Source organism: Doryrhamphus excisus, linkage group LG4 (genome assembly GCF_037039965.1).
Source record: "Doryrhamphus excisus strain RoL-2023G ecotype Guam linkage group LG4, RoL_Dexc_Guam_v1.1, whole genome shotgun sequence".
Taxonomy (NCBI): Eukaryota; Metazoa; Chordata; class Actinopteri; order Syngnathiformes; family Syngnathidae; genus Doryrhamphus; species Doryrhamphus excisus.
The window spans coordinates 9,509,844-9,643,644 of NC_136360.1; the positions used below are offsets into that span (position 1 = coordinate 9,509,844).

Genomic DNA, 133,801 nt, shown 5'->3' on the forward strand with positions numbered 1-133,801 from the left:
CAAGGCAGGTACGTGGTCACGTCCTGTTTGACGGCCCAACCCACCATAAAAAATTTTGAGACGATCCGATCATGCATAAGGAAGTTACGGCCGATATAAATGTCCACCAGTTGGTGGCGCTATAGAGTCTATGGACATACAAAGTCACAAACCAGGGGTTGAACCAAACAACCCCAAAAAATTTCGAGACGACCCGACCATGCATCAGGAAGTTACGGTAGATATACATTCCCACCAGTTGGTGGCATTATATAGTCTATGTACACAAAGAGTCACAGACTGGAGGGTGACCCAACCTTCCCAAAAAAATTTGGAGACGATCCGACCATGCATAGGGAAGTTACAGCAGATATACATTTCCACCAGTTGGTGGCGCAATATGGTCTACGTGCACACATAGTAACGGACGGGAGGGTACCCCAACAACCAGAAAAAATTTCTGGCCGATCCGACCATGTGGAAGGAAGTTACGGTAGATATCCATTCCCACCAGTTGGTGGCGCTATAGAGTCTATGTACACACAGAGTCAGAGTGGAGGGTGACGGAACCCACCCAAAAAAATCGAGACACTCCGACCATGCATAAGGAAGTTACGGCAGATATACATTTCCACCAGTTGGTGGCGCTATAGAGTCTATGTACACACACAGTCATAGACCAGAGGGTACCCCAAACAACCAGAAAAAATATTCGGGCAGATCCGACCATGTGGCAACGCAGCATTCATGACAACACAACCAGAGACATGGTCACGGATGGTCACTTTTATTGAGAACAAAGTAAGAGTGTTACCATGGTTTCATATCACTAACAAAGTGCACTTTTTTTTTTTTTTTTAACCTTGCAGCCAATAACACACGTCATCATCTTCTCCTTCAGCAGGTGGCGCTCTGTGCTGGCCACAATCACAGTAAGAGTCACCAGCAAGTGCATAGATGGCAAATGGAAGACATCCTTTTTTTCCCAAAACTACACAACTCCCTCTGTTAGAAGCTATGTCTTTTTTTTTTTTTTTTTTAAACATCTTTAAAAAAATATGTCATTTCCAAAGAAGTTTTTCTACAGAATAACCTTTATGTAGAAGGAAAATAAAACATTACAGGGTCCACATCAACTTCAGTTTGGCACTTTTGTCCTGTCGACAAACAAGAGTCACTTAGCATAGGGGTCCCCAACCGCCGGGATGGGACTGGTACCGGTCGGTGGCGCATTTGCTACTGGGTTGCACAGAAATAATAAATAATTTATTAACGACTCACTGTCTCAACGAAACAAGCTCAGGCCTCCCACTGATTCAGCTGGTGAGTTATATTTTCCCTGCACTTAACATTTGCTTTCAGCCCCGTCGTGTTATTTTATATTTGCTGTATTTTTCTGCCATACATTGCCGGTCCGTGAAAAAAAGACCCAAGTCACACCGGTCCGTGGTGCAAAAAAGGTTGGGGACACCTGACTTTGCACTCTCATGTTAAAATGACACACGCGTGTCTCACGATTTACAGACAGGATGTGTTTGAAATGCTAATTTCCTGTTTGACAAAAGACTCTGCAACTCAGAAATATATTAACATGAATATTTAGCACAGAGGGGCTTCAATGTGCAAGGAAACGTGCACACACACACACACACACACACACACACACTTCAAGTTATTAAAGACGGAGGGAAGAAAAATTAGAATAGATGAAGACAAACTGAGGTTACAAATCAGAAGTGGACAGCCAACATAAGATGTATGCAACATCTGTGGGGAACTCCACACTGCACTTCACCTCTTATTGCACTACTAAGATTTCCTTTCAATATAAAGAGTTGGCCTTTTAATGCGCTAAAGAGACGCAAATTCCCACTGACCTTGAACACCACAGCCATGGCTGTATAAGTACTGGAAACACTTACTATATTGACCCCAATACAAGAGATTTTTTAACCCTACTAAAAAAATACAAAAGAGGTCTGAAAGAACATGAGGTCTCACTGTAAATGCGGGGGCTCACAGATGACTTAAACATTCAAACCAAAATGTGGCGCTAGACTTTTCCTATTCAACTATTTCTATTGTTGGGATCATAAAACCATTGCGCTACGACATTATTGCAGGTACCAGTTCTTTCAACAACTGAAAAAACATTTTTGACTAAAAAATTTTCTCAAAAACGTCTCCTGAAAAAGAAGGGTTGTCTTATAGTGGAGTCAATACAGTAAACCTCCAAAAAACAAAGTGCAAATAGTGACTGTTGCTGTGTCCCAATTCAGCAGTTGCACAATTATCCTAACTTTCTATTTATGAAGCCTTTTGAAAGAGACGGGGCTACAGCAGGTATGGTAAGCTCCAGACAGCATATTTTAACAAATATTTTAAGATTTAAAGTTTGATATCGGGCACTAATACACAAAGAATCCTGGTAGATGGTAGTGCCCTCCTAAAAACCAGAAAAGAAAGCTGCAGCAACTGAACAGCGACAATGTTAAGTGAAAAACAGCTATGAGAGCAATAAATAAGTGAAGTTAAATAAATAGAGAAAAGCGCTACACAATGTTTTGCAACATGTTGTCGTTTAAACTTTAGAAGGAGCGCTCAGTGATTCTGCTGTTAGGTAGACGCTAAAATCAAGAGCCTTCAAACAGGAGTAATATAAAAAAGTGTGTGTAGAAACTTAGAGGAAGGGAATGAAAGAGTAGAATAAGAGGAGCATGCCATCACCTATGGCAGGGTGAGGATTTGTCTCATAAAGTGCAGCCCAGATGCAGGTGAAAAGGTGTCAGGAAAGGAAAGTAGTGGTTGGCGCACACACACTTGTCAGGTAGGGCGGGACGTGGAAGAAGGTCCAGTGTGGGATGTTGTCGGAGCCCCACTCACTCCCTGGACTGGTAGAAGAGGATGTATCCTGACTCGGAGTTCTTGGAGATGTCTGAGGTAAGCCCATAAAACTCCTCGATGGCGTGGGCATCTATTTTCTGCGGGAATAGCACAAGGAAGGGGAAGGGTTTAGTAATGACACAAACATGGCGTGACAGGACAAACAGATGAGAACATGAGAGGATGACGCACCTCCACGATGTCATCGTCAAACAGCAGCCAGAAGCCGTGACTCTTCACAATGGTGATGTAATGCCCTCTATTTGGACCACTGAACACACAACAGTCATTATGTTGCGCACAATGTAGGTCACTGACACAATGCACACACCCAGCACTACCTGATACCAATAATTGCACCTATGCATTGATATCAGTCAATACAATATCTGGGCATGCTATGAGCAAACCTGATCTGATCATGCCATGATACATGCCTTGGTACTGGCCTATACAGACACCAGGGTTTGATATGGCCCAATCCCTAATAATACCATCAGCAGATACCTAGATCTGAGCCAAAACTAAACCCGGACTTACTATTTGCTGACACATGAAAAAGTGATTAGCCAAAACCTGGATTTCATACCGACACAAGTTTGCTATTGGCTATGACTTGATCGTGCCAAGAGCACGATATCGACGGTATCAACAAATATCTTACCATGCGCAGATAACTGGCCATTACATCAGCTGACACCAGTACCACCAGACGAACATTCAATACTTAAAAAAGATTTGCTGAAACGGACACTTGGTATCATACGATATTGACACGTGGGTTTGCTACAGCCAAGACTACCGATAGATAATACAAAAAGTGATACATGGACCAGATTAGCCAAAATTAACACTTGGGTTTGCTTGAGAGGATTGTACGATCAGAACACACCTGTGTATGGTATCAGGTGATAGACTACTGGATTAGCCATTGGTCAATAGCAAGTGCAGGTATGGGCCAATAGTCTGGGTTAGCTTTTGGCCTACACCAAAATCATGTCACTATTAAGAGTGTGACAATCTGTCAATATGATGATATATTGTGATATTTTGTCTCCCAATCGATTATTGATGTGCACCAAGCATAGATACGGAAGCAGCAGGAAAGTTGGCACCTGGGCTTAATATCACTTGATACCTAGATAAAGTATTGACTGATTCCTCTACTTGCTCTCTGTTGAGATGTTCCTTTTAGGGGCTGATCCGTTAAATGTTTCTAAACACTTGCTATAAACACATAGTGTACCTGCCACAGTGGACCACCACTGCCACCAGATCATACATGCGGTCCAGGTTGACAGCATCCCCGGACGTGTTGAAGAGGCGGAGCTCCAGGGGGAAGACCACTCGATAGGACAGCTTGGTGTAGCGGTGGAGCTGCTCCATGTACTTGAACCTCTTCAGGTGCAGCGCCAGGATCATTGGCAGCTTCTTCACACACATGCTGCAGAAGGAGACAAAGGTGGCGTCAGTCAGGTTTGTCTTGATGCGTACACAAACTGCGTACACCTGCTGACCGTTTCTGAGCCTCCTGCTTACTGCAGCACATCTCGCAGTAGTACTTGTACTCGCTGCACAACGTCTCTGTGTTGCTGAAGTCCCTGCAAAACACAGCCGCGCACAGATGGAGGAGGTTATTCAAGACTGAGTAGCATGACCTACTAAACCTACTGTCCCTCTAAAAAAATACCTGAGGCAGTGTGTTATTGATGTGTTCTGCTCCACGTCCACAGAAAGATCAAGAAAATCTTCATCTTTGCTGCTCACCTATAAAAGACACAAGATACAGTAAGTGTAAATGCAAGCTATGCTCTGCATTGCAGAGCAGCCCATTTTAATAGTCCTCCCGTTTAGCTATTATTATGGGCATGCACTGCAATTCAGGCCCCCACTGACAGCTGCCAAGCAGCAGTCAATACAATAGTATTACAAATATTACAAATTACAAAAGTATTCAAATTAATAATGTAATCAGACATTTTACCGACTTTTCACAGCCTTGTAGCTCAGCCATACGGTCACGTAGAAACATTATTAATGGCTCATTTTTTAGACAAACTTCTTTCTCTGTGGCTAATTAGTTTTTTCGTTGAATGTTTAGTTTTGGCTCTTTCTTGGTCAGAAGGAGGTGTGTGCAGGGCCGAAATCCACCTCGCCCACTCTAATGCTACTCTATTTTACTCCTGCTTAAAGGCCTACATACACACGGTATGATTTAGGAATGCTTTCTCTGCACTTTTGGTGCCAGCACGATATCTGTTAGCATGTTAACATGTTAGCTGTATTCCTCACATCTAAAGGCTAATACAGACATGGCGTGATGCAGGTGTATTGACACTTTCGCTATAGAGTGCCATCTTGCTAAATGCTAGCGTGATAACAGTTAGCATGTTTGCTTTTTAGCTAAATTCCTCATGTAATGTACGCATGGCATTGCTCGACGGCGTGGCACAGCACACACCGGGTCCGAGATTCACAGCACAGGCTGTATGCTCATCAAAATTTCAGCAAGAATTTTCTAGTTAATTAATAAACTTTAACATAATGGTACTTAAATGCCACACACCGTTTCACAGTTGAGGCAGCGAGTCTCATTCGTGAGCGTGCCTTGGAAGATGTCATGAACCCAGGTGGGCTCGGTCTTGTTCTCTGTCTCCGTCTCGGGCACAGCGGTGCCATTGTTCTTGAGGCGGCCATTCTGCTTCTCCTGCTTCTTCTCCTCCTGTAGGATGTCGGCCACCGTGTTCAGCAGGTAGTTGAGAAACTCGTGGGCATCCTGCTGCATGTAGTTGTCAAACAGATCTGCAGCAAAAAGTATATTTACATGATAAATATTATGCACTTCTTTTTAAAATGACGCTCAAACAGTCATGTGACTCTGGAGCTTGTTTATGAGTACCAAACTTACAAAACAAAATCTATCACTTCCCTCACTTGTCCTCTTTTGAGAGAAGAGGCACTCAAATGCTCGCATATACACTAAAGTTGACACTTTTCATGGCGGCATAAGAAAAAACTCTTTCTTCAAGAACATGATACTGCCTCTGACCCACCACTACTTCTACTAACCACTACTAAAATATATTATATTATTTAAAAAAAAAAATATATATATATATATCAAAAATCAGGCTTCACCATGGAGTCCGTCTCAAAATGCAGTCGACAGCTCTGCCAACTAGTCGCCCATCAGTCGGCTACAGACATGGGGGGACTAAGTTTGATCATTTTGTTTTTCATTAAATAAGCTAACCTAACATCATGGTGTTAGTTGTATGTCATATATGGCATCTATTACTTTGGACAAGTGCTGTTACTGTGTATATGTATATGTAAAAGGTAGATAAAGCACACAATAGTGCTTCTTGGAATCACACACTATCAGAGAGAGGTGTCCACAAACACAGCTGATTAGCATTAAAGCTACAGACCCACATAACAGCGTGTTCCCACTTTTAAAATGTTTAAATTCCATCATCAAGGCGAGATTTTAGACACCACACTATCGACTTACTACTGTATATGACTGCTTTAAAACAGCTGAAAAATCTTATAGTATGGGATATATAAAATGTCGACATGCATTTATTTATTTATATGTATAATCTATACCCACATGAAAAGTCCTAATCAGGACCCTTATAGCCAATCAGAAGGCCCAAGAAAATCAGTTCTTAAAAAGCCACAACAACTACCACCACCACCTCATTACTTGTCCTCACCGTTCTCTTTGCGCAGACGTGAGATGAACTTCTTGGGTGGGATAACGCCCACTTTCTTCTTCTGCGTGGCGATGGAGTGGAAGAGGTCGGCCAGGCAGGTGAGGAGGTTCTCCTTCTTCTTCTGCTGTGCCTTGTAGGCCAGCACGTTCTCACGGAAGGGCCGGCAGAAGTAGAGTGCCTGGAGCACCGAGTTGCAGTAGCATGTGTTTCCAAACTAGGAGGTGAAGAATAAATCAGAGTAAAGTAACAACAAAATTAAATGTAAAAGAGCAGGAGTTGATGCTCACGTTGACCAGTCCAAAGTAGTGTTCATTGATCGGGAACTGCTCCGGGCCGATGTCTTTCTCCAGAGCAGAGGCATTGGTGCCCTGGAAGGAGGAACAAGGATATCATGAGATTCCTTATTTTAACCTCTTTTATTTGAAAGTCCACTGATGTTTGTGTTAATGAAAAATTAAAGAGTTAATTCCATAATAAAGTGACTGTGGTGAGCATTATTTGGCTGCAACAAGGGGAGTGCTGTTCCTGCAACAAGTTTGCAGTACTCACCTTGCTGTTCTTTTTATATTAAAGTATTTGCTGGAAGACTAAACACTGTGAGGCATCAATCAACAGCAATAAAACACTTCTTTATAGACCTGTCACAATAATTATTTAATATTTGATTAATATAATCATAAATACAAACTAAGCAGATAATTTTGCCGGCCTCAATAAATTGACATGTGCATGCTTGTTTGTTTTCGTCTACCACAAAGGCTGGATGACAAGAGGGTATTGGAGTGAACGAAGAGTCCTTCAGCCCCTTTTGACCTAGTAAGGTTGAGGCCGGACTGATAGCCGATACACTAGGAGACCAGGTTTGTATTAGTACAGCGTTAGTACACCATCAACTAGTTATAATTGTCACATATGGAACTAAACCGTGTGTGTTCATTAGTTAATTCCCTACAATTCATAACCTTCTCCACGATATTCTCCTTCTTTGACAGTGTTTCTTTCTTCTCATAGTGCTCCATAATAATTACTTGCTCATCTTGTGTAAAATACACCTACTGGGATGGCTTCTTCTTGCGCGGAAGTAGAATAATATGACGTCAAACGCCCCCTTTAATGTGAACGCACACTGAGGACAGGACTTGACAATCCACCGTCGCGGTACAATTTAATTCTGTTATGGAAATTCAGGTTTTGTTGAGCTGTATCATGAGCAAAAAGCCTGGTTTTGTTGAGCCATTTTCGCATTAAAATCAACACATAAACACGGATTAGTGCTGCCCCTTGCCACCGGTATAAAGCACCACCTCATGCTAGCACATATACATGTACGAACACAAATCACACTGCCGTGGAACTCGTGTGTTTAAAAGAGAGATGGTGGAGCCCTAACTCCCCCAAAAAACTGTCAGGGATAACACACAGATGCTACTAGCCAGGTAAGAGTAGCCAACCACGTTTACTCACCATATTACAAATGGAGGCGATGTTTCTGACAGTCATTTAGTTCACAGTGTCCTCCTGGCCGCCATCTTCGGGAAAATAAACATGACTTGAGCGCGAGGTCACAACAGCAAACAAGTAGAATTCGCAGCAGCTGCTGCGGGAGACCACACCGCTAGCCCCAGGCGGCGCCACACAGATCCACAGCACCACCATAAGGCCAGCCCGGGACCATAGAGGCGGACCACAACTCAGAGACGAAGCGGCTTCATCCTCAGACTTGTTCCAAAGAGATAAAATGAAATTAAAACATGTCAGCAGACAGATAACGTGGAAATTAGGAGCTGCAGGTTGTTAGCAAACAACCAGGAAACGCTACCGTGCCCAAGTCCCGCCCATCTTCACACAAAATATTGGGTCAGAGTCATGTATTTGATTGACAGAGAATTAGAGCCAATCGGAGATCCGGATACTAATGATTGGCGCTATGCAACCAATCATCGGCGTCTATGTAACACAGTGGATTATGGCAGTTGGAGTATGTTTTGTAAGGTAGTGAGAAATTGGGGATACTCAATACACAGTTAAAAGTTTATGGTAGAGTCAAGGGATGGAAATGGGAATTTAAATTCTCTGTTAAAAACAAAAGCAATGTTCTTATTATCATCATAACGTGGATTTGTATACTGTATAGGATATTTATGAATGTGGTTTGACTCTTATGTGGCAAATACAAAAAACAGCCGGTGAGTGGAATGAAAGGTTTGGGCAGCAACAAACTGTGGGTTGACATGATATCCATGAGAAGACTATGTTGGGTTGATAAGATCAGTAGTTTACTATGGGTGTAGGGCATGGGTCAGCAGTTAAAACACAGCTAAAGAAACTTGAACGTTTGGCTTTGTGGGGCCATAGGAACTACTACCCCAATGTGTACAATACAGGTTAGAGTTGGTGAGTTCCTGTTAGTATTGAGAATCACATTATCATGATTCATACATTTACACGGGCGTCGGGATGACTGTCCAGCAAAACGTGTTCTCATCCCAACTTGAGAACAGTCAAACAGTAAAAGACACATTTTTGCTAGAATTATGAAGGAAAAGGCTCATACATTTGTTGTTATGTATAGTTCGTCCTTCAGTGGTCTATCCACTGGTTACTACTGGGTCCAGAGACTGGTACCATGCTGTATTCCCCGCTTGCTCATCTCTGTGTGGAGTTTGCATGTTCTCCCCGTGAGTTTCCTCCCACATTTCAAAAACATGCGACTCCAAATTGTCCATTGGCCAGAAGATTAAATGTCTGGAGGGTTTCTCGACTGTAAAAAGCATTTTTTTTCACTCACATTTGTAACCCTAAATGTAAATTCTTGCAATTTTTCACTTGGTTTTCCCATTTTGATCAGGAGTGTGTATTGTTTTGCATACTGAATACATAGTGTAGCCAGAAGGGTGACAGAAGAAGCCAGAAGAGGTATTATCTCTTTAGTGCTCTGCAGGAGTCCACTTGCCCCCCCAGGTGGTTGTCATCCAATGACAAGTCTGCTTTGTTTGTGCTTTCAACACAATCCTTGAGCAATTCTCTTCTTAGCATTTCATCTAAACAAAAAGAAAGGAAAATAACAAATAATTATGATGACACCCACTTCAAAAAGAAGGATAAGGGAGAAAAGAAGAGAGGGATTCATAGAAAAACAAATTGGGGTTCACAGTTTGCGCTGTGGAGGATGGGAGGTTGTCGTTGTTGATGCTTGGTAAGCGACATGGCGGGGCAATGACCTGCTTTAGTTGCCTCATTGGCTTACATTATGTCAACATGTAATTGACAAGGAAACAATTGCAAATGTTCCAGGCTATTTCAGTCATTGCCTTGATGATAATTACACACGTGGGCATCTGTGGATGTTCCATTTTCTGACTCATTCTGCTTTTTATTGACTTTACAATGGCTGCCTCTGTACTTAGAGGTGACAAAAGTACTCAAGGACACCCTCACTGGTGGCCACATAACCAAAACAGGCATACACAACCTCTCTGGTCGCACATGATGAAGATGATGATGATCTGTTGTTGTTATCCTGGTCAGGCTGTGTAGGTTTTTGTTTCCACAGCACGTTCTGTGAGGCAGCCAGCCAGCAGGGGAAACACGACATAAGCACTTTGACTGAAAGCATGTTTCTAGTAAGGCAAAAAAAGAGATTACTTTCTTATTTCTTATTCTATCAACAACTAACAGATGCTGCAAATAAATGCCTGACGCTCTCTGCAGTTAAGTAAACTAACACCCACCATTTGAGGAAATCCGGTGTTTTGTCAGCACATAGTCACACAACATCAATTAAGTCATCATTACACTCGTGACTTGGGTGCAGCAGTGTGTGAAACAAAAGGTATTGCCATGGAAACAGCAGCGCATGCCTTTATGAAGGCCTCCGACACGTCAATGTGATAAAAAGATATCACCTCCTTAGGTGAATAGGAAGATTATGGACTGCGCAATAGAGGAGGGTAGTTGGGGAGTCTTTCATTAACCATCCTTCATTTACACACACACACACACACACACACACACACACACACACACACACTAGCCCTGGGTGGCTCCTTGGCTGTGGTACACTCTGTTCCTATCTAGACATGTCTGCTCTTAGGACTTCATTAAACACAGCAACAAGGCATGATGGGTACAAAACGCTCAGCGGATCCCTGTGGATGTTCTTGGCCGGATGGACATTGTATTGGTCAAGAATAAAGCACTATAGTACACATGCATGTGAATATACATATATACGTACAGCATTTATATATATACACACACAGTATATTCTTCTATCTATAGGTGACAAAGTGTCAAAGACAAAGACATAGTATAATATAATACAAATAAAATAAATTCAGTGAATAGAATTAGATGGGGGTGGTTCAAAAAAATACATACTGCCCTGGTCTTGTTTGTTTTGTGGTCCATATGCAAATCACTTCCTGTTTTATGGTGACTGCATGACAGGACTGTACCATTTTTAACCACCTTTTGTGGTGCAATGGTTGCGTGACGCTAAATGGCAAAAAATACAAATGACTTTTTATTTTAGAAGTTCGGTATTTGTTGTTGTCGTTTAAACTTTAGCTAGCAAGCTACTTGTTCCCAGAAAAAAGCAACAACAGAAATTGAATTCCCCTGTCAGCATTTTTATCCAAATTGACCTGAAAATTGAACCTATGCCGTTATTTTATAACAGCATAGGTTCTTTGATCTGAAGCACTGGTTGAAGGTGCCAGTAGAGTTTGGCAAGAATATCCACATTCACAAAAATAGGTCCCTTTTCTAGAATGTTAAAACCCCTGATAGGCGATAAGTAACGATCATAAAAAATGTCAGTTAAACGTGAAGACATGAAAGAACGTAGTCCTAACTTGTGGTGGGTAAGGTTCACGGCTTGTGAGGCACTGAGGGTTTTTTTCTAAAGAGGAGAGCATTCATTCATTCATTCATTTTGTACCGCTTTTTCCTCACGAGGGTCGCGGGGGTGCTGTAGCCTATCCCAACTGTCTTCGGGTGAGAGGCGGGGTACACCCTGGACTGGTCGCCAGCCAATCACAGGGCACATATAGACAAAAAACCATTCACACTCACATTCATACCTATGGACAATTTGGAGTCACCAATTAACCTAACATGTTTTTGGAATGTGGGAGGAAACCGGAGTACCCGGAGAAAACCCACACATGCACGGGGACAACATGCAAACTCCACACAGAGATGGCCGAGGGTGGGAATTGAACCCTGGTCTCCTAGCTGTGAGGTCTGCGCGCTAACCGCCGTGCCGCCCCAAGAGGAGAGAAATTCACTATTAATAAATAATAATAATAAATGTCTCTGCAACATTATATTATTGGTGACATGCCAACAAACTCAGTGTGCACTCGGTAGAAGTGACGTTCACAGCGGCCTCACCCTGTATTTGATCAGAAAAATTGTAAATTCAGCAATTTTTACTGAAAAAACATCAAAAACTATTTGAATTATGTACAGAAAATATATTTATAATGAATTCAATGGGGAAATGAATATTAATTTCATGTTATTTGTTTGTATTTTTCATCATGACAGGTGAGACTCTGCTCCTGCCTCCTCTGATCATAATGTCATTGATCCATATATAGGTCAAACACAAACACAAAAAATAGTCACAATGTTTTTGTTTTGCAGGGGCATGATGATTCATTCATATTTTCACTGGAGCATGAAATTGAGCTATAATCATGTCGATTTCGAAAGATGACACACATTATCCTGTCATATATCTCGTGCATATTGTCTGTGATCTCTTCCCCAGGCAGCCTTAGAACTGCAATCACACTTGATAACAAAAGGTAGGTTGACATAACCGAAAGTCAACAGCCTGCCTGACCCACTTTCTAGCCCTGTTGAGTGCATGAAAACAGTCTGCCAGCTCCTAAGACAAACTGTGGCCAGTTCTTCTTTTACACGTATTATCTTTGCTCACTTTAAAGGTGTTCTCTGTCATGGTTATGTATTGCAATGTGTGGGCTAGCGTTCGAACATACAGTAGTACAGTACATCCCCCTTCCTGCTTTGTTTCAAAAATGAATGAATGACGGTTAACTATGGTCTATTACTAGTCAGAAATATTGAAAGGCAAGTTATATGTAGCATTATGTAGTCACTATAGGGGTGTTATTTCATGTCTCTAATAATGTTTAAAAACATGTTTTGAAAGTCATAAACAGGTTTTCCTCCATTAAAATATTTGTTTCATGCCATGTTGTGGTAGTTATGTATAAACATAAATGGTCAATAACCATAGTTTATATACAGTAAAACAGATGGACCGGTGGCGTAAATTACACATGCCTAACATGTGACTGCCAAAAAACAGGCCGACCGCATGTAGATGCGTAGAACTGATTGCGTTTTTCGCTATGGATTACATAATGACACTGCTAATTGCAAATTGCAATGGATTCAGATAGTATATTCAAAATACCACCACCTATTGTTTGGTGTTTGAAATACCAGATCCAGGACTGGAGTAGAAACATATGTTATGATTGTTTGTTTATTTTAGTTTTATTTAATTTTAGTTTTATTTAGTTTTAATAAAAGCAGAATAGGTTAAAATTGCGTCTTGAAATGCCTCCTCAAGTCAATTATTATCCTAGCCGTTGACTTTGTTCCCCATATTATGACGTAACCAAACTGCTTCCCAGATTTTCATTGCACACCAAGGTCGCCATACATTCTTCTCTGAGAATCCCGCTTCCACTGTCTACACAAGAACACCAAGACGTCACTCCAGAAAATCTGGGGATGTGGTGGTGGTGCAAACATCAGTGGGAAGTTGTGAGTCAGCGAGTGAATGTTTTGCTCATCCTTCACTGGGCGCCGTTGGCCTTGGATACGCTGATGCCGCTTTAGTGCTTTGTGGGAAACAAGCCGCGACAGTTACCTTGACTTGCTTATGTGTGTTTTTTTTGGAACACAAAACTGTGGCTTTTACTTTTCTTTTTTCACATTCATTTTTAATGTGCTTGGACAAAGGAGCATGGCGTTCATGTTTGTACATATGCATGTACATGACAAATACATATATATGTGCATGCATGGTTCTAGGAGGTTGTTGAAGGCCTTAAAAGCAGCAGCTTTTTCTGCATCATGTCTGATTTTTTTTTTACCCCCGCCTGAGCTCCAATTGTCACGTACAGTGTGTACCCTGCAGGAACACATATCCTTCATCCTTTCTCGGAGCAGTTTGGCCCTTTCTTTATCTTCTAAAGGGGTGGCCACAACACCAAATCTCCTACCACATCACATCTTTCGAATAGAAGTGAAGTGTACTCAGTGGGGGGCTGAACATTTTTATGTTTACAGTCTCTCACCAATGCTTCAATACATGCTTCTACACAGAGGGAAAAAAAATGATTCATTTGTGTGCTTGGATTTTGTTCTGTTGGCCGCTGGATGGGTCCACTGCTACAATCCAGAACACTTGGAAGCCATTCTGTACATTTCAGGTAAAGTAGGAAATTTACAATGTAAGTCAGGGAAAAAACGAGAATATGACATTACACAACAATAGCGACATAAATTGTCAAAAAATGACTACTAGTTACTTTCCCCCAAATTACTCATTCATAAATGTAATTAGGTATCAGGCAAAGTAATTACTTTTTTGAAAAACAGTTAGTTTTGTAGTGGGATGAGGGCAGAGCTTGTGACTTACAATTATGTACTAAAATGCTGGGGGGCAGTGTTTTCCTAAAAGTGAACAAGCACGACTTTTGCTGACAAGCTATTTAGATTCCTGTGTAGTAGTGTAGTAGACGAGTATTGCACAATGTTGATATAAATGTTAATATGTCATTACCCCATCGGTAACTGCATTACTGCATAGTAATTAGATTAGTAATGCTGTTTTTTTTTTAACATCGTTGCTCACAATACTGATTATGTTAGGGACAGTCAACATTATAGAGCTGTAAGCTGTACATACGTATATATGCACATATACATATATATACTGTACATACATTCATAAATGTGTACAATGGTTGTCTTCCTCAAAGTGGCTGGCCAACCAAAATGACCCCAAGAGCGCAGCAACGACTCGTCCAAGAGGTCACAAAAGACCCCACAACAACATCCAAAGAACTGCAGGACTCACTTCCCTCAGTTAAGGTCAGTGTTCATGAGTCCACCATGAGAAAGACACTGGGCAAAAACAGCCTGCATGGCAGAGTTCCAAGATGAAAACCACTGCTGAACAAAAGAACATTAAGGTTTGTGTCAATTGCAACAGTAAAATATGGTGGTGGTAGTGTGATGGTCTGGGGGTGTTTTGCTGCTTCAGGACCTGGAAAACTTGCTGTGATAAATGGAACCATAAATTCCTGTCTCCCAAAAAATCCAGAAGGAGAAGGTCCGACCATTTGTTTGTGACGTCAAGCTGACGTCACAAACAAACCAACTTGGGTTCTGCAGCAGGACAATGATCCAAAACACACCAGCAAGTCCACCTCTGAATGGCTGAAGAAAAACTAAATGAAGACTTTGGATTGGCCTAGTCAAAGCCCTGACCTGAATTCTGAATCCATAATAAAAAGTTTCATTTCATTCAGTTGTCTTGTCATTGACTAACATTTAAATGTATTTGATGATCTGAAACCTTTAGGTGTGACTAACATGCCAGCACATTAGAAATCAGGAAGTGGGCTTTTTCACACCATACGGTGAGTAGGAGGTGAGTTGAAGGAGGTACCATAATGCTGAGGCCGGAGGGTTGGTACCTAAGTGGGTGCACACATACACGTGCATGAATGTCACATACTTGGATGCTAGTACGAGTCATTCATTCAGTGATCCGTGGAAAAAATGTGTGTGTGCTGTTCCTGACACTTTGTCTGTAAAAAGAAACAATTCACGAAGGGGATTAATGAGCCTCTGAAGAAGAGCCAATAAGCATGAAGCACAAAGGGTCTGCCATTTTGTTCATGAGGCCATGAAAACATTTTAGTTGGAGAGTTGTTCAAGAAAAAAAATCACTTTAATGGGTTATTCATGCCCGTGCACGAATGTGTTCACAGGTGTCTAATCCAGCAGGTGTGACTCTCAGGACTGAGCTCGTCTGTCAGCATCCACATAAAAACACTTTTACACCCCAGCATGACAGCTACAACGTGTCAAAACAATTAAGCCTATAAATACATACGTATATATATATAGTGTCTGTTTTTTGGCTCCTGTATCAGGCCGCATCAGCCAATCAAAAAGATGGGTTGCTACGTCCCCCAGCAGGATACGGTGAAGAGGACATCATCAAGCATGGTGTCTGGATCCCGTCACACCCAACAAAGTACACCCTGTACTGTAAGGCTTAAACTGTTTGTATAAGAAGAGCTCGTGCTTCCACTACCACTCAGTTTTAATGAGTTCTAGCTGGCATCATTGATGAGACGACTTCCATTTGCTTAAACAACAAGAACGTCATTGGGCGTCTTTTGAACAATAATCACAACTCTAATAAACTAAGCTGAGCTAAGCATTTTAAAGCATAAATGTAAACAAACATTTAGACTTAACCTGAATAATAATAAACATACAAATATGCAGTCATTCATTGAGCCCCTCCCGTCCTGGGTTTTGCACGTGAGAAGAAGAAAAAACAACTTGTCAAAGAGTGAAAAGAGGATTATTCTGTAGTTAAGGTCTTAGCGTAAACATATGTGTCAATGGTCACATGCACACTGTCTATGTCTGCAACACTAAGTGCTTGTAATCTGCCGATGTGCCCGCACACACACACACACACACACACACTCACAGGGGCACGTGCATGAAATGAGAGCGCGGGCCAATGATCCTGACGCTGTGCCAGAGATCAGCAGTGGAATGTAAACAGGGGCAACATGAATGTAGATTTGACTCTAGATTGAAATATTTTCCTCACAACTTTGACTCGTGGTTCAGAGGAGAGGGGAGGATGGAGGGATTGGGGGTGTGGAAGCTTAAGGCTGGCATTCCTCAGGTGGGAGGAGGTGTTGTGTGTGTGTCACCATTGTCATTCAGGCACACACTGTTGACATTCAGAAGTATGCAAATGGAGTAACATGTATGGTTTACATTTCAATAAGAAGTCTTCTGTTGCCAACAGGCCAATAGCACCGCCATGCATTGCTCATTGGAAATGCTAATCTATGGCCAACGTACACAAACATGCCCAGCAATGGACTCTCCATTAATGACAATGATAATCATCTATCATGAGAAGGCTTTGACAGTTAGATCATAAGGTTTGACTCCCCCTAGGCTGGTCCTTTGTAGGCTCAAGCCTGAGGGGCTACACTAGGATGTATGCCTCTTCTCCTGGGCTAGGACACCTCGGGAAGTTACTCACTTGTGTGTCAACAAGGACATCCTTCTGTGAATAGCAACACCCCCCACTTTGGATTTCACCTGTCCCTCATCCCCTCCGCCAGCCCCCCTAATTAGCCCCACATTCCACTTGTCATGAATACCCCAATGATCCTTGACAATTGCCCTAAATCCAGCTAAATATCAACACTGCCCCGCTAACGATCCATAGCTTTCTCATTCCTGGAATTGCACTCCAACGGAACCTCTGGATGCTGGTTCTCCTCCAATGGGTTCATTTTTGGAAAATATTTTCCAAGTCCTATTGGAAGACAGAAAGGGAAAGGGCATTCCCCAAATTTTCCAAGAAGTCTTGTGATAAAATAATTCCCACATAAAATATAAATATGTTGCACAAAACTATCATAGTTCTAAGCGGTCCATATAAGATCTGATGAGTCACTGGTGGTTCCTGTGTGTCTTTTGTGTAGCAGACCAGTGATTCCTCAGCTGTCAGGAGGCGGAAAAGCATGCCTTCATTTATGATCTGCAGACACTCACTATTATCTCAGCCTGTTGCTACACTTTCATCCCTTTCATCGCTCTGCGTTACATGCGCAGAAGCGTGGGCTGCATGGCCTCAGCGATGTGACGCCTGAGCTGTAATTGTTCAGTTCAGGTGATTTTAACATACTTTGGACATTTTTTTATTTTTTGGGGGAGGGGAGAGACATTGAATAATTAACATGTTGATTATTTTCCACCTTATTGGCTGCATGGTGGATGAGTGGTTAGCACGCAGGCCACAGCTAGAAAAATCTGGTTTGATTCCACCCTCGGGCATCTCTGTGTGAATTTTGCATGTTCTCCCTGTACGTGCATGGGTTTTCTCCCGGTACTCTGGCTTCCTTCCACACTCCAAAAACTCCAAATTGTCCATAGGTATGAATGTGAGTGTGAATGGTTGTTTGTCTATATGTGCCCTGTGATTGGCTGGCGACCAGTCCAGGGTGTACCCTGCATCTTGCCCAAACACAGCTGGGATAGGCTCCAGCACCCCTGCCACCCTCGTGAGGATAAGCGATAGAAATTGCTATTTGTAAATAATAAATAAGGAAAACATATTTCTCTTCCTCCCACCATAAAACAAGAAAAAATATACAGTATATAACAAAAATAAAATCAGCTGATTTTCTGTATTTTTCTTTGGGAACTAAAATAACAATAATAAACATTAATTAAATTGAAATAAATAAATAAATAATTGGTTATTGTTTTTGTCCTTTCCTGATTTTGAAAAGTATAATCATAAAAAAGAAAGACAAAAATAAAACAAAATAGATTAAATTATAAAATTTATAGAAACAAACTTTAAAAAAAAACAACTAGAAAATACCAATTTTCGCTAATTAATTCACATTCACATTTACCTACTGATGATGCACCAACAGGGGCAAATGGGCGTTCAGTGATTTTCCACATGAACACAGGAGGACGGCGAACCGACCGCGCAACGTTCAGGTTGCCACGCCATCCCCATATAAATGAAGTCTTTATTACTAAAGATGTCTGCCATGTCCCCATTATTGCAGAGGTGGGTGAGTTCAGCATGGCGTACAAATTAAATCTCCATGCTTGCTGTCATCAGCACTCTTATCAGAAATACATACCAGAGTGTAATGACTGAAGAAGTGCATGCCAACATACCTCAGACCTCCAATGAAAGATGAGGCACGCAGGCATGCGGAGGTTGACTGAGGAAACCAAAAGGGAAAGTGGGACACAACGGAGATGAAATAAGAAGTAACTAGTCATGGATGACATGTTTACATGTTGCATGGTGTCAGTCAAGCTCAGAGGATGCAGAGGACCAGTCAGTCACTTATCAGTGCATGTGAGGCATGTTTGGATGTGTGTAGTGCTTCAGGGTGGGGGGGTTGATGGGTGGTGATGGGGGGGGGGGGGTGATGGGGGTAGTATGAAGCAGCCGTTAACCCCCTGTGTGGGAGATTCACAACATGTCAGAACAGGTCGCCTGCTGCAACACAACAACACGACTGCCGCATGGTCAAGAAATGTGCAGAAATAAGCATTGAGAACCAACACATGCAAGAACATGCATTTAAAATGTTACATTTAAGATGCTAAAGCCAATTCAATGGAAGTCCAAATACACTAATAAAAATTAAAAATGGGCTGTGGAGACCCCTGTTTTAGACAATGAAAAGCAGCATTATGCACATATTGCTAGTCATAGAGCATGCATAATTTATATTGAGTTACTTCTGCAATGCACATAATAGATAATGCAGAATATACAACTTCTACTATTAATAGACTAATGCAAAATAGATATACGTATAATGCATGTATACATGAATATATATACTAAATCTGCCAAAATCAACATCATTGCTAACAACTAACACAGCAATATACCTTTAAATTACATAATATCTGCAATGTATACGACGCATAACAACAGTCTATGTGAAAGAAGCTCTCAAAAATAGCAATAATAGTTAAATCATTTGAATAGTTTTCCAACACAGTTCTCCCACCTGTTTCAGGACTGGGGGGGCGTGGCTGATTCACATGTAGGCGTGACCAACAAGGGCTGCCATCTTGCCGCCAGCCAATCAGAAGAAGGCACCACCAATGCCTTATAAAATGCATGTTCACAGCTTGCGAGCACTGAGCAGCTCAGGAAGTCGAGACTCTGTACCTCAGACATCCAACGACAAGAAACAAAAGGATTGACAACGTTTGTTGCTCACGTAAAGGCTTTTCGCTCTTTTTTTTTAAATAGTTGGATCATATCTTTTGGTTCGAAAAGGAGAACGAAAATGCGTCTTATCCAGAATATGTCCACCATTGCCGAGTGTGCAACCCCGGAATACTCGCTTGCAAGCCGGGCTATTAAGATTGCAGTCATAGGAGGAAGCGGAGTCGGCAAAACAGGTAAGAATTACAATAAAAAAGTTAATAGTTAAATCGAAACATTTAGTGCAGAAAGGACGCCGTTAAGCACTTGTTGCTTTGGTTTCTTTCAGCGCTGGTGGTGAGGTTCCTGACAAGGCGCTTCATTGGAGACTATGAGAGAAATGCTGGTACGTATTTGTCATATATTTACACATAGCTTGGAATTACTACAGACGACGGTCGACACTAAAATGCTGAAAATCCTCAACAAAGTAGAACACGTGGTCTAAAATTACATAAAACGCCAAGAAATTGGGATGCACAGCCTAAATTACAAATGACAACGACAATGACCAATTAAAACGCTGCATAATAAAGTAGATTAAGTAAATAAAAAGTGTACCACTTAATAAAAAGTGCTGTTTTTGTGTGCGCAGGCAACCTGTACTCCAGAGAGGTCCAGGTGGATGGAGACCAAGTCAGCCTCCAGGTTCAGGACACCCCCGGCGCTGAGGTAATAGGAGTTCCACATCCTCCTTTCTTCTCTTCTTTCTGTTAGCCTTGATGACTTTCCCAGAGCGCACTGTGATGCAACACGTCCAGCACGCTTCAGCTCAGGAAAATGTCTTCAAGAGCTGTCTGAAAGGCTTGGATCAAACGAGCCGGGAAGTGGTCCAGAACCAAAGCTAGACAGAGCGTGTGTGTGTGTCTGGAAGAAGAAGAATTGGTCTAAGGGTCCTTTTAGGTTAATGCGGCAGCCTTATGCATATCGACTACAACATCTGTGTGGAGTTTGCATGTTCTGCTTATGTGGGTTTTCCTCCCACATCACAAAGACATGCATGTTAGGGTAAATGGAGACTAATTGTCTGTAGGTGTGTGAGTCTATGTGGACCACACCCAGTCAGCTGGGATAGGCTCCAGCTCACCAGTGACACTACTGAGTACAAGCTGTATAGAAAATACTGAAGTAACCTTAAAACTCACCACTTTTTTTTTTGTTTTCCAGCTGGCCGACAATGGCATCATCATTCCCGATCATGTGACCTGCTCCATCCAGTGGGCCGACGCCGTGGTGCTGGTGTTCTCTGTAACTGACCGCCGCAGCTTCGACTTGATATCCCAGCTGCACCATCTGGTGACCCACACCTCCACCGGTAGAGGAGGCACCAGCACGCTACCCGTCATCCTGCTGGCTAACAAGGTCGACCTGCTGCACCTGAGGCGTGTGGACCCACAGCAGGGTCCCTTGCTGGCTGCCACTCTGGGCTGTGCCTTCTATGAGGTGTCGGCCAGTGAGGACTACAGCCAGGTACACGGCGCTTTTCACCGACTGTGCTGCCAGATCGCCAAACAGCCGCTTCCTGCCCCACCGCCCGTCCAAAGTGCCCCTGCCGAGAAGCGGCGCTCGCCACTCATACCCAGACCAAAGTCACCCAACATGCAGGACCTGAAGAGGCGCTTCAAGCAGGCGCTGTCAGCCAAGGTCAGGACTGTAACCTCTGTGTGAGGAGGAGGACAGCGGGGGGTCGGAACTACAGGTGGTCCACAGTAACAGTGGAATTTTTGAAGCTTCTCACATGAAGTCCTGTGCTGGCAGAGATGAGGTAGAGGTGAGGTGGTGAGGTGTCACGTCCCGCAGCAGCAAGAAGGCTTAGCAGGTGTTGAGGACACACACAAACATACCATAAAAGAAGACATTCTTCTATTTTGTTGTCTTCAATGGTGGTGCTACCACACATGAGGGGACATGATGGAGATGGGAGGTGTAGTATGGCAGCGTTATCACTGATGCACTTTAAACAGGAAGTAACCGAGGGGCCTGTTGTTATTTATTATTTGTTGCCAATTCACATGGTTTGTGTTCACAATAAAATGATGAAATCAAATTTGTCTATTTCTTACCACCAGGAGGTTTATGCTCACTTTTTGACTTGTTTATCAATTGTGTTTTATTATTTAGGTTGAAGTTTGAAGTGGCGTACAACCATACTCTGAGGTGTTTCAAATTTTTTAGTTAACTTTTTTAAATTCAAATTCCGTGGTCAAGTGGTTAGCATGTTAACCATACAGTCAGGAGACTGGATGCATTAATTGGCGACTCCAAATTGTCCGTAGGTATGAATGTAAGTGTGAATGATTGTTTGTCTATATGTCCTGTGACTGACTGGCAACCAGTCAAGGGGGTACCCTGCCTCTGCGACCCAAGTGAGGGTTAAGCGGCATAGAAAAAAAAGACTTTATTCTAGAGATCAAAATAATAGCAAACTATATAGGGCTGAATCAACTGCTGGTGGCCAACAGGTATACTTAATTTGGCCTCCACCTGTCCACCACATAGAATTCATTGTGAGCTTTGATCACCTTCTGAAAATTAACAACAATCGAGCGCATCCATTTTTGCCGTGTGTGTGTGGCTGTGTCCCCATTGTCCTTGGCACTGTTATGCAACAGCGATGAATGGATAGATGGAGGACAAGGTGACGTCTCTGACGACAAAGAAGCAATTTGACAGGGAACATCTTGACAGAAAACCTCTATAGAGCTGCAGTCTCTGAGAAGAATAAACCAATAAAGCTTCGGATGTCAGTAAGTGTATTATGACAGGAAAAGCGGGAATAGTGGTCAAATCTATTTGATAGATAGGTAGACAGATAGAAATGAGCAATCCATAGGTGTGTATATGTACACACACGATTGAAATGGTTGGTATCATTACACCAAAGAGAGAAAATTAAAGAAATAATAAGAAAAAAATTAATGTTTCATGGTTTTATATAAGGCGGCATGGCGGTCGAGTGGTTAGCACGCAGACCTCACAGCTAGGAGACCTGAGTTGAATTCCACCCTCAGCCCTCTCTGTGTGGAGTTTGCATGTTATCCCCGTGCATGCGTGGGTTTTCTCCGGGTACTCCCACATTCCAAAAACATGCTAGGTTAATTGGCGACTCCAAATTGTCCATAGGTATGAATGTGAGTGTGAATAGTTGTTTGTCTATATGTGCCCTGTGATTGGCTGGTAACCAGTCCAGGGTGTACCCCGCCTCCCGCCCAAAGACAGCTGGGATAGGCTCCAGCAACCCCCGCAACCCTTGTGAGGAAAAAGCGATAGAAAATGAATGAATTAATGGTTTTCTATACATCCTGAAACCATGTACTAACAGTTACATTCATGATAACGTAATACTTACAGCATTACCGGAACTTCCTTCCTGGGCGCATTGATTTCATAATGCAACATAGAAATTAACGCCTACAACTAGCACTAACTTTTCCAAACTCAAAAACAAAGCGGCAGTAGTGGTAGCTCCGATATGTAGTGTTATCTAATTTTACATCTCCATGCTTTTACAACTTTTTTTTTTCCAATAATTATTTTCTTATCGATGGACATGTCTCAGACAACTAGACTACAGTGCTGTGTTCCACCAGCGTTGTTTTGAAATGCTGGCTTGGAGAACTTTTTTTTCAGGGTTTCATTTTTTTTTCTTCTTGCTTTTTTGTGCTTGTAGTTAATAGTGCAGGTGTTTTTAGCCAGAGAGAAGTCAGGCAAACTAGAGAGTGATGACTTAGGCCCTGTCCAAACGGGAACATTCTTGGGATTTTTTTTGAGGGTATAAAAAGTCATATCCACACTGTGCCGGTTTAGTAAATACCTGCATCCAGATGGGAATGGATTACTGGGTGAAAACTATGTAATACACAAGGAACACCTATGTGTGGCACTGTAAAGAGATATGCAGACAGAAACATGTGACACACCAAACTATAGAAGATAGAAGATCCCTATAGACAGCTCTACACGACAACAATGATGTCACTGACCTACCGCCACCTGGTCGCCAAAATGTGACCAGGATTGAGCATTGATGACAAGCCAACATAATATCTGAATATTTCCCCGAACATGACTCACCTCAGTTGGCATTCTCCTGATATTTTGTTGTCTTATACTCCATCATCATCACACCAAAAAATCCCAAGGACGTTCCTGTGTGGACAAGGCCTAACTCTGGTGGGATGTGTCGAGGTGTGACAGAATGCTCATGGGCAAGGGGGGGTGCTGTGTGTATTCACCTCAGCAGCAGGCCTTCCTCTGTTCACACCTTCACCTCTATTGGGCTCAGAAACTTTGATCCAAAGGAGCTAACGACAGAGCCAACGCACTGTCATGCAAACACACACTAACCACACATGCGCCTGAAGAATTGCATGTTTTATTGACACCTGATGCATCCAATGGAAAATAGAATATTCCACAATATACCAGCATAAAGATGTTATGCACAGTTCAAAAAGACTACACTGTGTCCTCTAAACGAGGGCACCTGACTCACATGTGCTGATGTTCCATGGCGGTGCTTATGACCTGCCGTTGGCGCACGTGACGCCTCCTCAAATGCCAATGTCTGGCGCCAGTCTCTTTGAGGTGAAGAGGAGGTCGGGCATGTCAGTGGGCCTAAGCAGTCTATTGGACAGAACCAGCACCTGCGCACACAACAACATATCAAAAATATGGTGTGATGATTTGTGACTTCATGTGGGACACGGAGCATGCGCAAGTTAGATGTTTGGTGATGTCATTCAGATAGTATTTAATACTAATATTAAAACTCTCTTTTAAAGCCTTGCTCAGCACCCCCATTGTTTACCACATCAGATTACTGCATCTGTACAGTTTATATCAACAATCCGTCTATGTGGAACTCATCAACTCCCGGTCCACCGTGTTCTTAAACAAAAAATTGCCTGCTTAAGTCGATGTAGACATGTGTAGTTGACCGCTTTAATCAACGTGAAATTTGAAAAAAACTATGACGAATCAGTCCGTTAAGTGTTGTAGTATTATCACCTTCCTCATTATTGCTAAGCCTTGTGAAACCAGGATGTAACAGGATGTAATGTATGCACGGCATTGCTCGGCGGCGTGGCACAGCAGACACCGGGCCCGAGGTTCACAGCACAGGGAGGTTGCATGCCCATCAAAATTTCTGGTGGAATTTTATAGTTAAGTGTTCATATTTATAGGCCATCAATACGGATTATTCAGCCTATAAATCCATCTTCAACCTATTCAGGTTTTGCACGTCTGTTATACAGTGTTGAATAAATTTAACGACCTTCAGTTTCAACTTTTATTAGTTTTATAACAAACACAACCACAGTTTTGTCCAAAGGCCCTAGTGCAAGTAACTCTTCGTTTCCTTTAACACCAAAATGAAAACAAGATGGTACAGTGCATCCGGAAAGTATTCACAGCGCTTCACTTTTTCTACATTTTGTCATGTTACAGCCTCATTCCAAATTGTATTAAATTAATCTCTTACCTCAAAATTCTACACAAAATACTCCATTATGACAATGTGAAAAAGTTTTTTTTTTTTTACTTTTTTTGAATTTATTAAAAATAGAAAACAAAAAAATCACATTTACATAAGTATTCACAGCCTTTGCCATGAAGCTCAAAATTGAGCTCAGGTGCATCTTTTTTCCACTGATCATCCTTGAGATCTTTCTACAGCTTAATTGGAGTCCACCTGCAGTAAATTCAGTTGATTGGACATGATTTGGAAATATAATAACTGTCTATATAAGGTCCCACAGTTGACTGTGCATGTCAGAGCACAAACACCAAGCATGAAGTCAAAAGAACTGTCTGTAGACCTGCGAGACAGGATTGTCTTGAGGCACAAATCTGGGGAAGGATACAGAAAAATTTCTGCTGCTTTGAAGGTCCCAATGAGCACAGTGGCCTCCATTATTCGTAAATGGAAGACGTTTGGAACCACCAGGACTCTTCCTAGAGCTGGCCGGCCTTCTAAACTGAGCGATCGGGGAAGAAGGGCCTTAGTCAGGGAGGTGACCAAGGCCCCGATGGTCACTCTGTCAGAGCTCCAGCGTTCCTCTGTGGAGAGAGGAGAGTCTTCCAGAAGGACAACCATCTCTGCAGCAATCCACCAATCAGGCCTGTATGGTAGAGTGGCCAGATGAAAGCCACTCCTTAGTAAAAGGAACATGGCAGCCCTTCTGGAATTTGCCAAAAAGCACCTGAATGACTCTCAGACCATGAGAAACAAAATTCTCTGGTCTGATGAGACAAAGATTGAACTCTTTGGTGTGAATGCCAGGCGCCATGTTTGGAGGAAACCAGGCACTGCTCATCACCAGGCCAATACCATCCCTACAGTGAAGCATGGTGGTGGCAGCATCATGCTGTGGGGATGTTTTTCAGCAGCAGGAACTGGCAGACTAGTCAGGATAGAAGGAAAATGAATGCAGCGATATATAGAGATATCCTGGATAAAAACCTGCTCCAGAGCGCACTTGACCTCAGTAGACTGGTCATGTACCTTGACCATATAGACAGTAGACATTAGCACACAGCCAAGATCTCAAAAGATTGGCTTCAGAACCACTCCGTGAATGTCCTGGAGTGGCCCAGCCAGAGTCCAGACTTGAATCCGATCGAACATCTCTGGAGAGATCTGAAAATGGCTGTGCACAGACGTCTCCCATCCAACCTGATGGAGCTTGAGACTTATTGCAAAGAAGAATGGGCAAAACTGCCTAAAGATAGGTGTGCTAAACTTGTGGGATCATATTCAAAAAGACTTGAGGCTGTAATTGCTGCCAAAGGTGGATCAACAAAGTATTAAGCAAAGGCTGTGAATACTTATGTAAATGTGATTTTTTTGTTTTCTATTTTTAATAAATTCAAAACATGTCAAAAAAACTTTTTTCACATTGTCATAATGGAGTATTTTGTGTAGAATTTTGAGGTAAGAGATTAATTTAATACAATTTGGAATGAGGCTGTAACATGACAAAATGTAGAAAAAGTGAAGCGCTGTGAATACTTTCCGGATGCACTGTATATGGTTTTGGCAAAGCTAGCTAGAAGAGTTGTAAAAGGACCACCAACAGTCAGGCATTATACATTCAAGCTGCTCAACGCTATTAGTATTTCATGTAAATACACTAACACACAATACACTTGAACACACTCCCAACATTCACCTGTGATCACTGCATTTCCTGATAATGTGCATTTGTTAAATTTAAAGTACTTAAAAATAAAATGCAATGCTCAGCTTCTTGTAAAAAAGACTCCTAGCTATTGCCCCGTCCCTTCACCTCAAGTTCCTCCCCTTTGCTGACTTCTTGGTATCAAGTTGTTGTAATGTGGTTTTTACCAGGAAGTGTCATTTTTTTGGGACTCTACTTTCAACGTACAGGCACGACCTTTTAAGGAGAGCGGTTGCCTAGGCCTTTTAATTGGATTAGTTTTTGCTAGCAGATGATTGTTTTCATTAATATGTAGGATGATTGAATGTGGCTTGTTTTGTGTTGCTTACACAATCTTGGCAGTGTGGGTGTTTGTGGTGGCAACGTCCATGTTTCTTCGAGGACTGGTGTCTACACAATCTTGGTTTTGGCGTCACAAGCCAAACATAAATCATCTGCTTGAGAAAAGCTCTAGCTTTCACGTGCGTGTGTGTTTGTGGACATGTTACATAATCTTTCTTCAGTTTTTCTGATTGTAGGCGAGAAGCTTTAATCCAGAGGCTTTAATCTCTCATTGCCCCGATCTTCTCCCCAAAGCCTTTTACTAAAACAAACCAAAATGGTCGACCTTGTCCGTCAGCCTCCACTCATTTGCACCAAACACACTCGTTTCACTCATCTGCATGGAAATACATCTCATGAAGGTACTTTTTATATGCCCTCTTTGCATTCAGGTGAAAATTAAGTACACTAAAAGGACAGCTTCTTTGCTTTTGTGGGGCGAATGAGTCCAAGTTAGACACACCACTCATCTTCATAGCCAATCAGCAAACCAGCACAGCAGGATTTTAACTAAGAATAAAAAGATGAGCAGCACCTCGGAATTGATTCCTCTCCACACCTAAAAGCCTTAATGTTCTTTTTGTTCAGCTGTGGTTTTCGTCTTGGAACTCCATCTTTCTTATAGTGGAGTCATGAACACTGACCTTAACCTTAATGTTTTGGCTATTTGTGGATAATACTCTCACTGTGGTTCACTGGAGTCCCAAAGCTTTAGAAATGGCTTTATAACTCTTTTCCAGACTGACAGATCTCAAATAATCTCAGTTACGTTATTAACAGGTGTGGCTAAACACACTAAACACATTTTATTTATGTCTTAAATGGCTCATTGTCTCTGATTTTATACACTATACTGGGCAATACACATGTAAAGATGATTATATGGGTGTTATTTCATGTCTAGAGGGCTCTAATAATGTTAAAAAACATATTTAGAAGGTTCTGCAATTGCCTGGCAACCAGTCCAGGGTGTCCTAAGCCTCCAAAGTATTGTTCTAAAGAACCAAAGTCGGCTGGGGTAGGCTCCAGCATACCCGTTACCCTAATGATGATAAGGGACATAGAATAGTTATGGATGGATATTAGGGAAGATTGAAAAAAGGTCTTCTATCCATAATTACAGAAATATTTGATTAATAATGAAGGAATCCTAGTTTGTGGAAATTCACTTATTAGATCTGGAACCAATTAACAAGGGATTACTGTAATATGCATTCAAAGCCAGGAACTGCCAATATCTTTGGCCTGTACAGTACGTACTGTACAATCAATACTCCGACCGCCAGTTATTAATGATAACCGCCCACTTGCATCACAGAATAATTAAAAATAAAACCCGAACTCAAAATAATCCACCAAGTCAGAGAAGTTCCAGTAAGTTCTGTATAAGTGCAGAGCAGTATGGGTGTGCATTGTGATGAATCCATAATTGGATGAATGTGGTGCACTCACCTGTGTTCCTGGTTTCAAGGCAGCAACTGTCTCCTTGATGAGGCGAATCTCTGAGGGTGTGACTCCGCCCACCAGGAAGAGGAAGAGCAGTGGGTTGTCGCTGGGATGTGGGCGGCTCACCTGTGGGTGGGCGAATGGCATAGGTACGTTTGTTAGTTAGAAAAAGTTGTTTAACCAATCGCCACAAAATGCGGATTCGGTCAAAGAAACCATTAATTAATTGTTTTTTGCCTATGCAAAGTCTAAGTCTACTTGCCTATGCAAGTTTCTGTCACAGTTGGAGTCACTATTGCGTGAACAAAACAACTAGCCATGTCCATACATAACACATCTTATGTAATTGTAATTGAGCCAGGAAGTAACTTGCTAGCTAGCTACAATCAAATTCTCACTAATGAATGGACAAGTGTGAGTGAAAGTCTTACGTTTAGTCTACTTGCAAAGAGTCTTTTTAAGGTGTTTAGGTGACACATTTGGTGGCTTGTCCCTCCACTCCTCCTTCCCTTATGATTATGTGGACGGGGTAATCCCACCGGCAAGCTGCAGTCTTAATCACAGACGCCCCCTGAGGTTGTAGCGCCTCTGAAGCCTTGTCTTCACACCCTGGTGTCATGGCAGCCAACACGTGGACATGTAGGCAGGTCTACAAGCCCCCTTTCTCATGTGAAGCGTTCAGACATTCAACAACATCATGTGTGATTGTAAATTTGAACAGTGGGTGGGTGGGATTGGAGGCGGGGGGTGGTGGTTGTGTTTGCTGTGTGTCTGCCGCATGTGATTAGCTCTGCAGGAAATAATGACAACGTTGTACTGGCTCAGGGAAAGCTGCAGGAGGTGGGCGGTGTATTCTGGCGGACCCGTGGTGGCGAGGATGGCTGTACACGTGCAAGGCGCAGCCGGCGGGAGCGAAGCATGCCGGGGATGAGTCGACATGTGTTGCTGTTGTCTTTTGCTCTCTAGCTGTGTGTGTGTGTTTGGTGTTTTGGTGGGCTTGTTTTACGGACACAGCAACATCCATGTGCCAGAGGATCAGTGTGAGTCCGGCTGCTTTGTGTCCAGCCATGGGTCCCACAGGAAGAGGGGATGATGGAAAGATGTTTTTATTAATGTACACCCACCAGTCATAATATCAGGCACACCTGCACAAGCTACTAAGTTCCAGTGTAAGAGCTGTATAAAAAAATCTGCCATTACAAAGTGAGTAATATCATGCTCACTTTTGACTGACATTGTCAGAGAAATACAGTGGCTCCTCGTAGCAGCCATGGGCCATCATATTCTCTGAAGTTTGGGCACACACAATACAACACCATTGTCTCAAACCCATTAATAAGGCAAGATATTCCACTAAGTAACTCTGAAAAGGCACACCATTTTTAGGTGTCATCGTGAAGATCATTGAGAGAACACCAGTGGTTTGCAGTGCTATCAAAAAATTGTAAGACATAAAATATATGTCTAAAATATAAAACATCTGAGAGTTATTTGACGCTTTTTTGTTAAGTACATAATTCCAGGGTGTACCCCGCCTCTTGCCCGAAGACAGCTACGATAGGCTCCATCACCCCCGCGACCCTCGTAAGGATAAGCGGTAGAAAATGAATGAATGAAAAATAAATACTAAAGCATTATATTAAACCTATTTATAAAACCACATTGATAAGGGTCTTGAAAAACACAAAATGAACTAAATAAATGAATGTGTCAACGTCACCCATAAAGAAGGTGGTAGACGGGATCAGTTCTAAAAAGACTGTGTGATGTGGTGTATTTTTATGTAATACTTTGCTGTTTTCCATCAGAAAAACTAGTAGCCATACATAGTTGTCGTTGGACGTCATTGTGGTTTTAACGTAAAAACAAAACAAAAGTGTGGCATGAACGCAACGTAGAACACATGTAGAAATCATTCAGTGGTGGAATACTGTGCTTCATTGGTGGAAATGTAAAATACAGAGTTGTTTAAGTGAGGACTGCAGAGTGTGTCAAAACTCTTGCACACTAAGCACTTAAGACACTGACAAACACATTCACTCAGAGATGACAGTTAAAGAAAAGCTGCAGCAGCTCCCCCAGGGTGTATTATGGTATAAGACCATGCGGTTAAAAATAGTGGCGCACTGTGCCCATATACAGTACATACATAACCTTGGCTGTTATAGTCAGTTTGAGTTGGTGGCTTTGGGGGCCAGGTCTCCTCATTTGAGTAAAATCAGGCCACGGTTATGTAAGCCGTCTAATTCGTGCTCTGCGAGGGTAATGATCACTTTAAGCAGGCCCAGATGTGGGATAAACACACTGTGGATGGCTGATATTTATTTCCCACAAGGCCGCAGATACATGTGTATTGCAGGAAAACATTTGGGCAAAAATATTAACATAACCCACAACTCGAGGTCTGTGTATTGTAGCCTCCCACCACCGTAGGAGATGCTGACAAACCACCAAAATTAACTATTTTATACCCCAAGTTGTGCTGTGGGGAAAGAGCCCTTGGTGACATATCATTAGCCTATTTTACATAGAAATGCTGCACAAAAAACACAGCCAAATGCATTTTATTTGTGCATTTCAGACAAAAATAACCCAGTCAAGTGGGTCATTGCCGTACCGAACCTCCATATCAGGATCTGGTGACATATGTAGTCGATGCCCGTATATTTGCGGTTGAGTATTTTTCTTCTCTGAAAAATTTCTGCAAGAATCACATTTGAAATTTTTGAAATTTATGATAATACAGGTAAAATGTACAGCATATAGAGGTACCGCTGTTTAAAAATCCCGCAGATTTGACACTTGTCTTTAGGCTTCACTGAAAATGTTTTTTCTGAAGCTGAAGTGCTGCAGGTTTTCTTTACAACCAGTTTCTCCAGCAGGTGGTTATTTGATGAGCTCCTTCCCTCAAACCAAAAGAGGGTTAATCATTCAAATCACCTGCTTTAGTGACCGACTGGAAAGAAAACCTGTAGTGTCTCGGCCCTGCATGGCATGAGTTTGACACCCCTGTCTTACAGCTAGCTGGGACGACCAAGCAGCCTGACGGTCCCACCACAGATGTAAGTGTCATGACTCCAATTGATCTGTTCTTTTGACCATCATCAAACCGTTCAATACAGTGGTCGTGGTTCGGTACGTATATGGATCTAACAATATGCACTTTTTATATTTATTTGATCAACTTCTAACAGCGCTCTGTGCTAAAAGCTCATTGTATCTGTATCCGTATTCTAATCGAATAATCTGCCTCAGGTTGTCGCAGGCAGCACATAACCCAAAGAAATACAGCTGGAATAGGTGCAGCTTCTGGAAGATCTAGAATCCTTTCTGTGCTGGTTATTATGTGTAGCTGCTTTGTAGGATATAAAGGGCTGAAAATTGAGCATAATAGGTCCTCTTTAATATGCTGGTGAGAATGTACCCAAGAAGATGTGTATGGTATAGCTTTGATTTTGTAAAAATTTATTTCTTTGTAATATTTAATATTTATTTGTCATAAATTGAGGAATTGCCATCCATTTGTTACACGTCTGATACGATCTATGAAGACGAAACATTGCTGGGCTGACTTTGTAGTTAAATGTCTGACCTTCATGAACATGCTGATTCCAGTCTTCAGGAAGTCTGTGAGGCCCCCGGACATGTGCTCGATGTCGGGACATTCATGTCTGTCCGGGTGAAAGACCTCCTCCAGTACCTGTCGCAGGAATGGCCGATAGGTGGCCTGCCAATGAGAGGAAAAAATTTAAAGTCTAAGTGTAGGCATTTGCTGGTGCAGCAGCATTTGTACGGCTTCATAAAACTGACAAAAACACCATAACACCTGACACACTTTGACTCCTTTGCATTGTAGAATTCTTCAAATAATCAACTGGAGGAGCCTTGAAAAGTTAGAATTAGCTTGTATTAGCCTCTGTTCGCATACAAATTGTGGTGGGTTCGGGCTGGGCTTTAAGATATTGTTAACGACTGACTTGGATATATATTGTTATCTTATGGGAGTTATGTAGATGGAGGTGAGCTAAATTAGCTTCTGTTAGTATCTAGAACACGCCTACAGATAGCCAACTGATTAGCTGGAGCTTTGAGACCGATAGCCTCTGTTAACATGCAGACTAGCTAACTAGCTAATTTATATAGTTTAGATTCTGTTAGCATCTACAACCTCTGTTAGCATGCAGAACAGCTACACATGGATACAATTAACAAGCCAATGCCTCTGGGATAAGCACTTACTGTATCTTGTATTACCAAGGAATAGCTTAACGACAGTTAGCTTCTGAATTGAACTACAGATAATTGATTACTGTTAGCATACAGACAAGCTGAAGTTTAGATATAGTTAGCATAATCAACAGCATCTGAAAATATGCAGTAAGCAATATGTTATCTCATGATAACATAATAACTTGTTGGAGCTTAGCTCCTGTTGGTTTCTGTTGGCATACATACAAACTTGTTTTTAGCATAACAACCAACTGGAAACTGCAATAGGTTATTTTGTGTTAACAAAAGAGCGAGCTGGATCTTAGATATTAGCGTGCATTTAGTGTTTCTTAGCATTACAATTTTGAGACTGGATAGCCTGTGTCGGAACAACGACCTGGACAGTTATAAATCGGTATTAACTATTGTTAACTTTAGCTATCTGGAGTCTGGATGTTATGATGGATCAGTGTATTAGTGTTTCTCCTCAACATGGAGTAGAGACCTCCCACTCTAGTTGCTGAGTGTATTCACAGTATATATGTGACTAATTATGCAAACTAATATTTAGCAACCATGTTTAGCAAAGCTGTGCTAAATAGGTCAGCTTGCTCCAGCTACAAACAATATATCTGACACAACAGACAAACATCCCAGTTGAGTAACACACTCTCCATCTGTTTTTCCCAGCAAAAACACTCACGTCACCCAAAAACAGTCATATGATAATGCCACTAGTTAATATTCGTCTGCACACACGCTAGTACACGTGTCCATATCAACTTTCCCTGGTGGCGTTATTTTGGCGTAGCTAGACAAGGATCAGAAAAATAAATTCCACGAAAAAACGCAACTATATATGAATATGTAACAGGATTGAAAAACAATGAGTAGAACATGTTAAAAGAATGGAATGTTCTGGGAGAAAATGGAACACAATTACCATAAAGACAAAGTCAACTTCTGTTACCGTAAAAACTCTTTGGACGGTTGGACTCAGTTTGCTTCTGTTAGCATAATGGTCAACTAGAGTTGCGATACATTTAGCTTCTGTTAGCAGAAGCACAGAGACTAATTAAAACTTAGCCACACTTACAGTAGCTTTTGTTCGAAGCTCTTACCACAACAATCAACTGGTTTGTGGATGTACTGTGTACTTGTGTTCTTTTGGCATAAAGATGAACCTGAACATGACTTAAGTTAGCTTTCTGTCAGCAGACTGACCAACTACATTTTAGCTTTTTAGATTTAGATTTTTCACAGCTAGCTTCTCTTAGCATAATGACCGACTCAAATTTACATCAGTTTAGCTTCTTTTTCTTTTTCTTCTTCTTTAGCATACTTCTTCGCCAAAGTTGAACCTGGCCACACATAGCTTCTTTTAGAATAGCTGGAGCCACTAAGTAGATTAAGTGCATAAAAGTAAAGAAATGGATGAATTCTCAAGAAATAACCTTTATTCACCTGAGCTACAGTGAATTAGCTTGCGTCTCATGGCCAACTTGGAAAAAAAAGCCTTGAAGAAAAGAAGCTGCAACGTAAATGGGTTTGTGCATCATTACATAATCCAAAAGAAAAGACCTCTGCATGCTGTATGCTATCTGGATGCAAGCAAGAGCCAAGACACAAAAAGGTTTTTCTTTCTTTTTTATACTTGGTGATGTTCTGATTCAAACTGTGTTGAATTTGAATGAAAAAAAGCCATAGGACAATAACATACAAATACACACTGCAGACTGCGAATGGACCCCAAGCCGGACTTTGGTCACTACACTCATCTATGTTGTTTCCTTGGTTTCCATTAGACCCGTTAAGTATGGTATACCTGGTGGACGCCATCGCTGCCAGAATAGACGCGTCGCAGTTGTTTGAGGTGGTCTCTGGCGTGGCTCAGCCCACGGAGGGTCTGGAACATGTCCTCCAGCAAGGAGTGGACTCTCTCCATGCTCAGCTCCTGCGCCTGGGTGCACCCTGAGAAAGACAAAACAATTAATATGACTGAACACAAATTAAACTAAGACGAAAATTATGATATAGATACTTTGTTCATCTCCAAGAGAAAATCACAGGTACATATGGTCCATGAAATTCATTTAATTTAACTTCAATATGCAAGCTACTTGCCCGATTGATATATTTAATTACTATTTTATAGTATTTTTAATATTTCATGTCAAATTGACCCATCAGTCAAATTGAGTTAAATTGACAGTCACAAAGTTAGACACCACAGAATATAAGAATGTTTTGGTTCTGTCTCAGATGTACAAGACAAGGCAGGTGATCATCTCATGTAGTGCACAACCTTAACTGACCCAAATGTAACAATATGTAACAAAAAAATCCAGAGCGTTAAGTCCTATTGAACTTTCCAACAGTACCAATCACGACTCTCTATTCAGATTTTTTGTTTGAACCGGTCTAAACCAGTCTGATGCCATTGGAAAAAACGACTTTTCGGGAATTCAACTTGGAACCACTTTCAACCTCCATAATTCGCTGCAAGCTTTCCAACGGTACTGAGCTCTACTCTCTATGACTTTCTCAACTCTTTTCTACTCTTTCTTAATCTATACAAATACTATACAAATATTGCTTACCAACTACACATGAAACAATAACCCAATTAACAGTATCATAGCAACAAGTAATGTCTTGAAAAGAATGTAGTCTTTCTGCCAGGCGAAGAGGGAAAACTCAGGTTTTCAGACAATTTGTGGTGAATGACAAGTTGCCTCTTCAAGCAAAATAACATTGGTGTTCCAATTCAATTAAGCTGGTTATATGGGGGTTTTACGAAGATGGATTTGACTAGTGACTCATTGGCTGATCCGGGCATGCACTGTGGTCTCACGAAGAAACGCAGCTTTCTGATATTTTTTAATTGTTTTCCAATACAAACATTTTAAAAGTATTTGTTCAAATTAATTATTAGTAAAAAAGTAATTATTTGTGCCGTTCCGAATAACGTATTCGGGTTTGGCTCCACCACTATAGCATACACTTGCTTTTTGGTGCACAGCACACAAAAACATACACTTTTCCCTGAGTTGTCTTGAACGCAGCATAATTGTAGGATTGGACAGTAGCGGTTTGAGGGGAGGGGCTTGCCAATAGCTGCATTAAGAGCCCTAACACATTCTTTTTTTTTTCGTTGGTCATATTGAAACGCCGGCGATCCCCCACGGTGCCAAAATACTTTAAGGCCTGAATATAACACATGCGGAACAATCTGTAAAGCATGCTTTGTAACTTTCTCTTGGGCTTTCAAACATGCCCTGTGAGCTCTAAATTGTAGTATTGTTTTGCACGTATATTAGCATGTAAGCGTTTATTTCATGACCCACTTATTCTATGTGGTACAGTCACAGTACATTGTGTGTTCCTGTTATTTTTATTGTACAGTAAGTGAGGTAGGCGTTTGGGTTAATAACCTCTTTTGGTTTGTGAGTCAGGGTGTAAATATCAAGCTGATTCACTGCAGATAGACAGCACCTCCTCAAGTAAGTTGAGGTTTGCCTCTGACTGTGTTCTCAACTCAAGCTTGCTAATGCAGTTTACTATGCTGACATTATGTAAGTCATTACTATATATTTATAAACTATCCCCATGCTAGGGTAAAACCTTTAACAGAGGACAGACACAAACTTACAGGCAAAGAAAACTCCACGATAACACAAATAATCACAAAAGCAAGAGGTATGTATGGCTTTTTAAGCACAATTATCACCTGGCTTGCTTTAAAGTTTGGCATGTTTTTTTTTGCAAATTGGCTCCAGCAAATCGGGTAACACATGCAAAACCATTTACATTGGCTTTAAGTTCTGAATGATCCTGCTGGGTGTATGTAGTGAAACTAATAAGATAGATGTGTGAGGACAAGAGCGCCTTTATTCACAGAGAAACCCCCCCCCCCACAATTTTAAGACACACTTCAGGAAGGAAGCTGAAATAAATTCAAAATGGCAGCTCTAGAGTGACTGTGATGGAGAGAATTAAGGAGGCAGTTTTGCAGAATATGTGGACTGGCACCTGCAGGAATGTAGCAGTTAAAACGACGCTCAGCTGTGTTATAGAGCATATAAATACTGTGTCAGCATGGCTTGGAACCAACTAGAACATTGTTGACTCCAACAGTACTGATGCCAGAACTGCACAAAAGGAGCTTTGTACATGCTTGACGCATGTATGGAAAAAAAAAGTCTCCATACATACACACATTTCTCCGATTATGCAAAATGGACTTTAAGAGTATTATGTTTATGGAAAAATCTTTGCTCCACTTTTGAGAGACGAGGCAACTCAAAAGGTTGGTTCTGAAGTTGCAGATTTCCATGATGCCATGAAGAAAAACTCCTTCCTCATGGTTATGATACCCCCCTTGGTAGATGAGCCCACAACATGTATCAGCCCACCCCTTTAAGGTTTCGCTAGACATCTTAAAATGCAACTTGGAGCTCTGCGTGGATTCCATGAACATTCTAAGTTTCAGTTTCAGCACCGAGGCTACAATTTGGCCAGCATTTTTCACCCGAGACAGCTGGGATAGGCTCCAGCATTCCTGCGACCCTCGTGAGGATAAGCGGTATAGAAAATGGATGGATGAATAGACATTGCAATGAATGTCTTAAAATATAAATCTTAAAATATGAGACTGAAAAGGTTTTGCGTGACTTCTACCACTATACTTCAAATCTAATTAAAGTGTAGGTTGCATAATGTCACATGAGCTCACATGTTAACCATGCCTGTGTAATATATGTAATAGTAGTTCCAGATAAAGATCTAAAACATGCATTTGGATACATCACTGACACAGCTTGAAAACTGACTGCAGCACTGACTTACACTTTGCAATGTAAACAAAAGATAGTGTATGAGTTTCATAAGGCTGCATTAGTGACCTTCTTAAATCCTTTTATTGCCTCATTGTTACTTGGCAGGCTGCTTGTGCCACAGGAATACATCAATGTCAACCCAGCTAGCAGCTTAGCTATGTCAGCCTCTAATCTCTGCTATTTATTCCTTTTCCTTCCATGCAGGGGATATCCAATCCAACGCAGCGAGTCTTTGTTTTGAGGTGCTGGCTCCAGGAATGTAAAGCGTCTGGCTTGACGGATGAAAGGTAAACGTACTCGGGACAAAGTATTGGACGGTTTGCCGACTCGGATGGGGGTCTTATCTTTGCAAAGAAGAGAGAAAGACCGCAGGCAAAACCAGCCGAGCATTCACACCTGACAAAGCATCCTGGAATTTGGAATTGTGAGAATTTGCGTGTGAATAAAGTGATGTTGACTGTCATTTATAAGACGTATAAATATATATATATATATATATATATATAGCCTGTTTATGAGTAACAGGTATGAATAATAAAAAAAAACAACAAACAACAAACAGGCTTTCCTAACGTCTTAAAATACTGCTAATTATCCTAACTATGTCAGCTACTGACATGGTAGCTGTAAATTAATAATTTGTTTTTCCTTCAGCAGATATGTAACAATGCTACTGTTAAAATGTGAGCGTTAACACTGTAGCTCACATACAGCAGCTATGCTATGCTTAATGTTATGTGGTTGGATGTGATACATTTCATCCATTACATTGTACAAGTACAGACTTACTGTGTATATGTAAAAAGTGGATAAAGTATACAATAGCTCTTATTAGAGCCACAGAGCTAAAAAAAAATGCATGGGCCACATGGTGTAAACATGTAATTGTCATACATTCTGTCATTGTACAAAAAGGCGTGGGCTAGGTATCAAGCCTAAGATGTAGGCTGAGTGTGAATATGTTGCGTGTCTGCTGCGAGGGCGGTGCTTGACCTGCTGCCAAAAAAAGCATAGAGTGCAGGAGCAGGGATCGCGTTGAAGCGGTGCTGAACCTTTGCACGCAGCCCCCCGCCTCCCGTGGGCGATCTGTACTTGTAATGTTGATGATGTTGTGGCATCGCTGAGCTTGAGCAAGGCCCAGGTGCCGATTTGGGGAGTGCCTGGCTTTGGCGGACGTCCCAAAAAACACCTGCAAATCAATTCATCTCACGCCACCTCACCAACCACCGTGTCAGCCAAAGGTACGCCTCTGTGAACACTCTCACGCAATTTATGCAATGATTTCAACTGCCGTGTGGGATTAAGGCCTTATGAAACCGCCACTTTGTTTTGCGTTATTGATGGAGTTTGACGGGAAATCACAAGCGAGGGCACGCTCCTTCATTAGGTCGGCCTACGCTTCTGTAAAAGCCATTAAAAGCTAGAAAAACACACTGTCGCGCTAGCCCGAAATGACTCACCAACAGCTATCAACTTGTTGGGAAAATGAAAGGATGCACTCATCTTGGTATTGCCAAACCAAAACGAGACGGGGTGATTCATTCTTCCTAAGAAGGGAGCGGTGCTTAAGTACAAAGGAATGTATCACCTTGGGAAATAACTGGATTTAAAATACATGAAAGGCTTGCAATAATTTACTGTAGTGCACAAAGCCAATCAATGGGGGTAATGGTTTTATTTATTTCCAACATGCTTAACCTTCGGTGTTTAACATGGTACTGAGGAACCCGATTATGTTACTACCAAACTAAGAAAATATTTTTGTGACTTTAGCATCATTCAAAATGAGCCAATGAAGTAGTTTGTTTACTTCCCTGGAACGATCCATCCATTTCCTATGGCGCTAATCTTTGACTAGAACCATGGCTTGCTCAAAAGTAAAAAGTTGATCGAGAAAACCGAACGTTTGAAAGTGAAAGAACAGACCAAAAATGTTCATTTTTCCAGAATCCAGTGCCAAGGCGCTGTGCCTCATGTGCTCTGAAACTGTAGCACCCAGTATGAAGAATCTAGGAGAGTCATAGCACAAAAAATTTACAGCACAGCAACGTGTAAATCAGTCACTAAGGATTGTGCGCATATTGGAGAAAAACAACAACATCTTTCGCTGATGAGTGAGTTGTGGAGTCTTACTCTAAGACAAACAATGTACTGTTGCAGCTTTTCTGTTAAAAAGACATCAATTATTTGAAATACTAACTATTTATTTATCTGTACTGTACAGACTGAACTCAAAACAAAAACTTGTAAAATGCACAAAATGTAACAAAATGGAGAACAGTTAAGCATACAAGTGTATTCAAATTGCATGCTCTCTATAACAAATTCACAAATGTTGGCAGGTCTGCATTAATATTGAAAGTCCCTGCCTCACGCCTTCCTGACAGTTCACGTGTTTTCCGGTTAATATCAAAATTTTGCCTCGGTTTGTGTACATTTAAGGCTACTTTTACCTTCAATGTTGTTGGCAAAGATATAACAATAACGATATGGCTGCAGGATCAACATGGACAACACCTTTGTGTTCTGCTATGAGTTATTATTTTTTAAATTTAATTCAACAGTGTCTGTCACGTTCTTTGGGTCCATTTTCGTTTTCTTTGCAGCCGTCATCAAAAGAAAAGCAGAGACTTGAAGTGAGAAACATGACTGAATTAAAAAAAAATATCTCATAGCAAAAGGAAAAAGTGATGGCCGTGTTGATGTCGCTGCCATATCATGCCTTTGTCAACAATCACATCTACAATGAAGGCAAAAGTAACATTGACTGTTTATTTATCCCTTGAACCCATCAATTATCCATGTATTTATATGCATTTTGAATTGTTAACATAATAGTAACGAACAAGCCTTTTTTCTTGCCACTTATACAGAAGTACAAGCGAAATTCAATACAATTTAATACCATAAAAATGTGCATTGTGTTAACAAATTTGGTTCTGGAACAGATTAGCATTATTAACATTATTTCTTAAAGTAAAGAAAAGTTCTCAATAACTACTGTGTGTGAGAACTTGGTGTGAGAGACTTAGAAAGTCCAAATGGAGAACACAGTTAAGCTAATTATTGTCCCATTTCCACTGTACCTACACAGCTTTATTCGCATCTGTTTAAAGCGGCCTGCGAAAAGCAAGCCTCAATGAATGCAACAGTCAGACTGACACAGGGGGAAGTAGGGTCCCCCATGATAAGGGGATGGATTTTATCTGAGTGGAGACACAATGTCAGATTACTCTACGCCACGTTACCCATATGATATGGATGCCCTAGTACCTGCTTGTGACAAGGGAAAAGCATCTACAGCAAGAACAGCTGGGTGTGGGGGGGTGCATTTTGTACAGTACAGTTTTACGTACAGATAACATATAAAAATAGTGTCAATTTGGCCACCTTTATAAAGCCGAAAGAAACAAACAAATCTACAAAATGCTTTGAAAACTGCTGCCAAGGTGGGCATTTAAATAAAAAACTGTGAACAGTGAACAAACAAAGTAGATGACTGTTTACTATTTGTATTAGTTTGTTGTTATATAAATTCTTCTTGACCTGTTTAAAAAATCAAAATTATCAAAATGAGTCCTGCATCCTTTGATTTTTCGGTATGGGAAAAAAAACCAATGTACTATGGGTTACCACGTCAACGGAAGTTGTTGCGTCCCTGCCAGTTAGCGGTATGTGCATCAGTAGTAATATGAAAGCTGTTCGCTGTTGCACTATTATGCATCATTAAACAGCATTAAAAAAGGAGCAAAAGTGGAAGTAGGCAATCATTACCAACATTCTTAGAGTGGACGTGTGGCCTTGAAGAGGAAATGGAAGCTGAAATTAAAACAACAAAAAAAAACCAGCCTGTTTCCTCAACAACCCTCCAAACAGTGCAGCAACAAGCCTCTGAATTTGCTTGACCCTGCAGTCAAAACTCTCCCAGCGCTTATCAGCGGAATGCACTTATTATAAATAACCTTGCTTATTTTCAGCGCTGATCAAAACTTCTATTCTGGTCGGAAGGAGGAAAGAATGAGGGTACGTGAGGGAAAGATAGCAAGGGAGGCTACTATTATAAGCCTATTTTTGATAATCCTCTGAGGAATGCCAGGACAAATCTCTTTCTGACTGTATCTCACGATGAAGGCGGAAATGGCACGCTCACCGTCACCGTGGCAACCATATATAACCTCCACTTCCACATCTCCTTTGATGTAAGTGAACCGCGTTTACGTCACCGCCTCCTAGTTTCTTTCTTCAACTTGTGTCACTTGGCTTGGAGAGGCTAGTATGTGTGATTAGTAGTGGGTGGATGAGGGATCAATCACAGGGGAGACTGCAAGCTGCTAATTGCAGGTTTAATTCCAATGTTTAAATGGAAAGCCTTTAATTGTGATGATACTGTCCATACTGCCATACTAATGAAACTTGCAGTTTAGTCGTCTTATATTTGGGGATTTAGAGATTTACCCATTATATTCTCTATTGTTGTGATTTCACTGATATAAACAGCAAAAAATTACATTTATCTTCTTTTCTCTTTGATGTTGTCTTCATTTTTTGCAAAATGGGCCTTGATGAAAGGGGTCGTCTTATACTTGAGTCAATACGATAATGTGTTTCTAATTTAATAGCAATTCAACCTGAATTTCGGGGGGAAAATTACACCTGTAAAACATACTAAGTGAGACATCAGCATGTGTTTTGCTTTTTCTTTGGCTTTTTTCACATTACCGGTCCAAATGAGTGTAGCAGTAAAACACAGTTTTATATACGTATGTTCTTGTTTTCACTGTGCTTAAATTATTTTTACACTTGTGTGAAAGTTAATAGTGTTCAAATGTAACATTGACCGTAAATCTTTTTTTTTTTTTTTTTGGTGACCGTTTCTTTGAGTAGTACCTATGTTGTGTCCACTGGAAGTAAATCTCAGTTCGAAAAATTGTATTGCATTCTTCATTTCAAGAGTAGTTGAGCTGAATCTGACCCATGAATACATAAAACATTTTTCTTGTCACAGACTCACATTTTTCTTGCAGAAATGAAACGCTGACTGCTGAAAAAGGAGATGGTGCGCGCCCTCGTTCACTCATGACTCATCTTTCACCTGGCCGTTCGTGCTTTGAACCGCGGTAAGTGTGTGTGTGTGTATGAATGGTAGTGTGTATCAGAATGGTGCATACTTTCATGGTAAATCAGTGAAATCTAGCACTCCAGAAAAAGTGCAGAAAAAAACGAGGACTTTGCACGCAACACAACTTGAGAGCCCTGCTTCACATGTGAGGGGGGGGGGCAGGGCTCTCTGTATATTATGGGATGTTAAACAACCCCTCCCTTTTAGCACACCAGATCCTGTCTGGCTGCTTGGATGTACAGTGTGTTGGACTTCCTGCTTTGCCAGTAGTTATGTAAGTTCATGCTAGAAGAAGACCAGGTGCTGAGACATCTACTGCACTATTCTTTTTAGTGGGTCACTGACATACATGAGCTTCCAAATGTTCAGAAACATACCTCCAGGAATTTAAGCAAGCATGTAATAAATAATAGAACACCAGCACTGTATTGATGATAGCATGAAGTGTGTTTAAGAGGATTAAAGAAATGTACACAGGAACCATCCCACCTACCTATTATTATTATTACAGGACAGAGACCGAGGTGTGTGGTCATCATTACACTTCTTTTTTGCCATCACTGATATCACTAAAAATAGAGCAAAAGACACTCATGGAGTTTAGATTAAGTTTTATGCAACCTGTGAACACACGTCTATATCGACGCCTCTCGGATTGGCTGACAGACATCAACATAAGTGTTTCAAATGGAGTGGGGAAGAAGGACAAAAAAAGAAGCCAAAAACATACCACTTCCACATGGAGTGGGAGGATAACTCTTTGGACATCTCATTGCTGATAGACTGATTGTATAACTTCAGGGGCGTTCAACTTAGTGTATCTAAGTTATTGTGGAATGTGAGTAAAGGGATATCGTTAAAGAGAATGAAGAAAACATTAAAACTGCAGCTGAGTTTTGTCAATGTCTGCACCAATGTTTGCCAAAACTAAATTAAATACAGTAATAAAAAGTACATGCATTATATACTGTATGCACACTATAAAGTCTTTCCTTGTTGCAAACCAAGCAAAGCTCTTAATAAATGTCAGCAAAGCGCAGCGTGTGTAAGTTCACGCATCGTATCACAAGATGCTTATCTGGCCTTGTCTGCAGGCTTTAAGTTCCTGCAGACGCAAACTTGACCCAATCGCTGCACACACACTCAGACCAGACGCTGGAGAGATAACCACAGCTCCTACTTGAATTGTGCTATGTTTGTGCGTGTGTGCAGGACCTGTCTCATACGATATGTATTTAGCCTCCTTTTACACTCAAACCTTTACAGTTGGTACACTCTCAGGAATTGAATCATTGTTGTGCATCGTTAACGCCTACTTTCATTCTAAAAGAAAGCACAGAAAGTGAGAATACACACATGAAGTAAGCGTAAAAATACTTTCCTTGTTATCACAAAGGAAGAAAGTAGACTGTTGTATTTTTTTTAATACTGGTTAACCTCTTTTTATGGCAATTGAGAATGTTCATTGATCTTTTAAATTTTTTTTTGGCAAAAAGAGGTGATGATGCAACTGCACAATAGAAGAGATCAGGTTTAGTGCTGTTTTAAGCCATTAAACCAGCCACAGGGTGGCAGATGTTCATTTTATAAAAGCTTGGCATGCATCTTATTACCTATGTAATACGGGCTCCACAGGAAGCAGGAAGTTGAAAAGCATGGAAGCATGTAGCGAGCACAAAGTTGCGCAATGAAGTGAAACGTTAACACGTGCACAGCTGTTTTCTTCCTTTTTTGTTCTTTTTTCCTGAAACTTACCTATGTTCTACTGCTGATTAATAAAGAACGAAAAAAGGTAGAAATAAGCTTGTTGTCTGATAAAAGATGACAGTCTAATCTCTTTTTGGTAGATACCATGTTTATATAGTCCTAGAACACAACGTTCTGTGTGCCTTGAAAAATCAGTCAAAAGGATGTCTTTGGAAAAATGGGATTGAATGAGATAAAAACAGAAACTGTTAAGCTTGTCTGTGACACAACCCACTTTTGCAGCAAACCTTCACCATCATTAAAGCAAAAGCTTTGGTCTTCTGTTGTTTTTATGTCTTAATACCTTTATTTTTACACTTGTATGACAGTTACGAGAGTTATAATATTAATTCTACGTAGTTAGTAGGGGAAATGTAGTTTGAATGTTGTATTCTCATGTTTCAAAGTTTCAGATAATGAGGTTTGCGCATTTGGAAATGAGCCCTGAAAGAAGTTTGGAATGGCTCTGAAGGCTTGGTCTCAGAGAGTTTTTTTCTAAGACTGGCGATGTGTGATGTCACAGATTGGCAGGCTTCCTTATACGAGCGTGTGCTGTAGGCGAGATACGCTCTTTGCCCTCTGCTTCTGTGTTTATGTTGTGAGCAATGTCTCACGGGAAGTGTTTCTTTGTGTGTAAGGGCAAGCTACATTTGTTTACAATTCCTAACGAGGCAAACATCAGGCACAAGTGGTTGGAGTTCCTGATTCCCTACCAGCAAAAGAAAAATATTTAATTTAATCTGTCAACAGCATTTCACACCGGACTATTTTATGAACATGGGCCAGAATGCAGCTGGATGAGCCAACAAACTGTTGCTGAAGTCCGACGCCTTTCCAATGTTACTTGGTCGTGTCGAAGAGTCAGAAGAGTAAGCAGTAAGTAACAATATTTATCAGTGTCCGTAACAATATTTATCAGTGCCCTAACTGTGTTTATTTTGTGTAAGCAATGTCTATGTAGCATTATAGACTGTGCATACAGGGAGTGGAGTGCAAATTACAATCTCACCAAGTCTGGAGTTGCTAACAGCCATTTCCCACCACAATCACTGGATCTACCTGAGCTTTGTAAACACTGGTTGTCCTGCAAAAAGCGTTTAATGACCACCTTAGACTTTATCGGTACAGAGGCGTCTCTTTTCTTTTCTTGAGAAAGTTTGGACTGTCCAGTCTCTACTTCTGGATCGGATTTGGGATCCAACACATGTGGCTGTATGTTAAAAGCGGGCATTTATAAATCGTTGTTTATTATCCTATATCGTTTATCAACTCCTATCAAGTTGGGTTCGGCAGCTATTGGCTATCTAACACTGGAAGTCCTTCTGAGCGCTCTGGAGTATGACCAACCACACCAAAGTGGGCGTGCTCGGAGGCGGGCCATGAATTAATTAAAATAATAAATCAAATAACAAACATAAATAACAAAAATAACAAATTAAAACCGTCCGTTTTCATGGGAAGCATGAAATCCAAAGAAATATAGCTGGAATAGGTGCAGATTCTGGAAGGTCTAGAAAGAGTTAAAGTTAAAGTTAGAGTAAAAATGTTACTTAAAACATTGCCTGTGTAGTGGTTGGCTTCTTTTTAGATTTGTATGATAGTGGGGAGAGTTAAAATGTTGCTGATATACTTAATATAGCTGCAGACTGTACAGCAGTATGTACAGAACATCTGCGGTTAATAAAAGTTTGACGATGATGAGGGTTTGACACTGGGACAGATGATTCATATCTCCATTGCTTCCTTTGTTTTTAATGGAATGGGTACAAAATATGAGCTTTGAATTACAGAAGCCTAATCAGAGCGCTTTGATCACCTTTCCTGAAGCAAATATCAATTGATGATTAATTGACCAGTCATAAAAATATTACGTAACAAACACTCACCGCTTTTATTCAGTGAGGCTTACACAACGGAATAAGAATTATAACACACTTGAACACAACCTTGTCTTTGAAAAGAGCTTGGAATCAAAGCATGCTCCTTCAATATAATATTGTACTGTGCCAAAATAAACTTCACTTACATTTTATGAATGACCTTGACATATTTGTTACACAATCATTCGTTGTGTGTGTGTGTGAGAATTTCCTTATTAGCACTGTGATGACAGAGGTTGGGCATGTGCCTGACCAGGACTGCATTTTTAAAATTATTATAAACATAATTTGTTGATACACACACACACACACACACACACACACACACATATATATATATATATATATATATACACACTCTGCAGGATAATGTAGTTGTGTGCACATGCCAGATGTGTGTGTGCTTCCTAACTGATCACCGGCACCTTTTCAACACTCCTCAATTTCCGAATCATTCCTGTGGTCAGACGTCAGCGGCCGCAGGCATCAGGTCATTCCACAGCATTAAAAAAAAGGACAAACAATGACATATATAGGTTTGCTTTAGCCAATCTGGCGCATAAACAAAGAGCTGGACTGTAAGCGCTGTGCTATGATCTTCGGCATCATCCACTTATATAACCACGCTGAGCTCACTCTCTCTCCGCACATGAAGCAGCAATTAACTACAGTACGAGTGGAGGGTAGGTGAGAATACGTTGAACTACTCCCCTCTAATGGACGAAAGAAGAACTACACGCACCGGCCCAAAATAATTTCATACACACGCATAATCTAATGTGATCTTATATTATTAAAAAAAACTGCTTATACAAACACATATATGAAAGCCATAAAAGTGTTTTAGTAGTGAAAGTAGTGAAGTTGACTAATTATGACCTCCAAACTGACACTGGTTAACTCTGTAGATGACGCCCTCTGCTGTTCACATTGATATTACCACCCTATTAAACAGCTTTTTTCTTTTTCTTCTTAATTTATTTCAGACATGCATACTATGTTACATTAATGTATCTCACATATACTGCAATTGTTGATGTATAGTATATATAAATATTTAAAGTCAATCACTTACTTTTGTCATTTCACAAATATAAAACAAGTACAGTACAATACAATACAAGTTGACATGAAAGTAGTAATAAATTCAGGATAATAATATGATGATGACAATGGTAAGTTGTGTACTTAATTCTTCATTCGGTATATTGAAACAAACCCTTGTGTATTGTATCCATAAATTAATATTGGGGTGACTTGCTACGTGTTATATGTGTATAGCAAAAGCAATGTTTGCAGGGTCACAAGGACCTAAAATAGGGCAGAGGTCTGTTCCAAGGAGTAAACTGGGACTTCCTCCCTGAGGGTCAAGAACCTGCACCTGGACTTCTCATCACTAAGAAGAGCATCCAGAGGACACCAGTCCCACAGTACCAAAGATGGTTCTCTTCTTGGAAGCTACAAAAGAGATTTTCCAAAAATTGCTAAGGGCCACCGAGCTGTGAGAATAACAAACATGCTGTTGTCCACCCATGGCAAGGTTTTAAAAAAATGCTTATTAGTATTATTATTATTATTCCTCCAACAGCCTGCTCGTTCGCTCGCTACCCTCTGCTCCACATTCATCTCCTGCTATTGGCGTTGACACAAATGACGTCTTTAAGTTGCCACTTTTCATTCTTGTGTGTGCCCTCTCACCGTTAGAGAAGGTAAGAGACAAACGACACGCACATAAAAGAGCAAATTCCAATCTCCCTTCTTCCTCCTGTCTGCATCAGGTCTTCACCAGGGGACTACTCAGCCCTACAAGCCCCCCCGGAGAGCTGTCATACACTGAAGACAGCAAGACATCAATCAAAGAAGGCTCAGGGGGGGTGTCCTCCTCTTCCTCCCTTCTTTCCTCTCAAGCCTGAGAAGCCATCGCTCCATTAACATTTGAACTATCACCTAAGTGTAAAAATAAGTTAGCCACTGTTAATAGTATAATGTCAAATCAAGAAACGAGTGCTAAGCCACCAGACAGCAGTTACATTTGCACAAGCATTTTTCTGATGCTGCATCTTGTCAAGGGACCATACTATAGAAAGTATACTTAAAGATATACTTTCAGCTAGTACCGCAAATGAAGTATGCACCTTTGATATATTTTGTGCATTGAAGATGTTAAAACTAAGAATGTTACGATCAGGGTTGTATGCTGCATTTTTTGAGACCAAATAAAACAATAATGTTCTGATAATATGCAGTAATATATTATAAATTAATTAATTAATTAATTTTCTACCACTTATGCTCACAAGGGTGCTGGGTGCCTATTCCAGCTGTCTTCGGCCGAGAGGCGGGGTACACCCTGGACTGGTCGCCAGCCAATTACAGGGCACATATAGACAAACAACCATTCACACTCACATTCATACCTATGGACAATTTGGAGTCGCCAATTAACCTAATATTTTTCTCACAGGCACTTGTTCTGTCTGAGGCTTGCAGCATTTCCTAAAATGCTGGCTTTAAAGAGCAGCATTTCTTTTGCGGTGACTTTCTGCAGACCAAATGTCTCAGTGATTGTTGAATGTGGGGACAAAGGTTTTGCATCTCGATGTGTGCTTTTTGGTATACTGGCTCGTTTGGGTTGATGTTCACTTTGCCCACTAGGCAAAGTATTCTCCACAGTGACTGTGGCATCCTAAATTCTACTATGTTACCTTGCTGACTGTATGACTGACAGGACGTCTCACTCTGTTCACTGTTGTTTTCTGAAGTGCCTCGCTGCTGAACCAATGCACACCGTGAACTCTTCCTGCCTGTTTGGAGTTGAGAGACGAGGAAAACAGACACGCACGCACATGGCAATAAAAGGACTCTAAATTATCGAGTTAATCTTTATTTATCGTGTGATTAATTTATTAATTATTGTGAGAGGGTTTTTTCTGAATGAGAAATCTCATCACTTTCTTTGACCATATTTAAAAGAATGTTTGAAGAACTGCTCATAAAGAATTATACATTTGACATAACTGGATTAATGTGATTAAATGTGATTTAACAGCTGGCAACCAAGCAAATGGGGGTTGAAAGGAGAGCTCTTATTTTGACAGTACCGATGTCTGGAAAGAAAAAGGGGCCCTTGCCGTGTTTGTTTACCAAGCAGAAACATGTGAACGTTTGGTGCTGGGCTTGAGTTACACACAAGCAGCAGAATGCATTAACACATGTGTGCACAGCGGGACACGCACAGAAACACAATACACACACACGTAAAGGCAACAACAACATATAGCATTGGTACTAAAGTTATATTAGTCTTGAATTAATCACAAATTATTTTTATTTATTCATTAGGCTGCAATGACTTGCCACTAAAGATGAAACGTCCAACCTCCCGTGTCCTTAAAAGCACATGACAGACATCTTTATTTCTCACTGCCGACTGTGCAAGGAGTTTGTGTTGCATTACCAGAACTCCAACACAATCTCCTGAGCAAATATTGTGTAAGCGCGAACATATTTGGCTTGGCAAGAACATCTGGCCTTTGTCATGGGACTTCTTTTTACAATAAAACATGGATGGGGGAAAAAAAGCCTAATTTGTAGGCTTATCTTGTTGGGAGGTGTAGATATGCAGCAGCGGGACTGTGGCGTGGATCTGAACTCAAATGCATTTTCCCATAGGGCGTAAAGCAAAGTGAATGAATCTGTTCCAGGGTTAAGCTGTAGCCATCATAAAGCCTTCATTAACTCTGTTGTTAAACTATGTTTAACATTAAAAATAACAGTTACTAATGCCATTGTTGTATTCCAGTAAAAGGTAATCTGTCAGTAATTAATTACTATTTCACATGCCATTATGCACTGATTATTTATATTTTAGCACTTTTTCTTCATTTGATTTGTTTAACATGTTTAGTAAACAAAAGGTGAAAAATGTTAACGGCAGGGGCCCGCAGTGTCAAGTGTAATGCATAAAATTATTCTCCTTTAGTGATGCGATTGCCAAAAAGGCCACTGGGGCGCACTGTTACACAGCTGTCCATCCTACAGCCCATCATGTTACATGCAACCCCCCCAATGCAAAAACAGACCACTGCCAGCAGGACTGAGCTGTTTTTTCTCGCTCTCCTGAGGGGGATAAGCATCTTTTTTTCTTTCTTTTTTTTTTTAAACAGCAGGGAGGTTGCGGCCCAGATGTGAGGCACCAAAACCTGCTAAAAACACAGTCACTTTCCCTCCTCCTCTTCTACGCCCTCCAGTTTTAACCTCTTGAGAAAAAAAAAGTTGGGCTGAGCTCTGCAAAATACTTGCAAAAAAATTAATGCAAAACGTCCAAGATCTGCCCTCTAGAATTTTAATGCTGTTCTCCACCCTTCCTCCACGCTTTGTGAAAATTGGCTGGGTCGTTTTTCCTTTTTTTGTCGTTTTTCTCCCTTTGCACAGAAAAACATAACCTCCTTGGCGACGCGGGTTCAACTTTCCGTGCAGCAAAGCAAATAAATGCTCAAACGCACAACATATGCAAAGAGAACAAAAGGCAATAAAGCTGGAACTAATGGCGAAAACACACACAGTCAAAGTGACCTTAGTGACGGCAGACACATCATTTAGTCCCGCTTTGTTCTGCCACCATTGATCTTTGTTGGGCTCATTGTTCTTTCTCCATATTTCTCTTGTAAATTCTCAACACGTCTGGCTGTGCGACATATTGGGCTTGAGGAAAAGCACACAACATCTGGAAGGTGTGGTCGCTTGCACGACAAATGATGGGCCTGCAAGGCTGCTAATAGTGGGCAGACTGGACTCAGTTTGACTTTCGGAGAACGTCTTTGGAAGTAACATACAAACAGACAGAATGTTTTATACTGTGTCTACCCCCCCTTATGCTCTATGCGAGATGCCAAAATGAATAAAAGCTGTTCCAAAGTGAAATTCTCCAGCTCTCCACATGTCAACGCACGACGGCGCAATTAATAACATCATTGACGGCTGCTTCCCATTTCGGTTTTCCGGATTTACGAGGCCAGAGCTGAGATTTGCAGTAAGTGCGGTGTCTGCGAGAATTAAGTCAACAGGTATTCTCTTTGGAAAGTTGAGACACAGGAGAACAAAAAACTGCTGATTCCAACCCAGGCACAAGACACTGTGTAGAGTTTGGCTACTTGTAATGCTATGAAATGTCAATAGGGAGCAGTGTGTGTTGTACAAGGATGCAGATGCATTACAGTAAATGAGCAGTATGACCTCTCAGCTGTCATTTAACCTTGACAAACCTGCGTGTAATGTAAAAAACTTTTTATTTTTTCGTTTGTTTGTTTTTTTTAATAAACTTTAACTGACCTAATCAGGGTTTCCCCAATGATTTTTTGAAGCTGTGGTGGTGGGTTGCATGGGAGGGCGGACTGCCTCTGTTGTGTCGAGCCCTGCTGCATCTGCAAATATTTTTTTATTATGCCTTATAACTATTTTTATGACTTTTTTTTAAATGTACTCATTTATTTAAAAACCAGTGCAACATGAAACGAGAACATTTGCAAAGTTTTATGGCAAAGTTGCTTAGTTGCCGGTGAGATTGATAGATATTTAGATTCTGCAGCCATCACACAAATCCGACATCTTAGTAAGTGCTACAAGTGAGCGTGATCTGATGGCAAAGGTTCAAGTACAAACACACACTGTCAAGCAAGATAATGCGATAACCCACACGGCGGGTCGAGCAGCCTCCAGAAAGGCCTGACCGCCGCGCTATCCACATGACCGTGCTAATGAAGAGCCTTGGGGGCAGGGGCCTCGCTCCAGGCACAGCCCACTGCTCGGGTCATGGTTGACCACTTGTGGTCCAGCCAGGCTTTCATGCACTTCACTATGCTATTCTCCATTCTAACTGTAAAGTAAAAGTAAAACAGACATGGCCGCCACAAAGACTACAGTTTACTTTCAAGCTTAGGTTATAACAACCAAAAGCCATAAGAACCTTGTTTTTGTTGTTCACACAATAAACAAAGACACACAAAATGCTCTACAGTCGTCCATCACTACAGGGTGGTTCGAACATGCTCGCGCCCTCACACTATCACGGTTTGACAAAACGTGACTGAGTGGTTAGCGCACAGGGCACACAGCTAGGAGACCCGGGTTGATTCCCCAATCGGGCATCTCTGTGTGGAGTTTGCATGTTCTCCTCATGCGTGCGTGGGTTTTCTTCGGGTACTCCAGTTTCCAAAAACTTTGTTAGGTTAATGGGCGACTCTAAATTGTTCATAGGTATGAATGTGAGTGTGAATGTTTGTCTATATGTGCCCTGTGATTGGCTGGTGACCAGTCCAGGGTGTAGCCCGAAGACAACTAGGATAGGCTCCAGCACGCTCGCCAACCGCGCATAAGCGGGAGAAAATGAATGAATAAATGAATGTTTCACGATTGAATACGGTCTATGATTAGTAAAAAAAAATATATATATATGCATATTTAAGCAAATTGTATGTATTCATGGGTAGGTAGGTACTTTATTCATCCCCATGGGGTAATTTGCATGTTCCAGGATACTTCGTAGAAGTAGAATATTTAAAAAAATGGCCCAAATGGACCATTTTCAAACAGAAACATGGCTTAAATATAAAATATAAATATAAGGCATTCAAAAGACATGATGCGTAAAACAGTATCAGTGACTTGCGTGCACCTTTGTAAGAAGTGGGGCCATGTGTGACATCAGCTAGCAAAGTTGACTGTTAGCGTTAATCCGCTGCTAGCAAGCAGTGTAGTGAGTGGCTGACAGCAGTTCTTGAGTGCAAATTCACTGCATGTATTCTCTGCTTGTTAATAAAGCGATTTTGTTTTTTGTGTTTTTCCCCATTCTGGAAGTGAATGTATGTCTGTCCACCAATCAGCAGATTGCACTGTGTCTAGCCCCACCCCTTTTAGGAACCCTAACAATGTGTTCGTTTCTCCATTGAAAGTTGTGGCTTTTGACAATAGAGCCACAAAAAATACATAATTTACCAAACTGGTTTCAATGTGAAATTCCAGAGAACATATTATTCACATATTAGCGTTCCTCTACATACAATGACGCTTCCCCAGCTAACAATAGTCATCTTTTGAACCCTGAAAACCTGCAGCTGGTTTGCATTTCTGCTAAAATTCACTTCTTCAACCTTGACTCAATTTCAAACTCTTGTTTTTTTTTTTTTTTAACAAATACATAATATGTAGTTTTTTTACACCCCTTGAATGAGTAAGAACTTCTTGTTTTAGTTAGTGAGGAGCCCACAAAAAAGTTGGCGAGGGCCTGAGGGCCTCCTACACTTATTTCCCAACTGCAAAACAAATTGTATACAAAACAAAAACAATGTGAAGGTATGATATGTTGATGGAATAAAAGCGATGTTACGAGTTACACAGCATGTGAATCAAGTTTTATGACAAAGTTTACAACACTGGACGGACGTTAAATCACCAAACACAAACAAAGATGAGTTTCACGAGTAAAAAAAAAAAAAGACAATAGAGGACTGACGAGGAATGAACTGTTTGTTTACTACATGCACGCAAAGAGCGCTTTGTTCATGTCCGACACACACACACACACAGACACACACAGACACACACACACACACACAGAGGACCATTAGAGTAGGAGGACAGATAGAAGCGAGGGTGGTGCAGCTGATGAAAAGACATGATTAACCTTTGATCCTCACTCACTCTTGTATGTGTGTGTGCGCCTGCAATGATAAGTGTGCTATGTGCTCTGCTGCTCCCAGGAGACAGAAACAGATAACATGGACGCTCTTCAGATACTTTGATAATGCAATGCTGCAGGGGCGAAGGGATAAGGTGGTTCAGTGAATGTACAGTGGTGTGAAAAAGTGATTGCCCCATTCCTGATGGAATGGCACACTGAAATGTTTCAGATCATCAAACAAATGAAATTAGTCAATGTGCTAGGATGAGCTTCATTCACCCTATTAAAATATGTGCTGTCTATGGGTAAGAAGAAAAAGACCTTCTAAGACAATGGCGTTATCTACAATATCAAGCCGCTTTACGTTTTGTCAAATCAAGGGGACACACACACGCACAATAGAGAGTTTTGTCTTTCATTTGAGGGACCACAGCCAAATAAACAAGTTATAATGAAGGCAATAAACACCACGAATATCTGAGACTCTGTACGTATGTATGTGTGTGTTTAAAGGCTCATCTGTCACCACATACACTCAAACAAACATGCACATTCTCACACATGCACACACAGCATCGCTACTGATAACACACAAACACACATTCAAAGTAAAGGGACACACACAGTCTTTAACCGCTATTGTAGACACATGATGACACCCCTGTGAGTTGTGTTCTACATGCTTTGGCAGACATGCTAGCATGTAATACAGATATAGATTTATTAGCATTCTACAAATTAGCCACAAAGTCCCAGTTTGATGGCGGCCATGTTCTTCAATTAACTTTGCTCAAATTTTACATACACCTGCTTGTGTGTACCAAATTTCCTGGTGGTCCGGCTAATCAAGACACAGTACAGTGCATTGACCTATTTAAAGGGGACCTATTATGCTTTTTCCACTTTTCTGACCTATAAATGTAGTTAGAATGTTGTATTCTTGTATCAAACGATGGCATAGTTTCAGATAATTAGGGTTGGGCATTTGGAAGTGAGTCCTAACAGAAGTTTGGGATGGCTCAAAACGCTCAGTTTCAAAAGGCGTGGTAAAACTGGCCCTTTGTGATGTCACAGAGGGGTGGACTTCCTACATATATGTAATTCTCTGCCCTTCCACAAGCTCTCCTTATTTGTTTACGAAACAACCTCAGGCAGAAGTTATTGTTTTTGGTGATTCTGAGCAAGAGAAAAATCTGTCAACGGCATTTCACACTAGACTGTTTTTTGTCAACATGAACGTGAAATATCTGCCAAACTGTTGCTGGAGCCAGAAGCAGTGGGCTCGAGCCTGGTATTTGAATGGTAATGTTTAAATTGTATTTTAATTTTTAAATTGATTTTATTAAAAATTTTTTTTTTTAGGTCGAGGATGGAAGCATTGGATTTCAAGTATTTTAGTGATTGTTTTGCTCTTTTTATATTTAACCACAATTATAAATGGAGACATTTGAAATCATAACCATAAATAAAGTGCCTTCAAAAAAATCATCTTTGACAGACATGTTAAATACAGAAGGTTTGAAATGATTCCAAGCATGGAGAAGCTGTCAGCTTTTATGTGTAGCATGAAGGTAGGATGTGACGCAACATAAAGCTGATTGAAGACACGTGTAGAGATAAAGCACACGCTGACTGAGTAACATGTGGAATTTCATATAAATATATTGTTTTTTCATCTTAATTTCCACAGAGACCTACAAAGAAACTACTCATGCACTTTCCCCATTCAGAGGATGGACCACTTCATTTATTCCCCTTCATCCTCTTTATGTGACTCACAGTGTCTGACTTGGCCGATTCACGTTGTCCACGTGGGACATTGATGAAGTGTTGCGTAAGTCCATGGTAACAAAGTGCAGGATGCGGCCGGTGGGAGAACAAAGACGTATACATCGCGCACGCACACACACACACAAACACACACACACACCACACAAGTCTTCATCTCCTCTGCAAAGACTCTCAAAGCTTGTGATCTGACACATTCTTGTTAAGATGCAGCACCCTTGTGATGTTGCAGAAGAGGATGAATTCCACCGCAGGAAAAAGTGGAAGGAAGAAGACAAATCTACTACTCGATGTCCTTTGAACAAAATTACAACATGCTCAAATGTAGCTCCAAATTAAAAAGAGTGCATGACGCAACAAAAGTTGGCCAGCTCGCTGCTTGCAAACACCCCTTTCTTCGCCAACAAACAGAGGGTGTACAATTTGGAGAGCAACCCAGATTCTTTCTACTACAATCACCCAAAAATTCTGGAATCGAAATGGGAATATCATGTGAGAGTTCTGCATATCTCATGAGACTTCAGCTCAGTGAGCATCCAAGCATCCATCCATTTTCTCTGCCACTTGTCCTCATTAGAGGATAGGTAGAACCTAGCCCATCTGACTCACATACATGACTGGCATACAACACCCGGGGTTGATCTCCAGCCAACTGCAGGAGCATCCGAGTAATTAGCTCTAAAATGTATGCTTTGCTTTTTTTTGAATGAAGTCACTACACCATCTACACAGAAAAATGTACAAATGTTACTTACAAATGTACAGTTAATAAAGGTTTTAAATGGCAGCAGTTTGACAGATTATTTCTATTTAAATTATTTCCTCTGGGAAATTTGTTTCTAAATATGAACAAATTGGGGTGTCATGGATGAGACCGTAGAGGTTCCTCTATACAGGACAAAGTCACTGACGCCGCAAAGCACAAGGGAAGAGATATGACGGTGACTCCTCAGGATGAAGAGGAAGCGTCCTATCACAGGAAGCTAAAGACAGATCCTCCTAATCGCCGCTCAGTTTCCTGCTTGGCTCCCTAGAGGTGGACATCATCAGTAACACACATATAGTTAAAGCCACGCGGCTGGGCATCCCACACAAACACCACATTTTGTTGGGCCTCAACATCAAAAGTGGATTACAGGGAAGACGTATTACTGTGTTATACATATTACTGTATTATATGTTGACACCACCAAGTATTGGACTCGGACATCGGCTAAAAACTGTCATAAAAACTATAATTTAAACATTGCACTCTTAATAGGTTTAATATAGTCTCTAATTAGAGAGTGTGTGTGTGTGTTGTTTCAGGTCTGAGGGGTGATGTTGGGCCAGACCACAATAACCTCTCCTAAAGAGATGCTAAGGGCTAACATTACATAAATAACACTTTGCCCGGTCTGGACTCTCTCTCTTTAAACATCGCCGCCATGCAGAAACACACAAACCAAATGATAGTGTGGCATTAAACACACAACTGACTGTTCCTCTACCCATGCTTTGTACAACAGAAACTAAAAAAAGATGATGAAAATATTCCAAACAGCTCTCAGTATGCTGCAGTGCAGCTGCATTACCTCGGTTCATCTACTGCACCATGTGTGTCTACATGTTTTTCATATGACTGGAATGAGCAGTGGGACCCTTAAATCAAAGGTCAGCACACTGGAAAGACTAAGGCATTGAGTCATTTAGAAATATTTAAAAATAAAAGTGACTTGTTTTATAATTTCAGATTGATGACTGACACAGGCAATGACTACATGTCGTTAAAGGACAGAGAAGGTGTATCGGCTGAATATAGTGTTACCTCTATGGACAAAAGTATTGGGATCGCTACATTGGAGCTCATCTTAAACAGTGTCTGATGGGCTTCTTCCACACCAAACTCCCCCAAGCATTGGTGAACACAAAAGAGCCTTCTTGTGACCTTTCTCACAGTGTTGGGAGCACACAATTGCCCAAACAAGATCATAAGGGCTCTAGTCCAGGGGTGTCCAAACTTTTTCCCAGCCAGGGCCAGACCGAGTTCTTTGGGGGTACAATGTTCATAGCCTACAACAGGGATTTCAATCTTGCAGAATGCTTCTGGCTGACGCAAAATATCAACATTCTTGCTAGTAAGCAAAAAGTCGCTGAGCAGAATGTAAGCAAAAAAAAACATCTTTACAGGGGCACAGGCTGGACTTTGGCACCAAAGTGCCCAAAAGTCATTAACTATATGTCTAATGATTATCAAACAAAGATGATACAGTATCTGTATTACATGTATGCTGGCATGTCTTCCAAAGCATTTTGAACATTACGCAAAGGGGGTGTTGAATCTTCTATGAGAAATAGTGACAGTTGAACATCTGCTACATTGCGTTTGTAATTTAAAAGTTACTGTTGTCATTGCAGACACTTGAGTTTGTGTTGGGGGTCAAGGCCTGCAGAGGTGGACCAGAGTGCACAAAGGGGGCAGGCCTCGCCTTAGGGCCAATGGCCACCAGTTGCATGGGTGGATATGTGTGTGTGTTTATTTTCTGGAGAGGGGGGTGCTGAGTTTGCGCTAGCAGTCATTATCAAGGCACACGTACACATGTACACCCACACTGTGGCAAAGATAACAGCAGCGATGGCTCTCCTTCACCATAATGTTTCCCACGCGGCAAGGAGACCGCAGAGAGAACAGTGCTTCATTCATGCCTCCGTCTGTGCTCATCAGACAGAAACAGTCTGGTCTGCTTTGGACTGGCGCTTGATGTGATAGCCTCACAGTCATCATCAAAGAACAGTAGTACAGTAGCCTGCAACCTATTTCACACTGCCTGTAACGTCAGACTTTTCCCTGGCTTTTATCGGGATGCCATTTAATTGCACAAATGCCACTAATTAGCTTACGCTACTGTATTGACCTGAATATAAGAGGGTAGCCCTGAATTGTAATGGTACACACTGCTGCATTTTGTGCAGATTTTGATTCTTCGCCAGGCCCCCAACATCCAGCCGTTGGAACCGACCTGTTGGATAAATTGGAGGCTTGGAATAATGCCTTTGGCTGTTGTGACCCATGACGGAAAAAAATGACATCAACAGTCTTCCCCATCAGTCAGGTTGTCTTATATTCTGGGTTTAGAAAGTTAGACATGCAAACCAAAGTGTGGTGCCAAATAAATTAGAGCTTTTCTTCCTGTCACTCATACACACACCAGTGACCCTGAAAAATGCAGCAACCTTTTGGCTTATTATCTTATGTTGTTGTGCGATAGCGTGCAGTTGCAGCAGTATCAATTCGCTTGCTGGTTCTCTCTTTCACATCAGTGTACATCTCATATCACAATTCCAAATGTCCAAAAGGAGCAGGAAGAAGCAGAGCTTATTCAATCCAACCCCATCTTTGTTTCACATCCACATTAGGTGCTGAGACATTTGTTCATTTCCCATTCAATATAACAATGTGTTACAATGAAGTTGAGGACTTGGACAAACTGCAGCAAATTTCACAAAGTTCAAGTATCCTATGGCTTAGCATAGTATACAGTCTGTGGTTCATGATTCTTCTTCCTTATATTTTCTAAACATCAACTACCTGTAGAGATTTTTGAATTGAGACATTTTAGTGCATTGTTTGAGTTCTTCACTCAATCTATTCCATACTTTGATTCCACATACAGATACACTGTATACTATAGGTTTTTGTGTTGTTTTTTCCCCAAAAAACATATTTCCCCTCTCTTGATGGGAAGAATTGTATCACATGTTGGGGTAGCTCGTTATTTTTTAGCTTTATGCATAATTTTAGCAGTTTGAAGGTTTACCAGATCAACAAATTGTGGTTTTAAGAATGGGTGGTTTGTACGTATGTTCCCTATCAGTGGCCTTGTGTATGATCCTAATTGATCTTTCTTGTAGTACATTTAGTGAGTGAAGTCTGCTTTTCTAGTTATTTCCCCATATCTCTGCACAGTAAGTTCGTTATGGTAATACAAGAGAACAATAGAGAGTATAGAGTGATTTTTGTCCAGCACAAATCTAGCCTTAGTATAGAAATGTTTCTTGCCACTTTATGTTGTATATTTTTCATGTGGGATTTCTAACTAATTTCATTCATTCATTCACTCTGTCAATGTCCTCACTATCTATTTATATTTGCACAAGTATCGAACTAATCAATCATGCATCAATCGTGCATGTATATGTATAGCAGTGGTCTTCTCTGCAGTCCATCCCAGTCCACAAAAGGCTCAAACAAGCGGCCATATGAGTCCACTGATTGATGGGCTCCACACACAGGAGGCGATGTCACCTCTAGTCCAGTCATTTTTGATGGACCATGGGTGACAGGGCGATTATTGCGAGTCTCTGAGTCACAAGCAACACATGAAATTGGTGGGTCTTTAATTTTGTGCTCATGCATGTCATCGTGCAGACTCTGACTTGCGACACGATACCAGAAAGTTGAAACATTTTCTACTTTTCATTGCTGTTGCCCAGACCACGACCAATCAGCGGGCGTTTCACTGACCAACCAATGAGCGGACAGGATGAAATTCAGTACACTCTTGCAGCTAAACACAGAGAAAATATATCAGATAAGTTTATATTAATTTACACGGACGTTTATCCAAGTTTCTCAAATACTAGCAAGATCCAGTATGAACAAAAGAACTGCATCAATACCGGTCGCTTTTTCTCCTCTGAAATACTTTGATACCCCAAAAGTCCTTCCAAATCTGACAGCCAATCAAAACCGGTGGAGACTGGTAATTTGCTCCGAATGTGAGCGTGTCGCTGGCCACAGCTGCTTGTCGCTATTGCCAGAAAGCTAAAAGAAACAGGCTGTCAATTCACTGTTTTGCACATTTCTTGAGGTGTCAGGTAGTGAGGTTTTATGGAGGACCAAAACTGCCAAAATAATAAATAAATAAAAGTGGAAATAAAAACAAAAATGAAAAAAAAGAAAAAATTAAATACAAAAAAATAAATATAAATGGAAATAAAAACAAAAATATATTTTTTTTTAATTTTTGAATCTTGTTTTTTATTTTTGTATTTGTTTTTGCTTTTATTTATTTATTTATGTATTTATTTTTCATTTTTGTTTTTATTGTCACTTTTATTTATTTATTTATTATTTTGGCAGTTTTGGTCCTCAGAAATGCAGAAGGAAAAACTATTCAAATGAGGGGGCGGTCCTAAGTGTGTCTTGGGTTGAACTGTTCGCCTATTGGTTGATCGACATGTGAGTTCGAAAATCGACTAGGTATGCCTGCAAACAGCCACAGCAAGAGGAAGTCACCACATCACTCTCGTCCGATTCGTCCGAAGTTGAAGCTTGTGAAAGCAGAAAGTAAAGAAAGAGTCAACACACCTGAACTGGAATTAAGTAAAAGCGTAACACATCAGCTGTTTCATACTTAGCACGTTCCAAATCATCGAAACGATTGCAGGCATACCTAGTCGATTTTTGCACTCACATGTCAATCAACCAATAGGCGAACAGTTCAACCCAAGACACACTTAGGACCGCCCCCTCATTTGAATAGTTTTTCCTTCTGCATTTCTATGAGGACCAAAACTGCCAAAATAATAAATAAATAAAAGTGAAAATAAAAACAAAAATGAAAAAAAAAATCAAAAAAATTAAATACAAAAAATAAATATAAATGGAAATAAAAACAAAAATAAAAAATATATACATAAATAAATAAATAAATAAATAAAAGCAAAAATAAATACAAAAATAAAAATCAAGATTCAAAAAAAAAAAAAAATTACTTTTGTTTTTATTTCCAGTTATATTTATTTTTTGTATTTAATTTTTGATTTTTTTTTATTTTTGTTTTTATTTCCACTTTTATTTATTTATTATTTTGGCAGTTTTGGTCCTCCATAAGGTTTAACCAAGATACTATCACAACCCTGGCATCTGTTATGCATGCACACTATGCTTCTTTTTTGTTGTTGTGTTTTCTGTCGATTGCACAACCCAGTGATGGAGGGACAAGAAGTATAACTGCCTCATGATATTGTCGACTTCATAAACAAGTACAATGCAAACCCAGCCTTTGGCCAGCTGAAGTCATGGATAGTGATAGTGCCAAGGAGAACCCAGAGATTGAAAACCCACTCTGTTGTTAAAGTGTCCTGTTTGGGAACACTTTGGGGTCAGGAAAAGGGCTATAAGGGAGAACTATTAATGCTGCACTTAATAAGGAATCCAAATAATTTCAAACTGCTAGTACAGTACTTTCCTAAGAAGAACTCATTCATTCATTCATTTTCTACCGCTTTTCCTCACAAGGGTCGCGGGGGTGCTGGAGCCTATCCCAGCTCCTAAGAAGAACTATTGTACTATATTATTGCATTTTTAAATCATTAAAGCTATTTACACAAAAGCTCAGCAGTTTGGCATTTTGTTCCCTTAATGTACTGAAAATAAACAAAACAGTGACAGTAAGTCAGTAAGTGGTACTCGACAAGCAAAGTTATAGGGTCCACACATAGGAGGCGATGAGCGGCTGTGCCCAGCAACACCAGTGAGCGATGCACTCACATCCAAGGTGAGGTACGAGTCTCCCAGTTTTGATTGGTCAGATTTGGAGGTAATTTGGCAATATCAGAGCAGTTCAGAGGAAAAACATGAAAACATTAAAAAAAGAACATGTAAACTCCACACAGAGATTCCCAAGCGGAGAATCGAAACAATTGTCTTCCCCATCTCCTGACTGTGTGGCTAACATGCTAAGCACTCGTCCACCGTGCAGCCCTTGTACCTAGTAAAAAAATAGACAGACAGACAGAAAGACGGATAGATAAATAGTTGACATGGCAAGTATTACTGAATAGCATCCTGTCCACTCATTGGGATGAAACTCCTGCTGATTGGTCCTTGTCTGGGCGTCGCAAGGCAGCAAGTTCACAATGATGTGCATGAGCATAAAATGACACGTTTACCTTATTGCTTTTTTATTTTTCATTGGACGGACACAAGCCATACACACACACACACAGGTCATGCGGCATTGGAGTGAATACATCAAAAAACAAAACAGTATCTCTTGAAGAACATGACGAGAACAATCAAGTCTAATCCAAACATTTCCACTTGCTCTGTGGGACTGCATTTGGGGTGTAAGTGAATTTGGTGGTCGGGTGGGGGGTTTGGGCCCATATCGCCTTCCACAAAAAGTGACCAATTTGAAGATAATGGGGAGATAGTAGTATGGAATGAAGACTATCTTTTGGCTGAACCTGCAGTCTACTACGGGGACAGTTTGATAAGCCTCTTGTTGATTAATGACCAGTTAAAGCCTCTCCGAGTTCCATGTACAAAACACACGAGGGATGTTGGACAGAAGACAAGAAAGGGGAGAAACCAGAAGGGGGGGAAAAGTGTATTTCTTAGCTGATAGATGAGGGTGTGCAGGAGAAGGAGCTTGGGGAGAAGGGGGCCAAAGGGGTGGCGTTCCTGTTGGCTCATGCCTTGATTAACACCAGGCCTCCTGACAGGAAATGACCCGGCCAGCTCATAGCGCCAGGAGAGCTTCCATCTGGTGTCGAGGCTGTGGAGGAATTCTCCAACCAAGAGCTCAACTTCAAGCTCAATGAACACGTTAAATAAGAGCCACTTCACAAAAATAATGTTTGGGGGCATGGAGACAACACAAGACGGAGTGAGAGGTGAAAAAGCGACTAAGTCTCAAGAATGGAAGATGTTGCTCTTGTTTTGGGGGAGGGGAGGGGCTGGAAGAGGGCGGGAAAAGCATGAAGGGACAGTTTTGGGGAGGAAAGCGGGTACATTAGGACAGGTCATCTTTCAGTGGAGACTGGAATTCTAAACAAGTCCACCCGCAGATAAAACACAGATATACCAACAAAAACAAGCCACTTTACGAGAAAGTTGAAAAACCTTGGAACTGGATTCGAAAATTGCTTTTGTTTTTATGGCCACAGAGTGGGGTGACAAAAGATTTCCATAGAGTATGATTAGAAACCCTTGTTTAAAAATACCAAGGGTCATATTGAATGTTGTACATGTGGCGGTTCACATAATGGCCTAAAGCCTAGGTTCCCAAAGTGGAGTATGTGTACCCGCAGAGGTACACCAATTGTAATAGGGGGGAAAAACAATTAGTGCTTTTAATTAGTGCAGTTAGTGCTTAAGATCTAATTTACAGTATATTGGTGTTCCAATTAAACCTGTCACTGTGAGTGGACATTTACCCAAAAATGAGGCTTTATCGTTGTATTTTTGTAACTCAGAAACGATTACGAAGGGGTTGTCATCCTTTTAAGAGTTGGGACACCATGGAAAGATTCCGGTCAGATAATGGACACTTCATACTCAACAAGCAGGATAAAAACTGTCAATCTGCTATCAGTGCTGAGCTAGCTTTTTCTATAAATGGTGAATTCAGATGCTTTACATAACTCCTTGGATACAAGTTGCGGCTGCATTCACAAACACTCATGCACATGCAGCCCAAAACATGCAATATTTACAAAACCAATAATTTGCTCGTAATAACAGTAAGGAAATTGTAGTACACATCAATGTTTAAAAAATGATTTTCAGACAGATACTACTTTTTAAACTTTCCCCTCAATTTGGTATGAAATTAATATGCAGAATTGAATTATTGCCATCGTGAGTGGACAAAAAAGTGAAACTGAAATTCAGTCCATTCAAAAAGAAGGATGCCAGCATTAGATTGGAATGGGGGATCATGAAATATACTAGTACTAATACTATTACTGCTACTACTTTTAGGATTTATTTTAAAATATAAATGATTAAAGATTTCATTTGTTATTTAATATCAGTGTAAATAAATGTGTTGTACATATAAATTGTTGCACATCCATTTTAATGTAAACGACAGCCATGAATTGTCACATGTTAAAGCTTCAACAGTGGTTAAAAGGTCACCAGCTGACCCTTGCTTGCACTGACACGTGTGCAGGGTCCATGGGCCTCATGCATAAGTGTGTGCGGTAAAGTATTTTCAGCCCTTGTCTTGCCCAAAGTGTGTGTTTGTGCGTCAGCGTGGGCTGCGTAGCTATCTCCTATTTCAATCTACGAGTTACGCTTCCCCGCAGAGAGACAAGCCTTTTATGATGTGCATTTCCTGTCATAAATAAGACGCAGAGGAATTCTCCTCAGAGTTTGAACACGGCCCGCAAAGCAAACAGAGGTGTAAACACTACACACCAGACGGACAAAGCGACACGCTAGCGGCACTACTGCTGACTGCACAGAAACTCTCCCAGCGCTCGTGTCCTCTGGAAGACTTTCATCAAGTTGTATTCAGCAAATATGAATAGCATCCTCTATGAGCCCCTTGGAGAATTCACTGTAGCAGCAGAAAACATGTTTTTCATTTGGAAAGCTAGAATGTGATGCATCAGTATAGTAAATTTATGACAATATGATTTCAGTGGAAAGGACTTTTCCTGTTGTCAGGACTGTCTTTTACAGTTTAACCATAAAGTCATGTTACAGTGGAACTTCTAAAGCCAAACAACTCAGAAGGTTACACAATTTGGAATTAAATCAAAGTGCTTTGGCAAAATACACCTGAAAAGTCACACAAAAAAATAGGGATGGGCCTTAGGTTAAATTCCCTTGATAAACTATGATCATTCATTCATTCATTCATTCATTTTCTACCGCTTTTTCCTCACGAGGGTCGCGGGGGGTGCTGGAGCCTATCCCAGCTGTCTTTGGGCGAGAGGCAGGGTACACCCTGGACTGGTCGCCAGCCAATCACAGGGCACATAGAGACAAACAACCATTCACACTCACATTCATACCTCTGGACAATTTGGAGTCGCCAATTAACCTAGCATGTTTTTGGAATGTGGGAGGAAACCGGAGTACCTGGAGAAAACCCACACATGCACGGGGAGAACATGCAAACTCTACACAGAGATGGCCGAGGGTGGAATTGAACCCTGGTCTCCTAGCTGTGAGGCCTGCGTGCTAACCACTCTACATCGTGCAGCCCGATGTAAAATTAAATATCCTGAATCCATTAACTAACCAGCACAGTTATCAATAGATTTTCACTTCATCTTTTGATAGATCTAGCCACTTTTATCTTGGAAGCAAATCGAGTCAAAAAATTTGTAGACCAATGTAATTGCTTCTTGTCCTGATGGGAGTTGAGCAGGAAAGAAGGCAAGAAGTGTACAACATGAGGAGACATTGTGGAGACCTGACCACAAACCCCACCACTTTGGGGGCAAAGTAGGCGGGGTTCTGACCATGACTTAGTGTGTGGTCAGGCTTGTCTGGCCCGAGCAGTGAGAAGATGGAGATGGACCTCCCTTTTTAATTAGAGCTCGAGCTCTGTGTCACCAGCTTATCTGATCAAGTCAACTAGGAGGAACAACGCTACCGGCTGCTTTTTTCAGACCGGTCTTTGCATCATATACGGCAATGTGTGTGTGTGTGTGTGTCCGTGAGAGACAGAAGAGGAAGTACAAGAAAGTCCACCAATTAAAAATAATTGGGACTAATTTCATAAACACAGTGCAACAGGGAGAATATATTTAATCAGGCGCGATCATTAGACCAACTTATGCTCCACTTCCTTCAGCAACAAGCTTTCAGGGCAAGGAAGATGCAGAGGGAATGGGGGTGGGAATGCAAAAAGATGTGGTATAGGAAATGAAAGAGAAGAAGAAAAAATAAAGAGCAGAAAAAGTTTGAGACGTAGGCAAAAAAAACTAGCAGCGACTAGCGCCTTTCATGTCCCTCGACATGGCTCGTGTTGCGGTGCCAAGGCAAACAACAGCGCCATTGGGGGAGGTCCGGCGCTCTCGCTGAGACACCCACCTTTACCACCCAACCTCAACACCCACCCCCAATCTTGTTACTTCCACTGGACAGTATGAATAACAAACCCTGGCTCCATATGGCATTACTGTAGCCATGTAATTCACATTGCATTACTTTTTCACATTATTTCCACCACAATATTTCTCCTGCATCCCCTTGATGCACAGGTGTCCAAACTTTGTCCACTGAAGGACAAAATGTAAAGATTTAGGGTAATTTTCTAAACCCGTGTAGATATGCTAAGAAGTTATATATATGTAAAGAAAAACAGCCTGCATGTCATCTTTGTGTTCTAAAAGTAAAAAGTGAGCTGTAGTATTATTCCAATTCCCCCCAAACAGCTGTCACATGCAGAGGGTTCCATTCCATTCAGTGAAAATCTGGATAAGGGTTGATTTTGAGCAATTAATTGTCTCTTTTTGCCCATATAATTATTTGCATTGAGGTCAAGTGGTGCCATGGCCCACTAAAGCTTGCAGATAAAATTGAAAACAGAAAAAAAATATTTTTTTCTGACACTGCCTCCTACAGGACTGGAGATGAACAGTATTGCACAAGTTTAGTCCTATGAAGTCTTGTTGGCGGGCTCTAGTCCCTTTTGTGCTCATGTACTTTTTGTTATGACCAACTGTGGACTGAGAAATGACACTCCCACCAGTGAAGCTGCACACAGGCAAGCTGTCCTGCTGAGATGATGTCCTGGGGTAAGGAATTAGGAAGATTTGGGTTGGCCCACTCACGCTCTCAAGCTGAGAGGAGAATATTTAGGACAGACGAGGAGGCTGTTTGAGTGTGCACCAAAGAAAATAAATTGCCACCATGGCTGACAGGAAGTACATCCAAAGGGGCCAGTGTGAGCACTACCGGTCTCTCTCCAGCATCACTAGTGTAGAAGTTACCACAACTAAAGCCAGGCATTAGCGCTAACGGCTTGGGAGCTATTTAGAACCTGCACACATCACACAGCTGGGCCACACCGCAAACTGTGTGGCAGCAGCCAATCAGACTCCTTGTTACAAGGTCTTGTCGTTGGTTTTCCCACTGTGGTGTCGCCCGCGGCTAATCATGCTTTTTCTCACATTCAGTGCTAGCTGTGCAGCATTTGTTTCAAAGAGCTCTGCAAGAAACAAGACTTCTCTAGAACAACTTAATAAACATGCTGTTATACAATATCTCACTTTAAAAGAGAATTCCAGACCTCCCATTTCAGCAGGCAATTTATTATAAGACAACACATTATAGTATAGAAAGTTAACTTTTATATCATTTAAAATATAGCAGCATAGATCCACTGAAATGAGTCAACACCGTCATCAATTGTCTTAATAGGTGGTACCGTCATGGTCTGGGCCGCATGAGTGCAGGGGGAACTGTGGTTCATTGAGGAAAAGAGGATTTCCCACATGCAGAAGAAACTCAGCCGTATGGCAGTTTTCCAACACACCTCCAAGATGATGGAGTGACCAAGTGCGTCGCCTCCAAACCTGAAAGCAATTGGGCACCCGTGGGGCAACCTCAAGCAGAAGAAAGAAAGGTACCATCCACCAGGTCCATTAGAGATGACATCACGGACGAGCAGAATAGGATGCCAGTAACAACCTGTGCAGTTCTGATGAATTCCATGCCCAAGAGGATTAGGCGGTGCTAGATAACAATGATGCTCACACTAAATATTCACACCAAGGACACAATCTGGGCATGTCTCACTTCTTTCAGCTGTTAAGAGTAATACTACTACTAGTGGATAGTAAATCTACTGTGTCTACTAGTGCTGTCCCTTGAGAATATATAACAAAGTAGTTGGCATCTAACATAGGGTGATGACATCAGGCCTCTATTCCACATAAAATCTAGTAAACACTCACTTTGACATTTACACAGAACCCCACAAAGGCAAAACATTGCTGTAACAGTGTGTGGTTTTACACAATACTGTATACGACTCCAAGTAGACCAAATACAAGAAGAATCAAACATTCCTCTCATGGTGACCAGGTTTCTCATTCAATGTCTGGTTCCCATTTGAGGGCTTTAATTGGAGGAGTGGGGGTTTATGTCATGATCAATGTTTTCCTCCAAGTGACTACCTCCCGCCGCCATAAAAACCTCTCCCGTGCACAATTGTGTGTACACTCACACACTCGCTGTGGTTTTGAAAAAAGGGAGGTCCATAAGAGTCAGAATTCTCTAAACACACACACACACACACACACTTACAGACGCTGACTAAAACACACCTGGCACACTATGACAGGGTCGTTTCCAATGAAGTGTTTACAACAGAGAGTCAGGGCCCCTCAAGCCAAGTCCAAACTCTTTTCGCCAAGTAGAACAGGAAGTAAGAAAAGACCGATCAACAATCTTAACTAGTGCTTTACATATATGTGCAATATGAGAAGTGTGTTATTTCACTGAGGGTGTGTGCTAAGGTACTAAAAGTAGCTCTAATTATGAACTATGTGGTGTGTGTGTGCAGGCTCAAGGTTAAAGATGCTGTTATTGCAGGAGGCTGGGGTGTGGATGTAGACAATTTATCCATCTAAAGACATTGACCTTCATCTGCTCCACCCCAACACAGTACAAGAGAAACAAAGCAGACATGTTAAACGCACACTATTTTGGCAAAAATTAAAAGTTAAATGGTAGCTATTACTCTTGTGACAGAGGTCTAAATCGGAAGGATTTTTAAGGAACAAGACTAGAGTATGTGTAAAACTACAGTACTTACAAACAGAACCTTGATCATTGCTAGATTATTCATGAGTTATGTATTAGTTTATTCCAGTGGGTTGCTAAATTTGTAATTCCAGGAAGTTTAGATGAAATATGACTGGAAACAACATGTAGTTCCTGACAAAACGACTTCTCCATTTTGTATCAGCTATGAACCAAAAACAACAGGGTTCCTGTGCAGACAGAATAACATTTGAAGAACATTGGCATAAAACTGTGACAGGAAAATTATTTTATACATTAATTAATTAATTTTCTACCGCTTATCCTCACGAGGTTCGTGGGCATGCTGGAGCGTATCCCAGCAGTTTTCGGGCAAAAGGCGGGGTACACTCTGGACTGGTCGCCAGCCAAACACAGGACACATATAGACAAACAACCATTCACACTCACATTCATACCTATGGACAATTTGGAGTCGCCAATTAACCAAGTATGTTTTTGGAATGTGGGAGGAAACCGGAGTGCCCGGAGAATATGCAAACTCCATACACAGATGCCCGAGCGGGGAATCGAAATTACTATATTTGACCTATGAACTAGGACAGCTGAAATATAAAGCGGTTGGACATACTTAAAATTTAAGTGAGTTCAAATTTGAGTTACTTTTGACCAAAAAATTATAAATGTCAATAGACAAAATTTAAACCCCAGAGCGTTAGAACTTGGTAATCCCTGAACTTGTAAACATCACCTGTAAATTTTTCATTGTGTCATTGACTATACTGGAAGTATGTCTTACCTGTGAGTTTTTGCAGGAGCGGGCTGAGTGTCATCTCTCTAGTGATGGCCAGCGTGAGTGCTCCAATCATCTCCCTCTCCAGCTTCTCCAGTTCCTCCTCCTGGGTGTCCTCCTGGTCTGCCGGCTTTGCCTCGTTGGCCATCGAATACAGGTAGATCAGCAAGAGGATCAGCTCATCAGGTCCGCATTCGTCTTCCCTGAACATCAACGTTGACCCACTGTCTTGGCCTTCTCCCCGGGGCTTCATCAGGGGCAGCAGCTGCCTCAGCACCACGGGAAATTCAGCATCTCCGAGAGCCTTGGATGAGTACATACAAAAACACCTAAATGCATTACAAAAAAACTTGTATAATATTGCAACAACTGGAGTATTATGCAAAAGCAACCATTAGCAATGCTCATACTGTGTCCTGCATTTGCACCTTCATCCATATTCTTGCCAAACCTTAATTTTGGTTAAGATGACATTTGTGATGGACACCCCCTTTCACGCCCTGCATTGCGCTGTCAAAACCCATAGAAAATGGATGGAAGGATATTGAAAGACAAGTTATATGTAGTATTATGGTCACGAGGCATCAGTCATGTTATGTGACATGAAGTTAGATTACATTACTTCCCACACTGTAGGGAGAATGGCTACTGAGCAAGCAGAGTCGAGCTGATATGCCATGGCTGAGATCAAATGGAAAAAAAGGTTCTTCACTTATTCCATGTGGACATGGTAAGGTTTTGGCTTCTTTGTCCTTCTTCCCCACTCGGTTAGAAATAGTTAAGATTAAGATTAAGTTAAGATTAAGTAAATTGGAGGGGCTAACTAATTAGCTCGCTAGCTAGCTATGCTAGTAGAGGCTGTCTGTTATGTCCCTGCAGTGATCGCGTAGCCTGAGCAATGTGATGTAAACAAAGAATAATAGGAGTGTAAACATGACTGTAAGGGTATTATTTCATTTCCATGGAGTTCTAATAATGTTAAAACTCATAGTCAAAAGGCATAAACAGGTGTTCTATGCTCCGACTATGAAAACATTCCCTTTATTAATATTGAATCCTACTTCACTGAAATTGACTTTTTGGGTCTGGATCCAATTAACCATGATAAATGAGAGACAATCGTGCAATTTGTGTGAGTTATTTTTGTTTCCTACTTATATTACTTGTATCAATCTTTCATTCAATTTTTATCGGGAAGTATTTTTTATTGTTGTCCTGTTCAGGTTCAGGTCCTGTTTATTTTATCTTTATCTCATCTGTACACTCTTCAAAATGTTGGATGTGCTACTCAAGGTAACACATCTTTCATTTTCATCCTTGTGGTGGATTTACAGGGTGATTGAAATGTTTTCATGCTCACATTCACACAACATTTTAGGGCAGTGTTTAGGAGCAGTGACCTGTTTTTGTGAGACTGTCCCACATGTGGGTTTGAGCTGACGTCCAAGACGCTGTAGATCACCAGGCTGTTTAAAGAAGGCTGAGCACTCTCACAACAAGGATGAGCTCATTGAAACGTTACACAAAGGGCGTGGTTCTAATCTGTCTGATTAACAGCATGAATGTCAGAACAGTGAGAGTAAGAAGTCAAGCAGAGAAAAAAAAGACTTCAGGATGATGGTAAGATAAAGCTTTTACATGTCAGGAAAACAATATCTCACAAAAGTAAGTATACCCCTCACACTGCAGCATTTTTATTGCAGTATACCTCCTCAAGGGACAATACTGTAGAAAGTTAACTTGGCGATACTTGTCAGTGTACTGCTTGTATAACAGTAAATCTATCCTGGGTGCAGAATATCAAACAACTTGTAAGGTCTGTCTATGAAAAGTATACAGGCTAACGTGAGCTGGATACTGAGTTGCGGTACCGTATTATCACGAGTATACTATATATTTGTATATACTACTATTTAGTATCATAGTAAATTTGCTGCCTCAGTGTTATTGTCAGCTACTTTTAATGACACCATTATTTACAAGTGAAAAGGATGTGGTGAACATTGCTCTTATTTCGAAGGTGGAAGCGTGTTGTGTGGTAGAAGAAGGTCTCTTGACTTGCTCAATGAGACGTTCTGTGTACATGAGTAAACTTGCATCCTGCAGCCATGGCTCCCGTCCTTTATTTATACCGAACCACAACATTAGTGGTCATCCTGAAACCCTGGGTTACATTGGCCCCTCCTTCACATGATATCATTGTATTGCAAATGTGGCACAGAGCCGACCGCTTTTGAGCCGTAAGAGTGATGGAAGAGTGCAAGGTGTCTAGTGATGTCATCATGGAGTAGTGGAAGAGTATTCCGGAAGCAACCTCTACAACTCTGGTGAATTCCATGTTCAAAAGGATTAAGGCGGCGCTCGATAACAATGGTCCTCTGACTAAATAGTCACAATTTGTAAACAGTGAGGTGTACCCACTTGTGTTACAGGCTGTTTAGACTAATAACGGCTGTGTGTTGACTCATTTTAAGTGGATAGTAAATCTAGACTGTTATACAAGCTGTACACTGACTACTCTAAAGTACTTTATGTCCAAGATTAACATCTATAGTAGATCTGAGTTTTGTGTAACTCTGAAAAATAAGACTCTGGCTCTTTTAGAATTTGGACATAGTGGTGGGCCCACTGGTGAGGTGGGGCCCGGAGGGGAATGTGCACTGAGCCAAAGACGCAGTATAGTCAGACTCAGGGATGAAGGCCAAAAGACAAACACCCCTCATGAAGAGCCGCTTGTCGAGAGAAGGACTATATGAAGGCTTGTACTGTACATTGACAACGTATGAGGTGTCACGAGAACATACTCCAACGCGGCCCCAAGCCAAACCATCATTTCCAAGGAGCATTCTAATGTAATCTCAGCATACTTCCCCCAAAAGTGAACTCACGCTAATGGACAAACAATGTTGGGGGAATTTCCACTGAGCAAGAAAGGAGGTAGTCAAAAGGCTACCATTAGGAGTCTCACTCTGAAATAGCCACTGTTTCACTGGAAAAAAATACCTCAAAAGTCGACCAAAAATGCAGTCATGCCTTGCCGTCACATGAAATTCGTGCTAAAGGATTGATAAGAACTATATTCCTCGTCTTTTCTCTGGATTTCTGTGTGACGGCAACCATAGAATTGCAAATTTTATTACCATAAAACGCTACGTGGACCGTTGGTCTTGGCCACTCCGCACAATATGGCTTACAATAAGATGACAAACAAAAGAACAGAAGATGCTACATAACAAAGTTGTTTTCATGTACATGGTCAATATCCAGTCATCCATCCATTTTCACGCTGTGCACATATCGCAGTGAACATATAGACAAGCATGTATTAGGGATGGCCGATAATATCAGCCCGATATCGGCATGAAAATATATCAGTAGACATCAGTATCTGATTATTTACCGAAAATAAAAACCAATATTAAAAAATGCCGTTTAGATGAACATTTTAATGTTCACATGGCTCGGATGACACCACAGTTTGTAAACATTCAGTGCAAGTCCATCTCCTTTGTGCTTTCCACAGGCTCTTGCGTTCCTGGTCGCTCTGACTGTACTGAAGTCAGCTAGCTCCTCATGTTAGCCTCTGGGACACTAGCTCTTAGCCATTGTATGAAGCACAAATGTGAAGGTCTTGAAGTTTTTGCCAACTCATCGATATTTCTTGGGAATGAATTTGCATTTTCTATGATAATCGAAGATCCAGAATCTCCACTTGCTTGACTTTCATCTTAGCAGCAGCGCCGACAACTTGATATCAGTGGGAATCACACTGATGCGGTGCAGAAAAGATGACCTCATTAAACCACCTCTCAAGCATGTAAACACACATTGTTGGATGGTAAAGTGGGCTTGCTCCAACAGCATGAATACCAGTAATATAATTGTGTACACTTGTGTACAATGTTTGCCACGTTTTTATATGTGACCAATGTGCCAATGGCTCCTTTCAGGAGATCTATACAAGCTGTCAATGTCTTGCCATGGCGCCATAGCAGGAAATGGGGGTCTTAAGGTAAAAAAGTGAGGTAGCTTGAACACTAGAAAATCTGAGTGGGGAGGGGAAAAAAAGCTCTGGCCATGGAGCTATAAGATCAACAATGGTCAAGTTAAAGCGCTGGCACGCTGAAGGTGTATGTGTAGCACAACTGGGGCTTTTATACATTGTTTTATTAAAATGGAGCCAATTGAATGTTTGGTTCTTCAGCTTTACATCACAAAGACAAAATTATTGGGACATGTGGGCATTGAACCAAATGAAATTTTAACATTTGCTCTTAAACAACATGAGCTAGGGCATTGGTTCCCAATTATAATATTGATATCTTGATAAATAATATCTATTTATTTATCTGTACTGTACAGACTGATCTCCAAAATGAAATCAGTGAAATGCAATAAAATGGAGAGCAGTAAAGCATACAAGCGTATTGAAAAGTCAAACTGCATGCTGAGTATAACAAATTCATACATGTTGGCAGGTCTGCATAAATATTGAAAGACCTCCCTGCCTGTCACACCCACTGACACTTCACCACACCCCTCCAGAGGGACCCACCCCACTATTTCAGAAGCTCTGTGTTGGCGCAGTTAACTTGCCTACTTCTACTTATTATGTGTATTTGTAATCAGATTTTTTGGTACAGAACATTCAGTATTATCTTAACAGTTTTAAACTTAACAACAATAAAAGCTGTTTATGCAAAAGCTCAGCAATTTTATGTTTAGCATTTCCTTCTCTTACTGTACAAAAAACTAAGCACAGTGTGACCTTTAGCTATCCTTCCAGTAATAACAGGAAGCACCATTACATACTATTATGGAATACTCCTGCCACCATGGTCTAATGGGACCATTTATGCATAACTATGGCATAACAATGGCATTAGTCTAGCAAATCACTATCATAACAATACTAAACATGTAGCACAAAATAAATTACTTCATTTACTGACATTGGTTATAAACAGTGAACCATGCTTTGTTTTGGTTGTTGGTAAACTGACATCTACAGCCTGAAGCATGGTCATTGGCTACTCGCTCCAACATCTAGACCAATCACAACTGCTGTGTGTGTTAGTTTCTGGTTTAAATCTGCATCCCAGTGACAGACAGATTGCTGTTTGACAATTTTTTATCATCCTGGAGTCCATCAGGACTCAAATCTCAGCCAATCCCAGAGCTTTTCCAAACCACGCCCACACTCTGCTCAGCAAAGCCCGACAGGAAACCATCTCCAGATGCAACCCCTGGAGGAAGGTAAGTGTTTCAGATGCAAAGCTGCACGCTAAGCAGAACCAGGCTACACTCTCCTCGCTCCATGTTTGCACAATGAACCTTTTTCTGGGTCTGTCAGTTGGGGGAGGGGTAGTCTTGGAAGTTAGGAGGGTCTGCCATGTGAGCATCAACAACAGAGTGCAGCAAGTGTAGTCACCTTGGTCAGCACCCAATGTGCATTCTGCCAAATATAGGTTCATAAAGGCAGACTTCGAGAAGCAAGCTGTAAATGTCTAAGTGGGGAGAATTTGGACTCATTCATGTGTAGAATGCTACTGTTTAGCTTTATAACAACTACTAGACAAACAAACAAACACAGAAAGCAACAATCTTGGACACAAAGCAGTCGTTACCTGCCATGATTAAAGTGATAAATCCTACACTAGGAAGCTGCTGTTTAGTAAAAAAGACGGCAAATTTTTCCGACAGTTGAGAAGGAACGGAAACATTAAAGTTTACTTTACTGCTATGAAAATCCTGTGTGAAATAGATGGACAACATCCCCTACAGGCATAGCGGAAATGTGAGTTTAAACAGAAAGGAGAAAAAGTTATAAATCTTAACACAATTCTAAATACTCAACAACAGTGGAAGAGCAGAGATGAAATAAACACACTTAGCATGAGAGTGCTTTGAAAAAATAAGTCATATTTTATATTTTACACATTGACTTCCCGAGCAACAAAATAACAAGAGTTAAATGGTAAAAAAAATGGATTGTGCATGCATTTGTTAGCGGGCTACTTTCTGGTTCGCAGTGGTGACCCCCATAGAGTGTCCTTTGAGGCCCACTCTATGGGTTGTGTTCAAAATACTTTGGAATGTATGTTAGCATATACGGTATGTTATTTAACCATTGGACAAATGGTCAATGACATATGGGTAGTTGGTTGCTAACTTCTGCCTATACCCCTCCAAAGCCAAATATATTTTGCTTGATGGTGGCCGTGTTTTTCCACCGTGAAAATTTAAAACTATGTGAAAAGTCAATCCAACACGTGTGGTAAAACTTGGGGGTAAAAAAATCAAGTCACCGGGTGGTGAATTTGTCAAAATTAATAGCACAGGCAATGCAGTAGGGGTGCATGTTTTCATGGAATTTTGTCCTTTGGTGTTAGCTAGCATGCTTCTTGATCATTGTTCATTGTTCTCAGACAATGAAGATTACAGAAGATAAGTAGGCAGAGTTGGATGGAATAAATTCTTTGATTCCAATATTTATTTGAAATATGTCTGCAGAAATCGTCTTTTGTTTTGTCATCCACTGAACAAAATGGGCAACAAATGGTGATCCAAACAAAAAGTCTTGACTGTGTAATTCATAGGTGATGATAATAAGAATTTAAAGTTAGTCATTTTAAAACCATACTGACAAAAAAATAGCCCTGATTTGATGTCGATATTGTTTGATTGACTGACTAGCAGAGATGGTCATAAAGTGACAGAGTGCATGATAGGATGCGGAGTGGATGGGAAAGCTCATAAAAGTAAGTTGACCTCTGTAAGGTTTTGACGTAAATCGTTCCTCTGAATTACCACACAGAGAGGTTTTTTTGGTTTCTGAGAGCTGTAGATACACAAAAACGTCCTCACTGGACAAAGATTTTCACACTACGCTTTAGTCTGCACTTTCCTGCTACTCGCTTCTTTGTGTCAAAGGTTGTTTTTGCACCAAAGTTGTAATTTGGAAGCCACTCGGGACTCACAGACACAAACACTGGTCAGTGTGGCTGCAACATCTGCTTGGCACACGACACAGCAACGTTTCCACCAAGTGGTCCAGTCCAGTTGGTAAACCCTGCCCTGACTTGTGTTCCAGTCTTATATTCCAGTCTCTAACTATATATATATAAACTAAATCTTTACAAAATAAAAATGAAATGATTTGTTATGCTTTACTATAGTATATTCAAAAACACAAAATAAACACACATACACACAAAAATAAACTATACAGTGGGTACCTCTGCTGTCCTCCTTCCCCCAGATTTTCAATTACCATCCAAAATTTATGATAAAAGTTTGCTTTGGTTGGGTTTGCGTTCACCTGCCTGGTTAGCGTGCATTACGGGGCGCCTAACTCACTGTTGCATTTACGCCACCATCTTTACTCCAGCAGCCTGTAAGGCTCATACATGTAAGCATCCAGAATCAGATGGTCAATCAATGCCTCTGCGTTGATGATGTCAACTCTGCATTTTTTTTATTGCAAGCGGCAAACTCTAAAAAAGCTAAAAAGGCTGTGAAGCTGAAGCTGATTGAACTGTAGAAAGAAGCCATCGCAAAGTTCAAAGATGGTCGCCAAGATGGACAAGAAGGCCTCATGTATGTATGATTTTATGTGTCTATCAACAATAATGACCTAACTGAAGAATGAAAGTGTAATTAAGTTGAGATAATGTGAAAATGTGGCGAAAGGAAGACCAAAAAACAGAGACCACAAACCATTGACAATGTTGAGAAGTTGTGGATCAACCGAAAACAGCTAGCAGGAGAGACACTGTTTTAGAGGCGAGCCTGTTAAAGGAATTAAAGCAACAACAAACAAAAAAAACAGGCATACACAGCAGCGTTAGGCATGGCGAGGCTGCAAGTGCAGATAAAAGGTGCCTTCAAACTCCTCCATCACTCACTGTTCATGTCTTGTTTGTGCCAGAAGGTGATACAGCCCTGATCAGTTATTGCTCTCTCTTTTGTCAGGCTCCGACTCAGCATGTGTTTGGTATGACTTGGTATGGTAATTAATAAAGTTATATATCCGCCACATAGTTGCACCAGATTAAAGCACAACTCAGCAATATTAGAACTGATCTGCAGCCACAAATACATAATAAACACACTAAATAGCAGCAAAGACAGTTACATTACACTCTAACTGACTCAGCAGGGGGCTCTGACAGGGAAAAACATTGATTTCAATAAACACTGTTTAACCCACTGCAGCAAGACGAAATGAGCGTTGCTCCTCATAGATGAGAAGCATGATAAAATAAATGAGTGAAGTTCCTGTTATGGAGGCTCATTAAGAATGATGTATAGTGAAAGATTTAAAAAGTTCTGTGTCACACATGGAGAGTGGTGTAGAAAGAATAAGAATAAGAATAATTTCAGAATAAAAGCTGGACTAAATTCAATGTGGAAAAGAACACAAATTGGAGTGATTCTATTTTATTGTGTAGAAAATAATGCAGAATCAAAGATCTCATCTTTGACATGACAGAAACGTGCTGCTGTTTGTAGGGGCCGACTGCGAAAATGCTGCTCTGCTGTTGGCATGCGGATAAGGGGAGGGTGGAGTGACAAAGTTTTAATAACAAAGTCTATTTCAAAACAAGAGCTCTGTTAAATGTGGCAAAACAAAAAAACAGTGGGAATTCTGTTCTGTTCTATTCTATTCCATTCTCTCGGGATATGAGGAGTATTGTGTGCAAAAGAATGTATTTTTAAAACCTTGACTTGATTTGACCAAGAAGAGCAAGCCAAACTTTAGGGGGCAGTGTTGCACCATGCTAAGCCCAATGGCGTTAAGACCTAGCTGTAGCTTTCCCTCCAAAAGTCTGCATCAACAGGCACAGTCAGTGTGTTTCAGACCATTAGCTGCACCTTAGGTGGATCCCAGATGTGTCGTTAGGAATTCTGCAGTGCTGAGATCAGTCCTGTCTAACTTAGCGCTGATACTGTCGTCATCGCTGTGGACTTTGAGGCAGTGTGTTTGCATTGAATAAAACATAGCATGTGTTGTTGCATGTGCTTGTGTGCTCCATGCAGGAGGAATTAAAAAGGGGTCATAAGCAGGTATGTGTAAAATAGTTTTCAATCCATTTTCTGTTCAATAAGAGAAAAAAATGTGCAGCTGTTCAGCTTTAGCGTAAACAATAGTAATGATTTTTAAACTGAAAAATAAAAAAAATGTAACCCCCCAGCAGGTACTCCAATACAGTAGATCTCCAGGGTTTCCCCTAATATTTTTTTAAACTGTAGTGGTGGGCTTCATTGGAGGGTGGAGCATGTCACTGCTGCGTTTGCCTTTTTTTTTTTTTATTAGGACAAATGACAATTTTATTTTAAATGACAACAACTTATTCACTGGGCTGCACGGTGGGCGTGCGGTTAGCACGCGGCCTCACAGCAAGGTCAATTCCCTCGGCCATCTCTGTGTGGCGTTTGCATGCTGTCCACGTGCATGCGTGGGTTTCCTCCAGTACTCGGGTTTCCTCCAGTACTCCGGTTTCCTCCCACATTCCAAAAACATGCTAGGTTAATTCGCGACTCCAAATTGTTCAGTAGATTATGTATATGTGCGCTGTGATTGGCTGGCAACCAGTCCAGGGTGTACCCTGCCTCTCGCCCTAAGACAGCTGGGATAGGCTCCAGCACCGCCACGACCCTTGTGAGGATAAGCGGTAGAAAATGAATGAATGAATGAACTTTTTCACTTAACTTTTTTCAATGACCAGCACAACATTAACAGAGAACATTGCAAAGTTGCTGAGCGCATATAGCCCTTTATAAAATGAAAATACACGTTGGCTTCGATAGGCTGAGCCTGTCACAATGGACTCTACATTTTATGGACAATTTTTTATTCTCTCAGTAAACATCAATCTGATCACAGATGTGCAAGTGCCAACATGACAGACAGGTGATTCCGGTGCATGTTTAGCAAAATAAAGTGCAGCGAAAGATTTTTTATGACATTATAAATTGTTTTCAAACTAATTATGGTCGATATGTGCGTAAATAACAAGCTATATACAGTATTTGTCTGTATAGCATATATGTCCATTCATACAATATATTACATAAAATTGTTAAATTTTTAAGGTGTGCCGTCTTATTTGTTTGTGGTACTGTGCCATGAACAATTAAATGTAGGGGTGTTCCGATCGATCGACCACTGATACGATATCAGTGAAAAAACACTGTATTGATATCGGCCGATACTTGTTTTATAATGCTGATCCCCTCCACCCCACCGCAGCATCCAGAACAAACAGAACATGAACAAGAATATGTCTCAGTTGAAATAATTATTCAAACATAATTACCTGCTAAACACCACTGTCGCCCTCTATTCAATTTATGACGAGCATCTTGACCTGGTTGGCTAATAATTTGCACAGGAACAATACCATGTGCAAAAGTAACTTTTTAAACAGTGTATCTATGGCAGAATCTATCTCTATCTATATTTATGGCAGAAGTGCAGCATACAGTCATATAAAAATGTAAATATCAATGCCTGGTACCACCAGGGTTGGGCATCATTTCAAGTTGAACAATTCTGGTTTCGATGCAGTTTTCTCATTTCAATTATGGTTACTAACTATTGTCAGATCGTGATGCTTTTAAAAGCTCCCAACTTCCACGTCAGCTAGCATCCTGAAACCCTGGGTTACATAGGAATGAGACAGATGTTATTTGTTTGACTTCCCTGATTCTCATTGCTTTGAGGTAAGATTCCCAAAGTGGGGTACGCCTACCCCGATGGGTATGCAGATTGCTGTAGGGGGCGAATAAAAATTTTTAACAGCTTGACCACATGCCAAACACTGACATTTACGTAATGTGCACAAACGCCTCATTTGAAAAGCCAGAGCGCAGGTAGTTGCTAATTACAGTGCAGAAGAAAGCTGACAGCATTGGTTTATCATTCTGCGTGCGTGCGATGAACAAATAAGTATGATGATGACATTGTGCAGTGTTTAAATCTGAAGATTTTTCAAGATCATTGATATTGTGTGCTAAATGAGATCTGGTCTGTGACTAATTAGTGTGTTTTCTGAGCTGTATGAGCCTGTCATTTGTTTGTTGAGTGGATGCAATGAATATGTTAGAAAGCCCCCAATTTTGCACGTGTAAGTAAATTTATGCTTTCATGAATAATGTGTCTTCTTCGGCTGTTGCGGTCGCTTTGTTCGGCGGTCCTTCAACACACCATGTGTGATGCAGATCAAGACTTATGTGGATGGCTAACTCCGACGCTGCACAGACAGACGTGTATTTTCTGTCCTTCCTCTCACCTCGTCCTTGTTCACAAATGTTAATGCTGTGAGTAAATGCACTGAGGTGAGCTTTAATAATTTTAGCTATGTGCTCATATGTCCATTTGGCTCAGTAATAGGCCTCCTATTAAATTCATTTCCTTATTGATTTCTGTATATTGTGTTCCTTTGTTATCTTAATTCCAATTATTATGTACCATGTTGTTGCACACAAAGCACGGTAAAAGGTCACAGGTGACAACAGTTTACCACAGCTTATCATTTAACATAATTTTAGAAATAATTAATAATAATAATCATTCATAATATAAATAAATTCAAGACTACTCCAAAACCCTCTGTCTTAAATTAGTAGCCTATGTGTGCAATTGAAAAATAAGACACATGACTCTTTTTATATAATGTTATTATATATGCAATAATACATCAAGGATGTTTCATTGTGTGGTTTATGTTTTTTATGTATGCAAGAGAAGGGGGCACATGACTCAGTCAGATATCTGAAGTAGTACGCAACTGTGAAAAGTTTGAGAACCTGGCTTAGAGAAAGTCTTACGTAGCACATCAAAAATGATGTACTTATTTGTACACCATGAATGTGTGAACATTAATCATGTTGATGGTGCACCCTCCTTTGCATGATATCATTGTGTTGCAAAGGTTGCATTGAGCCGACCGCTCTTTTTTACGATGCCTTTTTTGCTGGTGCTCGCCGTCCGGCTTCTTCTTTGTTGGTGCCCACGGCTATTCTTCTGATTGGAAAAGTGGGCATCGGAGCGAGGAGAATCAGAATGGGAGAATCAGAATGGTAGTCCTGGTTCCCATCAATCCTCGAGACTCGATGCCCGATCAAAGGTATCACTAAGGGTCTAAAAGCAAGTTTTTTTGCCAGGACAATGCTATAGCTATCAACGTAAGAACATAAGTGATTTTGGTGATTATCAAGAAAACTATGGAAGTGGCCAGATATCAGATCACAACTTAAACTCTTATAAGCTATTTTGTTGTCATCATTATATTCCTCTAAACAAATGTACTTTTAGTTGTCTCAGGCATTAAATACAGAAAGTCACCAAAAATACAAGGGTGGTCTAAAAATTATTTTCATCACTATAAATAGTTCCAGCTTCAACAATGTCGACATGCTGCTTTTGTCTTTTCTGGCTTCTCCTTGGCAGTGTCGCTAACCATGACTCCCACTACCCTAAGACTGGCCTCTGCTCGATCATGGCTATGCTCCTCAGTGTGTACTGTGTAGGAATTCAGTACGCCTCAGTACAGTACTACAAAAATCAGATTATGAATACATAAACTGTTGTTTAGACTTTATAAAACTGTTTTTTCATGTTATTCTTGTGGCGTATACATGAGCTATATCATTATCCAAGATGGTCCTGCCAGCCTGAGTCTCTGACACTTGACACATTGACAAATACGCCTACACACAGCTGATCTTCACCAAACATTTAGAAAACACACATACACAGAAAAGTACACAAGTCCACACCTGGGGAAAATGAATGACAACACCAGCAGAGGTCCTTCCTCCCTATCATAGCCGAAACCACAAGAATGTTATAAAACAAACGAAAGAAGGAGGGAGAAGTAATCAAGTTTGGAATGACGGGAAGAAGATGCTATCGCTGAAGTGTTGCTGATGTGTATCGCGATGTGCTGACGGTTCCTGTGACTCAGAACGATGTTCTATTAACAGTCAATTACCATCAGTTAAGACTATTTACCATCGCAGCCAGGCCTTACATGCAAGGATGTCTCCATATTAAAAAAAAGAATCTGACAATTTGGAATTTGACCGGAATATTTGTGGAAAAGTGCAGGAGCGAGCAACAAAGGACTTAACGCATTTTTCTTAAGAAAAACCCTTAAAAAAAAAACAGTCCATTTTAGACGATTTTCACTAATCTTTGAAGGCACACCGAATATTATGTTTTATGGCTATATAAACATGGAACCTACTAAAATACAGACTAGACTCCCATTTAAAAAAGGGTTTCTATCTTTTTCCGTCCATTCATTTTCAGGAAAAAAATATAATGCATCCCTAATTTGTACCCCATACATCAAGCCAAACCCAACATGATGATCATCCCTGTTTAGATGAGCTGTCGTGACACCATCTGACCATCTACAACAGGGATGTTGAAATGATGTTTTCTACCAAGGTGCAGGTACAGAACAATTGAAGGGTACTTTGACACGTTTAGTACATTATCCAGTCGTCAATATATATATATATATATATATATATATATATATATATATATATATATATATATATATATATATATATATATATATATATATATATATATATATAATATATGCTAAGCAATAGGGTTGGGCAATGACTTATGTTGAAATAAATGATAGCCGAGTTACGCGTTGCAGCGGACTTTAATAGGTAAGATGAATGAAATGCCGTCATTGGGAGGAGAGAGAACATTTATGTGGGGAAGTATTTACTCGGCGGACTGCTCTCACTAATAACACTAATCCGCTTCCTACGGCACTATACGGGTTGAAATGGTGATAAACACCGGTGGAGGTTGGCGGAAACTCGGCGCGCGAATGGAAGCTAGCGGGATTAGTTTAGTTTAGCATGCTAGTGTGGTTTCGTGCGTGACTCGGGCTAGATGAGTTCAGTGCTTTATTGGAAAGGCTGTTTCACAATGCCTGATGACGACGTGAAGGTTCAGAGTGAAGACGGGAGACATGTTCATTCTTGTACCCAGACATCCTCCACACACAGAGGACATGCTACTGGCATTCAAAATAAAAGCTCCATTTGCCGTCTGTGTAACTGTAACTGTGTAAACAAGAGTGTCATACAAATATCTACGTATGCAGTTGGAATTGCATGGGTGACTACACCTTCCTTAATCACAAGCACATGCATTAGAGTTTGTTTAAGAATGAGTAGCAATGAGTCTGATATCGCATGAGAAAAGTTAGCCAGCATGTTACCAATAAATAAATGTGCTTTACAATTTGAGATATGGGCTGAGGTTTGTAGCTTTTTATACATGTCTCTGCTGAATTAAAATTTTATATCGTCATACATCCAAAAAATAACGTGATATATGCTAAAATCCAAATCAACCAACCGTACAAAGCAATCTGAACTAAATATCAACATCTTAGCTTGGTATTAAAGGTGATAAAGCAAAGCAGTGTAATATCTAAAAATGTGTTTCATTAATAATGGACATAGATTATTTTTAGAATATGCAAAGGGCCAATTAAAAAAATAGCTTTAGGCCGAAAATGGCCCCTGCAGTGCATTTTGGACACCCCGGAGCAATAGTATCATTTATGCATAATTTCCTTGTTACTGGCCTGAGTTGACTGTCCTGAGCTTGTTCCAGCTCACAGCAATGTGATCTCTGGCGGAAGACAAATAATGACAATAAGCCAGTAAAAACACAATAGACTTCTTTCCCCCGCAAGGCTCAAGTGGACTCTGTAGCATGTTCACATCCAAACACATACAGGCACACACAATTAAACAAAGGCATTAATGGCGACGAGCTCCATAATAAACAGTTAGGAGCTTATTTTCCCATCCGGATGCCACAAGAAGACGACCAACACTGAGGGCTAAAAGATAGCAGGGGGAATGTACCATCAAAAAAAAAATATTTATGATTTGTTTCCTCCATTATTGCCATAATTCAATTTGCCAGGGGAGAGCTCTGACCTTTTTAGAAACGCATTTCCACAGATGAATTGCTGCTGTACGATGTGTATCAACACAGTCACGCCTCCCTCAGTGTATCAGAGAACGCTCTTTCTGGGAGTGATCTCGGACTTCATTTCCTCGACATGGTGGCATTCTGGGTGCACAGCAGGGCTCTGTCACTAAATGCTGCATGGAGGCCCACCAAAACACTTTCCAATCCGAGCAACGAGCACACACACAACACAAAGATAGATGTGTTATGCTCATGTTTGCTGAAGTGTCACAACACACAACAAGCAATGAAAGAGAGCACAGAGCTGCAGAAATCCTTCTGCAGTCCACATGTCTGCACTCCAGCAAGTACACTGCATGGGCTACACATAACATTTTAAAAAGTACAGACATCTAAGATAATGTACTAAAAAAACACTTGGTTTTAGAGAGTTTTTTCTAACAGCTCACTATGACGTCACAGTGAGCCGGACGTACACCCTGGACTGGTCGCCAGCCAATCACAGGGCACATATAGACAAACAACCATTCACACTCACATTCATACCTATAGACAATTTGGAGTCGCCAATTAACCTAGCATGTTTTTGGAATGTGGGAGGAAACTAGAGTACCCGGAGATAACAGGTAACTTTTTAATTGTTCTTTTGTTTAAAAACAATTTATTTTAATTTTATTTAAGTTTTATTTGTATTTTGCAACTTCTGATAATATTATACCTATACAATACCTGTATTGATCATCATCATAGAGTGCAGCCAACTTATTAGAATAATACATATGATTTATCTTTAAATTTTTTTCCTAACAATGGACCATAGTCAACCATGAAGGAGCGATCATTCATTAATGAATTATTTTTTTGAAAAGCTGTGATAGAGGATGGAGTGATGTTTGAACTGCAATGTAGCGAGATACATACTTAAAACTAGATAAACAGATAAAACTAGGAAAACAACTTACAAATCAAAGAGAACCCAGGCCATTTGGACACACTAATCAGCACATACAAATGGACAATATTTATATACAAACAAGCTAGGACTGATTGAACAGTGCTAGTTGCAGCAAAGTAAGGCTCATTTTCTATGATAAAAGGAGATACACCTGAGAGAGCCTTTAAATGACAAAATGTCCCACTCTCCTCTTGATCCATGATGTTGTTTGTCACCGTCATGTCAATTAAATCAATGTGTTGGGAAATAGGAACAAAGGGGATGAAGCCAGGATGGAGACAAGCTGACTGATGAGCGCATGGCTGATTTCCTGTTTTTTAATATATGTGAAAAGAAAACACACACTACTCTGTGGATGATGGCTCAGCCCACAATGAAGTTGAACAATACAAACAACATCAAGCGGGGCTTGGACTGCACAAACATTCCCAGAGTCTTAAGCTCTAACGGCTCAACTAAAACTCACTAGCGGGGTAGAAGGACGGGGCAAGCCCTAATGCCCTAAATCCACCTCAACACTTCCATCCTTCGCACTGGTATTGTCTCACTTTTTCACAGATTTTTTTCTAATGCTCTTTCCGGTTTGTCAAGGTTGCGGTGTGACACCATGGAGCCTCAGAAATTTCAATTGCATGAATTATTCAGTTACTAAAAAGGAACATTGTCATGCCAATTGTATTTGCATAGCACCAATACAAGTCACATACAGCAGGTTATGAACTACATGTACACTAATCATACATCAAAGACAATGACCGCAGACTTGGTGAAAAACTACCAGATGTAAAGAAATGAATTCATTCACAAAAGTATATGACATCTTTACAAGTCTTGCAAGACGGAGGCGCTGATGCTGTGTTGGACTTAACAAACATGGCAGCAAAGCTGGATTGCAACATCAAATATTCTGGGCATGCAAAAGCTCATTCCTCTTGTCTTCAGACCTTGTAGTCCCTGGAGTCTCATGGTTCACCTTCACTTCCTCATCCTTTCTAGGATCCTTGTGCAGATCCAGCAGAGGAAAGCTCTTGGCAAAGGTAGCTAACACGTTCAAATTGACTTTTATGCAGGACAAAGAGGATCATCTTTTCCAATGTGATTGCGTCCCTCTGCCTTTGAGAGGGGGGTTCATGTCCCAGGTGGGTGCTATCATGCAACAAGTCATCATCACTGACAGCCAATGACCTGTATTCTAAATTAAGAGTGCCAGTGTACCATAGAGGTAACAACACATTCTAAGTGATGGATGACGTCTCGTAGTAAATCCTCAAAACGTCTTCTCTCGTCCTCACCCTCAACCCTTTTGAGCAGATGGTAAACACATTGCTAATGCCTTGTCTTGTCTGTATGTGTAGACCCTGATATGGCTAACAGAAAGCGTGGCGCCCCCTCTTCAAACAACACCATCAGCTGAAGAATGACGCTGTCACATTGTGTGCTTGTGGTGCAAAGTGCCAGAGTGCACCACTTAGCTTACTCATATCACTTTGACTGCCGCTTGTTGAAGAAGACATTTTCACACTACCACTGTTTACATTTGTCAGACACCGCCGTATTGAGCCACCCAGTTAGGAATTGATGTAACAACAAATAATTGTATCAATTGAATAAAAATATATATTCAATAATTCAATCAAAATAACTTATATATATATATATATATATAAGTTATATATATAACTTATATATATATATAAGTTATATATATAACTTATAGGTAAGGTATATATATATGTTGGTTTTAGAATCATTTGACAAAACGTTGCCAAGTTAGCGTACACCAGATTGTCCTTGAACCCAAGTAAAACTAAAATCATGCTGTTTAGAAACAGCAGAAAGGATACGCACCAGCAAATACAAATAGACCGTGTAGACATTGAAAGGGTGAAGGAAAATAAATTTCTGGGGATCACAATAGATGAAAATATAAGCTGGAAACCTCAAATTACAAATACACAACATAAGGTGGCCAGAAATATTTCAATATTGAACAAAGCAAAATTTGTTCTCAATCAGAAATCACTCCACACTCTTCATTGCTCTCTGGTTCCACAATATCTTACTTATTGTGTGGAAATATGGGGTAATAACTATAAAAGCAATCTTCACTCGCTAAATGTACTGCAAAAAAGGGTAGTAACGATAATTCAGAATGTCGCCAACAGAGAACATACTAACTCCTTATTTCTAAAATCACAAATACTTAAACTTGCTGATATAGTTAATATTCAAACAGCTAAAATAATGCATAGGCTAAAAATAACCAATTACCTAAAAATGCCATCCAATACTTCCCTACAAGAGAGGAGAAATATGATCTCAGGGAAGAACTAAATTTGAAACACTTATATGCTAGGACTATGTTAAAAAGCCACAGCATTTCAGTATGTGGAATCAAACTATGGAATGGATTGAGTATGACCCTTAAGCAATGCACAACGATGAGCGAATTCAAGAAACAATACAAGCAGTTGATGTTTACTAAATACAAGGATGAAGAGTCTTGAACCAGTCATGATGTGCTATACATATCACTATATTGACAGTTACTATGGTACCCATTATGTCATTGGATGGTCATATCACCTCGTACTTCGGTACGTGACAAAAATGAATAAAAAAAAAATTTAACTATAATAGGAAAGCAGGAAGTGAACAAATGTAACAGTTACTGATTGTAAAAGTACCAGATGGAGGGGTAGGATTCAATTAGCTTTGCTTCTTCCTTGTCCTTTTGGACATGTGGAACTGTGAACTGATTATGTGATGCACTCAATTGTAATCTGATGCATGTTCAAATGAAATAAAACCACCAGTTGTTCTCAATTGTTTTGTGGCATGTCCCATCCAAGTGACAGAAATGTTCTGGATTTGAAATACTGGAGAAGCTGATAATATCTATTCATTTATCTCTACTTTATAGGCTGCCATTGAAACTGAAATGCAAAAAAATGGAGAGCATACAACCGTATTCAAGAGTCAAATTGCATTTTGAGTACTACCAATGTGTACATGTTGGCAGGTCTGCACTAAAAGCCTCTCTCCGACAGTTCCGCACATCTCTGAAGGGGCCCACTATTTGAGAAGCACATGCTTACACAAACAAATGCATATGGTCATGTGAAAGAAAACCTGAAGTTATAATTGTATTATTTTATTGAAAAAAATTCAAGCTGGAACAATTTCGATTCTTAGGTAGGAGAAAATATTAAAGTACACTTTTTTTTTTAAACAACAATTCTTTTAAAAAGTAAATAAATACTATGCAGCAAATTGCAGGCCATTGTCATGATGACAAACTAGTTGAAAATGAATCAACAGCACCACTGCTGGTTCACTCCATTTGGCTTCAAATTACCTGAAGACATGATTTCTGCAATGAACTACCATAATTACCGTAACTACTGAATATAGAGTGCACCAATATAAAAGCCCCACCCACTATACCTGCAAGGGTTAGTTTAAACTTCTTTTTAGAGATTTTGCAGAGATGTGTGCATCCATTATGCACAGTTTTTTCATTGTTGGAATCATGAAAACAATTTAGATTTTTTTTTTTATTCATCTGCCAAATGTATTGTTACAGATTAATGATTGATAGGTGGATACCTTCCATCTATAGTTGTTCTCTTTATACCCTTGAAGAACCAAGAGATGAGATGGGCCAAGGCTTGCTGCTAACAAAAGCCATCTTCACTGGTTGTTTTTTTTTTTCAGGCTGGCCGAAACTGACGTCCAGATGAACGCTGCATTGTTTAATGTAACATTAAAGCCAGCCGTTCATTTTTGCTTCAATTAAAATCTTCTGGTAACTTCAGCGACCACCCAAATTGAAGAAAAGCTCATCAAGTCATTCATTCTATCACTAAAACAAACAACAGAGACAGCGTGTAAATAAGGTCTGAATAAAGTCTGAGCTGCTGTAGGACTGCAAACATGAAATCCCTCAGAACTGAAAACAATGAAGATGGCGAGTTAAGAAGCTAGAGAAGGGGACAAATGGTTGGTTTATATATACTGTCTAAAAATCTATATAAATAACCACCCTCCAGGTCCTTCAGTCGCCCTCCTGTTCATAATTAACTTTCAATGTCTGAGCTCGTTTTAGGTTACTTTCATTCCTTTTTTGCGTCCATGAAGAGAGCAGCGGGACAAACAGACCCACATGTGTCTCCAAGAAAAACAATAGAAGACGAGAAGCGGGACATATGAGTTCACTTCACATGAAAGCTGAGGCACGAATGGAGTGTTTTTTTCATATTTGCAAATCAAGTTTTCCTGTTGGACAGAGAGTAGTGTGAAAGCTGCAATGGCTTAGTTTTGCCTCCAACACCGTGACCGTGAAAACGTATCAGAAACCTCTGTGGGCCAATCAGAGCTTGGCCTACATGGCCAACGAATCAAAGTGCTCTCTCTCTCTATGATGTTCTTTGCATAACAAGAAAGCATTCGGCCTCTATTTGTCGTAATTGCACTAAACAAATCCAGCGTTCTGGCAACTACCTAGGCTTCTCTAGCATATCCATTTATAAATATTTTCTTCATGCCTGCAGGTTTAGAGCTACAGAATTGGTCGCAGACTACAAGATACTTCACAGGGCTATATACTTTACATCCCAGTACCTACTGTCATATCATAATTCACCCGACCTGGCAGGCAAAATAGCATTAAGCATGCTGCGTGCGGACATTTTTACACCAAGCCTCACAAGGTGTGCCTCAGAAGATGGGGTACATCTAATACTGGCAGTGACAGGCTTATTTCATCCAAATCAGGATTGATTTTGAAGCAAAAATGTGCAAAAGCCATGCCACATTCATATGCTAAAGCATCTTTGTTCTAGACAATGCATAATATCCTGTCTTCTGCATAGCCTTGCTAAGGAAAATGGGAAAAAAAGAACACACTGGCGCCAACATTTGCATACCTCTGAATTTTCCAGGTCAAGTCATAATAACTTGCTATGATCTGTCATAACTCACAATGACTTGAGTCAACTTTTGTGGAACAGAGTAATAACATGGCATAAGAGGGACATTCAACCACTTCCAGACCTTGGCAGAGCCTGGGGGCATCTTTTTAACTCTAACACACTAACGTCTCAAACTAAAAGGGAAGAGGAGTGGCTTGCCCAACCCCATGCCTCACCAAAAAATCCCTTTGAAGATGTATATTTCATTGCTCATACAGAGTGATGATTGGGATAAGAGTGAGCATCTAGAGATTGGAAAATCTCTAGCTCAACTCCTCGTATCCAAGTTATCTTAAGACACTGAGGTCCCAGTCACTAAATCTCTTCACTGTGGGCCCATGGTAGTGTTTCAGTATTATTATATCTCCATCATTCCAAGAACCACAAGGCCTTGACAAACATGTATGGGACTATGCTCCCCCCCACCTCTAACAAATGCAAATACCAGTAAAAGCTAGAATGTTGACTACAAAGCCAAGGATCGCTAATGCTATAAGCTAGCTCAGACACAAATCTGTCCACTCTAACAGGTGGAATTTAACAAGGTACAAGACATCACATAGCTAGTTTCATACAAATAGTGTCAACTCTGTTACAGAACCCATTCAATCTTCTACATATTTGAAGAAAAATGCACAATGTATCACAATGGAACAAGTTCAATATGTCCATAGCCTGGAATTATTTGCAAGTTTCTTGTAATTATTCACGTTTGAATGACTGTAAATTGTTAAGTTTTGCTCTTTGAGCACACAATGTGGCTTCACCCAAATAGTAGCGCTGACTACTAATAAGAAACAGGTACCGCTGCACAGGCCTTCCAGTGACCACAGAGCAGCTGCATGTTGCACCAAACAGGAAAAAGACAACAACAATAAGAGCACAAAACAGGAAACTGTGAAAAGGAAAAACAAAACTAAAATCCAACCTGTCATGCGGAACATGAAGCATTAGGGGTGCACCAATTACAATTTTCTGGCCCATGACCTCTAAAATACCTGCCAAATGACCTCCTCACAATTCATAACCATTTTGATGGCATTTTTTTTTTATGTGGAGGCAATGTCAACTTAGCCATATTGCACCACGCAGCTGACACTTCAATTCTACAGTTGCATCACAGCGTTTATCTTTATGTTGGTGCTCCTTTAGATCAAGGCTGCTCAACTTACGGCACGCCGGCCAAATTTGGCCATACAATGATATGGACACCATAACAATGAGTTGCATCACTTGCAATACCACCCCCGGACACAATTCAATGGTTCACTGAACCTGATCACACATTGAATCCCCCCTCTGTTGCGCCACAAGGTTATGAGTAGAGCCTCGCCCCCAGGGAACTATGGGTAATTAATGACAGAGCAAGGATAGCCACAGTCTGTCTCTGATTGACCCAGATTGACCCTCAGTGGTGCGTTTCCCTGGCGATCGGTTATTCTTCTATCTGGGTGACTGGTCGAATCCCTGGGGGCAATAAGGTGGGCATGAGGGGGGTGGGGCAAGCTGGATTGGGGATTCAGATGGGTACAATTACATGTTGTAGTAAAGAGGACTGCTTGTGTCACCTTTGCTTCAAGACCTGGGGGCATCTAGCAGCTTTTCATCTGTTATCATGGGATACTAGTCCATGCCCTGGGCTGGGTGGGGCAATGCCAGTCTACCGTGCTGGCTTACTGTACTCACAAGGCTGAGCTTTTATCACTCAGTCAGGAGTGACACCAGTCCATGAACAGGCGGCCTACCAGAACTGTAATTGTTCAGTTAATTTTTGGTGCAGTAACGGAACAAAATGCAAAAATGCTTTTGTGTAATCAGCTTCTATTTCTTTTTAAATGAAGCATAAAAAACTGCAAAATGCTGGCAGAAAATTCACCATTAAATACAATTGCATTCACAACTCGTTCATCAAAATTATGCATGCCATACATTTTTTACATATCAAAATGTTCTTTCAGCACCAGCCCATTACAGTTTACACATACATACTATTTTTCTCACCTGTTTACCACCAATTTACTCACTGGCAAAACGCAAAATTGCATACCACTGTAGGGACAAAGTGTGTGCAAAGTGTAAAGGCCACTTTGTCACTTTACATATTTTAATGGGAAGGACAAGCGTTCCCCAACTTTTACAATGGAAGAAGGTCTCCTTGACATTATCGCTAGCCCTAACTCCTGCTACTCAAAGTCTGTGCTGCACTGTAGTAACATACTGAGTCGACACGTGACTATCTTGTGATGAAGTTACAAAATCTGATTCCGTTGTTCCAATGTACCGTCACACCCCCAGTTACTGGTGATGTTCTCTAACATCCACCTCAAAGATCAACCAAGCTCATTATCTAACAAAAAAAGACAGTCAAATGTGTTGGAATGTTGCCTCAGTTTCAGGGGAGCCATACAGACACAAAGATCCTGTGGTTGGCGACCTTTTCTGGCCTGTGCTCAGCAGGTAGTGACAAATGACCTGATAGTTAATCTGTCCTGAGGTGGAGCTTTTCAACAAGGGGGACACAGGGCTTGTTTGTGACAACAGGAAGCGGGGCCCCGTTAGCACAATAAGCACATTAAAGGATGAATGCATGCATGCACACATGGCTTCACAGGCAGCTGGCTGTCATTTCATGACGCAGGGTATCATGGCACAAACACATAATAAAGCCAACTAGCAGGGATGTCAGACTGGTAGTTAAACTCAGCTGAAAGGTTATGTAAGGCTGAAGTGCTTCACTGATCACTTCTGTTCAGGACACTAGGTCATTGTGTGAAATTTCTCACGAGTTTCATTTGTGAACAATCAAAGGGAGAATTCTCAGCACTGTGGGATGTTTTTCCCCTGTCCAGCCTGTAGTGTCCTCTTGTTGTCAGCCAAGTCAGCACACCGTAGTGACCTGATTCACCAAGGATGGAGAGCTCTCAGACACCCTCTCCTTGTGTTGCTTGGACCACCTTGTACAAATACAATGACAAAGCTGATCAGTGTGATTATGGAAATAACCAAAGATTCAATTGTATTAATTAACATGTTTCATTCCAATGTGTCCCAAGAGCCTGTTTATGAGCAAAAGTGGGTAAAGTGCACCATTGTGCTTCTTGGAGCCACACGTTCTGTTGAAGACAAGCATGGACAAACTCGGCTTATTAAAGCTACAGACACACAAAACAGTGTGTTCCCAGGCATTATTGACTGAAAGCCCCTTTCATTTGTCAATATTTCAGCATCAAAGCTAGATTTTGGACAAAATACTTCCAATAAACTATTGTGGAAATTGAGACTTAAAACTATAATACTGTATCTTGTTTATTTTTTTAGGAGAAACCCTAAAAAGTCCAAAGTCCAATTACTACTCTCTTCTTTTCTCACTTTCCAAAAGCTCTAACTCAACTCAATTCAGCAGCCATTAAAACCAAAGCAATTCCCACACGGTTTCAAGTCAGTGAGCTGAGATATAAGCTGGATTTCGCAGAAAGACGCTCAGCGGAACAATTAAAATGCAGCACATGCAAATGACTATCGAGCAGCAAAGTGGTTTATTAGCAAGTGAGTTGATTGATTCTCGTGTTCATTGATTTTCCAGGGAAAAACAGGTGGAGGCCAAATGACTGCGAGCAGGATGGTGAGGCGATTACGGGTAAGTAATACAGAGAGCTAGGCTGAGCACCTATCAGCCCGAGCAAGCGAGAGAGAGGTAATGATAACAGGAAGTGAGATGAGTTTGTGTTGCCCCCCAGCCCACCACTCCATCACCTCAGTTAAAAAGGTTCCTCTCTATAAACAGGCCTCTCTCTGCCTATTAAACAGATAGTACATTAGGCCTGAGCTGTGCTGAACAATGTAAACACAGCAGTCTCAAGGTACCCGGGATGCAAGCCGTGGGGAGGGAAGGGACACTATCAGATGGGAGGCTGTGGGTCTTCCTGGGAGTGAACTGCATCAGTGCTCATGTTGTCCTGATGTAATCATGTCTGGCTAAACACAGGAAGGAACACACGGATAAATAAGTTGTACCCTTGATAGACCCTTTTCAGTCTTTTAGTGGTTTGCACTTCAAACTCTGCTTGGAGGAATTGGAACAGTTGCAATGCAGCATAAATATAAACATATAAACATAATTTACAAGTATAAACATACATTTTAAAAATCTAAATCTAAAAAATACAATATATATACTTAAAAATAGAAACACAAATATATAAGTGTAAAATTAGTTAAATAATCTTAATTTCAATAAGACATTATGCTGTAGGAATACAACGCTGTGCAAACATATTTGAACTCCAGCCTTGTTAATACGATGATAGTATTCCATGCTACTTCAGTTTTCATAATTTAATTCGTTCCGAGGCACTTTTTCCCGCGGCAAAATTATGTAAATCCAAATCAGTTGCAGATACCCAAATATATTAACAAAAAAACAAGTTTTTAGAAAATAATTATACTTGTACATGTAAGAGACATAATTACAAATGATGGGTAGAAATTATTCTTGATACTTCCTGTACATCCCGGTGACATCAAATACAATAGCGTTTCTAACCTTCTTTATCAAAGTGCTGGTTGCTTGTATTGCAATAAAAACTGCATGGTCAGCGAGTCAGTAAAGTGCTCCGTTTGTGCATTTGGCATTTGGACTTTTCACTTTTTCTATTTCGATATGGTTTCTATTTAAAAAATGGTAAATGGTACATTTTGAATACAGGAAGTGCACAAACAAATGTGTTAGTAATTTATGTGAAATAGAAAGGGTGTTAAATAAGCTTATTCCTACTCCTTTTTGGACATGTGGAACTGTGAATTATAACATGTGATGTATTCCAATGTAACTTGTATGCAGATATATCCATTACCATTAAAGCTGTTCACACAAAAGCTAAGCAGTTTTATCTTTTGCATTTTGTTCCCTTACTGAACTAAAAATTAACCCATTTGTGACTGTAAAACCGTGGTATATACTGAAACATGATTATTCACCATTACACCCCTAAAAAAACGGATTCATGTTTATCGGGTGTGTAAGATAGGAAGAGACAGCACCACCATTGACACGGGTCAACCCTTTGAACACAAGTGTTACTTCAGGGCTACAAGAGGACAAACAAGAGCGGGATGAAAGTACCAAGGAACGATGAGGAGACAGCCAGGCCAGGTCAGCAGATGAGAGGCTGTTAAACAGTGGGGAACAAGAGGAGGTCAGCACTGGACCACTTGGGGCAGCGCCCTACAGTCATTCACACCCCTTTGTTACAATGTCCAGCGGCTCAGCACACCCCCACGTTTCAACACGGATGGATAGTGAGTGGACAGGGGAATGTCTGGGATGTGGGGACCGACTCCATACCCCAGGGGAAAAAAAGATTACAGGCTTAAAGCCCCGCCCGCCAACTGTCTGTGGCATTCTGCTCAGATAAGATGAAAGTTACTTTGCAACCAATATCAACATTTTCCCTGTCTCTTCACTAGTTGGAATTATGTGATCCAGATGCTACGCAAACAAATGTTAAGCATTCTGTGGATCGGCGCGACCTCGTAAATCTTTAAATAACAGGTCAGTGACGTGGGCTTTATTGTCGGGCTGCTGGATTACAGCCAATGTGCAGATATAAGTCTTTGCAGATCAACATACGTCCAGGGAGGTCAAAGGACAAATGCGAAGGGTCAGCCAGCACAAACTGACACTGTTCTAAGACAGTATTGTTCATCTTATTAGCCACAATCATTTTATTATATTTGGCTATTTGCCTTACATTGGTTTACTTCAAATAAATAATTATAATTAATGTAGACAACTAACTATTATTGAGAAAGACAAAAACATTAGCAGAAAATTAAATGCTTAGTGATTGGCTTTTTTGCAATGCTGATTACAGCCAATGCAATTAATCAGACTGATGGCTAATGCTAAAGGTTCATAGAGGTCACCAACCTGGGTCACTGATTACTTCAACAGACATAGACAGGCACCAAAGGACACCAAGACTAACAGTTGGAATAGATTTAGGACTTGCTGGGGTTTCTTGCTAATAGATATATTGAGAGGGAATACAGATTGAGAGTAATGTATTGTGGACTGTGGGGACAATGTGAAAGAGAACTGTTTGTAACCAAAATTTAATAGTTATATTTAATAGTTAATTTAAAAGTTATGTTCTTGTCTACCTAAAAAACTGTTTGGGTGCCTGAAAATACAAACAAGCACGGAAGCATGTCAATGAGACAATAGAAATTTGTTACTGGTACTGTACACTAAATGACATTTGTGGCCCCATGGGTTCTGCTTTGGAAGACAGGCTAGCATATATATAATATAGATATCCTCCAGGTTTTATAATCTTTAGACAAATGGTCAATGTGGTCACCTCTGGATATCCCATCTATCCATCCACTTTCTTCCACGTATAAGACTCTGGGTCGAAAGGGCAGCAGTCTCAGTAGGGAAGCCCAGACTTCCCGGTCTTCTGTCATCTCTTCGAGTTCCACCTGGGAGACAGTGAGGCGTTCCGCAGTATTGGTGGAGGCCAACGTTCACAGTGAAGAGGCTTGACTTACTGCTGGAAATGCAAATCTGGCTCTGTTTGTACAAGGACTGAACGACCCCAACACTCCCTTAGCCACTTTTACAGGACACAGCCAAATGCCTGGTGTTGGAAAAATATTGTGAACACTGTTTTAGAGTTAATGCGTGCGATGCATCTCTATCACAGTGTGCATTTACTACACTATTTTGTCCACTGGAGTTGCACTATTTACATGCATTATGTCAGTCGTAAGCGTACCCTAAGATAAGATGGATGGAGAACGCTGCAGTGCAATGCTGTCACAGGGCCTGAAATTCTCTCCATTTTGGTGCCTGTGAACAGCATATGCAGTCCAACACAAGGAAGGAAGATAAGAACCAGAAGGACGGATTGAAGGCGACAGAGGGCTCGTGCAGCACTGTGACCAGTAATAATTCTGAGCTTGAATGTTTACAGAGGCATGCCCCTGCTAATCCCAGCAGAGCGATGCAACCGGTCTGGAGTGAGAGGTCAGCTTGTCTCTACTGCATGGCTGTCAGTCCCGCCGCAGTCAGCGACCTGACGGACATGCTGGCGATACCAAATGATATAAACATGTTAAAAAAATTCCTCTCTTCTCACTCTATGCGCGGGTTATGTGGTAGTCATGTTTAGCTTGGTGAGCTCTCTGGCTGCACTGTTGATGGGAAGATTGCGAATGTGTGCCTGCGGTGTTCTGGGAAACGGAGAAAGAGGGAGTCTGTTGAGTTTGCCCCTTAATGGTGTTGCCACCCATGTCCAGCTCTCAGCTGATGCAGTATCATAGGCATTGGACCCACCAAAGTCAAGCAGAGCCTTTCAGAGCATACACCAGTTCACCAGAGCAGACTGTTGGTGCAAGGGCAGCTTCTAGAAGTGATGTGGGCATTTAGCACATTTACTTCTGGACCCACAAACTATGACCTCACAGCTGTGAGAAGCTCCAAGGGTTTTATTATAAAGCAAGAAAAGTCTTATTACAGCACATACATACAAGATGAGCTCATGAGCAATATATAGTGGACCTCGACCAAGGAATGGTTGTTAATCAACTAAAAATGTGGAAGGGAAATACAGTCGGTATGGATTAATAATAATATAGTCGGCCTCAACAGTTTGCCAAGAGTATGTGTATCTGGTTTCCTTCACTCTGTGCATTAGCACCTTGGCACGTCTGTTCCATGGAGCAATGGCATGAATGGAGTGAGCCCTTTTGTCAGTCATACAATGTCGTTGTCTCTGTGGTTGGAGGCAGGTTGCAGAAGTGTGCAATGTAGTACAAATTATATTAGTAGATTGCAATATATTGTCAAATATTTTTATTGTACTTGTCATAAAAACAATTCAAACCCCAATAAGTGAAATAATAAATAAATGTGAAGTAATATATAATAGCTAACATGTTTTTTTTTTTAAGGAAAGTGCAACAATGCAGACCGGTGCAACAGTGACAGTTTGTATTACGTCTTCAGGAAATTAAAGATCCAGAGCCTGGGCTGCTTGTTTACGGAGTACATACAGACACTATATCACGAGGCAGCTATACTTCCTGTTCCCTATTTAATGTGTACCATGTGGTAAGTCGGTAGAAGTCTGCACAATGCCAAATGCTCCCTACCAAAAAAATCATATTGTGAATACATGCGTGTTACTTTCTTACTTGAAATGTATGTTTGTATAGGACCACAACGTACCCCACAGGACATCCTCCAATTGTTTATGGCACCGTATTTTCAAAATTAAAGAAAGAAATTGTGTTTTTGGCCCATGATAGGCTCAATCACATTTGAACCAAATGCATGATGCCAACAGTATATTCTGCACACGGAAGAAAAATTCTGAGTCAGTTAACTATGAACAAATTGAACATTGTGTTCTGCTCATGGCTCTGTACTTGTATTGCCAAATTGGGAAAACAGTCCAATGTAGTTACATACAGTGTTTGGAAGCAAGCAAGTATATTTGTTAGAGAGGGTGGGAACTAAGCTAAGCCTTGAACTCAGTGGCCCTTCTCTGACTGCCTACTTCACGGCCCCCACAGTGGTGGAGTTGGCCTGAAAGAACTCCCACTGTCCTAAAGGCGATGGTCGCACCCACAGCGGCCCTCACACACTCAGGCCGAGCAAACACATCCCGACCGCCGGGCTCAGCTAAAAGGCATTTTGTCATGCAGTTAATCCCCCCCAATTCACTGGCTCCTTGTACATGTTCAGCCAAAGTGACCGCCTCACATGCAAACTGACAGGCGCGCACACACGCACACACACACACACAGTAATTTCCCCTAATACTGCAATAAAAGACACTCATTTTGATGGCAAACATCAACGCCACAGGCCTGATTGTGAGATCTTATTCCCGAAGAATGTCAGTTGGAACTCCAGCCAAAAGCTACAGCGTGCATTCACAAGGCCAAAGCTAAATGTTTTCATCGTCAAAAGAGTCTGGTTAGTTAGGTCGCTGGAAAGTAAAAGACTGCTGAGAAAGTTGCACTCAGGTACTGTCAGACAACTATGGGAGAGAGGATCAAAGTAGAGCCATGAAGTTAATGGATGCTGGAACTTTAAGCCCTAAAGTCTTCCTCCTCGTTTTAATAAAAACAGCCACGGTCCTAGCTGAGGACGAAGGTTTACAAGCTTGTTTTCAAATTTTAGTTTTGGCATGAGAGCGCCACTGCAAGTTTGTTTTATTTTTCCATGATTTACTTCATTAAGTTGCTAAATACTTATCTGTCCTGCTTACTTTACAGCTTCAGAGCCACAATGAACAGCAACAGGAGACAAAGGATGTAGTTTGTGTTTTTGTGGTTGTATTTACCTTTTAGTTCTGGGAATAATCATATCCAGCATTCCACCTACCAGTTACTAATGATAAACACCACATTCCATCATACAAAATAAGCCAAAGCCGAAAGCACGCTTGCTCAACTGTCGTGTAGTAAATGCCAGTTGAATGAAAACCACCACCTTGCACAATTGAAATAATCCCAACAGGGAAAGTGTAGAAAGTGTAGTGTTTTGTCTTGAAATGGTAGCACACTCCAACATGCTGACTGTGGAGCTGTCTAGCTGTCCAACACTTCAGGTCAAATTAGGGGATGAGCAAGCCATAATGGACACTGCTTTCGTCATACAGTATAATTGACTCTAATGCTCACTCTCATCCCCTCTGGATCAGACATGACCCCATGACCTTCCCACACTCAAACACACAGTAGATCTGCCTCTTTCTGCCCCAATAAACTAGTCCCTTCTAAACAACACTTTTTTTCGCTGTAGTATTGGATCTGCATATTTTTCCTCCAAACACTAACTGACCAGCCTTGTTTATGCGAGAAGAGAAATTTGAATTATTTTCGCTGTACGAGAACATTCTCGACACCACATACACACACTTACCTTTGCACTTACCTACCGAGTCCAAGACAACTAAATATTTATCCACAACAAAAAAGGTGCAAATTGGCAAATGCTGAGTTAATTACAACTACGACTGTTTCACCTCAGTTTGGTTTACTCACTGGAAACTCCAACTGCTGCTCTCAAAAGCTGCACACATTGGAATTTTCACAAAATGTGGAGGAAAATAAGACTCTGCATACGTAAGTAAACTGTGCATACGGTACAGTCATTGGAATTCAGAATTCTGGAAGAAACACTGTAACTTTAGGGTGCATAGCCAAATCACCAGAAAATTTGCTACACAACTTTAGGGGACTGACTAGCACGTGTGTAAAATTTGGTTGAAAAACATGGTCACCATCAAGCAGGGCACAGGCAGGACTTACATAATTGTACATAACATACATAATTGGCCATTTGTCTAATTTTGAGGATATCTGTTTTACATGTATGCAAGCATTTCTTCTAAAGCTTTTTGATCACAAGCCATCAGGAGGGCATCACAAAAATAAGAATACCTCCACGTTTTATCACATGACTTGCCTCAGTTGATCACTGACCTGCAGCAGCAGCCTCTCGAAGGCCAGACAGGCATCCCAGCGGGGCAGGCGGGGGTGTCGGAGGGTCTGAGCCGTAGCCAGGCCCAGCTGGAGCACCCCGCAGTGACTCTCTAGCGCCCCCAAATTGTGTCGAAACAGCTGCGCGTAGGAGCAAAGCTGCTCAGGGGTCACGCGGCCTGAGGAGGATTGAAGATATTGCTGTCATTGCGGGTTCATCAAAGATGGTGGAAGCACAACATAACGCATAATCCACAAGGTGGCTTAATGGTGGTGTGTTACAAACAAAGTATAATGCACAAGGATGGAACGAACACACAAATCTGGTAATTCATCCTGATGGGAACAGCGGAATGTGGTAACAGTATAAATAGACAATCACACTGAGCTTTGCGCTCCATGTACACGCGAGTCAACAGCGAGGTGCACTAATAAGAGTGTGACGAATACGCATAAACCTGAGACGTTTGCTGATTATTTACAGAGGGCAACACAGAGAGTTATGAAGGGAAACAGGAAGAGCAAGGTCGAGTGGACGAAGTGGACGGTCGAGGCCTGAGCAGCTGTGGACGGTGGCCTGAAGGTTGGAGGGGCACACATTAACTCCCCCATCACGAGCACGTCTTCATGTTGATACTCTGAACCAGCACCAGATGTGGGAGTATTTCCTGTAGGACTATGTGGCTGGTGTTTTCTTTAGCAGGGGCCAAACACATGAATAGAGCAGCACCAGACACATGCTGCACAACTCTCTAGAATGCTAATAGAACATGAAGAATATCAAATAGAGGCAGTGCAAGCAACTTTTCTCAAGTCAGAATCAATCACGAGCAAGATACATTTTTAAGACTGATAACCTCATTATGGGTCAGTTCGACCATATCGACATTCGGCCTTTCCTCCCATTGGGCCACACTAGCACACCTCTACACTCAGCATGTTGAACTGTGCCATCATTTTATGATACAACAGTGCATGTTATTGCAATTGCAAATTATTAGTAATCGCTGTGATACCCTACAACTACACCTCCTACACTACACCTCCTAAACTACACCTTTTCCGACATTGTTGTGCAAACATGAGAAGTATGCATGTATCATCAGTTGAATGATGCCACACATTGTTGTGTGTGCTTACAAGCAAACTTGGGCCGGCCAAGTTCAATAATTCAAAGATTTCCGAGAACTAAACGGTAATAAAATTACAAAACACATTTTTACAGCAGTTGATATGTGAAAACTGACAGCAGGGTAGAAAGCCAATTAGGGGGGCATATGTTTGACCAACAGCAATGAAAGGATCTACTGTATGTGTTTCAAGGCAAAATACACGCGCCTACAAAAGGTAAGGTCAAATTTCTCACTGAAATTAAGCATTTTCACATAATATGCTTCAGTGCAAGCATATTTGAGACCCTGAAAAGCTCTATTGTGAGCATATCCTGCCCTAAAAAATCCTGGCAGTGTAACTCAGGCTTCACTAGCCTTGATGTGCCAAACATAATCCAAGCACAGCACCGGGAAATGCATCCAATGCCAGGGCCAAGTAAAACTCGAGCTACTAATAAGCAACTAAAAAGGTACACAGTGCGTCAAATAAAATCAACCTTTACAGCAAAAGGCCAGCCCACATGAGTCTGAGAGACAAAATGAAGCTGCACTAAACCCTGTTCTTATTACACAATCAAAGAACTCTGCTTGAACCTTCCCTCTTATCTATGTTACTGAACTTTCCCGACAAGTCGCTCCGGCACTCCCGAGGCATCTTATTGCCGGATAAAAAGACGACTTTCAAGGAAAAATTTGGTCAGCTGAGTTACGGTCTTGCTGTACTGCTTTTGCAGTGGAGGAGAGACATGAAAGTTGATGTGATCACAAGGGAATGACTCTGAGCGCATGAGTTCACACTTGGCATCACTACTCCTCAAGCTCCATCTCCATTGGCCTCTTGTGATGTGAGCTGACTACTCCACCCTGCAAGCAAATAATTGTGTCATTTATTCACATTTGCAAAAAGCATATATTTACGAGTGACGTGTAGAGAAACAAAGCTACTTTCAATGATAATACACATAACATGGAAGCGGCAGAGCGCAGGGCAGGATTGGAACCACACATTAAGTGCTTTATGCACACTACTAGCTCCGATCCTGATCCAGTCCGGCATACTATCTCGCGTGCTATTCACACTGACTCCGGTAGGCACTGTACTAGGGTCTGCTCCGGCTGCTGAAACCGCACCGCAAAGGCAGATATTCACGCAATACCACATTGAAAGTCATGTTGTGGTATGTAATATTATATATTGGTCACTGTGTGTCAGTAATGTTACATTATGGTACATTGATGAGACGATAGCTACCGCAGGAAGTATCGGAAGTAACAACAAGAAATGACACCTACAAGGCTACAAACGCACAAAGTGCTGTTTTCCCAATTGATAGTCCTAAAAAATGGTGAAGAATACCACAATATGAGCCTTAAGATAAATTCTAGCCTGTAGCTGAGTGTTTCCTCCACCTCTGGCCTCTAAGCAGCAAAGAAAACAGAAGGTCTACCTTTGTGGCACGCGACCATCAACTACAGTATTCTAGTGTTAGACTGCTATACAAGCATACTGTGGGCTTGATACAGTATTAGGATGCTAGAGCACCAAACACTCTCCCAAAACCCTCAGCTACCACACATTTCCACAGATTAAACAAAATACTAGCGGGCTCAGCACCAAGCAACTACCTGCTCACCGAGTGGCCACTCGCCATGTGGCAGTGTAAATATTTCACACACACACAGAAATATAGAAACATATCAGTCCACTGCAGATCCGCACTCTCACCTTTGGCTCATGCTCATCTCTACAGGATAAGATCCTCCACAGAGAGAAAGAGAAAATCCATTTCTCAGAGGCTCTGATTGACCTGTCAGTTTTCTCACGGCACAATAGGATGAAATTCCCCCACTGTGGTGTATTATACAGGATGTGTGCACATTTGTGCATATATCGTCTTTGTCCATGTACTGTACATTTACTGTCTGCGCATGTATTGGTTTCATCATTGATAGGGAACATTACCTCAATGATTGATTATGAGTTTTGTAAAACATGTTGACTACATACTAAAATGACATGTAAACAAGTGGTTCTCAATTATTTTCCGTCATGAGCCCCCCCGAGGGGACAGAAACTCAGAAATGTTTGTCCCCCCCCCCCCCTCGATATTTATTTATTTATCTGTACTATACAGACTGAACTTGAAACTAAAAGCAGGAAAATGCAAAACAATGGAGAACATACAAGTGCGTCACATTGCATGTTGAGTATGACAAACTTGTATACTATGTTGGCAGGTCTACATTAACATTAAAAGTATACCCTACCTCTCAGGCCCCCTGACAGTTCACTGCGATCCCCCAGGGGGGCCCGTCCTATTACTTGAGAAGCCCTGCCTTAGGCCAAACAATTTGGATTTATTGTTCCCATTTGTGCATAAAAGAAGCACATATACTAGTCACTGCAGTGTGTCTGTCTTAGCCTATGATATCCATTCACACATATGAGCCCCCCAACATAAACTCTCCTGAGCTGCTCTGCTCTTCGAGTGCATAAATAAAAACATGTCTTGTTTTCCGGTGTCCCCCTTCCAATGGAAGGTTACTTACGAGGCTGTCCAGTCATTGAAGTGGGCCACAACTCAGCTACGATGCGGACATCCAACATCACTTGGCCCCCGACTCACCTTGCTCACCTACAGTCATCTTAAAGTAGCTGGACTAAATCATGGCTGCTCCCTCAGCCTTTGTGCATCGTTCAAGACTTTGATCACTGGCCCAGCCTCATTTGCTGTTTTTGCACCATCCAGCTAATATGGCATAACAAATTATTTATAGCATGATGCTTGAAATGCAATCTGTTTTATTGCCGGGTCTGCAACAAATGCACCATAAAAAGTTTGACATAGACCAAAGGATGAGGTTGTTCAACAAGTGATCAATGAATGACTCTCTCATTTGGCATGATTGGAATACTGTAGGTGGGCCAGTGCACGGCACAACTGCATGTACAGTACATGCATGTATGCACTCGTACAATGTAACTGACTCATACAATGACTGCAATGCAATTGCTTCTCTACAGTTCTTGATGATACCCAACACATAAATCATACAAATAAAATCCAAACGAACAATACGGAATGCCAAACCCACAACACGCTACATTTACATACTAAATGAATTGCTTCATCCGCAAATATTTAATGTATACATTAAACAGGCCGCACGGTGGCCGAGTTGTTAGCACCTCTGACCCAAAGTTAGCTGGGACAGACTCCAGCACACTCCTGCAACTCTAATGAGGATAAGCAGCATAGAAAAGGGATCGATGGATTACCTAAACAGAATAATGCATGAAACATATTAATATTATTAATTGTAACAAAATAATCAGAACATCTCAAAATAAGACTGGAATTGATCCACCAAGTCAGGGAAATTACAGAAATACAGCAGTGTACTGTAGAAGTGATGGCAAAGGTAAAACGGGCCATATATTGAACGCTCAAAGTGACAGCAGACCAGTGGGAGCCAGGAGACGAATGGGGAACTGCAAGTCCAGCACAGTAAGCCTTGTGCGAGTATACCCTCAATTTAAAATCTGCATAATCCGTAACTATTCGTAACTAATGGCTTGTTTAAAGGGCACCTATTATGCTTTTTCCACTTTTCTGACCTGTAAACGTTGGTAGAATGTTGTATTGTCGTGTTAAACGATGCCAAATTTTCAGATAATGAGGTTAGGGATAGCACTGAATGTTTCTGTGATGTCACAGTGAGCCAGGCCTCCTTATATGGGCATTAAAACAGACCATTTTGGAATTCCTAGGAAATACAGCTGGAATTGGTGCAGATTCTGGAAGATCTACAATGCCTTCTGTGCGGGTTATCATGTGTAGCTGCTCTATAGGAGTCCACAACTCAATACAAAGGTCCGAAAATGCCCATAATAAGTTCCCTTTTAACAGTGTCAGACATGCTGTAATGTCAAAATTGTCAAGTACAATTACAAATGTAATACAATCATTTACTGATTTGTTCGGTCAATCTGGATAATAACACAAAAGGAACACAAAGTAATAAAACACAAATAGCGGAGGGAAATAATCCTATAATGTTGAATATAAGAGTTTGACCCTCAGGTTAGTGACTATTTGTGTCTTACATCAGTAGCAGACAACCTTATTGAGGCCACTATCTGCACACATCATTGATTTGTGTGAACTGTGAAGCAGTGGTTTGGTCAGATCAGCCACAAATTGCGCCTTTAAGCACAAGGTGTCAAAGGAAACCACAGTGTGTACACAAATTCTGGGCCGTGTGTGTGCGTGTGTGTGTGTGTGTGTGCGAGACCTCCAACAACATATTACAACCTGCTTGTTACCAGACACTTTTTACCTCACCGATTACAGGAGCAAAGGGACCAAAGTGGCCCTCCCCTTTTTACCAGATGCTAACATTCACACTAACCCCAAATGTGTGTGTGTGTGTGTGTGTGTGTGTGCATGTGTGTTAAATGAGTCAGACAATGTGAGTCAGAAGGTTGCATGAAGGTGAACGTGCATGAGGGGACTCATAGACCTGCATAAGCGTGTGTGTGTGTGTGGACCTTATTTTATTTTTGCGTGCCAACACATTTTTATCCCTCGCGTTGGCCTCATTTGCTACATTAAGAAACAACAAAAGTTTGCAAACGTACGTGTGCATGTGTGTGTCACAGTTTCAACATGTGGTTCAGATTTCCTCCGCAGCCACATGGACAAACACACAGTGAACAGGGAGAGGATTTTAGAGCCAGTAGTTGGCGCTATGGAGCTGCAATTCAAACTGAAGACCTTCTGTTTGTGTTTTCAATACATTATACATGTATTAGTGTATGTTTGACTTGTGTTTTGCATGTGCACATACCCATGCTCATCTTGATTGGCAGCTTCTCCTTGCTGGCGGCTTCCACTAGTTGGCGTCGGACCTCCATCACTGCTTCTTTGTGTTTACTGGTGAGCATGGTCTCCCAAAGTAAACAGGCTGCAGGTGACCTGATCGGAAAAAAAAGTTTTGCAAAATAGCCAATTCAGTTAATTCAGTTTCCAGTTTCTGTTTGTTATGCATATTTGAACGTTTCCATTGTCAAGGGTTCCAGTGTGAGTGTGCAATATATTACCTACTGGTCACAGCAGTGTTCTGCTGGCCGAAACACCATCAGAAGCACTGATGAACATTTACAATGTAAATTGTAATAGTATGGAACAAATTCCATGAAATTGGATATTTTTTTTCTAAACAGTATTATCGTCATTTTGTAGTGTGTGTCTAGGCTGTACTGTTCCAGTAGTGTATATGTACCTTTTTTTGTTTTTTTGCGCACACGGATTTCATCTTCTACAATATGTGTTGTTTTTCTAATCTACCCAGAATCAGTAATGGGGCTGTGAGATTTCAGATTTGTGCCACACTTAGGTCAGTCTACTGATTAGTTGACCAGAGCAAAACAAAGCAAAAGTCTGTAGCAACCGGCACACAAAAAGTAAAAAATTAACTTGGTGCCAAAGAATCTTAAAAATCTATTTTCAAGGTGGATAATTTCAGAAAAGCTCGACATCGTAAGAAGAGGTTGGCCATCCCCGAAGCCACTTCCAGACCAATGTTTACAAACGGTAAAACTGGCTTCCAGTCTCCAAAGGGGCATACCCTGGTGGTTTTTCTTGTTTTTGTCATACTCGTAGATGAATATTGATTTTATGTTTTTTACATTTGGTTGAGTGCCGAATTTAGCCTCCTTTGGTGATCACTTATGTGATGCTTAAAGTTACTAGCATGATAGTGTAGGCTAAAGCTAGCATTGTTGGGACTTGATTTCTCAACCAAGATTTACATCATTTGTGTCAGCATGCAGCACATCTATGTGTTGAGTTTGTGCTATTTAATCAGAAATGCTATGATGTCACGCTACATGTGTACCTTGATGCAGCAACATCACAAGAAACACAATCTGAGAAAGTGTTTTGTGGATGAAACTCAATCTTGTCTTGGTGACAGTTAGCCTGATGACAAGAATGCGTTGACTCCCCTCAGGGATCACCCACAGGAAAAAGCAAAAATTAAGTTTGAGTCAACATTTGGAATGTTCTCAATCTATGCTGTATGTGATTTAGTTTGTCAGAGCCTGCAGAGAAAAGCTGCTCATGATAGCATCTCAGTCTCTCGTCTCTTTATCGCTTCAGTAATAGAATTCACTGATCCACCTCACTAATGGGACACTTGGCGCATAAACTGGTTGTGAAACTGTCTCCATTGCAAGACACAATTACAATCTATGCAAATGTTCCATGCTAAAATGTTATTTCATGATGTCAAATGTAGCCAGACACTAGGCCTCACAATCGTAATCCGTACTTGGATTTTCCATACGTTACAGAGGCGTACACGGTACACATTGAGAGACAGGAAGTAGATCTGTCTCATGATGCAGTCACACATCTATATTGTAAACAAATACAGTGCAGCCCAGCCATTGGCTCGTGGGGGTCATAGCTAGTGAAATTGAGGTCTTTCTTCTTGAGGTCTTCCTATTTGGGAACACTTGACCTTCCCGGGGAAATACGTAACCAGAAAAAGACAAAAGAATACAACAAAAGCAATGTGCTGGTATTGTACAGTAGAGACGGGGAAAAGGGCTCCAAGCTGGAACTATTAATGCGACTTTAATTTTCTGTTGCACTGTTACACGGCTGCATCAATGCACTTGCTAAACTACTGTATAGCATTTCATATTTATGTAGTTTTATTTATTTGTATTTTGGAATTTGATAAGTGTATTAATTGGAGGATAACATCCTTGCAATTTAAGTTTGTTTAATTTTAAAGCTTGTTATACCAAAGATACCATAAAACTGAGGTACGCACCACACTCTGATCATGGCATACCGTTACAACCTGGACACAGAATCAATGTGCTTCCATTGTTTCTTATGAGGCAGTATGAAAATATTTAAGGATCTCACAGACTAAAAATCAATAATCAATCAATCTCATTAAAACCTGTCTTCAAGTGACAATGATATTTTAAACAGTGCTCCTCTTTGATTTCGCTCTGCTATCAAGGCCACAGACAGTTTGTTGGTCGAGGAGTAAACAAAAAATCCGTCTGCGTCTTTCGCAGCGAGATGGATAAAATATACCGAGATGGCGGCGAAAAAAGAGGACAATGAGCAGAGAAGTGCGAGGGAGCTTGTTGACAAATCTGCTGCCCTTTTTCTCGTCTTCCTTTGTGCTTTTAACCACTGCCATGTGTTTAATATCACATGTAATCAGTTCCAGACCTGGGGCTGGTTGAACGAGGGAAGAGTGGGGGTCTCACGTTGGGACAACCGCTATCTTCACACTCAAGCCAGACAAAAAAAACAAAACAAAACGGCAAACACAACACAACCCGCATATAAGCAAGAGTTCTATTTAGGAGTGATGTTGTTGTAAAAGAAACAGGAATATAAATCTCCTATTTCCCAACAATGTTCTTAACTTGCTGGGGAATTCCAGACAATAGTCCAGACTGATGACACACTTTCATTTCTGGAGAACATTTTTGGGAAACATCTCCCCATGCGCTTGAGTGAAAATCATGAAGCAACATCCCGCATGTTTGAAACGCTAAACTTACACATCTCAACTGGACCATGTGAGCTGCATTCGGGAGGGTACACGCATACATTTGTGTCTTTAGCGTGTGTGTTCCCAGAACACCTTAAAAAGCCTGAGTGTTGGGTGAGATATGGTTCTAATTTGCTACATACACACATCTCCCCCCCTTTTGACGCCTTCCCTGCTGGGCCATTTGGACCAAAATGGGGCTGGGCTTTGAGCAGCGTTTCATACTGGTCCCGAGAGAGAGACAAGCTAGGTGATTCTACTACTAAGGAGTTTGGGTGGGGGGGTGCTCAAAAAGTACCGTACACTGCCTGAAGGGGGCACTCTTGCACTTGTACATCAACACAACACATTGCCCCCTCTCTCTAGTGAGTGAGTGTGTGTGTGTGTCCAGTATAATGTGACAGCAACCTAAAAAGGTAGCTAAGCATCAAATGGAGCATACCTGTCAGAGGAATGCAGCACACATATTTAAGTGATGAAATAAAACTGACTGTCTCTAAGCATAAAAGAGTGAGGGGGTGAAAAGGAAGGGTGGTGGGCTGGGGGGGAAGACTTTGTTCCTGGAAGTGTGTGAGAAAGCAAAGAGGAATGTGTATGTGTGTGTGCGCATGTGTGTGTGTGTGTGTGAGAGAGAGCGAGAGTGTGGACGTTCTGTGATGCTGATTGATGTTCATTTTGTTTGACTTTTCTCCACAGGAAATAATGAAAATAGTAATAATCCGTGCCAAGGTCAAACTGTGGCAATCATAAAACATTTAGCAAAATTTTTAATTAATTGTCAGGTAAAAAGAAGTTAAGTGCCAACTGTGTTGCCGATATCTTAAGTTCTTCTTCACTTCACACCCTTGTGTCGCAATAAAATATGCACAAAAATCCAAAGCAGAGCTAGGGTGCGCTAACACTCAGCAAAGAGTACTATGGTCAAGTATGATTGGCCCACTTAATACATGACATCATGGATGGAGGTTATACACATTGCACTATTCCACCTTCCTTCCTTCCTCGTGAGGATGCCCCACAGGTGCTGAAATGGGTTCTGGAGGAGACATTCTTTGCCACTCACATTCCAATCACACTTTGCCAATCACATTCAGCTTCCTTAGCAAGACACTTGCCACCTTGGAGATGTGTTTGGGCTCATTATGATGCTGGAAAACTGTCATGCTAACCAGCTTGCCAAGGGAGGGAGTCATGCCCTGCTTCACAATGTCACATGTTGGAATTCTTTTGTCCCTCCAGTGCTGGTAGCAGTCATGCAGCCCCGGACAATGACGCAACCACCACCTTCACCATAAAGCTAGAGTGTATTATGCTACTCACTTGTGTTCTTTGCTATTTAGACAATAATGGCTGTGTGGTGACTTTTTTCAGTGGACAGCAACTCTGTACTGATACACAAGCTGTACACAGATTACCCTAAAGTATCTATATATTAACCCTTGGGAAGATATAACAGTTATAACAATGCTCGCTGGAACATGAGGAGCATATTTATCTAATTATTTAGGCTCTCTGACTCACTGGCATGATAAGTTGATAACATGATGCAGGGGTTAGTCATACAGCATAAACACGACACTTAAACAACATCTGGGATGGGATACAAACGTCTCAGCGGGGTCCGTTTTTATTTGCCTGCTCACCTCCAACAGTGAGCAGAATTATATTTTGCTGAGGTTCCTGCTGCAACATAATTAGGTTTGTGGCTGTTTTTTTCTTAACTCTTTGTTAGAGAACAAGAACAAAGTCCAATAAAATAACTGAGGTGCAACAAACAACAAAGTATTTGCGAGAACATGTGTTTTTGTCTGAGTTCTATCCAAAAACAACACTGCGTTTCATTGAGCAGTTGTGACCTATTTGTTGTTGACAACTGGGAACGCTCAGACCACAGCTCTTAAATCTTTCCCCTTTTTGTTGTTGGGGGGTGCGGGGTGTTAGTGTGTCAGCACCTGTATGGCCGACCTGAGTGCACGTCAATGCAACTTTAATGCAGCCACATCACTCTCTGTGTAGCAAATGTGGTCCATGCACAGAGGATGAAGATCCAGATGATGTTCTGGTCCAATCCAAGGTTTGTCCAACAGATGTGACACACTGGACCTGACACAAACGTGCTGTTGTGATAGAGCCCACAAGACAGACCCTGCTTCCTGTAAGCATCCGTGTGCTTCAGCGGGATATGACACAGGAGGGAGACGGGAGACAGGACCATGGCTTTGAGTGTTTCTGTGTCTCCTGGCAAGTGGGACGAATGACCCAATGGATTTATTGGGAGAGGAGACAGGGACACAGGGACAGCCTAGAGCAGGAAGTGAGGGGAGGAAGGGAGGCTACAAATTAAACAATTTTGCGTTTGCCAGATGTTAGTCAATGAAGAGAACAAATTAAAATAAGAAGGTTGCAAAGTTGGGGGGTCTAAACAAAGAAGTTTGAACTTAAATTAAACAAGGGTTCCAGATCCTTGATGAGCTTTTCTGTGAAATCTTCTTAAATTTCAAGTTGCTTACCCACCAAATGATGACACTACAAATGACACTAAAATGTGAAGATCTCTTCTCTCTTTCTTAACGCAATTTTAACAGAATTGCCCATTTTTTTCCAATTAACTATTATAAACTGTTATAAAGTTGTTGCACGTTGAACGAGTGGTTGGCATGTTGGCCAACCAGTCAGGAGATTGGGTATGATATGAGTGTAAATTGGCTCGTGACCAGTACAGAGTTGAACTCCGCCTCTCACCTGAAGTCATCTGGGATAGGCTCCAGCATACTTCCGCGACCCGAATAAGCATAAGCAGCATAGAAAATGTTATAAGTTATAAAACAGCGTGGACTCTGTGTGGGGACGCTATTGTGCCATTACACATGACGCAACACAACATAGTCTAACATACTGTAACATAAGACATAAAGTGAAGGAGTGGGAGAAAGCTGTCTTGTTGAAATGGTGAAGATATGAAAGAAGTGTGGGGAGTGCGAGACTGTCATGTGAATTGGCCTTTGCTTGGTTTACCATTTCAAATAAAAGGGAGCAGCATGGGCTCTTTGAAAGAGTTGGGCACAAGGATCTAAAGTGGCGGATGTTTGATCGTGTTTCTGAATAAACGCACACACAAGTAGAAGAGTTCTTTGGTGGAAGTGCAATAAAAGAGCATCAAACAGACAGAAAAGGTTCTGTTATCTCAGGCCTGAAGGGAACACAGAGAACAAGCTGTCCAGGTGAAAGTCATCTACGTGCTTCACACATGGTGGACATCAGGATGTGAGGAGTCCTAAATCTGCATGGTGCACCTTTTAGATTTTCTTTATCAGTGACATCTGAAATTGAAGCCATCGCTGTTGATTGAATCCCTCAGAGATGAAAGTCTTTCAGCCTGGCACTGGTTCTCTCTTGGTAGGATAAAGGCAGGATTTTATCATCAAACTGCTCTATTCATGTTTAATCTTCAGTTCACCACGGTGAAATGGAAATGGAAATCTTCAAGCATCAATAGAATAGCAATTAAATGCAGAAATTATGCAAAAACAAAAAAGGACCTCTATATCAGTGATTCCTAACTGGGATGTCACAGGTCTCAATCCTGCACTTTAACTCTAAACAGGATTTTCTGATTTTGGTGATGTCTTTTTTTAATACAAATATAGGTGGAAACAATGCTTTTTAGTGCTATTTGAAAACTGCTGTTATAGAAGAAGATTGGTTAGATTCCTTGTTGAATGTGCCATCCTGTCTCTTTTTGAGCCTTATAAAGTGCTATAAAGCATTTTATGCTTATTATTAGGAATTCGAGCATGTAGGCCACACACATTATTAGCATGTCTCCTCTGCTACCACTAGTTTACGTTTTCCCATGCCGCCTATATTCACATACTGCACATGCAACGTTTACTCAAGCTCCCATTGCCCATTGCAGGACAGAAATAGGTGCTTTTTCTCCCACAGTGTGCCAGGCACATCTGAATTGAGGAGATGGCAGTCCTGCTGTGTTTTCTCATGCCAGGGTGCGGTCGGATACACAGAACCAGATCTCCACCTTGGCCACCCATGCTCACATCGACACACACACACTCCCACTCCTACCACAGAGTAAAAGTCCAAGAAGCCAGGTTCAGTCTGGAATAGATGGAAACCCGGTGCCCTCTTCCAATGGGATTCAGGCGCACCACACAGGATGAAAAAAAGAGAGCCAAGCATAGCACAACACAGACAGACGGGAAGGTAGCAGACCACAACTTTTACTCAACATTGCACATTCAACTCAGGATGTATTCAATGGCTGACAAAGAATGTCACTAGAGAGGTATCAAGAAGAAGCTAAAAACCACATAGGGAAAAGGTGTGTAGACACTCCATAAGACCATTACCCAGAACCACACGTCAAAGCGTGGTTGCAGGACCATAACAATCACCACCAGGTTATGAAAAACAATATGACGGTAATTGCAAGGTAAGCGTAGGGGTCATGCCTACGGAGCTAGAACCAACAACCACCCACGGAGTGTTTGGTACACCCTGATCTACACAAATATCCTGGAATCAACCAAGAAAATATCATGCTTCTAAAAAGGCTCCAATTATGGTGCACCGAACATTTAAAGGTTTAAGCTGCTCTTTGCTACAAAAAAAACACAAGGTGGTTAAAAATAACTTGACAAAATCATAGTGGTGTCAACTTGCAAGAGGAAAAGCTTCACTGGGAATCTAAACCGTGGACAGGTGGCAGGGTTTAATGATGCATGCAATGTATTTTTCTTTGCAGAAGATGCAATAAAGAGTACTCAGTGAAGTACAGACCTCCACTGAGGCTGGACAATAGGAAAATCCAGTTGTTGATTGCACCCACCAAGCTTAGTAGCAGCTCATGTAACATTCTAACATCACCGTCTGATGACAATTGTTTTTTTTTCATATTTCAGAAATACACACCACAAACTAGTGGAGCTATTCGCTACAATCATAACAGTGTTTCCCTCGAGGAACTGTAGCTCCCCATCATGGCAGCACTCATGCAATTATCTCTCTCCTCATTTGTGCCAGCACCTATTTAGACAGTAATGACTGTGTGTTGAGCCATTTTCAGTAGGTTATAAATCTACACTGCTACACAAGCTGTACACCAACTACTAAGTACTTTCAATAGTATTGTAAAGTGGAGATACAAGGTTTTCTTTAGACAGTGACAAGCAAAACCATGCAGTAAACAGGTAAATATGTGTCTAAATTTGTGCTGCTGTTAATAAAGTATAAAAAAATGCCACACTCCAGTTGAGTAGGTGGTGCCAGTGTGCAATACAAATTGGTTGACAACAAGAAAACTATAAATGAACTAAATTTGGGATGTTTTCCCACAGCCCTTGCGTGATGTTTTGTGGAAAAAGAGCATTGTCTTGAACACAGAGCACTTTAAACAGGCACTTCAGCAGATTGGAAAATCTGCCTTTCTTTGCGGCCCAAACATCTGTGATGAGCATCGACTCGGCCATCTGCTCGCAAAAAACAACAAAAAAAACACAGGCAATCACACTCCTGCTGATCAGTCATTATGGCTGCAAACTCCAGAAAAACCTTTGATAAGACTATCTGCAACACGTCTTTAACCTTTTTTAGTGCTAGCACCTGCTTAAAGTTGGACTATAAATTGTTAAAATGTCCTCACTTGATTTACTTGGCTGTGGTATGTTAGTAGGTTGTTAAAATACAAAAGCAGCATAATTCTTGACAAGTAGAACTGAGACAAGTGCTGAGATAACAAATTAATCTCTTTGACCCAGACCTGATCCCTTTGTCTGAAAATGGATGACGTTTCCCCTTTCTGGGCTCAATTCAGCATGCAGGCTAATGCTAATGCTGCTTTCAACATTGCTGGAATGTAACGAATATGCCAGGTTACCAGGTCCAAACTCAAAGTATTCTGGTGGAACATTATGAAAAAAAACATGGCTTACCAAATATGTTAATATAATCTGGTTCCAAATCATAAACACTCACCTACACATGGTGGTGTTTATCAGAGGCTACCTCCAACATGTGGTGGGAGAAACAGCCCTGACCTCAACCCAACTTGTGGGATGAACTTGGGAATGATGTTTGTGTGAGAGTAACCAACAGAACCACATCGGACAACTCGTGGTCAAGGAGTGGAATGCCATCTCATAGCAGTGTGTGTGACCAGTATGGAGAGGAGGTGCCGGCAACATCGTTTGTAAAACCACCAATATGTCTTCAACCTTTACTGACTTCAATGATCTGAACCACCAAAGAACACAAAACTTGAGTCGACAGCCATTCAGAAAACAGTAGTAAGTATATTACACAACACAGCATCAACAGAACCAATGATAAGGATAACCAGTGATAAGGCGCAAACTGCTCCAGCTCGTATTAAAGGGGACCTATTATGTTTTTTTTCCATTTTTCTGACCTATAAATGTAGTTAGAATGTTGTATTCTCGTGTTAAACGATACCAAAGTTTCAGATAATTAGGTTTGAGCATTTGGAAGTGAGTCCTGAAAGAAGTTTGGGATGATTAAAAACTCGCGTTGCAAAACTGTTCCTTTGTGATGTCGCAGAGGGCCGGACTTCCTTATATGGTTCATAGTTAGGAAGCACTTTGGGCGTGTGACCAATCACAGCAGAGTTCCCAGAGGCGGGCCATGGGTGGAATAAATTAAAACAGACTGTTTTGGCAGGGAGCACAAATCAAAGGAAAGACAGCTGGAATAGGTGCAGATTCTGGAAAATCTAAAAGGTTTTCTGCGTGGGTTATCATGTGTAGCTGCTCTATAGGAGAGCACAACTCAATATTAAGGGTTGAAAATTAGCATAATAAGTCCCCTTTAATACCGCTGATGAATTCATTAGGCAAGGGTAACGTGCTTGCTGCTAAAAATCTTTTTTTAAGACTTTAAAATATGGCATTTTATGGGAAAATAAAAAGTTTCCATATCAACATGTCCGCCATGTTCACAAAAGGTGTTTAGGACAGACATACTGTCCATTTTTGCCCTTATAATGAATGTAACTATACTATACTAGAGTGCTATAATAGAGTTCTTCACTTATTTTGTGTTATATCCCACAAACTTGTCAAGAACTGACCGTTGAGCGACAGGAGACACGTGTTGGCAAATACATCAACATGCATTCCCAAGACCTATTTATTAAATAACCACTAACGTCATCTTGGTCAGTCAACCACAGGAAGGACCGAGGCAGGAATGGAACAAATGATGTCGGACTAATCCCTGGGCAATGTACAACAAGCCCACCGCAGGCGGCCAACACGTGTGTCTGCACAGCTTGACTCAACCACTGGCACCTCGTGGCGGTCATGTGCCACCCCCCCCTCATGTGTAAAGCATAAGTTAGTGCATGTGCTCTAAAGTGGAACAGGATCATCAGAAATTACTGCATGTGTGGATGCTGGGTCATACAAGTTCAACTATTACTAGATTGGTTTATTATTCAATTTATTATTGAAGTTTATTGAAGTGTACTCACTGAGTCTGTGCGAGGCAGCCTGGCGCCACACTGCTCTGTGAATGAGGACTGATCTGCACACTGGTCAGCTCCTGCATGTCTACCTGTACATCGGTCACATGACCAGGCAAGCGTTTTAGCACAGTGAGAATTTTCTCCACCAAGTTGTCGCCATGGTGACCAACGGCTCCTGAGAAAGTAGCGAGAAGAGTTCCAGAGTATTTGTGATTTTTGTATTCATATTAAATATATGTCTAGCCAACAATCTGAATACATTTTACAGCAGAAATTTAAGGTGTTGGCCAAAAAAGGATAAATATTATCAATAAAATCATTGGAAAATACTGAATCTGTTATTAATAATACTGTAAAATACTGAGGATATGACTATTAATAATCTTGTAGAATTTTGTTACTATTAATAACACTGACTAGTGAAAATATTACAATTAATAATATGGTAAATATTGACATGATGAACTACAATACTCTAGTTTTCCTGGTTCCACACATACCTGTCAGGTCCAAGGTCCTGTCCACAAAGATGATTGATGCTTTATTAGGGGCCGTCTTCCTGCGGTTCTTAGCCTGGGGGTGACCGGCCAGTTCCCCTGCTATGAGGCGACTCATGAGGCCCACAGCAAAGCTCTCCTCTCTGGTTCCTGTGGCCTCAAACATGGCGTTCAATGCCGCCGCCAACGACTTGATCTCAATCTGCAGCTCGGCAGGCAGTGAGGGGACGTCCACATCTAACAGGCTTCCCAACCGCTTTTTCTCTGGACGCTTGGAGTTGATGGTGTACAGATCGGGGGGCAGCAGTGGAAAAAGCTGTGCATAAGCGGGCGCCAGCAGCAGCTGCGGGGACACAGGGGCGAAGGTCAGGGGCACGTGCATAACCTCCGCCGTATAGTTCATGTCGCCCATCCACTCGCACAGCTTGTCCTCGAACTGCTCGAACACAGGCGCTCCATCCACATCCGCTGTGACGTTGTTGGCGAGCAGGTGTAGTGAGTGGGACACGGTGGTGACCACCACACAGTACTGCAGGTGGCTGAGGGAGATGATGTCCTTTATGGTGTCCACTGTGCGGCCTTTCAGCAAGGTGCTCACCTAGGGGTGCAAAATAGCGTAAAGGCATTTTGTTGAAGATATGGGGAAACATTGAAAGTTGGGCACTCTCTAAGGAAATTGATGAGGTTACATAAGAATTGTGTGAATATACATTGTATCATATAGAAACATACTCAACATTTTGATTGCCATAAGAAGGCATGCATGCATACATGTTTTAGTTAGATTTAGTGGCCACATCAAGTACTAAAATATTGCTAAATACCATGATCCATCCATTTATTTTCTATGCCGCTTATCCTCACTAGGGTCGCGGGTATGCTGGAGCCTATCCCAGCTGTCTTTCGGCGAGAGGCAGAGTACACCCTGGACTGGTCGCCAGCCAATCACAGGGCACATATAGACAACAACAAAATAGATGGAGGGCATAATAAAAGGTTCTTTTATCAGTAGTCTGCTGCAATATGTGTGCTTCAACTTCATTCAGTCCGAGTGTTGTAGAAAAAACTCTCCCATTTCCTACATATGTCTTTTAAATCGTGTCGAAAGTGTATCAACTTTTTGTTGAGATGAGTCAATTCTATTCTCACCACAAACACCGCCTTGGGCTCGTTGTCACTACACGACTCGAAGCTGGAGAACTGCTTCAAGTTGCGGGCTCCGGCCTGGAACAAGGCGGCAGCACCCCCGGCGCTCCAGTGGAGGACCTCCGCACATGTGTCGTCCATAAACACCACGGCCCGGTTGACCTTGGAGAGAACCCGGTCCCATATCTGGACCGGGAAGTGCCACACCGCCTCCGGAGTTAGCATCTTTTTGGTCTTACCAGGAGCGTGACAGCAGCCAGCAAAACAAACAGGTTGATGACGTGTCAGTATACCGTCGCAGAGATTATACGTCACATCATAGCGTTACCTTGGCAACAGGAGGCGGCGTTACACAACAGCAGTCTGTCCAACAGCTAGACAGAATTACATTTCTTATTATTTTATCTATTTTTTTTATTTCAATCTAAGTTGTTAAATATGTTGTCCCTTTCATATACAGTCATGAAAAAAATTAGACAACCTTCGTTTCTTTCGTTTATTGATACATTTCAATGCCTGGTACACTAAAGGTACATGTGTTTGGACAAATATACCGATGAGAACAAAAATAGATTAATAAATAGCCAAAACCACTTAAAATATTTCAATGATAAGTAGTTATTATTTTAAGAAATCCATAAGAATGAGATGAAAATAAAGTATTTCACATCATGTTATAATGAGGGAATCCAACCTTTGCACAACATTTTGTGTGTGTGTTTTTTTTCTTTATTTTTACATTGTTTACTAATACTTTGTATATGTATATAATATATGTATATGAAGAATCATTTTTGAAAAGAGACAACCCATAGCTTTCAATGGACTTATCTTATCTGGACTAAAATATTCAGGCATGTGTAGTACAACCACAATACTGAACATTTGTTACTGTATATCTATCTATAATGGTATTAATGGTTCTACAGTATAATGCAGACTGCAGGAGAAACTGTATTACACTCCCCAACATGAAATAAACACCCCTGTGATGTGTAAATCATCTTTTATTCCACATATTTATTTTTATCCCGACTTTTGACTAACTCCTGGTGACAGAAAGGGGTTAGTGTGCGAGAACACGCTTGGCAGGGGCGTGGAAGTGATGACTTGTAAAGAGGCGTTTGGCCAAGACAGCAAGATGACCCAGTTGAGGAAGTTTTAATGCGTTAATGGACCTGCAGGGGAGGCTGGGGGAGGAGGGGGAGTGAGAGGAGGATAAAGTGGTGGTCTGTTTTCCATCTTCCTTAAAAATATATTTTATAATAGTCGTACATAAAGGTGTCATTTCAGGTCAAAGGGATGTTATTGTTGCACATTTTCCAGTGTTTAGCATATGACATGAAACTATTTTATTAACTGTAGAGGTAATATTTAATAACTGTCATAACAAGAAGTTAACCAGTGTCACAAGCAAAACAATAAAACAGTCCGTCTTCATTCTTAATTCTTGGTTTTAAAAGTGTAAAAAGACATTAACCACTGTTAAGTTGGTGAACTGGACAAAAGGATTATGGCACCACTGGATGATAACATCTGCTTCATCTGCTTATCTTTTGTCTCCTCTTTGCTTAACTTCTTCTGCAATTGTGCGACCAAACATGTAGTACATTCTGCTTATTTTACTGTTTAAATTTTCGATATGATAACCAATTTTAAGGCTAATTCAATGGAATGGAATTTAATTGGTCAGGATTTGTGGCTTATTGTTTTTTATATTCATTCATTAATTTTCTATCGCTTATCCTCACGAGGGTCGCGGGGGTGCTGGAGCCTATCCCAGCTGTCTTCGGGCGAGAGGCGGGGTACACCCTGGACTGGTCGCCAGCCAATCACAGGGCACATATAGACAAACAACCATTCACACTCACATTCATACCTATGGACAATTTGGAGTCACCAATTAACCTAGCATGTTTTTGGAATGTGGGAGGAAACTGGAGTACCTGGAGAAAAGCAAAGCAAAAAGCAAACTCCACAAAGAGATAGCCGAGGGTGGAATTGAACTCAGGTCTCCTAGCTGTGAGGCCTGCGTGCTAACCACTCGTGCAGCCCGTTTTTTATATTATTTTTATAATTGATTTGTGATCCTTGTGACCCTATTTTTATATAAAGCACAAATGTAATAATAATAACAATACAGTATCTTTGACGAAATATGTGCCACACAGTAAGAAGTTGTAATGCCAAAAGATGTAATCCACATCATGGCTTTAATGGCAATGTAAATGCAACCCGGAAATCACCTTAAACCTGTTCAGACCCTTATACTGTATATTTTTGTCAAATCTCATCAAATTGTAGTAGATTGTGGATTCATGCCTGGATGTGATATGTCTTCAAAAGATTCCTTCATCACTTAGAATGAATTCTTTTGGAAATCCAACACACGTAAAATCGTCTCACAATGTGTGTCTCAGTGGAGGCAATAGGTGTATAAATATCCTGCCTCTTTTCATGTGCAGCTCATGAACAGATGTGTTGTCTTTGGAGACACTGGAGAAAAGAGGGGGACAGCTAGGTTGAGACATTTTGGGTTCAAAAGGCGCCCGTGGAGAACCTCCTGAGGGCCACAACATGCATGCATGCATACATGCATGCATGCAGCTGCAATAATGACTGATAGCGATTTGAGCAAGTGTGCAAAGCCAGTGTGATAAACAATAACGTGGAGGAGCAGGGTGGTATGTGTGTGAAGCGGGGGGGTTGTATGCCTCCCTGAAACCAGGTGTGTGTATCTGACTTCCTCTTTGGAGTGAAATCCAGGGAGGCTTCCTGGCGTAAGCACACAGCAGCACACCTTTATCTTCCAAAGCCCCTAAAATAGAATCCCCAATTTAAATTTCACCCTCTGTGAGCTTCCACGTTGCCCGCTGAGGCCGTGCCAAGAGATGCTAATGCAGCCAAACATCCTGCAGAGGGCACTTTTATTTAAGAGCATGCTTTTATCCAGGCCACTCCCACTTTTTCTTTAAGTTATAGTCACTGCCTCATTTTTTTGTCATGATAAAGATAAAAATAGACCCCCTAGGAAAAAAAAGCGCTGAGCTGGTAGTTTTCTGCAGAAGAAATGTGCTGAACAGGCCAGCCACGGGGACTCAGACAGAGGCAAAATAAAAGGGGCCATTTTTTTTTGTGCGTTTGATTGTGATGTGTAAATGTGTCATACAGGCTGATCTTCTTAATTGGGAGTCAGCCCTGGGTTTGCAAGCATATTTCTCACAGAATGTGGACATGGGAGTCCAAACTAGACTCAACTACATGTCCATACAGGAGTCAGTCCCTGGTACTGGTGGATTTGGACCTAGGAAGTCATGAAAAAAGAAATTCAACTGGAGATCTTTCTAAACTTTGTTCCTGGGTCCACAAGGTATACATCTGTGGGTCCACAAAGGACTTGGTCCCAGCCATCCCTGGCTCCAGAAGAAATCCGGGTTGGAGGTTGGGCTCTGGATCGGTAAGAGATTTGGCTCCAAATACTTAAGAGAGTCATCCCGGGATTCACAAGGACTTTAGTCCAGGGTCTACAACATGTTTGGTGTTTTGTATCTGATTCTGAAGAAATTAAGATCCGGGTCTACAAGGTAAACAGACACAGGCCTATGTTGGATTGAGCTGTGAGTCCACGAGGGATTTGCCTAAGGAGCAAGGATGATCAGGCCTGTGGTCTGCATGGGATTCAGTCTTGATTCCAGAAAAGATTTGATCTCTGATTCCACCCTTGGTTCACAAGAGAATCAGCTTACCAGGGATTTGGCTCCTAGTACAAAGAAGAGGACAAGGCTATGGGTCCACATGGGACTTGGCTCTGGGTCCCCAGGTCTACACAATATGAAGCTGTGGAGCCACATGGGACCTGAGCCCTTGTCCACAAGGAATTTGGCCATGGAAACTTATGGGAGTTCACTCTCCCACTTGTCAAAATCTGCATTTAAAAAAAAAAAGGAAATGTTCTGGAAAAATAAGGGAAATTCACGTCCCTTTAAGGGGACAGACATGTTTTCACCCCCCCCCCCCCATTTGAAATGTGATTGAAAACCTGTCATACTTTATTTATCTGTACAAACCACTGTATGAGCTGCTGGCACCAGCACTGTTCTTGCATGAATAATGACAGACAGACCTACCAACCTTGAAGACGTTTTATGAGTATCGTCTCCCGTGCCTATCATGCCTCCCCTCCCGACACTTCCCCACGCCCCACCATTTGAGAACCACTGCTGTAGAAGACTCAATAAAACAAAATAAATAAAATACACACAATCTGTTCCTTTAAATCTCTGTGTATGGGTCCATCGATTCCAGCCTTTAAAGTTCCAATGAAAGCAGTAAACAATGTCTTCCTGCTGTGTCGGCGACAGCACCTCATCATGCAGTAGTAGAGCCGTAGCAGCATGCAGTCCAATGTGAAATATCGTCTCCAAGCCTCTGGCCTGCTGGTACGTGAAACATTATCATGAGAGAGCCAAAGCCACGCAAGCACATTGGACGGCAATTAGCCCTGAGTAGTTAGTGCGCTCATAGGCTGCCAAGCATGCAACTTTGGGGCCCTGGTCAAACACGCACTGCAAAAAGCACCACAGGTAGAAACAATTACTCACGCTAACAGTGTGAGAACGTATGTGTGTGTGTGTGTGTGTGTGAAGATGAAGATCACCTGTTGTGCTATATTTTCTATTGTGAAACTATACGTGTACATTCTGCTTATTTGACTGTTTTGACCGCTTGTAAGGCTAATTGTATGGAACTTGGTCAAGATTGGTTGTTTTTACATATATGCCTATGTACATCTATATATACTATGTACAGCTATACATATTTATATCTATGTTGTTTTGAAAGTTGTGAAAAGTAAAACTACACTTTTATAAGCAGGGCCCTTTTGGGACTCAAACGTAAAAAGTGACTCAAGACTATACCTCCAATCTGTCACAATTATTCTCTCTTCTATTTCAAGCGCTCCGTCAAAAAAAAGGCCCTCCAAGTGAGCTCTCTCACGCTATATGAGGGGTCTGTGTGGAAAAGGGTGGCGAGCATCCAGATGTGAGTGTGTGTTCAAGTCTCTGCTCTTCAAAGGAACCTGTGTGTGTGTGTAAGTGTGTAAGTGTGTATGAAGTGATTGTGTTACAATATGGGCATTACAAACAAAAAAAATACTTAGTAATAACTTAGTAAATAACAAAAACCTTTGATTCACTCTTGCGTTGTTGGAAAGGGAAAGCAAGCAGCACTCATGCTAATTTATTTTATACAATTTTGTAGAAGAAAATAGATGAATTTAATATATCCACAATATCCACAATACTATTCCATTAAAGATATACTGTACCTTGTCACAATCTGCACCATTGCTTGTGTGACAGTTTTTGTTTTCACTTTGTCAGCCTTAGTTCTTACACTCATGCTCTTATTTTGTACTATTTCCTGTGTTCCGTCACTTTCGCTCCTACACGCACCTGCTGGTAATTTGTTGATTTGTATTTAGTTCAGCCGAGTGCGTGTTCCCGTTGTTGGTGCATTTGTTCTTTGCGTTTTGACGTGTTGTATGCCAGGGCTGCAATCGCTTTTCGAAAAGTTTTTACTTGCACCTTCGCTTCATCTCTGCATCCTAGGGTCGCATCGCAACACCGCCAAGCGTGATCGTGACATACCTTATGCTAAATATACTATAGTATAAAGAAAACTATAGTAGTTATATCACAGCATGATGCAATGTTTATGAAATGTAACCATTCATTCATCCATCCATCTTCTATGCTGCTTATCCTCAATAGGGTTGAGGGTATGCTGGAGCCTATCCCAGCTGACAGCTCTTGTTGGGTTAGTTTACAATGAGTAACATTGATGATGGGCAATAGATGGTGTTTCCTGGAAGCGTTTTAGTCAAAAAGGAGCTAAAGCATCATAATCGGGCAGTTAAATCTCATGAAATTCAAAATTCCCTTAAGTTACATCCCCGCCAACAATCACATGTCTGCTGCACACTTTAAAACACCTTAAAGGGGACCTATTATGCCTTTTCCACTTTTCTGACCTATAAATGTAGTTAGAATGATGTATTCTCGTGTTAAACCATACCACAGTTTCAGATAATGAGGGTTGCGTGTTTGGAAGTGAGCCCTGAACAAAGTTTGGGGTGGCTCAAAACGCTTGGATTTAAAAGGTGTGGTAAAACTGGCTCTTTGTGATGTCACAGATGGGTGAACTTCCTTAAATGGTACATAGTTAGAAATCATTTTAGGCGTGTGACCAATCACAGATGAGTGGAATAAATTGGAACAGACTGTTGTGGCGGGAAGCACAAAAGGAAATACAGCTGGAATAGGTGCAGATTCTGGAAAACTCAATACTAAGGGTTGAAAATGATCAGGATAGGTCCCCTGTAGAACAGGGCTGATCAAACTTTGTCTACCGGGGGCCATAAACTCAATAATCCAAGGATGCGGGGGACGATTTTACATTGTTAATATTGCAAAAATGCAAAATGCAAAAGCAATCCAATGTAACCATTTCATGAGATTATATATTTAAAGAAAATACCAGTTGTGCTTTGTTATAAGTGACAGTATATTATTAGGTCTCTTAGTAAAAATATTGCCATACTTTCATATTGATTACACAATTTTTCCCATTTATACTGTTGTTTTTTGTAGTTTTCTTCTTTTTTCTGTATTTTTAAGGGTGGTGAGGCCCAATTAAAAAACTGAGAGTTGCAAATGGCCCCTTAGCCGCACTTTGGAGACCACTGCTTTAAGGGTGTGTCTAGTCTTGTAGCTGACAACCTCACATATCCAAAACAACATGGCGACTCCTGGGTGGTGAAAAAACGTGAACAATATATGCACACACCTCATTTACTTGCACAAACACACACATGCACAGTAATACACAACATAATGTAGCTAAAAAGCGGCTTTGTTGGTGCTGAACTCACAATAATAACAGTGAAGCTTGACGTCCAGCTTGCAAAAGAGCAAAGCAAGGCACACACACACACGCACACACACACACACACTGCACAGCAGTAGCGAATCCCTATGGTTTGACTCTAAAAATAGTCTGGATCACTTTCATACGTCACAGCAAGCAAGAACCTTTACATGTGATGTGTGTGTGCCGTGTGTGAAGCATGACAGCACAATGTAGGACACACGCACACACATATTGTGCCATTGTGTGTGTATGTGTGTGTGTGTGAAATAGGTGGGTGTTGGGCCTAAAGAAAAAATCTATAAATATCTCTGCTGTGTGTTTGTCACGCATACTCTGCCTCGTTTGACCCAGTATGAGATTTTTTTTTAACGTGTGTGGAATCCTATAGTCATCATGCATGCTATGCTCTGCTGCAGTCGCTTTAAGATGAGAGAACATAAAGAGACAATTTTTCCTGAGGTCATGCAGAGAGAAGACAGTTAATTAGTTAATTAGCAACACATGTACAGGGATGTGTCGCTGGGCTGCAGTGAGAAGCTAAGAAAGATCTTATAATATGGATAAAAACAGCATTGTTTGCATTTCTCACTGATGCATGGTCTTTACCGGCCAGTAAAGTCGAGACTGTGGAGTTGAGTGGACAGAGCTCAGGCATAACAACAGGGTATTTTGTCCAAGAGGAGAGTGAGGGGTGCAAGAAAACAGATTGTTGGAGACTGTGGAGTATAATACAAAATATGTTTATTTTGGTCATTTGTAGCCTCAATAGCGCATTATGCTATTTGAAATATTTGGTTCTGTATCCACAAATGTTGGTGTGAGAAACACTTGGTCGCATCAAAATGTCACAACGTCCTCTCACATGAGCCGTGGGTCAGGCGAGGAGTACAAGAGTAGGAGGAAGGCTGTGTGTGTATTTAGTTGGCAGCTGCTGGGCTTGATAAGAATGAAATAGACATCTGGCCTGCAGGTCAACAGCGAGTGTGCACAGGACATAAATATATAGTGTAGGGCAGCAGTGGACTGGGGCATGTTTGTGTGGTGTACTGAATGCCAGACTGCAGGCTAAGAGAGCACCATGTCACACTGGCATGAGGACAGCAGACACTTTTACAGTAGCATCAGCGAGGACAATGTCTTTTTTAATCCAGTAAAAACACCAACACCTAGGCTGAGTACAGTAACACTGCAGTTTTCTGTATTTGTCTGATAAGCAACCCACACCTTATAATAAAGGTGAATTTCACTTTTTGAGGGGAATTTTGCCCTTTTTGTGAAATGTTGTTGAACCTAAACACATATTTCTTCCCCTTTTCTGTGCATAATAAAATGAGAAAACAAGTTAATATAAGCTCCGATGTCATTGGGATACACCTATTTCGACTATGAATCACACTGTAAACATTCTTGCATTAACACGTACACTGATGATAACATGTAATCAGTATCTTGCCGCATTTTGATGATTCAAACCACTACCAAAACTTCTTTATCAGTGCATTCATACACATACGTATGCTTGTTCTGTCAATAGCAGCATCAGAGATACAGCAACAAGACAAAAATGCTGACAGCAAACGAGCATCTTGTTAGTCTGAGATGAAAATAGTTTTCATGTTAGCTACTAAAATAAAAATAATAGTGCTGTAACTTGGTTAATATACAAGTCAGTTAGGTAAATGGACACTGTTGGCGTTTTTTAATTTTTTTTTAGCTTTAGCGTCAAAATAGGTATTTCCCATGACGTCCATTGTTAGCTAGCTTATATTAACTTGTTTTTCCAGAATACACAGAAAAGGGAAAGAAATACGTATGTGTGCATGTTTCACATAATGGTTGTCAATGATGGGCAAAATTCAGAAAACAGTGCAGTTCCCTTTATGTTTAAAGTACAATGAAAAAAAATATGGCAACAAATCGCAATCTACTGATTTAATTTCTACCACGTTACTCTTCTGCACTCTGTGTATGTATTCTAGCAGCTCCGCCTCCACCCACCGGGACAAAGAGATTGACAAAAGGGCTCACTCTGTTCATGCCATTGTTCTGTGGAACATGCATACTCCTGGGTAAGCATACTACTAATAGTAGTAGTATTACAAGTGGTCTCATAGTCACTCTACATTTTTTTCAGACCATTTTTTTTCTAACCTGTATTCAGACTATTTCTCTGCAGAGGTAATCCTCAAAGTGACATTTGGTGGCAGAAGTGGGTTGGCTGTCTGTCAACCTGACTCTTTCTTTGCAGTCCAGTAAACTCAGGTTGAGATCTGGGTTGGAAATACCGCTCATCGGAGTCCTGTGACAAATGGTGTACAAGCGAGATTGTTACCTTTTGGCCTCCCTTGACAAATGGTGTCAGAAGTGTTGCTTGCAAGAGCATCTTTGGTGTTATGGTCAAGACCTGGGATGGCTTTCGAGTACAACACTGACAGGAATTTGGGACCTGGGGAGACTTACTCTTCTGGGTCCTGTGACAAAAAGGCAAGAAAAATAGTAAGGGAACATGCAAACCAGGAGAAAATCAAATAAATCAGCATAGAATTATGTGCATTTTTGTTTGAAATTAACTGACAAAGACGGGAGAGTTGTGTTTTTTTTCCACTCGCCACAGTAGGAGAAAATAGGAGTTATTCCTAGAAGTATACATTCAGAGAGTCATTTCCTGCCCACATGTCTTCAGTCTGCCTCCAACAGGAGCTGCTTCATAAATTAAAACTGGAGATGAAAATTCTGATGCCAGCATTGTTTTTTCCTTCACTCGCATTGTTCTTTTCTTTGTCTCGGTGGTGCAAATCTCATGAGGGCTCGCTGCCAGTGTGCATGGATTCAATGAGACCAGAATAGAGAGCCTAGATGGACTGAAACCAAAAAGAAAAAAAGAGTGTTTTGTGATCAGAGAAGCTGCAGCTGCTCAGCAGACATGTTATGTTTCAGAAGACGTTCAAATAAAAAAAAATGATGAGGACTTTTTATGGTGGAGATAGAGATTTAAGAGATTCAACATTCAAGTCATGGTTGGTTGTTATAAAGAAGGTGCATAGTATATTTTAACTTCTACAAATAAAATATATGAACAACAATCTTTATTTTTCTTTTTTTTCACTTCAGATTTTTAAGTCTGACTCTAAAGTCACACAAAAATTGATGAAGGTGTTATTGACATCACATTTTGCTGTTAAAAGTGGTTACCTTCAATTCTACAAAATGTTTAGACTGAAGGTTTGGTTAGGTATGAATTTGAATGAATGAATGAATCTGAGTGTGAATGGTTGTTTGTCTGTATGTGCCCTGTGATTGGCTGGCAACCAGTCCAGGGTGCACCCTGCTTCTCGCCTGAAGACAGCTGGGATAGGCTCCAGCATGTCCGCGACCCTCGTGAGTATAAGCGGTAGAGAAAATGAATGGATGGATATTTGCCAGGGGGCCCCCTTGGAATTGTCCAAGGAGGGCCTGGCCAAGAGGCCAGTGAAACTTAGACTTAAAACATAGGCTTTAAAGTTAATACAAAGGAAGCAATGGCAACAGTTTGACCTTGTAACAGATTATTTACATGATTCCCATTGAGATCAACCAGTAGAGGGTACTCTATATATTCATTCATTCATTTTCTACAGCTTATCCTCACAAGGGTCGCAGGGGTGCTGGAGCCTATCCCAGCTGTCTTCGGGCGAGAGGCGGGGTACACCCTGGACTGGTCGGCAGCCAATCACAGGGCACATATAGACAAACAACCATTCACACTCACATTCATACCTATGGACAATTTGGAGTCGCCAATTAACCTAGCATGTTTTTGGAATGTGGGAGGAAACCGGAGAAAACCCATACATGCACGGGAAGAACATGCAAACTCCACACGGAGATGGCCGAGGGTAGAATCAAACTCAAGTCTCCAACCACTCAGCCGCTGTGCAGCTATGTACTCTATTTAATGCACTGTAAATGTTTGTTTCCAAGTCAGTAGTAGCAATATTATAAAAACACACTATTGTAGCATCAGTCCTAAAAATAAATCTTCTCTTTAGGTGAGTTTTTATTGACAGCCATGTTTGACTTTTATGACTTTTGACGCTGTTTCCAGGTTACCTTTATCGTCTGCATTCACAATGTGTCTTTCATTTCAGGAAGAAAGGAAGCGGTCCAACATGCTAACAGATGAATACAACAATGGAGCCCTCCAAAGGGAGTCTTTGAAGTGGATGGAAGGATGGATGGATGGCTGGCACATCACATAGCAGTACGACTTCCAAGTGAAGGTGAAGTGAACCTGAAGAAGAAGGAAGCTGCTCTAATGGAATGTTTCCCATCACTCATGTAATGGAGGTAAATCTCCATCAGCATGGACTTTTTATGAGGCCAAAAGACCAATGAATTTCAGGTGAAACAGAGAGAAAGAAGGCCCAGAGCTGCACTACTACATTTATTACTACCTCGGCCATGCAATGTGCTTTTGGTCTCGGGATTATGCAAAAATATCAACAATTAGATTAGATTTTGGTGAAGATCAGAATATAGGCAAGTACCAGAAATAGTTTTCACAAGTAAGACAGTGACTTACCAGATGCATTGACAAGACTGGAGTATGCTAGGTTTCCTGAGACAAGATTTGGTCCACGATGAGATGAGATAAAAAAAAAAAAGAAAAATATATAATAATAATAGGGCGGCATGGCGGTCGAGTGGTTAGCGCACAGACCTCACAACTAGGAGACCAGGGTTCAATTCCAACCTCGGCTATCTCTGTGTGGAGTTTGCATGTTCTCCCCGTGCATGCGTGGGTTTTCTCCGGGTACTCCGGTTTCCTCCCACATTCCAAAAACATGCTAGGTTAATTGGCGACTCCAAATTGTCCATAGGTATGAATGTGAGTGTGAATGGTTGTTTGTCTATATGTGCCCTGTGATTGGCTGGCGACCAGTCCAGGGTGTACCCCGCCTCTCGCCCAAAGACAGCTGGGATAGACTCCAGCACCCCCGTGACCCTCGTCAGGAAAAGCGGTAGAAAATGAATGAATGAATAAATGTAATAATAATAATAATAATAATATATCATAATTATTCAAATCATCCTTTAATATGTTTTTAAAGGATATACAGAGTATATTCACTCTGTAATGTGGTGTAATTGCCGTCTGTGACATATTTTTTTCTCACAACATTTGCACATTTCTTGAAATGCTGTCTTTTCAACTGTATTAAAGAGCAGCATTTGTTTTGTAAGAATTGTCTGTGAACACAATTTTGCGCTGTTCCCTTAATAAAATAGCTAGCAATGTAAATACGCATCAAGATAACCGTGTTTTGTTTACAGTCAAGCATGGTTGTGGTAGCAACACAGCCAAGGTCTGCGCGAGTGCTGCTTGCACTGTGAAGCTGTGGTTCATTGAGGGAGAAACATAAATTCCACTATGTACTGTGACTGTAAAAGTGTTCTCCTTTGGTTTTCTGGCGCTACACGATTGCTGCCCTCACTGGGGAGCTGTGGTGGAATGAGTGGAAAGATTATTTCCAACATGTAATGTGGCATTGAAGCAGGTTTCTAACATGATAAGGAGCCCAAACACAAGTGCCTTGAGGAGGAAGCTGAACTGAACCTGATGCAGTGATGTCTCCTCCAGACCTGAACCCAGTTGAGCACCTTTTGCAGTAGAGAAGCACAACGTTTCCAACATCCACCATCTCCACCAGTGTTGTCATCATGGAGGAGTGGAAGGGGATCATTGTGCCAAGCTGTGAAGCAGGATTAAAGCAGCGCTAGATCTCACCTGCGGGCATTCAGGAGGCATCCGATTTAAGTAAAGGAAGATATTTTATTCATTCGTCGTGGTTTCATCTTTTTTGAGAGATTCCCTCTGACATTCTAACAAGCAGGTGTTTAACTGTCAAACACTAAATATGGACGTGGTCTGGTGCCAGAAAAGCCTGCTGTTCCTAATATCCCGGAGGGAAAGGTTGAGCACAAGCAGCAGGGAGCAGAGATGCTGCACACATGTCAAGGGAAAGGTAAAAAAAGAAAAAAAGGAAATGATTCATTCCTCAAGGAGATGCCTCATAGGATAGAAAGAGAATGTCCTTGTAGGATGAGAGGCCAAGTTAGGAGAGAATCCCTCAGAGGAGGAAGCAGAAAAGACACAGATGAGCCAACTGAAAGATTCAAGAGCTGAAGGGGAGACATGGTGGTGGATGCAGACGAGCGAGCCAAGGCCTTCAGCTCGGTCCGTTGGTGACCTCCATGACGTGTAAATCAAAAGCTGAGATGTGGGAGTTTGCAGCCAGGTTGTGACACGGCGGTAAGGGAGGATGCTGTGCTTATAAACAGGAGGCTGCTAGCACAAACTATTCTGCTGTCGTTCTAACCTTATTTGGACATTTGGAGACGATGGATGTGGACGAGAGAGGGGAATGAACACATTCGGCTCAAAAAGAAAAAAAAAGGAGAAGCCACTGAACGTAAACAAGAGCAACCTGCATATCGCAACAGCATTTCTTTAATAGTATACATTCTGACCACCCGCACCTTTTTCTCCACGAAGATGCACATTTTTAGACATCATCCTTGAGGGGAAAGTCTGCTACTTCTACTTTCTTCCAGACACCACTTTTGGTCATCTCTTTTTTTACTCTCCGGGTAGTCAATCCATGGCAACTGGGCTGTTCAGGTTGTCTTAGAAGACGTTTGGCCTCTCATCCGCGCAGGCTTTTTCGCGCAAGAAATACACAAAAAAGTGAAAGATGTTACAGTAGTACATATATTCCGCACAATTCAATTAGAAATTGCTAACTTATACCCAAAGGTGGCAATGTTAAACTCGTGTACAAGAGTGTTTGCTAGTTAATTTTACATGCAAGAGTCATGTATTGACTTTATTGTTTGAGTGGTGGACATAGAGAATAGGAGAGCGTTGAGGTGTGTTTTTACAAGTGTTCACTCCTTCCTATCGGTGTTGATAGGCACACATTTTCCACTGAAACAAGAACATTATCCCTCAAACATCTTAACTTCTGTCTCGTCTCTACTGGCAGAGAAGGAATTTTTTAAAAAGGGAGACAGTCCCATTTGAGCTCCTTTTCTCATTTAAGAAAAAGTGTCACATTTCATTGGCGGCATCTGGAAAGCATATACACACACATGTGTGTATGTATGGTATGCTGCTGGAAAGCATAGTCATGTTCCAAGCAGTCAAGACATTTGCATGTTGTCATGTTGTCAAAATGCATTGTTTTCTTAAGGATTATGGTCAAAAACACTTACAGTTCTTGCACCAGATGGACATCTTGGACAGAGTGTGAAGAGTCGGCTGATCACATCTAATGAAATAAAACAACATAATGAATAATATTATATACATGTAAATAACAAATGTATGTTTTTAGCACCAGAAAAGGTACTGCTGCCTATTAAAAAGTGATATATCAAAAATAACTTTGATACCATAAAAAT

At 41.1% G+C, this 133,801-nt stretch overlaps 3 protein-coding genes across 3 annotated transcripts; 1 reads left to right on the forward strand and 2 right to left on the reverse strand.

Moving 5' to 3' along the window:
- Positions 1-693: 693 nt before the first annotated feature.
- Positions 694-8,491, reverse strand: usp46 (ubiquitin specific peptidase 46). Its single transcript, XM_058073872.2, has 9 exons — positions 8,049-8,491; positions 6,872-6,952; positions 6,585-6,798; positions 5,429-5,664; positions 4,553-4,629; positions 4,380-4,463; positions 4,109-4,306; positions 3,055-3,133; positions 694-2,960 (listed from the first exon to the last, which is right to left on the reverse strand). The coding sequence occupies exons 1-9, from the start codon at positions 8,082-8,084 to the stop codon at positions 2,859-2,861; spliced, it is 1,107 nt and encodes a 368-aa protein (XP_057929855.2). The 5' UTR covers positions 8,085-8,491; the 3' UTR covers positions 694-2,858.
- An 11,067-nt stretch (positions 8,492-19,558) lies between these two features.
- On the forward strand, positions 19,559-21,703 carry rasl11b (RAS-like, family 11, member B). The gene is made up of 4 exons (XM_058073345.2): positions 19,559-19,859; positions 19,952-20,008; positions 20,258-20,334; positions 20,830-21,703. Exons 1-4 carry the CDS (start codon positions 19,745-19,747, stop codon positions 21,328-21,330), a joined length of 750 nt encoding a protein of 249 aa, XP_057929328.2. The 5' UTR covers positions 19,559-19,744; the 3' UTR covers positions 21,331-21,703.
- A 1,311-nt stretch (positions 21,704-23,014) lies between these two features.
- On the reverse strand, positions 23,015-119,707 carry scfd2 (sec1 family domain containing 2). Its single transcript, XM_058072951.2, has 10 exons — positions 119,429-119,707; positions 118,283-118,877; positions 117,789-117,957; positions 107,546-107,673; positions 101,586-101,761; positions 70,172-70,469; positions 34,648-34,793; positions 32,206-32,340; positions 28,620-28,739; positions 23,015-24,308 (listed from the first exon to the last, which is right to left on the reverse strand). Exons 1-10 carry the CDS (start codon positions 119,648-119,650, stop codon positions 24,216-24,218), a joined length of 2,082 nt encoding a protein of 693 aa, XP_057928934.2. The 5' UTR covers positions 119,651-119,707; the 3' UTR covers positions 23,015-24,215.
- Between the last annotated feature and the right edge of the window lie 14,094 nt (positions 119,708-133,801).

Coding starts and splice junctions, on each gene's coding strand:
- usp46 (XM_058073872.2), bottom strand. CDS start 8,084: ATGACTGTCAGAAACATCGCCTCCATTTGTAATATG. Junction 6,799..6,871: donor ACTACTTTGGACTGGTCAAC/GTGAGCATCAAC, acceptor TTCACCTCCTAG/TTTGGAAACACATGCTACTG. Junction 4,307..4,379: donor AAGCAGGAGGCTCAGAAACG/GTCAGCAGGTGT, acceptor CTCCTTCTGCAG/CATGTGTGTGAAGAAGCTGC.
- rasl11b (XM_058073345.2), top strand. CDS start 19,745: ATGCGTCTTATCCAGAATATGTCCACCATTGCCGAGTGTGCAACCCCG. Junction 19,860..19,951: donor AAGCGGAGTCGGCAAAACAG/GTAAGAATTACA, acceptor GGTTTCTTTCAG/CGCTGGTGGTGAGGTTCCTG. Junction 20,335..20,829: donor AGGACACCCCCGGCGCTGAG/GTAATAGGAGTT, acceptor TTTGTTTTCCAG/CTGGCCGACAATGGCATCAT.
- scfd2 (XM_058072951.2), bottom strand. CDS start 119,650: ATGCTAACTCCGGAGGCGGTGTGGCACTTCCCGGTCCAGATATGGGAC. Junction 107,674..117,788: donor GGCTGCCTCGCACAGACTCA/GTGAGTACACTT, acceptor TTTTCCGATCAG/GTCACCTGCAGCCTGTTTAC. Junction 101,762..107,545: donor GCCAATCAAGATGAGCATGG/GTATGTGCACAT, acceptor AATCCTCCTCAG/GCCGCGTGACCCCTGAGCAG.